The following is a 144,179-nucleotide window of genomic DNA, read 5'->3' on the forward strand; positions in this document are numbered from 1 at the left end:
GCTTTTTTTCAGTTGTTTTAAAATTGCTTTGGCTTGATATATATCATGTAGAGACAATGCCATTGGATAGGATCCCGGTGGATAAGTAGTTATTTTTTCTATGAGTGGCACATCCCCAGAGGTGTTCTAACTGTCATGGGATCCTCAAGTACCCATTTAATAACCTTTCACAAGTGGTCTCATGATCAAAAAGCCTTAGAACCCATAAGCAGAATTTATCTTGGACCGTGGCTATGCAGCTGGTTACACAGCTGGGAAAATGGATGAAACAACAGTCAATCAATTCATTTTGGCCATTTCCATGATTACCAGTAATTGTTCCAGCTGCACTGATGTGTGGTGATCAATATTCATTGTAATGAATGGCAAAAATGGACAGCATGCATGCCCCTTTGTCTTTCCATTTCACATATGTTGACCTGGCCATATTTGCACCGAATAATTCATTCAACCAGCAGCATCTAGCTTCTAACTTTCCCATTATAGAATGACACAGTAGCAAGTGAGCATTAAAAGCAAAGCAAAACAAGACCTTCTAGCAACTGGGTACCTTAATTAGTGCAAAGAATAGTTTGGGGGAGAGGAGTGGTTGGATAGATGGAGAGAATGGCAAAATGCCAATGTTCCAACATCTGCAACATTTAGACGCTTAAAGATGCATCCCAACAGGATCAGTCCAGTCCTTGAACCTACCCAAAAAGGGAAAGTGGGGACTTCTAAGAGGATGACTAAGAAAGTGAGTTCCAAGGGGGTGTCCAGGAATCCCAAACACCACAGGCAGTAAGTGATGCCAGTTTGCCCTTTGCTTCCATCAAGGTACACTTCATACATGACCACTGCCCTCTTTTAGGGGTCCCATTGTTTATACTGAAAAAATTTCTCAAGGTTGGCTCTCAAGAATCTATGTGAGATGCCAGCCTTTATATTTGGAAGCTAAGGGAAGCATTGCCAGAGCACTCAGAGATTTTAGATTTATCTATCCACCTATCATTTATTTACTTAACTAAAAAGGGAAGAACTCCTTGGCATCCTTAAAATCTGCCTTAAAACTAGAGCATATTTTATCCTCCCTTTGAGAAAACCAACAAGGTTCTTCAAACACAACACACTCACTGTTTCTTATTTAAGAACTCCAATGTGCTGAATGGAAGATTGCATTTCTCAGAGAAATTTTTAGAAGTTAGATGGAGGGTAGAAAGAATGAATGATAGATGTAAGTGAAACAAAGTGCGTGTCTTTCTATAGAAAGAAATATAACGAAAGACTTTTTTTAAAATCAGAGATGGATTTCAATTAAAGGTCATAATTGTATTCTAGAGAGCTAAAAAAAAAATGCATAACTGTGCCAAGCTAACTCCCCCCTTTTTTTTTAAAATTTCCTTCAGTTTCCAACATTCAGCTGGCAATATTTTCCCCCCAAATGTGCAGAATCCCTTATTAGCATTAAGTTTGAGTAACTTTTACCTGGAGCTAGTTTATGTCCTAAGATAATCACTTTGTCACCCTGGGTTTTACTTATTTCACTAATAACAAAGGTTAAGCCTGGTCTTCTTCATATGCTGGGAGACCTTACACCAAAAGTTGCTTAAGAGATGAAGGATAGTAATTCATTTTGTGTTACGAGCCCTTGAGACATGGCTCCTCTGAGCTCTCTCTCCTCGTCATAAAGGAATTTTCTCCTAGCATAGAATGGAGGCCTTAAAATACCAGGTATTCTCAGCAGAGTGAATTTAACAAGCATGCAATTGATAATTAGAAAAATGCATAATATTAATCCTCATTATTACATAATTTTTTTCTCTTAAGATTTGTTTTTACATATATTATCACATTTTTTATTTTCACAAAACCTTATAACCTTGCTTATTAGGTGATGATCTATGATTCAGGCTTTCAGTGACAAAAGCAGGCCCAGATTTTGCCTGTAACATTTACTTTAGTTTGGTGTTTTCAGAAACGTTGGTGTCTGGCCCCAGTCATAAACCCAAGAGGAGCAGCAGAGCCTAAACTAAGGGCAGAGGGCAGCAGGGGTCGGGCAGGGACTGGACAGATATCTGTTCCCAGCACCATCTCTAGAGAGGTGTAGGGAGGGGGTAGTATGTGGGGACTGAAATCTTCTCTGTGGGGTTGAGTTTTTTCAGCATTAAAATGAAGGTGTCTCCCCATAATCTAGGACTCTATTCCAGCTCTATGATTCTTTATAATTGACAGCAAAGCATCTTTTAAATTCTAGGTACTGGATTTTCAAAATTTTTCAAATGCTGATTCTATTTCATTTTAAAATTACTATTAATGCTTCCCAGTGTGTCTGGGTCCTTTGCTCTCTACACAATGCCAACTGGAGCAGGTGAGGGAAAAGCATGGAGTTTGAGCAGTGTGTGCTGGGACCTAGAAAGTTCTTTTGGTTAGTAAAATCTTATTGCTATTTTTTTAAAATATTTTATTTATTTATTTGACAGACAGAGATCACAAGTAGGCAGAGAGGCAAGCAAAGAGAGAGGAGGAAGCACGGTCCCTGCGGAGCAGAGAGCCCGATGTGGGGCTCGATCCCAGGACCCTGAGATCATGGCCTGAGCCAAAGGCAGAGGCTTTAACCCACTGAGCCACCCAGGTGCCCCAGGAAAATCTTATTGCTATTATTGATGACTGGAGGTGTGGCACTTACTCTGTGTGAAACACCAAGGTAAAGATTTCATTCAGTCTCTCTCATTTAATTCCTCACCTTACTTTCTGATGTGCTTATTAATATTCCCCTTTTATGTAAGAGGAAACTGAGGCTCCGAGAATTTAGGTCACTTGACCAAAGCCGCACTGCTGAGGAGCGATGGATCTAGGATTCAAACCTGTGTGTAGCTGATTCTAAAGCTGATGTTCTTGATGATTACCTAAGATTGCCTGCTAAGAAACTGAATGGCACAAATATGCACCGGCATGCACATGAACACACACATACACACAACTTGTCTCCATAAAAGCAAATAAATGCTTAACTGAGAAGTGGATTGCATAGATGCATGCAGTTGTCCGTGTTCTGATAGGTGATCACACCAACACTGTTTCCAAAGTATCTGAATCAAGATACTTGGTGTTTTGTTTTGTTTTGTTTTTGTCCATTTTATTATGGACAAAAGGCTGGCCTCCAGCTGCTTATAAGTCATTCCAGGTCAGCTCTGCTGACAAAAAAAAAAAACTTCTGATTAACTACCAGTGTCACATTTGTGTTATTTTCAACATACTTTGACTCCATGCAATAGAACACACATACATTGATGAGAATTATGTTCAGTAATAACATTTGAAGATGTCACGCATGAGAATCCACAGACTGGGGTGGAATGGTGGTCAGAATGTGTGTCACTTCGAGAGTGTTACATACAGTTTGGTAACCGATTTTATTTACAATCTGCTAACTTCACTAAAATAGATGCTCCTTTTTGAATAACCACCTATTCTATAGAAATGGGAATTTTCTTTTAAAATAGTACTTCTGCACAAAACTATTATCACAGAGTTATGAGCCTGCGATTTGATTATTCAGGTAACTGGACTAGAGCAATCAGACTGCCTTTAAAAGTTTATGCACAGCACTAAAAATCTCTTAGAATGTATTTCCTATAGTGAACAGTTAGAAGCCATAGATGGGCCAGAAACAGATCTATCTTTCTGTCTTGTGACACGGCTACCATTTCTTTTCTGTGAGAAGAAAGCCTCATTTCATTTGGAAGTTATTACCCTTGAGGGGACCAAACCCTGCCCCAAGATGCTTAATATTTACTTTGTCTTTGAAGCGTAATAGTCAAAGTTATTTCCCCATCTGCATGATTTAAAAAAAAAAAAAAAGACAACTTCTTAAACCCTGTCTAGTTGTGACAGAGACCAAGATTCCACAATGTAAATGTACCTCATTAATCAGCTCTATTATTTGGGGGAATAATGAACATTTTGCTATTTGACATCTGGTAGTGATTTACAGTAAAAGAAACAGGAATTTCTAGTTTACAAAAGTGCACGTGTATGATTTGATTTCTTTGGGTGTATATATATAAATCCCCTGATGCTTTTCTTAGCCAAAAAAGCCCCACCAAAAAAACCCTAAACAAAACAAAGCAAAACAAAACAAAAAACCGAAAACAACAAAAAGCCCAAAACGGTGGGAACAGGGGAGCTCTCCGGGTGGGATTAGTCTATCAACTGCATGTAGATTTACAACTAACCAACCAGCTTAGAGCGAAATGTTGTCTGAGCTCTGTAATGTGTAAAATCTGGTGTTTATGTAGCTCTCAGGCTGGCTCAATACCAGTTACTAGTGAGTGATATCTAAACATAAAATAATTTCTACATAAACTGTGGGTTTGTAAAAATGTAAGCACTATATTTTTGTGTAGTCTGAAAGAAGGTATTCTGTGAAATAGATTATTAGTGTAGGGCACAATTCCACCCACTGTATTTCTGCAAATTTTTCTTTTCTTTTCTTTCCTTTCCTTTCCTTTTTTTTTTTTCCCCCCTCGGAAAACTGATTGGGGACTTGGGCCTTTACCAAAAAGTCAACATGTACTTATAAAAATCTTGATATGTGATACACTGACTCAAGTGAAGTTTATGATTTACTTCAAGTCGACTTTGCTACTGTGCAAGGAAAGCTTGAAATGAATGCATAATCATTAGGAATGTGCAGCCTCCAACTAAGCTATTAGTGCATAGGCGGGTTTTTTGGTGGTATTACTTTACAAACAACACTGATGTTATGTTAATGATTAAATATATGGAAAAAAATCTCTCGGCTGGAGGCGGAAAGAAAAATGAGATTAGAAAAGATTTTCAAATCAAGGGAATTAAGCATTAATGGGTGGTTGTTTAGAATTAAGAAATGCAATACTCTCTTCTACAGTGGGCTATGAAATTAGGTATTTATCCATTTTAATAAGTTCCACATGTAATAAACAGACATGTCAACAGTGTAGTTATGATGCTCTTCAAGGTTTCTTTGCATAGTCAAACCTCTTCATGATCCTCTTATCTGACTTACTACTAACTGTTCAAAAAGGTCTTTGGCATCTAGAGAAAGTCCAATTGAAACTAGAAGGCAAAAAATAAGGATAGGTGTTTGGGTGGTCTTGGTGAAAAGACTGGCCACCCAGACATGATCCAGAATTTGAATCTAAAGGACACATCCAGTGGTTTCTCTCTAGTTCCTACCCACATTCTACTAAATGAAGTCAAAGCTGGCAAGACTCTGGGGATTAATGTACTGGAAAGAGAATGGTTTCCTGCTTTATCAGGTGTGAATTTCTATCACAAAGAACGGAATCCCACCTAAAAATGACTTAAGGAAAGAAAGACAATATATTGTCTCACCAGATGAAAACTCAGATGTATATGTGGCCTCAGGGGCAAGGGAATGCAGATTTCAGACATTTTCTCCATGAATCATCTTCTTGCCATCAACTCACTCTGCATTCCGCTGTGTTGGCTCTGTCTTCGAGCTTTATTATCAAGATTCTCAATAGCTCCAGTTCACATTCAATATATGCCTTAGTCCCAGCCAAGCCTGGGCTCCTTTCCTCCATGTGTGTTTTCCTGGGCCCAAGTATCACAAACATGAGGAATCTCACTTTACTAAAAACACAAGATGCTTCCATCACTTGCAGGTCTTGCCCAGCACAACCTATAAACTAAACATCTGTTCTTGTGACTAAAAGTTTCCTCAGGTCCCAGGGAAATGCTTTTCCCTATCACCTCAAAACAATTAGCAGTTGGTTCCAGAGGCTGTAAGGTATGTGGGTTGCCAGGTGGCTGCTGACACAGAAAGTGGGCACTGCTTTGGAGCACTGGGACCATCTGAACAGTGGATGTACTTAGGGAAGAGAAGAGAAAAGAAAAATTCATTAACTTGTCAAATCCTCTCAGAGAGCAGGAATGTAATAGCTTCTCCCATAATGAGGTGTCCTTTTGATGTGGTGCTGAGTGCCCATTTTCTCGCTTCTCTCTGTACTCGAATCCTTCGCTCTGGAAGAACACATGAATTAACACAGTATTTACAAGAGTGGAACATGGTGACTGAGAAATATTTTGCAATAATAAGTAATTCAATTATTTTTAAATTCGTCCATATTTAGGTTGAGACAAAACAGAAACAAAGCATGGCATAAATTCTTTACACAGACAGCTGGATGGACTTCGAATGCTAGAATAGTGAAAAGCTTTATATTTATGAAAGTACTTAACGAATGTTTTCAAAAATTAAAAGTTGCTTGCATTTAAATACACTCATTTAAAAATTGTGCCCAGGTGAATTACAACTCATTCATTATCCTTTAGTTTTGATAGATATTTTCAATATTTAGAAAAAAATTTGAAACGTGTAATAAAATTATTTACTTTTTAAATTTTAGACCTGGCCTTAACTTACTTTTTAATGTTAATTTATGTTTTTTGTGAAAATATAATCAATAAAATATAAGATATTCTTTAATATATTTTGATTAACATATACTTTGATTACAGTTACTGTGTATACTTAACCTTTTAAGTTATTGAGAATAAGTTGAAGTGATATTTTATGTTTTAGCTATGTAAAAACTACACAGATATATTCTTAAATTTGTCATTAGGAAAGGATATTGGTTAAGGTAGGTGGCTGGCACATATTTTATTTAATAGTTTATTACATTAAAGTATTACTTTGAAATGTGTCTAATGTGTGAGTCTTGATTTGTATTCCTCACCCAGGGTCTGCAGATGTTCAGAACAGAACAGATGTTCTGTTCACATAAGTTCAACCGCAAGTCCAGCAGAAGTGAGCCCAGGATGGAATGGAAGAAGTTTTGCTTACATGTAAAGTTCTGGAATTGAATTCTATTTGTACAAATTGGCCTATCTAGTCCAATCCCTGTTCATGTATATCTGCTGGAGACAAGATTAGAACCATTGTGAGAACGAGTTAACCAATAGTTTTAGAGATCTTTAAATTTTATACACTGAGGAAAATGTGAAAGTTTAGAGCATATGATCACAGAAAAAAATTAGAAATTAAATTTTGCTTCCACTGAGCCTGGTGGTGGGTATTAGGGAGGGTATGTATTGCATGGAGGTCTGAGTGTGGTACATGAAACAATGAATCTTGGAACATTGGAAAAATAAAATAAAATTTAAAAAAATTTGCTTCCAGGCACCACTTTCAGAGATTTATTTTCAGTTTAAGAAGTGTTTTTTGGCTTATGCAAAGGCAGAAATAAAGATGAAGAAACACAAGAACAACAAAGAAACTAGAAATATTTCTTACACCCCCAATGGTTTCACTCCATTGCATGCATAATCTGATTAACTCTGAGTATAAAAATGGATAATCACCATTTAGAAACACAATCCAGCAAGATATCTCATCTTAAATACTATACTAAACCAGTTTCAAAGGATGCGAAGTCAAGTAGAAATTTACTAATAATTGTAATACCAATACCATGTTACATTTTTTAAAAAGCTTTGTATATTTTCAAAATGCTCTGACACCCATCATCTTATTTGATGAGAAATTTGGACAATGTGATCAACCAAATTGACGTGTTTTCCTTTTCAATCAGAGGCTAATGTCCAAAATAGGATGTTGTGATGTTTCCTTAGCTTGTTCTATGGTTTGGTAGTTTTTACCTTTGTGAATGTTATTAACTTTTTGAACTACATGGTGTGATACACATGGACATATGGTAGGAGTCGAGATGGTTTTAACAACAATGCTGTGTTGTTTATCTCAATTATACAGTCAGCCATGCCCTTCTTCAGTGAAGAAAACAAATATCAGTAACTAAACCAACAGGCTTAGTCAGAAATAATAATCAGTTTCCCTACTAAACCAACATTTCATAATTTTATAATCGAATAAGTTATCATTTCCATTTCCATTACACAAAATGGACCAAAAATTTCCCTAAATTGAAACCAAATTGATCATTTTGATTTATGACATCAAAATGTTTGCTTGTTTCAGGTCTTCTTTGGTCATGCCTAGTGTCACTGAAGATTAACTAGATGGACGTTGCAAAGAGCTTTGCAACTTACTCGAGGTTGCCTGTTCTGATGGTCACAGGACTGTCATCACCATGACTAACATCAGTCTTCCAGAGTGATAGATAACCAGGTTGAGGTTATCTTTGGCTTCTAATTCTCCCAAGGGGTATACTTATCCCAATAACTGTAAGTAGGTACAACTCTTTAATGTAACTGGATTATATGGATATCTTCTCCTCCAGACTGAAAATGCCCTTGTTGTGATGATTTCTGGGCGATATATGTCAGTGTTGAATCACTAAATTGTACATCTGAAACTAATATTACTCTGTATGCTAGCTAACTGGAATTTAAATTTTAAAAAATCAGCTTCTACATTTATAAAAGATTGCTTCTTTGTGGCAAACAGTGTTGGATTTGTCCATTTCATTTAGTCATTCTCTCAAGAAATCTTGATGGAGCAGCATTCCCTTCAGCTAAAACTACTTTTCTTCAGGTAAGTTGTACAGGCTAAAGCTGGGTCAGTAGAGAGTCTCCCTGTTCTATAGTCATTTTATTTGCCTACGTACAAACCTACACCTTGAAAAGGAAGCAGACTAGGGCTGAAACCATTCACAGAATGTTCTGTTGAAGATGAAACTTAGCTGGTGGGTTTTGGTGCACACCACTGTCACAGAGGTTCTTTCCAACTCACCTTCCACCTCCTTTTGATCATTCCAAGAAAAGGATTCTGGGGATGCTTCCAATTCTCACACAGACAGTATACTGTCAACCGTTTTGTCCTACCAAACAGTTAGCCAATTATCAATATGATTTTCAGGTGAAAGGGGAAAAATGTAATTGGCCTGAGGCTTTAAATATATTTTACTATTTAAAAATAAAATATTATAGTCCGTCTATTCCAATGCTTTCCATTCTCTCTACTGGAGACCTAGTATGTGAAACTTTCGGGAAAAATCTCAGAGCCCGCGTAAGCAGCTCGACGAATGTATTAGCTACCCATTGCTGTGTAACAAATGACCCTAAAACTTAGCAGCTTCAAACAACAAACTCTTATTATGCCACAGTTTCTGTGGGTCAGGAATCTGGGCTCAGCTCAGCTGGGTTCCCAGACACCCACATAGTGGATTCATCTCCAGCCTCAACTTGGGGAGTCGGGGTTAGGAACTGCTTCTAACACCCTCTGCTAGGATCGCAAGGCTACTAGATGGAGAGGCTTGGGTCTACACCGGCTGTTAGCCTGAAGCCTCCTCTAGTTCCTTGTCCCGTGGTCCTCCCCAGAGCAAAGCTCCCCACTTAGCAATTGGCTTCCCTTATAGCAGGGGGACTGTGATGGCTAACTCGATGTGTCATGCTGGCCATACTGTGGCACCCAGACATTTGGTCGAACGCTCATCTGGATGTTTCTGGGAGGGTGCTTACTGGGTGAGATTAACATTTATATGGGTGGATTTTGAGTCAAGCAGATTACACTCTGTGGTGCAAGTGGGCCTCATCCCATTATGGGAAGGGCTTAACAGAGCAAAGACCAACCCACCCAGAGAAAGAAGAATTCTGAGAGCAGGTGGGATTTAGAACCGCAGCTCTTCCCGGAGGCTCTAGCCTGTGGGCCTCCTCCATCAGATTTTGCACTCATGGAGCCTCTGCAATTGCATGGGCTAATTCCCTAAATTCCTTAAAATCTATCCATCATCACTTGACCTATCATCAATCCACTCATCCTGTTGGCTGTTCCTCTAACAAACCCCGATTAATACGGAGAGCATGAGAGAGGAAGCAAGATGGAAATCCCAGTTTTTTGGTCACCTAATCTTGAAAGTGAAACCCCATCCCTTTCTTGCCTAATTTTTAAAAAAAGATTTATTTCTTTATCTGAGAGACAGAGAGCAAGCACGCGTGAACAGGGGTACAGGGAGAAGGAGAGAGAATCTCAGTCTCCCCACTAAGCACAGAGCTAGATGCGAGACTCAATCTCACAGCCTTGAGATCACGACCTGAGTTGAAACCAAAAGTCAGACACTCAAATGACTACATCACCCAGGGACCACTTCTCATTTTTTAAAATTGTGATAAAATACACATAAGGTAAGATTGACCACTTAAACCCTTTTTCAATCTCAGGAGTATTAAGTACATTTACAATGTTGTGTAACCATCCCCACCATCCACTTCCAGAACCTCTTAATCTTCCCCAACTGAAACTCCCAGTTCATTAAACCATAATCCCCATCTCCACACTCCCCCGACACACACCCACCCAACTCCTGGCAACAGCCTTTCTACTTTTAGTCTCTATGAATTTGACGACTTTAGCTAGCCTGTATGAGTGGAATACAGTACTTGTTCTTTTGTGATGGGCTGATCTCACTGAGCCTGATGTCCTCAAGGTTCATCCCTGTTGAAGCAGGTGTCCAAATTGCCTTCTTTTTAAAGGCTGGATAATATTCCATTGCATGGAGAGACCACATTATGCCAGGGGACAATTAACATTCTTGTGAAACTAGCCAGCTGCATGATTTGGGAGCAAGTGATTTAATCTCCTTAAGCCTCATTTTCTCATCTGTTAAAGAGAGGGAGGGAGGAAGAGAGGGGAAAGAAAAATAAAAAACCTCTTACTGTGATTCTATCATGCAGTCAAGGTCAAGATTTATCGCCTAGAGCAGGGGTTAGCAATACCACCCATGAGCCAAACGGCCCACTACATGATTTTATAAACAAAGTTTTATTGAAACATAGCTACCCTCAATCAGTTACATCCTGTCAATGGCAGTTTCCCTGTGACAGTGGCAGAGTTGAAGAGTTGCAACAGAGACCACATGGTCTGCAAAACCTAAAATGTTAACTATTTGGGTCTTTACCAGAAAAGTAGCCTCCAGCAGTGTTTCTTAAGTTTTGATGGGTATCAGAATCCCTGGGGAGCTTAATAATAATTCAAAGGCTCTGGTCATGATCACAGGGTCCTGGGATTGAGTCCTTAATCTGGCTCCTTGCTCAGCAGGGAACCTTTCTCCCTCTGCTGCCCCTCCCCCTGCATGTGTGCACTCTCTTTCTGATAAATAAAATCTTCAAAAAAAAAAAAAGAACTGATTGCTGCTGCTGTTAGGGGAGAAAACAGACTGTAGGAGGTGTTCACGAATTTTAGGGTGTTGGGTGGTACTGACTTACAAAAAGTGGATAAAATGAGGAAAAAGGGTAATCTATTTTGACTTCACTAATCACTAAATTCCTATTTATATGACAGATAAATGCTTACTTTTGAACTCCTAATCCTTCTTCAGACAGCCCTTTTACCCACTATCCCTACCTCCAGCACACACCCACTGACTCCCCCGTCACACATATATATACTTGCACACACACACACACACACACACATACCAGTAACACCACCACCACAAACACTTACCTGGCTAAACTCTATCACCTTAAGTCTCATTTATTCCACCTAATCTTCTTGGAACCAGAGCACATCCCCAGTTTTTCAGTCCTCTGGAAAAGTCCTAAGAGCATCTCATTTCCAAAGTCTTCCCAGGGTTGTACAATCCCACTGCATACTCTGTCGGGCAATTCCACTGTCCCCAAGCATGCTATAATTACACAGAACAAATTCAGAACAACACCCTAGATTTTCAACCGTATTTACACAATTGTGCAGAAGACAAAAGACCCTTTCTTTCATACCAGTAGACACATAACTAAAGAATTGTTTTTCAAGAATGTGAACCTCTGACCTATTAGGCAGGAGATAAGTAAACAGAGGATGAAAGAAAAGTAAACTCTACATGGCCTCTCCAGGCCAGGGGGATATTGCCAGAGTGAGAAGTTCTTTGGAGGGGTCTGAGATCTGTATGTACTGCCTATGGAAAAAAAGCACGGGAGGCGAGGAGGATGAAGTTGGGAGGGAGGTTGTTGCTTACCTTCTACTCAGTGCTGGAGTTTTGGCATTGGTTCTGACTTTACTCTAACATTTTGGGTTCACTTATGGGCCCAATTCATCCTAGCTTCCATCAGCTGCAGATCAATTTCTAAATTGTTCTGGGAAAGCCACATAATGAAAACTTGTCAGTGAAGAAAAATGAGTAGCGTCAGTTGTAGCCTGACTCGTGACCGTGACTGGTGGGGGCTTAATGTGCTTCGGGTCTCCCTTAGTGGAATATTATATACACCACCTTCCTAATGTGCACAGTGGTGTGAATTAGCTTTTTGAAACTTCAGGAGAGCCTATAATTTAGGGACTCAGGGCCATAACCACAGCAAAGAAAAGATTAGGGTCAAAAATAGAATAGTTCAAAAATAACATAAGAAGCATTTTTACCTAGTATGAAGCTTTTGCCAAAAGAAAGAGCAGCCAGTATGCTCTCAACACATCCTTTGAGAACGTTGAATTCAGAAGTAAGGTTTTGGATTTGTCAATATGATACATAAAACCCAACATTCTATGGCTATAATTAAATCACTTAAAAACCTCAGTCTAAAACACAATAATAATTTCATCATATAATTTTGTTCTGTGCATAGGATATGAATGCTTTCAGAGCAGATATTTGAAAATTCTTTGTTGGAGGTCATTGGTAAGTTCTGCTGGTAGATGGGTACATTTTTTTTAAAGATTTTATTTATTTATTTGACAGAGAGATCACAATTAGGCAGAGAAGCAAGCAGAGTGGGGTGGGAATCAAGCTCCCCAATGAGCAGAGAGCCCGATGCGGGGCTCTATCCCAGGACCCCATGATCACTACCCGAATTGAAGGCAGAGGCCCAACCCACTGAGCCACCCAGGCACCCCGGATACATTTTTGAAAGGCACCTTTCCATTGTATGGAAATGAAGTTATTTCCAACTCCACCTAAACAGGTGACTAGAAAATGTGGAAGGAGGTTACACGAATTGGGTGGGAATGTGTTTCATGCACCTCCTCTTATTATTAATAAAACATATTGTGAAAATAAAATTGGCTCTTTGTATGTTTCCTTGATGGCAGTCAGAAGGCAGGGTTGGATGACCAAATTACCTTCTTCTTTGAAAAAAAGACACAAAGTTATGGTCCTCTAATAAGAGAAGGGATGTTAAAAAGCTACACATTTGATTATAAGCTAACTGGAAAAAAAATACAAGAATCACTAAGTAAGGGATGCTTGAGCAGCTCAGTTAGTTAAACGTCTGACTCTGGCTCATGTCATAATCTCAGGGTCCTGGAAATGAGGCCCGCATCAGGCTTTCTGTTCAGTGGGGAGTCTGCTTGTCTTTCTCCCCTGTTTGTGTTCTCTCTGTCCCTCTCTCTAAAATAAGTAAGTAATCTTTTTTAAAAATTTTTATTTATTTTTTTATTTTTTAAAGATTTTATTTATTTATTTATTTGACAGAGAGAGAGAGAGAGATCACAAGTAGGCAGAGAGGCAGGCAGAGAGGGAGAGGGGAAGCAGGCTTCCCGCTGAGCAGAGAGCCTGATGCGGGGCTCGATCCCAGGACCCTGAGATCATGACCTGAGCTGAAGGCAGAGGCTTTAACCCACTGAGCCACCCAGGCGCCCCTAAAATAAATAAGTAATCTTAAAAAAAATAAATAAATAAGAACAAAGAAGAATCTCTAGGTAATGGTAGGCCTCTGGGTCCCTGATATTTTTGGACCTGGTTATACCCACTGGTTACCTCATACTAAAATTCACTGAAATGCCATGTTTAGGAGTTAACCCAGGTTATTAATATCAATAGCCTTTTAATTGGCTTTGCAATATCTCCTCTCACTCCTGTGGTCTTTCCACATAGAAATAAATCAGATCATAACTTTCTCCAGCTCAGCGCCCTCCAACCTCCTTATCTTGTCCTTGTACCATCTGATCTGGTCCCTTTCTCCCTTCTCTGACATTGTCTCCCATCCTCATTTTCCCTAATCTCTGGCTTTAGCCATCCTGGCCCTTGAGATGTCCCTCACAGATGTCACAATATTTTGCACTTGCTGTTCCCTTGTGCCTGAAATGCTCTTCCTCAAGCATAGCTTCCTTCATACCTAAGTCTTGGCCTGGTTGTCATTTTCTCAGATATGCTTTACTTGACCTTATGGAAAGACCCACCCTACCACCCCACCCACTCTCTAATACTTTACCTTCTTTTCTTTATAGTATTTATCATTACTGTATATTAAATAATGAATGTTAATGTCAATACTATCTTTATCCTCATTATAATGTCAAGTTCTGGAAAGGAGGCTTTCTCTCTCTCTCTCTCTCTTAATTCATTGCTATGTTCTCATCACCTAGAATGGTAATGGGTCAATAAATATTTGTTGAAATGGAGAAAGGTCTATAAAGAGTGGAGGAAGGAGAACTCTTGAAGAAATAGGTGTAAGCGCATCTTTGCTGAGGGTCATATTGATCTAGGAGCTGCTTTGGGGAGGGGGGGCGTGTCTTTAGGAGTCAGCCCTTGGGCAGAAGACATCAAGAACTACCTTATCCTCCTTTTGATAGCCTCTTCCCCAGCCAGAACCAGACCAGGAGCTGTTGGCAGAACTACCAGGGTGTCTACTGCTGTGGGAAAGCCGTGATTGCTAAAGGTGGGTCACATCTCCATGTGTGAGTGGTACCAGCATATGTACAGGTCTCTCTGCTCCACAACTGGGTGTCAGCCCAGGACAGCCTCCAGACACAAGGCACATTTCCTGGTAAGTTGTGAACTGGCTCCACCCACCTCTCCTCTGTCTTCCATCCCTCTCCCAGGGTGGTGAATCCTCCTTCACCTGGGTACATGGTCATCCCCACCCTGGGATCCTGAATCATGGCTTAACCAATAACAAACAGCCATTAGAAAAGCAGAGCATGAGACTGTGTATGTATAAAAGAGCCGGATGATCAGGCAAGACGCTGAGGTGGAATTAGTATCTTGACCAGTAATAGGGGCTCCAGGGTTATTGCTGTTTTCTCTTTTGTTTTGTTTTATGTTATTAAACTGACCACCTTCTCTATATCAGACAAGAGAGTGAGTGATTATACAAAATAGCCTCAAGCCCCTGTATGTGCTAAATTGTGTCTGTATATTCCCCTTTATTATCTGTACAATTTCAAAAAACTTGTTTTATGTAATTTCTGGAACCACATGAACATAGTGTACTATAACACTTGTGTACACTTTCCCAAAAGAAACAAGTGTAAGCAGAGATATTCATTAGTATAATACCTTCAATTTAGTGGCTCCCAAATTCACCAGATCATAAAAATCATTTCAGTTGTTTAAAACACACACACACACACACACACACACACACACACTCACATTCTCGACATCCATCTGAGATTTACTAACTTAGGAACTTCAGAGGAAGGACCCCTATCTCAGTCTGCTTAGGCTGCCGTAACAAAATGTGTGTCTTGAACAACAGAAACTAATTTTCTCACAGTTCTGGACACTGGAAGCCCCACATCAAGGTGCCTGAATATTTCATTTCTGTGAAGGCTTGTTTCCTGGCTTCTGGAAGACCACCCTCTTGCTGTGTCCTCACATGGCTTCTTTTCGGTACCTGTGTGGAAAGAGAGATCTCTGTTGTCTCTTCCTTTTCTGAAGAGGACACAAGTTCTATCAAATTAAGGCCTGCACTTAGTTCATTTAACCTTAATTTCCTCCCTACAGGCAATCCTCAAATACAATCACACTGTGGATTAGAGCTTCAGCAGATGAATTTTGAGGAGACACAATTCAGTTCACAACATCCCCAGACAGTATATTTATAACAACATCCAAATTTCCCAGGTAATTCTTATACCCAGAAAAGTCTAAGAAGCAGTACTTGAGAATGAAAATAACTCCTTCTGGCTCTATGGAGACAGGGACCCTGTGGTTCTTACTTAAATTGGGGGAGAAATTCGTTAGGAACATATTTTGATAATAAGCTAAGGTTTTGCATAGAATGAAAAAGGAACTACAAAGATATAGAGGAAAGTAATTAAATCCGAACCAAGTGTTTTGCTTTTTGTTTTCATTTTTTAAGTTCCTGTAGAAAGTCAAAATTGTTTTTCAATCTTACTGAGATTTTTCTGAATAGAAATAGTCTGTTAATTAAGCAATCTAAACCAGGGTGCCAGGGTAAAGAGTGGGTGAAAAGGAATGTACTAAGACTTCCATCTACTGGTGCCTTTAAATGTGTCCTGTCCAATCTCCCTTCACAAATCTCTGTGGCAGATTTCAGAACTTGCTAGTAAAGTCCAGGCACTAAGGAGGTTGGTCAAGATCTGGACAAACTAAAACTTCAACAGCAAGTTCAATTTGAAACATGCCTACTCTGAGCTTCTGTATTTGGAGAGGGAAGAAGTTGTGTTTGCCCTTTCCTTGTTTTTCTTTTATTGATTAATTGATTGATTGATTGATTGATTTTTAGCCCCTCAGGATTAGTAAAAGAGTGGAGAAGATTAAAAGGAACACAACTATTTTCATTAAGTGAATGTTGTGGTCTTTCATTGGTTGTGGCTATCAATGCCCTTGTATGTGGCCATAGCCTATGTTCCATCTGTCTTGGAGGAACATAAGTGAATTATGTCAGAGGCATCTTGGGCAAGATCTCTCTACTTCACTGGTATCTCTTGGAGAGATATTCTATTTTGATCTCCTCTAGAATTTCCTTAGCTTCCTCCCCACTGTGGAAACACTTAAGCCTCCTGTTCTTAGGGTCTCTTTGTCCATCTTTCACAGTATCTCAATGATTGATGAAAATGCAGGCAACACATAGGCTGGATGGTGGCAGTTCAGGATGTTGCTCTCTGGAATTTTCTGTCTGTCCCTTCTCTCTCTTTCTTTCATTTCCTTTCCCACCTGCTCAAATAGACAAAAGGTAAATCAGCAAGTGTACCAACCGAGCTGTGAAGTTCAACCAGGAAAGGAGATGCCAACCTCCCTCGATTGCATCTGCAATTCCTCCTCATCAGAAGTGGTCCTGCTGAGGGCTGCCCATCTTGTTTCAATTTGGTGAAAATTCTCTGAACTCCCCTTCAGGCCAGCCACACATAAAATAGACTCAGAATTCCCTCTCTACCCTCAGTCATTTAATTAGGTGGTGGTAGGAAGGGAAGGAGGACATAGTAGAGATGACAAGCCACACCATAGGTCCAGGATAGGCTTATGAAAATAGTAAGACTGTTATTTTACATTAAACCATTAGCTACAATTCTGAAACAATGGGAAAATTTTCTATTCATATCCACTTGCAAAAAAACATAATGAGATTTACATTTTTGATGCATAAATCTGCATGCATCAAAATGCTGTAAATCTGCCAAAGCAGACTGTACATCAATGATCTTGTGTGACTGAGGTACTTCAGGAAGTTTCTGATGGACCTTCTAATGATAGATTGCATTTTCTACTTTTTCTTTACAGAGTAAATAAATCTATTTTGTAGACTAAATGTTTTAAATTCATTACCTCCCTCCAGTGTTTTTAGATTATTTTTTCCTAATTATCCCCTTCCTTGTGAAATTTTAATATCACAGACATACTGTATAACTCTTCATGCAATATCTGAGATTTTTCCACTCCTCCCTCAAGAACCTATTTTCATCCCCTGGAGGGCAATATTGGACCCATTTGGATTGTATGGGTAGTAATTATGGGAAAAGCAGATTTCAGAGTATTCAAATACACAATTGCTTTGGAAAGCTCCATGATCATAAGTTTTATCCAATGTAGTTAAAATGATTGAAATAAACACTCCAGGTCCATTCTACAGCATCTTCCCAGATTGCACAGCAAGTTCTTAGGTTGGGGGAGAAAATCAATCAGCAAAGTAGATCCCTAGCATAGACATACTCTCCATCATCTGGGCAAGCTAATGGTGTTTCCCCCTCAACTTCCATTTTTAACACTTTTCAAACATCCCCAATAATCATAAGTCCTTACCTTCAGCAGATGGCTTCTTTACAGACATTGGACTTTATTCAAATTTCACCTTTGAGGACAATGCCAGCTCTCTGTTTCTTTTGATACGTAAGGGCTACCCTTTGTCCAAGACTGGTTCTCACTCCAGCCTGGAGTCTGTTATGTCAGAGAGAGGCCTAATGTGTGATTTTCTGCTTTCACCTTAACTGTAAAGGCGAACTTCAAATTTCAATTAGAAGTAATAGTCTATAAACCACCACATAAAATTGTACAATTTTCATTCCCAATACTTAGTCTTATTCTTTCTCATTAGAGAGCCATATTGAACAATGAGGCTTTGCTTGCACACGTTAATGAAAGTGCCATGCCTGAAAAGAGTCATAAAATGGGAACCCAAAACAAAAGGCTTGAGAAATTTATATAAAGATTTTGGTTTTTATTGTAATCCCCCTGAAATAATGCTATACACAGTTCCTTTTAAATCTGTGCCATAACTATGGAGAGGGAAATTGGGATATAATAGACTATTCTTTTATTCACACACTCTCCTTACTTTCCCTCACCACGACACCACCAAACCTAATCAGCTAAGAATTCAATTGTAACAATAATTACAGAATTAGAAATTAGAATTAAGACTTTTATAGAGTAGTTATATTTTCTATAAAAGAATTTCACTGGAAGAAAATACAAAAAGCTGAATATAAGGTAATAATAGAAAATTAAGAACAAGGGAGGGAAATGCCAGGAAGTAATCTTCACATTTTATTATAGATTGCATTCAGCTAAAAGTAACAGAAAATTCCAATAGTTTAAGTGAAGGAAAATCCTGGAGATGCAGCATGGTATGATGAATTCATCTCAATAAGGACCTTGAGGACTCAGTTTCCTTCCTCTCTCTGTACTATCACTTGTTCTCAGAAGTTACTTCCTAATTGGTTACAAGATGGCTAAAGCAGTTCCAGGCATCCCATCTGGATCTATGAAGGAAATGGTCAGCTCTATTTCCTCTGTGTTTGTGTATATATGTGTTTATCAGTCAGGAAAACTTTTCCTAGAGGGTCCCTACCCAACTTCTCTTTACTCTTTTCCTGGTGGCACATATATATGCCTGGAACAGTGACTAACCAAAGAAAATAACCAAAAGAAAATAGGATGACCATGAGTACGTTAGAAAAGTTCCCTTGGGGCTGCTGATGGAGCCAATGTCCTAATGAAACCAAAGTCTGAGCAGAGGAAAATTGAAGCCTGAATAATTTCAGGGCTCTGCCCAGGTGAATGAGGGGAGTGGGGTACAAGAATATCAGTTGGATTGGTAGTTACCAGAGTCTGTTACATATTTCTAATTATATTTAACAGAAATGGGTTTCATTTCTCCTTTGAAAGATTTTGAGCTACAAAAATGTCCAACTTCGGGGGCCTGGGTGGCTCAATGGGTTAAGCTGCTGCCTTCAGCTCAGGTCATGATCTCAGGGTCCTGGGATCGAGTCCCACATCGGGCTCTCTGCTCAGCAGGGAGCCTGCTTCCCTCTCTCTCTCTCTCTCTGGCTGCCTCTCCATCTACTTGTGATTTCTCTCTGTCAAATTAATAAATAAAATCTTTAAAAAAAATGTCCAACTTCTGGAGCTATTTTATCAGTGTTTTATTGAACTCTGTAAAGATATAACCCTAATTCACTTATTAATGATGGTCAGTGTCCACTGTCAGTTATCTTGGTGGATGTTGAAAGAGTTTCAGTTTCATTCTTCTAGCCAAATACACTTGTTTTGCTCCAGACCTGAAGAACACCTTGACCTATATAGTATTTTTCACTGCTGATCTCCCCTGCTGGGCCCATTTCCCTCAATCTTTTTGAAATTCTCCTTTCTTTTAGTATTTATGACCGTGCTCCTCCATCCTTTTTTTTTTTTTTTCCTTTTTTTGGTTCCACTTGACCAATCTGATTATCTTCTGAAATTGAAGCCCTTTGATAGTATTCTGCTATATATTTTTGTCATTTGGAAATATCATCTGCTTTTAAGAAATAAATGCCAGCTCTACATATCATAACTTGGAAATAAGTATTTTATATTTCCTTAGGGAAAATCTTTCAAATTCAACATGGCCAAAGGTTATGACCAAATCTTTCTCCAAAAACTGACTGGCTTTCTGGACTTAATGGGGCATCATCGTGTGACAGAACTCAAACTCAAAATTTTTATTATGATTGGCTAGTTTTTATGTTACATTTGTATTATCAAGCATGTCCTGCTATTTTTTTTCTATGGAAATGTCTCACCCTTTGGCTTCTTAAGATATGGAGCTTATAAAGTACTTAACAAAAGCGTTAGCCACAAAGTAAAAAATCAATACATGTTTGTTCCTTTTGTTGCTGTTACAGTAGTGCAGAATATCACCATTGGATTTACTGAAAAATCCTTCTAAATGTTCTTATTCTATCTAATTTCATGTTTCATATTTCCTTATACCAATACATGCACCATGTTTATTTATAAATAACCCAATAGGGTTATTTATATTACTTACTATATTTTATTCTTTAATACCTATCTGATTTAGCACTAACATCAACAAAGCTCTACATAATCTTATATTCCAAGGTTATCACATTGACTTCTCAGTACAAATCTCTCTTTCCATTAAATCAATCAACTTTTTATTTCTTCTTCTGACTCATCTTGCCTCTATAACCCTACATCAGGGTTTAGTATAAACTGAGGGTATTTAATTCAAATCCCTCAGTGTGTTGATATGAAAGCTAAGCACCACAAACTTGTCTGGGGTCAGGTGACCACTGAAGGAGAGCTTGGGTTCAAACTCAAATGCTCTGTCCCCCCTTTCAAAACTATTAATGCAGTGCAATATTGCTTCTGACTATATTGAACTCATGCTTAACTAACCTTTCTGTTCACTTTTTCCGTGTAAATGAATATAAATTCATTCTTAATGATGTCAAACTTTTAACCTAAAATAGGGAATATTAACTAAACCTCATTTTTTTTTTTTATTAAACTGTTGACATTTCAGCATTCTGGTCAACCAAGATCACATTTTTATTTCCATTCTTTCAATTTTTACAGCTCTTTGAACCAAAATACTATGGCAGACAACACATTTCTAGGTACTAAGTAGGAATCATTAACTACATGCCAAACTAACACTCCCCAGAGGACAGGTTGAGAGGTTCATATTAGTTGTCCACAGATGATTCAATTTTATCTCACTTACATTTAAACCAAACCAGTGAATCTGGTCTTAGACTGTGGGGTCAGAATTGTATTTAATGTGGCATATAGTCACAATTCCAAAAGCACTTTTACAATGACTATCCTGTAAACTGGTAGAGGGGAAAGGGAAGAGAAATGATAAACAACCAAAGACTTAATCTGAATGATAGAACATGCTAATCAATAGCTTCATGTTCAGAATGGACTCCTCTCTAACTTTGGCTTTTATTTTTCCTAAAATGTTGCAAAGACGCATAATTATGTCCCTATTATCTGAATCGGTATTTCTCAATCAACTTTCTCATTTACATCAAAGTCTTCCCATGTGGAATATAAAGAGGGGCATCAGTCTAATGCTCCGGTCCAGACAAAAAGTGAGATGGGAGAAAGAGGTAAGAGAACTGGCAGGAAGATCATGTATGATCTTTGTTTTAGAAGTTTTATATTATAGAACATCTGGATGAATGCAGAGCCTATATATGACCCCATATCAGATCATGATACCTCCAAACAAGAGACAGGAAATATAAGACTTCTAGAATGTAATCAACCTACAATACAGTATATGCAAGAGAGAATAAAAGTAGGGCAAAGAGCAGAAATGAAACAGCATCCTTATGTTTGACTCTCTTTGGCCATGTCTATACCACAGAGCTATTTCTCAGTAGTCTGCAACAGTTGTGCATAAATGTTTGGGAATAAAACTCAGACTGGCCTTGGTGGATCATTAAGGAACAAACAGGCATTATGTCAAAGCTGTGATTAGCAGTAGGAATATAGTTGCCCTAGAATAACTCCAAGTGCAAACTAGGTTTACAGAAGAAAAATTAGGTGTTCTTAAACCAAGAAGAGAATACAAATTAGCCATTAGCCCACATCTTCTGATTGCATTATACTGTTCTGCTGATGTACTTCGTAGCATGTAGACAAGATTCTGGTACTCTTATTTAAGTCTTCATACATTTATCTAGTTTCATTCTTTCTTCATTTGTTTAGGAATATTTGGCTATTAATGAAAACAAAACTGTCTCCTGAGACAAGAATTGTTTTCAAATAGTCTCTTAGCTGACTCTGAATTTTTGTAACTGCCTCTTCTGTTATTCATACCTCTGACCTATTTTGTTTAAGTGCATCATTACCTTGGGGGACTTACTCTCTCTTATTATGACATGTGACCCAGTTATCCAATGAGTCAGTATCACCTAGGAGATAACATATCTATTTGCCCCGTGAGTGCTACTTTAGGAAGAAAGAGTTAGTTTTCTCTATTAAAGAGTCCAATAGGGTTATTTAAAAAAAACTATCATTTAAAACATGATTAATTTCTCATTCAAATCTTACCCTTAGGTGTCCTGTGTTTACTTAGTATAAAAGAGTTATTGATCAATTATTGATATGATTAAAAACATTTCAGCTTCCCTAAATATAAGGATGACTTTTAGATGATAATGATGAACTATTAAAATCGGTTTGTGTTTTATCTTTTATAGTCCCTATATTCCCTAAATATAGAGAATCCATTAACTTCAGTTTAAGTTCAACAAAAAATTATCTGTTTTCATTATGCTAAGATTGCTGTATTTATTTTCCATCCCTAGGAAAATAGTATCATTCTGATCATTATATACAAATAAATATCTTAGTTCTCACCAGAGGAATTGGTCCCCACATCATCTGGTTCTAATAGGCAACAGGGCTTTCATTCATGAGTACCAGAGGACTTGTAGCAAACAAAGAAACTGTTCTTAACAACACAGAAGTACCCCTCACTGTGGTTATAAACCAGGACTCAACACAGAGAAAACAAGCAAAAATGCCCATTTTCCAGCTTGTTTCTGGAAGGGGATTAACTACATACTTTCCTAGCCACTGCCTGGAATTCCAGTTTCTGATGAGCCTGCATGTATTTACTGACTGTAATCCTCCTCTTTGGGACACTGATGGATCTTGGCATACTCCCAAATACTGGGAGTCACTGAGGACACAGAGGGAGATTTGGACTATATAATGGTCATAGAGATAATCACTTAAGTCAGAAGAGCAATGTACAAGCAAAGTGAGAATTTCAACAAATAGGAAATATTAAAAAGTACCAAACAGAAATACAGAGCTGAATACTACAATAATTGAACTGAAATTTCAGTTTTGAGCAGTATTGAACAGGGCTCAATAGCAGACTAGATCAAGCAGAAGTAAGGGTCAGTGAACTCAAAGATAGGGCAATGGAATTCATTCAGAGAAGTAAAAATTAAAAGCAAAACAAAACAAAAACATGTGATAGAGTGAAGATAGCATATAGAAATTAAGAGATACCAGTAAATGGACCCAATACATATGCATGATACAGGTCCCAGAAGGAGAAACGAGATATAAAAATACAAAGAAAACTTATTCAAAGAAATAATGACTGAAAACTTGTTTACCTTGGAGAAAGAGATATCCAGATCCAAGTAGCCCAGGAAGTTCTAAAAAGGACGAATCTAAAGAGATCCACACTGAGAAACATTACAATTAAACTACCAAAAATTAAAGACAAGAAGAGAATCTTAAAAACAGCAAGAGATAAATAATGTGTTATATGCAAGGGATATGCCCATAAGACCCATAAGACTATGAGCAGATCTCTCAGCAGAAACTTTGTAGGCCAGAATGTGATGACAAGATATATTCGAAGTATTGAAAACACAAAGGACTGCCAACCAAGAATACTCTATCTGGTAAAAGTGTCCTTAAGAATTGATGCATATAGCGTTTTCCAGACAAACAAAAGCTGAAGTTGAAGTTGTAAATCACCATTAGACTGGCCTTATTAAATGTTAAGGAAAGTTCTTCTAGCTGAAAGGAAAAGACACTAATTAGTAATATGAAAACACATTAAAGTATGAAAGTCACAGATAAAAGTAAATATATATTTAAATTCAGAATACTGCTCTAATGCTGGTGAGTAAATCACTTATACTCTAGTATGAAGGTTAAAAGACAAAAGATTAAAATAACTATAATGACAATAATTTGTTAGTAAATACACATGTAAAAGTTGCAAATTGTAACATCAAGAGCATAAAATGTGGGGTTGGTGGAGCTTTGCTAGGCATTTGAAGTTATTATTAGCTCACAAGAGACTCATAATTATTTTTTTAGAATGTTACCTTTTAAAAATATTTACTTATTTATGAGAGAGAGAGAGAGAGGCTGCATATGAATAGGGGGAGGGGCAAAAGGAGAGAATCTCAAGCAGATTGCCCACTGAAGCAGATTGACCAATGAGATCACATGAGATCACAATTTGAGCTGAAATCAAGAGACAGATCCCTAACCTACTGAGCCACCCAAGTGCCCCAGACTGTTATGAATATCGGATATAAATACTTTTTTTAAAATATTTTATTTATTTTTTTGACAGACAGAGATCACAAGTAGACAGAGAGGCAGGCAGAGAGAGAGGAAGAAGCAGGCTCTCTGCTGAGCAAAGAGCCCATTGCGGGGCTTGATCCCAGGACCCTGGGATCATGACCTGAGTGGAAGGCAGAGGCTTTAACCCACTGAGCCACCCAGGTGCCCCAGTTATAAATACTTTATGTAAGCCTGATTGTAACTATATGGTAAAAGCTTATAGTATAGACAAAAAAGATTAAAAAAATAAAATAGAAAAATGAAATCAAAGAATATAAGTACAGTAAATCATCATATTACAAAAGAAGAGAGGAAGACAATAATAAAATAACAAAAGAATTACAAAACAGCCAGAGAACAATGAACAAAAATGTCAACAGTAAGTCCATATCTATCAATAATGACCTTAAATGCAAATGGACCAATTTCTCCAGTCAGAATACATAGAGCAGCTGACTGGGTCAAAAACCAAGACCTAACTATATATTGCCTAAAAGAAACTCACCTCAGGACATAAAGAGGCTGAAATTTCAGGGATGGAAAAAGTTATTTATTCCATGAAAATGGGAGAACAAATAAAAGCAGAGATAGCTGTAGATATCAGGATAAAAATAGATTTTAAGCCAAAGACTGTAACAGGAGACAAATAAGGTCATTATATAATGACAGGGGGGTCAATCATCAACAGGATATAATAATTATAAATATTTGTGCACTCAACAAAGGAATATCTAAATACATAAAGTAAATATTAACAGACCCAAAGCAAGAAATAGACAGCAATACAATAATGGTAGGGGAGTTCAGTAACCCACTTTCAGCAATAGATAGATCATTAAGACAGGAAATCAATTGTGAAACATTGGACATAAACTACACATTACAGCAGATGGACTTAACAGACATACATAGAACATTCTGTCTAACAGCAGTGAAATATACACTCTTCTCAAGTGTACATGGAACATTCTTTAAAATAAACATACTTATGTTAGGCCAAAACACAAGTCTTAATAAATTAAGAAGATGGAAATTATATCAAGTTTCTTTTCCAACCACAATTGTATAAAACTAGAAATCAATTACAAGAAGAAAACTGGAAAACTCCTAGAAAAATACCTAGAATTTAAACAACATGCTCATGTGCAAACAGTAGGTCAAAGGAGTCAAAAGAGAAATAAAAAAATACCTTGAGAGAAATGAAAATGAAAACACAACATACTCTAATTTGTGGAATGCAGAAAAATAATTCTAAAAGGGAAGTTTATAGCAATAAAGTCTTACATTAAGAAAAAAAAAAAAAAGAAAAAACTTCAAATGAGAAACCTAACTTAACATCTCAAGGTACTAGAGAAAGAACAAACTAAGATCAAACTTAGCAGAAGGAAGGAAATAACAAAGGTCTGAATAGAAATAAAGAAATGAAGACCAAAAATTCAATAGATAAGATTTAAAAATTAAGACCTGTGTTTTTTTTAAAAGATACACAAATTGACAAACCTTTAGCTAGATTCCCAAGGAAAAAAAAGGACTCAAATAAAATTAGAAATGAAAGAGGGGACATTACAACTGATACCAAAGAAACACAAAAGATCATGGGAGACTAGTAACTATAAGCAATTTTTCACTAACAAATTTGATGACCTAGGAAGAGGTTTTTAGAAACATAAAACCTATCAAGTCTGAATCAAGAAGGAATAAAATATCCAAAGAGAAGGTTTGAGTTACTAGTAAGAGGATTGAATCATTAATCAGTCAAGAACCTCCCAACAAAGAAAAGTTTAGGACCAGGTGTTTTCACCAGTGAATTCTACCAGACATCTAAAGAAGACCTTTCCCAAAACCCTTCCCCAAAATAGAAGAGATGGTAACACTTCCAAATTCATCTAATTAACATAGATGCAAAAATCCTCAACAAACCACTAGTGAACCGAATTCAACAATACATTAAAAGGTTATACACCATAACGAAGTGGGACTTTTTCCAGGGATGTAAGTATAGTTCAACATGTGCAGATCAATGTGATACACCACATTAACAAAATTAAGGTTACAAATCATATGATTATTTCAATAAATGCAGATAAAACATTTGGCATAATTTATTATCCTTTCATAATAAAAACTCTCAACAAACTGGGTATAGAGGAAACATACCAAAACATAACAAAGGCTGTATGTGAAAAGCCCACAGCTAACATCATACTCAGTGTGCAATGTTGAAAGCTTGTCCTCTAAGTTCAGGAACAAGATAAAGGTGCTCACTCACTACTTTTATTCAGCATAGTACTGGAAGTACTAGCCAGAACAAGAAAAAATACATAAAAGTCATCCACTTTCAAAAAGAAGTAACATTGTCTCTATTTTTAAATTACATGATATAGATAGAAAACCTTATAGGCACCACCGAAAAAGCTACTAGAACTAATGAACAATTTCAGTAAAGTTGCAGGACAGACTGTACTAAAGTCAGTTGTGCTTCTCTACACCAACAATGAATATCAGCAAGAGATATTAAGAAAACATTCCCATTTATTATAGCACCAAAAAGAATAAATTACTTATTATTACCAAGAATAAATTACTTATTATTACCAAAAAGAATAAATTACTTATTATTTACCAAGGAGGTAAAAGATCTCTATACTAAAAGCTGTAATGCACTGATGAAAGAAACTGGAGAGCAGAAAAATAAATAGAAAGATATTCTGTGCTCAGGGATTGGAAGAATTAATCTTATTAATTTTAATTTTAATGTTGATACTACTCAATGCAATCTACAAACTCAATGCAATTTTTATCAAAATTCCAGTGGCCGTTTTAATCTAAATGAAAAATAATCCTAAAATTTGTATGGAACCACAAAAGATCCCAAATACTCAAAGCAATTCTGAGAAAGAATGAAATTGGAAGCATCACATTTCTGATTTCAAGTCATATTAGCAAGCTATAATAACCAAAACCACAATCAAAAAATCAAAACAGGTATTGCCATAGAACCAGACATACATGAAGAGTGGAATAGAATAGAGAGCCCAGGAATAAATTCACACGTACATCATCAATTCATTTTTGACAACAGAATCAAGAATTTACAATGAGGAGCATTAAGATCAGTCAGTTAAGTATCTGACTCTTGATTATAGATCAGGTAGTGATCTCAGGCTCCTGGGATTGAGCCCTGCACCAGGCTCCACAATCATCAGGGTATTTGCTTGAGGATTCTTTCTCTTTCTCTCTCTCTCTCTCTCTGTCCCTCTGTCTCTCCCCCGACTCATGCACACACACATGCTATCTAAAATAAAATTTTTAAAAAGAGTGTACAATGGGGTAAGGGCAGTCTTTTCAATAGATTATGCTGAGAAAACTGGACAACACATGCAAAAGAATGAAAGGACACCTACCTTACTCCATACACAAAAGTAAACTCAAAGTGGATTAAAGATTTGAGCCTAAGACTGGAAATCATAAAACTCCTAGAAAAAAAAAATAAGAAAAAAGTCTTGACATTGGTTCTGGCAATGAGTTTTTGGATATGACATCAAAAGCAAAGGTAACAAAAGCAAAAATAAACAATTAGGGTTATGTCAAGCTAAAGAGCTCCTGCACAGCAAAGGAGATAATCAACAAAGAGAAAAGGCAATCCAATGAATGGGAGAAAATATTTGCAAATCATATATTTGATAAGAGGTTAATATCTGAAATATATTTTAAAAAAACTTATATAACTCAACAGTAAAAACAAACCAACCAAAAAACCCAACCAATTCAATTTAAAAATGGACAGAGGAGATGAATAGACATTTTTCCAAAGAAGATACACAAATGGTCAATAGGTATGTAAAAATTGTGCTCAACATCACCAATTATCAGGGAAATGCAAATGAAAACCACAATGCCATACCACCTTACACCTGTTAGGATTGTTAATATCAAGAAGACAAAAGAGGATGTAGAGAAATGGAAAACTTGTTCACTATTTATGGGAAGCTAAACTCAAACAGCAATTATGGAAAATGGTATAGATGTTTCTCAAAAATTTAAAAGTAGGTCTACAATATGACCCAGAAATACCATTTTGGGTGTACTTGCAAAGGAAATAATATTACCTCAAAGAGATAACTGTACTTCCACGGTAGTAACAGCATTATTTACAATAACCAAGAAATGGAAACAATCTAGCTGTCTGTTGATGGATGAATGGATAGGAAAGATGTGATACATACATATACAGACACCATATACATATACAGATATATACATACATATACAGACACCATCAACATATATATACATATATATATAACATATATATAATGATTCTATGCTTCATTTATTGGTGATGTGCCTGCTCTGTTTTTGTAGATTACCACATTATCTTTATAATAACTCTAAGTATCTATATTCTCACACAACAAATGAGAAAACTATTTATTTTGTCCCCTTATATGCTGTAGAACATAATGTCATATTCATGCTTCCAGTGGGCATGAGTTTCCAACAGCTTGTTGAATCTATATTTCTCCAGAATGTTTCTTCGGATTTTACCACACTGGTCAGTAATACAGTTATTACTCCCCATTAGCACTGGCATCCTCTGGGACAAGAACTCAATGATTGTATATTGCATGAATTAATGGATGATTATGTTTCCTTAAATAGAAGCACATTTAAAAAAAAACACAAACAAAACAGCAAAATTGATATCCCTTTAAATCCCTACAATTAGAACCAATAAAACAAGCTAGGAAATCTATACCAGGTTGAAGTTTCTTTTGATTCCCCAGATGTAACCCCCTGGTAACAAAATTCTTCACCATGGAGCCAATGAGCTAGAAATCTCTAGCTAAAACTACTTCACCCTCCACAGAAACCATCTTTTCCTGTGGACACCCCAAAATAGACAGGCATCTTACAACATAAATTTTCCTTTCAGATGCAAGTAAGAACACAAGCAAACAATTACACTTGAAGCATCAGTGTATCTTCTTACAGAAACACGCATTTCCAGAGCTCTGTGAAACACATTGATACCTCCTTTTAATGCTTTCAGAGGAAATGAATTTTCCTCAATAATTTAGACATTATAAGGTCAAATACATGGACTCTTGGAAGGTGAACTAAGGTAAATCTTGTGTTGCATATTTATTTTTACCTTATATTCTATTTTAAAAATCTCAAGGTAGGGGCACCTGGGTGGCTCAGAAATTGTGTCTGCCTTTGGCTCAGGTCATGATCCCAGGCTCCTGGGATCAACTCCATATCAGGCTCCCTGCTTTATGAGAAGCCTGGTTTCCCTCTCTCACTCCCCCTGCTTATGTTCCTATTTTTACTGTCTCTCTGTCAAATAAATAAAATCTTTAAAAAATTTTTTTTAAAAATTAATAAAAACCTTCCAAACTTTTTCTTGTGGCTGAGTTCCAGTTTCAAAGCATTGTGGTCTGAGAATATGCAGGAAATGATATCAGTCTTTTGGTATCAGTTGAGCCCTGATTTGTGACCCAGTATGTGATCTATTCTGGAGAAAGTTCCATGTGTGCCCGAGAAGAATGGGTATTCCCTTGTTTTAGGGTGGAATGTTCTGTGTATGTCTATGAGGTCCACCTGGTCCAATGTGCTGTTCAATGCTCTTGTTTCTTTATTGATTTTCTGCTTGGATGATCTATTACTGAGAGTGGTGTTTTAAGATCCCCTACTATTAATGTATTCATATCAATATGACTCTTTATCTTGATTAACAGTTGTATTATGTAGTTGACTGCTTATGTATTGGGGGCATAAATATCTACAATGTTAGATCTTCTTGGTGGATAGACCCTTTAAGAATGGCATAGTGTCCTTCTTTATCTCTGACTACAGTCTTAAGTTTAAAATCTAATTTATCTGATATGAGAATCTCTACCCCAGCTTTCTTTTGAGGCCCATTGGCATGAAAGATGCTTCTCTATCCCTTCACTTTCAGTCTGGATGTATCCTTAGGTTCCAAATGGGTCTCTTACAGACAACATATCAATGGGTCCTGTCATTTTATCTGATCTGCAACTCTGTGCTGTTTTATGGGTTCATTTAGACCATTCATGTTGAGAGTGATTATTGAGAGATAAGTTTTTATTGACATCATGTTGCCTGTGAAGTCCTTATTTCTATAGATTGTCTCTGTAAATTTCTGTTCTATGACACTCTTGGGTTCTTTCTTCTTTTATAGAACCCCTCTCCCCTTAATATTTTTTGTAGTGCCAGTTTGGTGGTCACACACTCTTTTAAACCTTGTCAGTCTTGAAGCTCTTTATTTCTCCATCCATTTTGAATGTCAGCCTTGTTGGATAAAGTATTCTTGGCTGCATATTCTTCTCATTTAGTGCCCCGAATATGTCTTGCCAGCTTTTTCTGGCTTGCCAGGTTTCTGTGGACAGGTCTGATGTTATTCTGATGGACCTTCCTCTGTATGTAAGGAATCTCTTCCCCCTAGCAGCTCTCAAAAGCTCTTGTCTAAAATTATGATACATCAGCCCTACAATCAAGTGTCTTGGGGTCTTTCTAGATTCGTTGATCTTGGGGGGCTATTCTTTCAACTTCTAGGACAGCAATGCTGGATCCATTGCCCAGATTAGGAAAATTTTCATGAAGAATTTGTTCAACTATATCTTCTAGTCTTCTTTCTTTCTCCTCCCTCTCAGGGATCCCAATAATTCTGACATTGGAATGTTTCATGGCATCATTTATTTCCCTAATTTTGTTTTTATGGCTTCTAAGCTTTTGTTCCAGGGCTTCTCCTGATTCTTTTTCTCTCAGTTTGTCCTCCAGATCACTAACTCTATCTTGTGCCTCTGTTACACTAGTTGTTAGAGTATTTAGATTAGAATGGGTCTTGTTGATAGTATTTTTAGCTTCTTCCTGGGTGACTTTTACTTAGAAGCTAAAGACCATCCTGCTTAAGAATGTTTGGATCAACAAGGAAACCAAAGAAGAACTTAAACAATGGAATCTCATGGAATCCAATGAGAATGAAGACACTTCAGTCCCAAACCTGTGGGATATGGCAAAGGAGGTTCTAAGGGGGAAATACATAGCCATGCAAATTTCCCTAAAAAAAAAGAAGAAAAATCCAGAATACACCAGCTTTCTTTACACCTTAAAGAACTGGAGAATCAACAACAAATGAAGCCAACCCCACACAAGAAGGGAAATAATCAAGATTATAGCAGAGACCAATGAGGTAGAAACTATAGATACAGTACAACTTATCAACAAAACTAGAAGCTGGTTTTTTGAAAGAATCAACAAGATCAATAAAATACTGGCCAAACTAATCCAAAAGAAAAGAGAGAGGATCCAAATTAATAAAATTATGAATGAAAAGATAGCTATCACAACTAACATCTAGAAAATAGAAATAATCATCAGAAATTATTATCAATAGTTATATGCCAGTAAGTTAAGCAACCTTGATGAAATGGATGCATTCCTGGAAACCTATAAACTTCAAAAACTGAATCAGGAAGAAATTGACAACCTAAATAGACCAATATCTAGTAACGAGATTGAAGCAGTGATCAAAAACCTCCCAAAAAACAAGAGCCCAGGACCTGATGGATTCCCTGGAGAATTCTACCAACCATTCAAAGAAGAAATGATACCTATTCTCCTAAGCTGTTTCAAAAGATAGAAACAGAATGAAAAGTTCCAGACTCTTTTTATGAAGCCAGCATTACCCTGATCCCCAAAACAGGCAAGACCCCACCAAAAAGGAGAATTTCAGTCCAATACCCCTGATGAATATGGATGCCAAGATTCTCAACAAGATCCTAGCTAATAGGATCCAACAGTACATTAAAAAGATTATCCACCATGACCAGGTGGGATTTACCCATGGGATGCAAGTATGGTTCAACATTTTCAAATCAATCAGTGTGATAGAACAAATCAATAAGGGAAGAGAGAAGAACCACATGATCCTCTCAACTGATGCAGAAAAAGCATTTGACAAGATAGAGCACCTGTTCCTGATTTAAACTATTCAAAGTATGGGGATAGAGGGAACAGTCCTCAACTTCATCTATGAAAAGCCCACAGTGAATATCATCCTCAATCAGGGAAAGTTGACAGCCTTCCCTTTGAGCTCAGGAACATGACAAGGATGTCCACTCTCACCAATGTTATTCAACATAGTACTAGAAGTCCTAGCAACAGTAATCAGACAACAAAAAGGAATAAAAAGTATTCAAGTTGGCAAAGAAGTCAAACTCTCTCTCTTCACAGATGACATGTTACTTTATATGGAAAACCCCAAAGACTCCACCCTCAAACTACTAGAACTCATTCAGCAATTCAGTAATGTGGCAGCATAAAAAAATCAATGTACAGAAATCAGTTGCTTTCTCGTACACTAACAATGAAAATATAGAAAGGGAAATTAGAGAATCAATTTCATTTATTATAGCACCAAGAACCATAAGATACCTGGGAATAAACCTAACCAAAGAGGTAAAGGATCTGTACTCAAGGAGCTACAGAACAATCATGAAAGAAACTGAAGAAGACATAAAAAGATGGAAGAGTATTTCATGTTCATGAATCAGAAGAATAAATAAGAGGGCACATATTGCATGGAGCACTGGGTATGGTGCATAAATAATGAATTATGGAACACTGAAAAGAAATAAAAAAATAAAAAGAATAAAAGATATGTAAAAGAAAAATGTCTACACTGCCTAGAACCATCTATACTTCCAATGCCATTCTGATCAAAATTCCACCAGCATTTTTCAAAAAGCTGGAACAAACAATCCTAAAATTTCTGTTGAACCAGAAGAGAAGAGACCCTGAATTGCTAAGGAAATGTAGAATAAGAAAAACAAAACTGGGGTCATCACATTGCCTGATTTCAAGTGTTAGTATGAAGCTGTGATCATCAAGACAGCATGGTACTGGCACAAAGACAGACGCATAGACCAGTGGAACTTAGTAGAGAGCCCAGATATGGACCCTCAACTCTATGATCAAATAATCTTCAACAAAGCAGGGAAAAAAAAAAAAAATATATATATATATACACACACATACATACATACAGTGGAAAAAAGTCTTTTCAATAACTAGTGCTAGGAAAATTCAACAGCTATGTGTAGAAGAATGAAACTTGACCATTCTCTTACACCATACACAAAGATAAACTCAAAATGGATAAAAGACCTCAATCTGAGGTAAGAATCTATCAAAATCCTAGAGGAGAACATAGGAGGTAACATCTTGGACATCGGCCACAGCAACTTCTTTCAAGACACGTCTCCAAAGGCAAAGGAAACAAAAGCAAAAATGAACTTTTGGGACCTCATCAAGATCAAAAACTTCTGCACAGCAAAGGAAACAGTCAACAAAACAAAGAGGCAACCCACAGAATGGAGAAGATATTTGCAAATGACACTACAGACAAAGGGCTTATATCCAAGATCTATAAAGAACTCCTTGAACTCAACACACCCCAAAACAGGTAATTACATAAAAAAATGGACAGAAGACATGAACAGACACTTCTTGAAAGAAGACAAACAAATGGCTAACAGACACATGAAAAAACGTTCATCATCATTAGCCCCAAGGGAGATTCAAATTAAAAACACATTGAGATTCCACCTTATACCAGTTAGAATGGCCAAAATTAACAAGACAGTAAGCAATGTAAGAACCCTCTTACACTGTTGGTGGGAATGCAAGTTGGTGCAGTCACTTTGGTGCAAGTTGGTGCAATCACGTTGGTGCAGATTCCTTAAGAAATTAAAAATAGAGCTACACTATGACCTTGCAATTGCACTACTGGATGTTTATCCCAAAGATACGGATGTAGTGAAAAGAAGGGCCACCTGTACCCCAGTGTTCATACAGCAATGGCCACAGCTACCAAACTGTGGAAAGAACAAAGATGCCCTTCAATGGACAAATGGGTAAAGACGATATGGTCCATATATACAATGGAGTATTATGCCCTGATCAGAAAGGATGAATACCCAACTTTTGTATCAGCATGGACGGGACTGGAAGTAATTATGCTGAGTGAAATCAGTCAAGCAGAGAGAGTCAATTAAAATATGGTTTCACCTACTTGTGGAGCATAAGAAATAACACGGAGGACATTGGGAGATGGAGAGGAGAAGTGAATTGGGGGAAATTGGAGGGGGAGACAAACCATGAGAGACTGTGCACTCTGAGAAACAAACAGGGTTTTGGAAAGGAGGGGAGTAGGGAGTTGGGTGAGCCTGGTGATGGGTATTATTGAGGGCACATATCACATGGAGCACTGGGTGTGGTGAGTAAACAATGAATTTTGGAACACTGAAAAAAATAAAAGAAAGAAAGAAAGAAAGAAATATCTATCGCAAGATAAAATATTTTCAAATGTGCACTCATTAATCCCTTCTAAAAAACAAACAGTAGAAATGATGACCAGCAAGCCACAAAAGGTAGGGATCTAGTTTTTACACAAATATATTGACCTTAAGAACTCTATTTTAGAAAAGATACAGAGTCGCTTCTCAGACTCCTTTGGCAATAATCTACTAACATTTTAGCTTTTTCCAATGAAAATAGATGGTACAGCAATATAAAAACAACAGTACCAGTAAAGTTAAATAGTTCTGAGCCTCACATTCCTACAATAATAATATTGGCCTTTTGCCTCTTTTATAGCAAATGTATTAAATATTCATGCTGATATTTATTTTCTAAATGTAAAATGGAATTAGGATAACAAATAAAGTCTACCATCTGGTGATAATATTGGTTATATATTATATATTTTTTGTTTCTTGGCATTTTACATGTTTGATTCAAGGTAGGTTACTGAATAATGCATAAACATCTTTAAAAATGCATTTCAATAGTTGAGATTATAGTTGGTTGTCAGTTTTCTCATCTTGAACTAATAACGTGGTGATTTTCTTTTTGTACAGAACAAAACTATGGAGAAGCTAACCATTAAAACCTAACTGGTGTTGAGTCAAAATATTTTTTCTGATACAGATTCTCTATCAGTGAGTTCATTTCATAGAAGAAAACCATGACAATATTCTGTATAAATGCTACATTTCCTGAAGCATCTCCTTATGAAAGTTTTTGTTTTGTTTTTTATTTTTTATAAACATATATTTTGGGTGCCTGGGTGGCTCAGTGGGTTAAGCCGCTGCCTTCGGCTCAGGTCATGATCCCAGTGTCCTGGGATCAAGTCCCGCATTGGGCTCTCTGCTCAGCAAGGAGCCTGCTTCCCTCTCTCTCTCTCTGCCTGCCTCTCTGTCTACTTGTAATCTCTGTCTGTCAAATAAACAAATAAAAAAAAATCTTTAAAAAAAAAAAACATATATTTTTATCCCCAGGGGTACAGGTCTGTGAATCGCCAGGTTTACACACTTCACAGCACTCACCAAAGCACATACCCTCCCCAATGTCCATAACCCCACCCCCCTTCTCCCCACCCCCCTCCCCACAGCAATCCTCAGTTTGTTTTGTGAGATTAAGAGTCACTTATGGTTTGTCTCCCTCCCTATCCCATCTTGTTTCATTTATTCTTCTCCTACCCCCTTAACCCCCCATGTGCATCTCCACTTCCTCATATCAGGGAGATCATATGATAGTTGTCTTTCTCCGCTTGACTTATTTCACTAAGCATGATACGCTCTAGTTCCATCCATGTTGTCACAAATGGCAAGATTTCATTTCTTTTGATGGCTGCATAGTATTCCATCGTGTATATATACTACATCTTCTTTATCCATTCATCTGTTGATGGACATCTAGGTTCTTTCCATAGTTTGGCTATTGTAGACATTGCTGCTATAAACATTCGGGTGCACGTGCCCGTTCGGATCACTATGTTTGTATCTTTAGGGTAAATACCCAGTAGTGCAATTGCTGGGTCATAGGGCAGTTCTATTTTCAACATTTGGAGGAACCTCCATGCTGTTTTCCAGAGTGGTTGCACCAGCTTGCATTCCCACCAACAGTGTAGGAGGGTTCCCTTTTCTCTGCATCCTCGCCAGCACCTGTCATTTCCTGACTTGTTGATTTTAGCCATTGTGACTGGTGGTGATATCACATTGTGGTTTTGATTTGTATTTCCCTGATGCCGAGTGATATGGAGCACTTTTTCATGTGTCTGTTGGCCATCTGGATGTCTTCTTTGCAGAAATGTCTGTTCACGTCCTCTGCCCATTTCTTGATTGGATTATTTGTTCTTTGGGTGTTGAGTTTGCTAAGTTCTTTATAGATTTTGGACACTAGCCCTTTATCTGATATGTCGTTTGCAAATATCTTCTCCCATTCTGTCAGTTGTCTTTTGATTTTGTTAACTGTTTTCTTTGCTGTGCAAAAGCTTTTGATCTTGATGAAATCCCAATAGTTCATTTTTGCCCTTGCTTCCCTTGCCTTTGGCGATGTTCCTAGGAAGATGTTGCTGCAGCTGAGGTCGAAGAGGTTGCTGCCTGTGTTCTCCTCAAGGATTTTGATGGATTCCTTTCTCACATTGAGGTCCTTCATCCATTTTGAGTCTATTTTCATTTGTGGTGTAAGGAAATGGTCCAATTTCATTTTTCTCCATGTGGCTGTCCGATTTTCCCAACACCGTTTATTGAAGAGGCTGTCTTTTTTCCATTGGACATTCTTTCCTGCTTTGTCGAAGATTAGTTGACCATAGAGTTGAGGGTCTATTTCTGGGCTCTCTATTCTGTTCCATTGATCTATGTGTCTGTTTTTGTGCCAGTACCATGTTGTCTTGATGATGACAGCTTTGTAATAGAGCTTGAAGTTCGGAATTGTGATGCCACCAACTTTGGCTTTCTTTTTCAATATCCCTTTGGCTATTCGAGGTCTTTTCTCGTTCCATATAAATTTTAGAATTATTTGTTCCATTTCTTTGAAAAAGATGGATGGTACTTTGATAGGAATTGCATTAAATGTGTAGATTGCTTTAGGTAGCATAGACATTTTCACAATATTTATTCTTCCAATCCAGGAGCATGGAACATTTTTCCATTTCTTTGTGTCTTCCTCAATTTCTTTCATGAGTACTTTATAGTTTTCTGAGTATAGATTCTTAGCCTCTTTGGTTAGGTTTATTCCTAGGTATCTTATGCTTTGGGGTGCAATTGTAAATGGGATTGACTCCTTAATTTCTCTTTCTTCCATCTTGTTGTTGGTGTAGAGAAATGCAACTTTTTTCTGTGCATTGATTTTATATCCTGACACTTTACTGAATTCCTGTACAAGTTCAAGCAGTTTTGGAGTGGAGTCTTTTGGGTTTTCCACATATAGTATCATATCATCTGCGAAGAGTGATAATTTGACTTCTTCTTTGCCAATTTGGATGCCTTTAATTTCCTTTTGTTGTCTGATTGCTGAGGCTAGGACTTCTAGTACTATGTTGAATAGCAGTGGTGATAATGGACATCCCTGCCGTGTTCCTGACCTTAGCGGAAAAGCTTTCAGTTTTTCTCCATTGAGAATGATATTTGTGGTGGGTTTTTCATAGATGGCTTTGATGGTATTGAGGTATGTGCCCTCTATCCCTACATTTTCAAGAGTTTTGACCAGGAAGGGATGTTGTACTTTGTCAAATGCTTTTTCAGCATCTATTGAGAGTATCATATGGTTCTTGTTCTTTCTTTTATTGATGTGTTGTATCACATTGACTGATTTGCAGATGTTGAACCAATCTTGCAGCCCTGGAATAAATCCCACTTGGTCGTGGTGAATAATCCTTTTAATGTACTGTTGAATCCTATTGGCTAGTATTTTGGTGAGAATTTTCGCATCTGTGTTCATCAAGGATATTGGTCTATAGCTCTCTTTTTTGATGGGATCCTTGTCTGGTTTTGGGATCAAGGTGATGCTGGCCTCATAAAATGAGTTTGGAAGTTTTCCTTCCATTTCTATTTTTTGGAACAGTTTCAGGAGAATAGGAATTAGTTCTTCTTTAAATGTTTGGTAGAATTTCCCCGGGAAGCCGTCTGGCCCTTGGCTTTTGTTTGTTTGGAGATTTTTAATAACTGTTTCAATCTCCTTACTGGTTATGGGTCTGTTCAGGCTTTCTATTTCTTCCTGGTTCAGTTGTGGTAGTTTATATGTTTCTAGAAATGCATCCATTTCTTCCAGATTGTCAAATTTGTTGGCGTAGAGTTGCTCATAGTATGTTCTTTTTTTTTTTTTCAAAGATTTTATTTATTTATTTGAGAGAGAGAGACAGTGAGAGAGAGCACGAGCGAGGAGAAGGTCAGAGAGCGAAGCAGACTCCCTATGGAGCTGGGAGCCTGATGCGGGACTCGATCCCGGGACTCCATGATCACGCCCTGAGCCGAAGGCAGTCGTCCAACCAACTGAGCCACCCAGGCGTCCCGCTCATAGTATGTTCTTATAATAGTTTGTATTTCTTTGGTGTTAGTTGTGATCTCTCCTCTTTCATTCATGATTTTATTTATTTGGGTCCTTTCTCTTTTCTTTTTGATAAGCCTGGCCAGGGGTTTATCAATTTTATTAATTCTTTCAAAGAACCAGCTCCTAGTTTCGTTGATTTGTTCTATTGTTTTTTTGGTTTCTATTTCATTGATTTCTGCTCTGATCTTTATGATTTCTCTTCTCTTGTTGGGCTTAGGGTTTCTTTCTTGTTCTTTCTCCAGCTCCTTCAGGTATAGGGTTAGGTTGTGTACCTGAGACCTTTCTTGTTTCTTGAGAAAGGCTTGTACCACTATATATTTTCCTCTCAGGACTGCCTTTGTTGTGTCCCACAGATTTTGAACCGTTGTATTTTCATTATCATTTGTTTCCATGATTTTTTTCAATTCTTCTTTAATTTCCCGGTTGACCCATTCATTCTTTAGAAGGATGCTCTTTAGTCTCCATGTATTTGGATTCTTTCCAAACTTCCTCTTGTGGTTGAGTTCTAGCTTCAGAGCATTGTGGTCTGAAAATATGCAGGGAATGATCCCAATCTTTTGATACCGGTTGAGTCCTGATTTATGACCAAGGATGTGATCTATTCTGGAGAATGTTCCATGTGCACTAGAGAAGAATGTGTATTCTGTTGCTTTGGGATGAAATGTTCTGAATATATCTGTGATGTCCATCTGGTCCAGTGTGTCGTTTAAGGCCTTTATTTCCTTGTTGATTTTTTGCTTGGATGATTTGTCCATTTCAGTGAGGGGAGTGTTAAAGTCCCCTACTATTATTGTATTATTGTTGATGTGTTTCTTTGATTTTGTTATTAATTGGTTTATATAGTTGGCGGCTCCCACATTGGGGGCATAGAGATTTAAAATTGTTAGATCTTCTTGTTGGACAGACCCTTTGAGTATGATATAGTGTCCTTCCTCATCTCTTATTATAGTCTTTGGCTTAAAATCATATGATCTGATATAAGGATTGCCACTCCTGCTTTTTTCTGATGTCCATTAGCATGGTAAATTCTTTTCCACCCCCTCACTTTAAATCTGGAGGGGTCTTCGGGCTTAAAATGAGTTTCTTAGAGGCAACATATAGATGGGTTTTGTTTTTTTATCCATTCTGATACCCTGTGTCTTTTGAGGGCATTTAGCCAATTAACATTCAGGGTAACTATTGAGAAATATGAATTTAGTGCCATTGTATTGCCTATAAGCTGACTGTTACTGTATATGGTCTCTGTTCCTTTCTGATCTACCACTTGTAGGCTCTTTCTTTGCTTAGAGGACCCCTTTCAATATTTCCTGTAGAGCTGGTTTGGTGTTTGCAAATTCTTTCAGTTTTTGTTTGTCCTGGAAGCTTTTAATCTCTCCTTCTATTTTCAATGATAGCCTAGCTGGATATAGTATTCTTGGCTGCATGTTTTTCTCATTTAGTGCTCTGAAAATATCATGCCAGCTCTTTTTGGCCTGCCAGGTCTCTGTGGATAAGTCAGCTGCCAATCTAATATTTTTACCATTGTATGTTACAGACTTCGTCTCCCGGGCTGCTTTCAGGATTTTCTCTTTGTCAATAAGACTTGTAAATTTTACTATTAGGTGACGGGGTGTGGGCCTATTCTTATTGATTTTGAGGGGCGTTCTCTGAACCTCCTGAATTTTGATGCTCGTTCCCTTTGCCATATTGGGGAAATTCTCCCCAATAATTCTCTCCACTATACTTTCTGCTCCCCTCTCTCTTTCTTCTTCTTCTGGAATCCCAATTATTCTAATATTGTTTCATCTTATAGTGTCACTTATCTCTCAAATTCTCCCCTCATGGTCCAGTAGCTGTTTGTTCATCTTTTGTTCAGATTCTTTATTCTCTGTCATTTGGTCTTCTATATTGCTAATTCTTTCTTCTGCCTCATTTATCCTACCAGTGAGAGCCTCCATTTTTTATTGTACCTCATTAATAGCTTTTTTGATTTCAACTTGGTTAGATTTTAGTTCTTTTATTTCTCCAGAAAGGGCTTTTATATCTCCCGAGAAGGTTTCTCTAATATCTTCCATGCCTTTTTCGAGCCCGGCTAGAACCTTGAGAATTGTCATTCTGAACTCTAGATCTGACATATTACCAATGTCTGTTTTGATTAGGTCCCTAGCCTTCAGTACTGCCTCTTGTTCTTTTTTTTTGTGGTGAATTTTTCCGCCTTGTCATTTTGTCCAGATAAGAGTATATGAAGGAGCAAGTAAAATACTAAAAGGGTGGCAACAAGTCCAGCTAAATATGCTTTAACCAAATCAGAAGACATCCCAAATCATGAGGGGGGAGAAAGGGGATAAAAAGAGGTTCAAAAAGAAAGAAAGAAAGGAAAAGAAAAAGAATTAAAAAAAAAAGAAAATGAATAAAGAAAAGTATAAAAAAGAAAAAATATATATATTAGATAAACTAGTTAAAAATCGTTAAAAAAGAAAAGGGTAAAAGTTAAAAAAAATTTAGCAGAAGAAGAGAAAAAAAATGAAAAAGAATAAAATTAAATTAACTGCAAGACTAAAAAAATCACAGGGAGAAAGCCATGAGTTCCGAGCTCTGCTTTCTCCTCCTCTGGAATTCTGCTGCTCTCCTTGGTATTGAAACTGCACTCCTTGGTGGGTGAACTTGGTCTTGGCTGGATTTCTTGTTGACCTTCTGGGGGAGGGTCCTGTTGTAGTAATTCTCAAGTGTCTTTGCCCCAGGCGGAATTGCACCGCTCTTACCAGGGGCCGGGCTGAGTAATGCGCTGGGGTTTGCTTTCAGGAGCTTTTGTTCCCTGAGTGCTTTCCGTAGAGTTCCAGAGGATGGGAATACAAATGGCAGCCTCCTGGTCTCCGGCCTGGAGGAGCCGAGAGCCCGGGGCCCCACTCCTCAGTGCGCCCTCAGAGAACAGTGCCCAGTAACTCCCGTCTGCCTGACCTCCGGCCACGCTCCAAGCTCACTGAGCCTGTGGCTGGTTCAAGGCAACACCGAGCTATGAGCTTACTGTCGGCTCTGTCTCTGTAGCTGGCTTTCCCTTTCCAATACCCGCAAGCTCTGCGACACTCAGACACCCCCGATGCTTCTGTGACCCTGTGGGACCTGAGGCCACGCTGACCCCGCATGCGCTTCGCCCCAGTTTAGCCTCTGGAGTGGAACAGACTTTTAAAAGTCCTGATTTTATGCTCCGTTGCTCCGCTGCTTGCCGGGAGCCGGCCCCTCCCCCCGGGGTCTATCTTCCCATCGCTTTGGATTCACTTCTCCTCCCGTCCTACCTTTCAGAAAGTGGTTGTTTTTCTGTTTCTAGAATTGCTGTTCTTCTCTTCGATCTGCCAATGGATTTGCAGGTGTTTGCAATCTTTAGATAAGCTATCTAGCAGATCTCCTGTTAGCTGAAGTAGTCTCAGCCTCTACTTCTCCGCCATCTTGACTCCTCCCCTGTTTTGTTTTTTTGAGTTGTTTTTGTCTTTGTTTTGTTTTGTTTTTTTAGTGATTAGAGATAATCTCAGTACAATCTAATGAAAAACACAAAATAACTAAATGATGTAAACCTATGGAAGACAACATATCTATTTGTTATGGTTCTGCCTTTTGGAGGGATTGCTTTTATTTATTCATCATAAAATTATGCCCCATCTATTTATACTTTGAGGCAAAATAGATACTAAAAATTTATTGTCTTTACTTAGGGTTTTTTAGGTAGTAGCTGTCCATAATATTGCCATGTTCTGGGTTCTGATTCTGAGTTTTGAAGATTCAGAAACTTGACTACATAAACCTACATCATGACTCTTCATGTTTGGTGGCAAACTGACTTTAATTAAGCAGATCTATCAAAGATTGGTTGATCATGTAAAATCCCATTTTATTAATTTTGAATGAGAAACACAACTACAAATTAGACTCAGGACTGGCTACATAATTGGTACAAAATTAAAATGCAGGACCCCTTGATCAAAATGACTAAAAATTTCAAAACAGCAATTGTGGGCATTAAACTGAGGACAGGATTTTTCTAAGAGCAGACACGTTTTATAACTGCATAGGTCACATGCTCATGAAGCTGGCCCTGATTAACTTCATATATCTGCCAAAGGTTTCTTGAAAGTGCAGAAGTGGAGTGAAAGGATTTGGACACACACCTGTATTCCCAAGAACAATGGTTGAATTGCTCATTCCAACCTTAGCCAAGGAGAATGGAAACACATTAGCAGTTCCTACTGCTGGCTCAACTTCATGTAGCTCATTGCTCTTCTCTAGTAATAAGGCATGAGCTTTCTTCATCATGTTACAATCCAATTCAGCTGCCAAGAGATTTTGCAAAATACTTTGTCTTCTTAGTCGGTTTTGGTAGATGACCTAGTCACATCAGCTACACATTCAAAACCTATCTTGGTGTGCACTCTTATTTTTTTAACTTCCTACCTATGTGGTTTATTTTTTTCTTAAGTTTTTATTCAAATTCCAGTTACATAACAAAGAGTGTAATATCAGTTTCAGTTATACAATGTAGTGATTCAACACTGTGTTGTATTTCATACATAATGGGTTGGTTTTGGTAGTTTCTATTCTAGAGGATGGATAGTCTTTCTCAGCTCATTCCTAGACTTTAGAGAAAAATAATCTGCATTTACTAGGCTTTATTCACTCATTCAGCACATCTTTATTAAGTGTCTACTATGTAAATGATAGGTGCCACACAGTGTTTAATATTATAGAACTTTTTTTCAATGTATATTGAATCATATATTCAATATATGTTGTTTAAGATATGATATTCTGATAATTGACATATATATTTGTCTGTTACATTAAACATAAATATAAGTCCAGCCATGTTTATTTACATTAACAAACCCAACTTGAATTATCCTAAACATGAAATAAATATATAATAGATACATAGATATATAAAGTGGTTTCAAGTAACTGGATTCTAAAATACAAAATATGTCATTAGGATATCTCTTTCTCCTCCTCATCATCATCATCCCTCTCTCCATACTCTCTGTCTTCCTCTCTATTATCCTATTTCCTATAAGTTGGTTTTATTGTCAAGCAGGATCATTCCACATGGTTAAAAAAATATACTCAAGTACCTCTAAGCTCACATGTCAGAGAAGAGAACATATTTCTTGTTTGAGCCTCCGAAAAGATAATGTCAAACGATTTTGATTAGAGGGTGTCTGGGTGGCACAGTTGGTTGAGCAACCAATTCTTAATTTTGTCTCAGGTTGTGATCTCTGGGTCTTGGGATTGACCCTCATGTTGGGCTCCATGCTCAATGCAGAGTCTGCTTGAGAGTCTCTCCCTCCCCCTCTGCCTCTCCAGCTTGGGCTCTCTCTCTCCAAAATAAATGCATACATATAAACAAACAAAAAAAGACTCTGATTGGCCTTATCTTGGTCATGTCACACACTCACCCACCTTGATCCAATGATTATGTCTTTGGGCCTGAGACACCGTTATTAGTCATTCACAAGAACGTAAATCCAACTGGAACGTTGAGAGAGAACTTGCAAAAGGAAAAGGGAGGGCTTTTGTTGCCAAAAAAAGAAGAGTTTCTCTGCAGTAAAATAGTTACCTTCTTCAACTTTACACAATAGGACTCTATGGTTAAATGTAAAGAAAGCTTAAAATTTGAAGTCTGGGGGTACCTGGGTGGCTTAGTGGGTTGAGCCTTTGCCTTCAGTTCAGGTCATGATCCCAGGGTCCTGGGATGGAGCCCCACATCAGGCTCTCTGCTCAGTGGGGAGCCTTGCTGCTCTGCCTACTTGTAATCTCTCTCTGTCAAGTAAATAAAATCTTAAAAAAAAAATCTGAAGTCTGGAGAAAAGGATGTACTACTAACTTGTTGCCTATGGAAATGTGGTCAAATCATGGTGGCATGAAGTGCTAGTGAGGGGCTAGTCATCTGATTTTTAAGGGAAAGTGTGAAGCAAACAGAACTATTTGTTCTACAGTTCCCAGGGGAAAAACTTTCAGGATAAATTTAAGGAAAATTCAGGATAATTAAACTATCAGTTTTGTCCAATTTTTTGTATCTATAGAAAGATGCCATTTTTTTATTATTATTATTTTTTAAAGATTTTATTTATTTATTTGACAGAGAGAGATCACAAGTAGATGGAGAGGCAGGCAGAGAGAGAGATAGAGGGAAGCAGGCTCCCTGCTGAGCAGAGAGCCCGATGCGGGACTCGATCCCAGGACCCTGGAACCTGGTCAAAACCCTTAGGAGTTAGAGTTCCCATTTTATAAAATGGGATAAATACTCCAATTATACAGGCTTTCACCAAAGACAAAGAAATTATGGGGGCCAGCAATTCCAGGTTTGAAGCTACGCCTTGGGTTTTGATACTCCCAAGGACTGAATTATTCCTTGTATACCTCTCTGATACTTTCTAAAATCTAAAGGGACCAAGCTCTTTCCATTTATTCTGGCTCCCTATGAGGAATGTCCAGAAGCATTTGCATTGCTCCATACACATCATAGCTAATGTTCTGCAGAGTTGATATTTCAAAGTACTTTTAAATTCTTTTCTTAAACTTCATCCCCTGGAGAAAGGCAATGGTATTATTACATAATGCAGTGTGACTTGGCTAGAGATGAACGACTCATAAATGGACTTGTGTGCAGGTAACACAATCATCAATCCTGCCATAATTCCACTCCTGCTTCCCTTCACATAACACAGGGTAGAACAAGCACATGAAAAGCTGTAGTATACCACCTCCCCACCCGCACCCACACTGCCAGATTTTGAAAGCATGCTCTGACCCATATGACAACACATTCGAGAAATGTTGCTCTTGTGTGTATTCTCTATCTGTGGCATGATCAGACCCTCAAACCTGTCTCCAAAACTCCTCAGTTGCATCAGGGGACACTTCTGGGAGCTGTGGTAACAGCGGATGCTTATTCTGTTCCCCCACAGGGAAAGAGGGCCACTTTTCCTCCTGACAACTTGTAGGGATGCTGAAACAGGTCTCTGGATGTATTTATAACTTGAAGGAGACATTCCAGTCACAAAAGCCCTGAGATCAGTGAATTACAGCAACACTAAGAAAGCCTAAAACAACAGCAACAGAACAACAAAATCAGCACCAGAAAATCCCGCCAAATAAAAGCAGTTTTTATCACTTCCGTGGTCACCTTCGGCATGGATTAATGTTATTATCTTAGTGTGGAATCTCAGCCAAGACGGTTTTAGAAATCTGGGCTTCTGAATCACAGGGACAGTGAAGGCGTTGGGCTGGTGATAAGGGCTGCTTGGGGAAGCAGTAGGCAGCAGCAGGTCCTTAATGGATAACAAAGCAATTCTCAGAGCATGGATTTGTCACAGACATGACACCAAGGTAAAGAGAGAGAGAGAGAGAGATTGTAGAGTGTGTCATTTTTTTCTTCTTTCTTTCTTTCTTTCTTTCTTTCTTTCTTTCTTTCTTTTTTTTTTAACTTTAGGTGGAGGAGAGGGAGAAAAGGAAAGTTAAGTAAATGATACGGACTCAAGTTTCAGAAACAAACTAAGGAAAACCAAAAATAGCCAGCTCCCTAATAGAGTGGAAGGGCTGTCTGCAATGGGGGACCCTGGAGGCTACCTCTTCCAGGGAACCTACCAACCCTGTAAGAAGTCTTTTGTTTGCTCCCTTAATGGATCCTGTAGCACTTTAATATCCTCAACTATCTCTAATGGTAGCAGTGTCCCCTAAAGACCAGTTGGCAGCTGTCTGTGGGACAATCCTGTTTTCAAAATGGTATAGTTCTTCTGACTGGCTCTTCACAGTCCCATGGAAACCAACAGGGATATCCCTTTGGGTCCAAAAAGAAGGGACAACTGCAATTCAATTTCAGTTTTTGTTTTTGTTTTTGTTTTTGTTTGTTTGTTTGTTTGTTTTGCCACAAGTTGCTGAAACTTAGTCAAAGCAATCAAAAATGAGTTTATGAAATTTCATTAAAATAGTCTTATTTGCATTAAATAATGACAAAAGAAATAGCATATCTAATATGGGCTTCAGATTTCACTCAATCCATTAAAAAAATCTTATATTTTTTCTCCACTCTCATAGCACCTTCTTAAAAAAAGTTTATCTTATTTTCAGACTTTCCAACTTAAAACCTTTCTACCCTGCAAGTTCAGACACTGACATCCATTTATACCTTTTTTTTCCTCTCCTTATTCATTCATTCAAAGCTGCCCTGAGGCAAAACCAAAATCAAGAAGTCTGTGGCATTTGCCTTTAGTGCCCCTTTATCCACCTTTTCTCACATTTCCTCAACTCTTTTAAGAGTCTTAGTCTTTCCTTCCCTTGGGTGTCCAGTGTTCTCGAACTTTCTGGCCATGCAGAAGCCTCTTCAGTGGTGAGAATACCGTTCATTAACCTGCACCCAGGCCAGCTGTTCCAGGAGTCCTAGAGGGCAGGGATGTTGAAAAAAACTAGAATGGAAATTCTCTCACTGCCAGTCACAGGATGTGAAGAGCTGGACAACTCTACCTCTCCTAAACTCACTTTTGCCATCTGTAAAATGGAATAATACTTAATTCACGATGCTCCCTCAGAGGGGAAGCCCTCCACAAACTCAGTCCTTCCCAGCGCCTCTGTACCTCTGCCTTGAAAATTCTAGTCTAGGTCACTCTCCCTCATACTATATCTTCAGGGACATCTGCCCAGACCTGCCTGAGAAGCTGCTCCCTGTACTATCAAAGCACCCTCTTTATTGAGTGGTCACAATTTGTGATTTTCTTATGTCATTTTATCATTTTATTTGTCGGTTTTATTTTACCTTTATGGGGGGAGGGTGGTATTTTGCCTCTCCTTCTAGACTGTAAGCTTGCTCTAGACCCTTATAGAGCACAGAGTACTTGGTACTTTAAAGTCTCGATAAACATTTTATTGATCCTCCACGTGCATGCGTGGAAATAAACTGAGATGCACCCTCCCCACATTAGAACAAACAAAGCTATTTATTCAGATAGTGCTACAACTGGGGAGTCAGCCATCATCACTTGTGCTTGGCAGAGAAAGACTCAATGGCTTTGGAGGATGGAAGAAAGTTTTAGGTCAAAAAAAAAAAAAAAAGGGAAGATTTTAGGATGCTCTCAAGAAGGCTGTAATGGGGAAGCTGGGCTTTTATTTATTTTGTTTATTTTTTTTAAGACTTTATTTACTTGATGGAAAGAGCACAAGCAGGGAGAGAAGCAGAGGGAGCGAGAGAAGCAGACTCTCCACTGAGCAGGGAGCCATATGCAGGGCTTGGTCCCAAGACTCCAGGATCATGACCTGAGTAAATGTCAGATGCTCAACCGATGGAGATACCCAGGTGCCCCAGAAGTAGGGCTTTCAATGAGTGGTTTAGGAAACATCTTTGGCTTTTTCTGGCTGACTCTGAGTTGGAAGTGGAAGTGGGAGCAAAATATACAGGAGTTGGGAGTCACTGACCAAGTCCCGTTGTTCAGAACTGATTACTGAAGAGGTCAGAGTTCAATTGTCATACATGGTCTGACCCTTTTCTCTCTGTACATTTCCTCTCTCCCATGATTACTTCCCTTTTCTTTCTATATCCAATACATACCCTACACTTCCAGACAAAGTATGGAGGGGATATATTAGTTAGCTTAAAAGAAATTGTTAATATATGACTATATTTTGAGGCATACCCAATTTTAAAGAAAAATGATATTTATTAGAGCTACTGAGAATTTGAACAAATGGATGGGTAAGAAACAATAAACAGGGGCCACATGGGTGCCTCAGTTGGTTAAATGTCTGCCTTTGGCTCAGGTCATGATCCCAGAGTCCTGGAATCAAATCCCACATAGGTCGGGCTTCCTGCTCAGTGGGGAGCCTGCTTCTCCCTCTTCTTCACCTACTACTTCCTCTGCTTGTGTTGTCCCTCTCTCTGTCAAATAAATAAATAAAATATTTTTTAAAAAAAGAAATAATAAACACCAGTGAGAGGAACAATGTTTGGGGGCAAAGTATTACATTGATAATCTTACAAATTACATTGCAGGAACAACTCTGCTTAATTTTTCTCTTTAAAATATACAAATAATTAAAGATTAAATTTTTCAAGATGCTAAGTTCATACGGGAGACCAATAAAAAGATTTTTGATGCCTCTGCATTGACACCTGGACATCAAAGAAATTTACCTCTCTCTAGCCCTGTGCCTGGAGTCCTTCGCCTTGTCTTCCATGCTCTAGACCCTGACCTTCAAGATGACTTCCAAGAGTCATCCTTCTCTGCAAGGCTGTTCTCAACAATAGGCACACAGCTCTTCCACTGTCCAGATTCGTAAATCTTTTATCACTCAACACTTAATGACATTTTGTGGTAAGTATTTATGTTTGTGTTCTCTCTTACCGACTAAATTGGAATTTTCTGTCACTTTTGTGCATCTACCGCAGCAACTATAGTATATATACACTCAACTCATTTGGCTTTATAAATACTTTCTTTCACCATTAATAAAAGCAGGAAATCAATAGACATTAAAATCTCCAAGACAAGAAGAATTAATTCCTATTCTCCTGAAACTGTTCCAAAAAATAGAAATGGAAGGAAAACTTCCAAACTCATTTTATGAGACCAGCATCACCTTGATCCCAAAACCAGACAAGGAACCCATCAAAAAAGAGAACTACAGACCAATATACTTGATGAACACAGATGCGAAATTTCTCACCAAAATACTAGCCAATAGGATTCAACAGTACATTAAAAGGATCATTTACCACGACCAAGTGGGATTTATTCCAGGGCTGCAAGGTTGGTTCAACATCCACAAATCAATCAATGTGATATAACACATTAATAAAAAAAAGAACAAGAACCATATGATACTCTCAGTAGATGCTGAAAAAGCATTTGACAAAGTACAACATCCCTTCCTGATCAAAGCTCTTCAAGGTGTAGGGATAGAGGGCACATACCTCAATATCATCAAAGCCATCTATGAAAAACCCACCGCAAATATCATTCTCAATGGAGAAAAACTGAAAGCTTTTCCGCTAAGGTCAGGAATACGGCAGGGATGTCCATTATCACCACTGCTATTCAACATAGTACAGAAGTCCTAGCCTCAGCAATCAGACAACAAAAGGAAATTAAAGGCATCCAAATCAGCAAAGAAGAAGTCAAACTATCACTCTTCGCAGTTGATATGATACTATATGTGGAAAACCCAAAAGACTCCACTCCAAAACTGCTAGAACTTGTACAGGAATTCAGTAAAGTGTCAGGATATAAAATCAATGCACAGAAATCAGTTGCATTTCTCTACACCAACAACAAGATGGAAGAAAGAGAAATTAAGGAGTCAATCCCATTTACAATTGCACCCCAAAGCATAAGATACCTATGAATAAACCTAACCAAAGAGGCTAAGAATCTATACTCAGAAAACTATAAAGTACTCGTGAAAGAAATTGAGGAAGACACAAAGAAATGGAAAAATGTTCCATGCTCCTGGATTGGAAGAATAAATATTGTGAAAATGTCTATGCTACCTAAAGCAATCTACACATTTAATGCAATTCCTATCAAAGTACCATCCATCTTTTTCAAAGAAATGGAACAAATAATCCTAAAATTTATATGGAATCAGAAAAGACCTCAAATAGCCAAAGGAATATTGGAAAAAGAAAGCCAAAGTTGGTGGCATCACAATTCCGGACTTCAAGCTCTGTTACAAAGCTGTCATCATCAAGACAACATGGTACTGGCACAAAAACAGACACATAGATCAATGGAACAGAATAGAGAGCCCAGAAATAGACCCTCAACTCTATGGTCAACTAATCTTCGACAAAGCAGGAAAGAATGTCCAAAGGAAAAAAGACAGCCTCTTCAATAAACGGTGTTGGGAAAATTGGACAGCCACATGGAGAAAAATGAAATTGGACCATTTCCTTACACCACAAATGAAAATAGACTCAAAATGGATGAAGGACCTCAATGTGAGAAAGGAATCCATCAAAATCCTTGAGGAGAACACAGGCAGCAACCTCTTCAACCTCAGCCGCAGCAACATCTTCCTAGGAAAATCGCCAAAGGCAAGGGAAGCAAGGGCAAAAATGAACTATTGGGATTTCATCAAGATCAAAAGCTTTTGCACAGCAAAGGAAACAGTTAACAAAACCAAAAGACAACAGACAGAATGGGAGAAGATATTTGCAAACGACATATCAGATAAAGGGCTAGTGTCCAAAATCTATAAAGAACTTAGCAAACTCAACACCCAAAGAACAAATAATCCAATCAAGAAATGGGCAGAGGACATGAACAGACATTTCTGCAAAGAAGACATCCAGATGGCCAACAGACACATGAAAAAGTGCTCCATATCACTCGGCATCAGGAAAATACAAATCAAAACCACAATGTGATATCACCTCACACCAGTCAGAATGGCTAAAATTAACAAGTCAGGAAATGACAGATGCTGGCAAGGATGCAGAGAAAGGGGACCCTCCTACACTGTTGGTGGGAATGTAAGCTGGTGCAACCACTCTGGAAAACAGCATGGAGGTTCCTCCAAATGTTGAAAATAGAACTACCCTATGACCCAGCAATAGCACTACTGGGTATTTACCCTAGATATACAAACGTAGTGATAAGGGGCACGCGCACCTGAATGTTTATAGCAGCAATGTCTACAATAGCCAAACTATGGAAAGAAACTAGATGTCTATCAACAGATGAATGGATAAAGAAGATGTGGTATATATATATATATATATATATATATAGGCATAGGCATATTGTTATATATATATATATATATATATATATATATATATAATGCATCCATCAAAATAAATGAAATCTTGCCATTTGCGACGACATGGATGGAACTAGAAGGCATCATGCTTAGCAAAATAAGTCAAGCAGAGAAAGACAACTATCATATGATCTCTCTGATATGAGGAAGTGGAGATGCACATGGGGGTTTAAGTGGGTAGGAGAAGAATAAATGAAACAAGATGGTATTGGGAGGGAGACAAACCATAAGTGACTCTTAATCTCACAAAACAAACTGAGGGTTGCTGGTGGGAAGGGGGTTAGGAGAAGGGTGGTGGGGTTATGGACATTGGGGAGGGCATGTGCTATGGTAAGTGCTGTGAAGTGTGTAAACCTGGCGATTCACAGACCTGTACCCCTGGGGATAAAAATATATTATATGTTTATAAAAAAAATTTTTCAATGGAAAAAAAAATCTCCAAGACAAAAATGAGAGTATTTTACCCTTTGTATGTGGGAATGAAGTTACCTGGTATTTAATGACATGATCTCTGTTAGACTGTGTGCTTCAGACCCAAGCTTGATTGCCAACACAAATACTTAGGGAAATTTTTAAAAGATCTCTAAGTTTTGGTTTTCTCCTATAAAATGAAAATAATGATGTATGTCCTATACAAAACATACTGTATTTTAGTATAGGGGAAACAGTGAGTGATCAGTAAACATTAGTTATTAATACAGTATTTAAACATTACTTGGGGAGCCTGAGTGGCTTAGTCAGTTAAATGTATGCCTTCAGCTCAGGTCATGATCTCAGGGTCCTGGGACAGAGCCCCTTGTCAGGCTCCCTGTTCATCAGGGAACAACTACTTCTCTCTCTCCCTCTGCTCCCCACTCAATCATGTTCTCTCTTGCTCTGATCTCTGTGTCTACTAAATAAATAAAATATTTTTAAAAATAAATAAAAATAACCTAAAATTATATGTTAAAATTTATGAGAAAACATCTATTTACAAAAAACACATATTTCTAAAATTTGAGTTGTTATGAATGTGTTTGGATTGTTTTTGAGAGAATTTTCATTGACACAAAAAATCAAATCTATTAAATATATGGAGAATATATTAGTAATATGATTACTTACTTCAGTTGAGTACCAAACCCAAATAGTCATGGTCCAGTTTAAAAAAATAAAAAATATATAAAGTAAAAAAAATAAAAAGCATACAACAAAAGTAGACATGCGACAGCAGAGAGGCTCCTTTATGGGCCTCTCGGGCAATATACCAACTGATCAGATGTTAGTTTAGTAAAAGAACAGTAGTCACTATAGGATACTATAGTTCTCTGAACTTGGAATCAAAGCTCAGGATTCAAGATCTACCATTTGCTAACCATGTAATTGAAGGTAAACCATATATAGTCACTAAAATTTTATCCCCTTTGTAAAATGAAGATAAGATACTTAACTCAGGATTAGTAAGACACAAATGTTAAGGGACTTCTGTTTCTGGCTATGATTGGCATGCTTGTAACAAATCAATTTAGCACCCAGAATAACTGGGAAAGTCAGAAAGGATATAAACATGGGGTCTCAGGAGACTCAGTCAGTTAAGTGTCTGCCTTTGGCTCAGGTCAGAATCTCAGGGTCCTGGGATAGAGTCCCATGTTGGGTTCCCGGCTCAGTGAGGAGTCTGAGTCAACTTCTACCCTTTCCCCCTGCTCTTAATCTCTCTTTCTCTCACTCTCTCTCGTATAAATAAATAAAATGTAAAAAAAAAAAAAAATAGGTTATATACATGAAATCTGTTTGAAGGCACTGGAAAATTTCTTAGGCAGCCAGGATCGGAGGACTAAGGTCCCAGGAAAAAAAATGATGATCGTTAAGATGAACTGAACTTATACATGCTTCTTTTCCTTTCAGGGCATTCGTTAATTTTTGATATGGGTAAGAGATTGTGAAGCCAGGCAGAAGATGATTCACCAAGAGACAGAGAGGGCAGCAGAGCTTTCGAAAATACCATAGGGCTGGGAGACAAAAACTGGAGCTCAGGCCAACAAGTTGTCAAGGGTTTGAGGGAACAAGATCATGGAAAATAAAGAGGCATAGAGAAGTAAGCCCAACATTCTCCGTACTCTCTATTCGGCATTTGCCAATTCCTTATTGAGCAGTGTCAGAGGTTAAGAAGCTAAGTAAAAAGCAGCTGAAAAGGAGAAGAGTGTTTTTGGCAATCTCACAGCACTGGGTAAACAAAAACTGGAATTCGGGACTGCCAAGGAAAAGAGGTTCTAGAAAGCACTCCAGTCTTTCATCTGGGACTCTTGGCAAGCCTCACTCCAGGAATTGAAGGTGAAAACTAGACCAAGACTTGAAGAGATTCCAAGCTAGGGTCCCATATTTTCTGATTGGATTGAGGGAAACTCCCCTACTCAGCTGCAGGGTGGGGTGATTCCTTACTGTAGTAAGAACATTGTCCCATATTTATCATGCTTGCTATAAACTATGCTCAGCATCCAATCAAAATCATAACAATATGCCTATGCCTAACAATAAACATCACCCCCAAATCAACAACAGAATCACAAATGAACTGGATATTAGGTGTTCAGACCTAGACCTGAAATTGATTTAAATTAACTATTTCAATAGAATAGATGGCAAAATGCAAAGTCCAAGAGATTAGAAATCTAAGTTTAATATTCAATAAAAAATGTCTGGGCCTATCAAGAGTTAGAATAATGTGACCAAAACTAAGGAGAAAAGGAACAATAGAAAAAGGCTTAGATGATGCAAATCTTAGAGTTAGCAGACAGGACATTAAATAACTATTAATATTTTCAAGGAAATTGCAAAAAGGATGGAAAATGGATAAAAATTTCAACAGAGCAATGGCATCTAAAAGTATTTGGTATTTCACATGAGATTACTCTTTTCCTAATTAGTCCATCTTTCCCCTCTACTGGTCAGAAAAAGTGAAAGCTTATTACCTTTCTTCAATCAAGAATCCGGTTAGGGCCATTTTTTTTTTTTTTTTTGCAAAGTCAAGGCTCAGTCTACTTCTGGTTCCCCCATGTACTTGGCACACAGCCCTCCAGATCAGGTGGCTAAGACCCAGTCCTTGCTCTCTGATCTCAGTATACACAACACTATGGGACTGAGGAACATTCTGCTTGACTTTTCAGATATTTCACATATGTCCCTTTAGCTTTTAATCTCCCATCTTACACAGCTTCATAATTTAGCAAATGTGTCGAGGGAAAAACTGACTATGTCCCCATTTTGTCTTTCCAGCTTTGTAGAACTACAATAAGTCCTACTTGTTTGTCATTTCCCAATTCTTTTCCCAGATCAGATCCTGGATCCTCAGCCCGTTGCCCACACAGAAAATCTTCAGCTCCTCTGGGAGCAAAAGCAGTTTCACATGATAAGCTCACATTTTCTGCCTTTTCCGCTCTCTGGAGTATTAGTTCTCTGGTTCCCATTGTTTCAGTGATTCTTTGATGCTTTTAAACAAATATATATATATTTTTAATTTATGTTAGTTTTGAGCTGATCTCAAAAAGAACAGCTACTCTAGCTACTCCTCTAGCTACTCCTTCCTGCTTGATAGGACTGGTAATGCCAAGTGTTGGCAAGAATGTCAAGCAACCTTGACTTCTGCGGACTGTGACCAGGTGTAAATTCGCACAACCATTTTGGGAGACAGGCATTAACATGTATATCTTATGGCACAAGAATTCTACTTCAAAGATTATACTAATGATAAAGAAAGTTCTCAAGTTTTAATATTTATGGGTCCTGTTCCTGGGCTCTCAGTGAAGTTCTACTTTAGCATTTACCAAGTTCAAAATTATTCAGCTGATCCTCAAAGCATAGGCTCTATTTCTGCCCCAAGTACACATTGTGTATCTGCTTCATTGAAGAAAATAACAACAAAAAAAAATATTCAGAACACACACACACACACACTCTCTCTCTCTCTCTCTCTCTCTCAAGAATAAAAGAAAAAGAAAGAAACTTCCCTGGCTCCCTTAAAACTAAGGTCATACAGCCCCACATACACTAGAAACTGAAGATAAAGTCTGCAACTTTCTGAAATGGTCTTTGTCCAGTAATTTGTAACTTTTTATGTAGAAAATGCATATAACCCTACAGCAAATGTTCCCTTACCCCAAAACTCTCTTTTTTTGTGTGAAAATTTTTTATTCAGAGCCACTGTCCTAACGAGCTGGAATAAAATTCTTTTCCTTTAAAAAAAAATGAAAGAAATTCTAAAAGAAACATTCATTTTTCATTGACACCAACTTAAGATATGCATTCATACGTTAACCAAAGCCCAGGCATAAGAGCCTGAAAATGGAATCATCCCAAATGCCCATCCACAGCAGAATGGGTATATAAATTGCATCACACTCATTCACAAGGAAAACAAACCACAACCGCATACAAGAGGATGAATCTCACAATGTTTAGCCAAAGAACTAAATACACAATAACACTTGAAATTTGAAAAAGCATTGCAAACAGCAAAGCCACACGCATAAAGAATTATCAGTTCCAATAATACCCTTAAGTTATGTACAGTATTACTGAACTTCAAAAATCTTATTTCATGTAAACTGGACTTCTAATATTTTATGTAGCCTCAGTGAAAATCCATGCACTGAAATAAAAAATGGTGAAAGATGAAAACAAAACTATCTCATTTTTGAGATAAACTTAGTAGTAAGTATCAAGGCACTCTTAACAGCACAAGCTGCTTTTTACTCCTCTACACTAGGCAAAGCTGCCAATGCGTTCCACATTCCACAGCTTTATCTCCACGGCTCAAACGCGAAGCTATGCATTTTTGCCTTGCTTTGTCCTGATATATGTCTCTCATTTTTGTCACTTATGTTTGAAAGTGTCAAATTCTAATTTGGACTGCTATATCTTAAATCTGATATTTGTGGAGCTCAAGGAATGTAGTGGGCACATCACATGACTTGTCCCAACACTGTAACAATGATGAGTGCCTTTTCCAACAACCAAATGCTCCTGATCTCCTTCTGTGTTAGGCATCAGAACATTGCTGTTTAACTTTGCACAATATTACTTTTCCAAAGGGAATAGTTTGTGAAAGATCTGAGACAGAAAGACCTTGATTAAATCTAAACGATGCCAGTATTTACCAGCAGAAAAGTCTTGATGTTAAGGACTACCAGGACTTGAACAAGTCTCATAAATAAAAGAAATTATATATGAGGCTGGTTTGTCTCAAATATACAAATTCTTGAGTTTAGAAATGTCAGCGTGCTTGGTAAAAGCAACTTGTCTGAACCTCAGTTGGGAGCTATTACACACTAGAAGTTAAACATTTTTGCAGCCAGACATTGAGCTTACTGCTTAACACATCTGGAATATCACTTCTTAGTCCAAAGCAGGCTGCTGATTTTTTCCAAGGAAGGAATGTCTTCATGTTGGGTGACTTTTTTCTTTTCATCTAGAACTTTTAAAAAATATCCCTTTATTTTGATATAATTTCAAACTCATAGATAAGTTGCATGGATAGAACCAGGAATTTCTATATACCCATATTTACTAATTATTTACAATAAATAAATTAACCCCCTTGCTTTACCATGTTCTCATTCACTTCATCTCCGCCCCCACCCAGGGTGTGTATGTGTATGTGTGTGTGTGTGTGTGTGTGTGTACGCGCGCGTGCGCACGCGCGCGCATTTTGTATGCGTGAACACTTCATTCTTGAATACTTCAGTGGATATTTCCGGAGAGCAAATAGTTCATCAGCCCTTTTTGTCCTTCTTGGCCTCGATATTTTTTTTTAAATTTTTTTCAATTTATTTATTTTCAGAAAAACAGTATTCATTATTTTTTCACCACACCCAGTGCTCCATGCAATCCGTGCCCTCTATAATACCCACCACCTGGCCTCGATATTTTTAACTAGTGAAAGCCATTTAACTTACAGATTATTCCTCAGTTTGGATTTGTCTGTTGATCTTCGTGGTTAGGTTCAAGTTATGGATCAGAAATGCAAGAACACAGGAGAAGTGATGTTGTGTCCTCAGTGCATCACATCAGGAGGAACACAATGTTGATTTATTGCTGGTTTTAACTTTGATCCTTTGGTTAAGGTACTCAGGTTTCTCCTTAAACTTTTAACCATTAGTTTTACCATTCTACTACCATTTACCACTCTACATTAGATTTTCTAATTTCATCAACCCTTCTCCATCGACTAATTGGCATTCTACATAAGGAAGGGCTTTCACCTCTTTTCCACTTATATGTTCATTTATTAATTTATTTAACTAATTATTTAATTAATTAATTTATGGACTCATAAAGACAATGGTTAGAATACACTTAGTATCATTATTTTTATTACCCCTTTATCCAAAATCTGCCTGTGTCTTCAAGCTGGTTCCTATGTGTGCATGTATGTGTGGATGTGTTTATTTATTTCCATCATTCTTTGAGGACTTCCTTATTCTGAGTCAAAATAAGTTTCAGGCTCATTTCCCCCAGTTTTTAAATGAGGCTTTTCTCAAAGGAGCCCTGTTTTTTTTTGTTTTTTTTTTTTTTTGGTGGATCATTTTCTGGTATGACATTTCTTCTAGACATCCTCAGCAGAGTTAGAAAGATGTACATATCTGCCTCTATATTTTTATGTATATCTATAACTATATCTATATAGCCACAGCAGGGGTCCAAACTGATACCTTCAATCTGAACCCAATATCACAGGGCATATTCTAGGTATCCTTCCGTATCTGTAATTCTCTGACTCCATTCTGGATGAATTTGCTTTTGCTTTTTTTTTTTTAATTTCTTTTCAGCTTAACAATATTCATTGTTTTTACACCACACCCAGTGGTCCATGCAATACGTGCCCTCCCCAATACCCACGACCTGGTACCCCCAACCTCCCACCCCCGCCCCTTCAATACCCTCAGGTTGTTTTTGCTTTTCCTTTTTTCTTTCTTGCTTGCTCCTCTCTTTTTTTCCTATCTTCCTTTCTTCCTTTTTTTCCCCAAATGTATTTTTACCTTTTTAAGATATATTAGTTACAACATTTCAAAAATCTGAAAACGTTAAATCAATGTTAAAAAGACAAAAAAGTTGATACTCTAAACACAGTGTATATTTCCATAAAATTAGTGGCTTCCATTTTAAATACTACATTTTGCCTATACAAATGTTTTCTTTGCCCATTGTGCTATAGGTTTACTTAACATTTGTGCAAAGGGAGCTCTTTTTGGAAAATCAGGGCTGTGTAGAGGCAAAAGAAGGCAATTTATTTGGAAAATATTTCCATGAAGTTGTAGGTGTCAGATAGATATCGCTCTGATTTTGTAAAGCTATGAAGGAAAGAACTCCTTTCACTGAAATTATCAAGCAGGATTTGTTGAATAACCATGGCTTGCAAGCTCCACCATTGTACTGTACTGAATGTACCCATCAGGGCTGGCAAGAATTACCTAGGTTATTTCTCAAGAGTACTACATTTCCATTGACTTTCTAGGAAAAAAACCCAAATATTACAGTATGAATATCTGTTCCCATCCCCCTTCTTGAAAGTATAATCCACAAATAATGGACTATGAAGATTCCAGAATATTTAAAGATATCAAATAAAAACTTCTGCTGTCAAGCTAATGTGAGCTGTATTTTTTTTGGTAGAAGAAAAATAAGTCTGATAGATGAGGCAGGAAACAGCTCAGTAAGCACCTAAATAAACAAACTTGTAAATAAGAAAAAATGCATAAAAAACATAAGGAAAATAAACTTTGGCTGTGTGTGTGTGTGTGTGTGTGTGTGTGTGTGTACCTGTCTTTCAAATAATACCTAACTTGGAAGTAATTCTTTCTTACCCACAGATCAGGCCAGGCGTAAAGAACAACTGTCCCTCTGAGCATGCAGGGATAAAAGGTAGCTCTTGACACTGAAGAGAAAGAAAAGAACGGAATGACTTTCTGGATCTGTTTTGGAACAGAATGGAGAAATGTAATGATGATTACTGAGTGTGAGGCCAGAATGTTATTGTAATAGTTGGTCAACAAGTCCAAAATGAGCATTTAAGACTCAAGTCACAGTTTCTGGTATCACTCAGACACAACCAAGGATGCTTACAAGCCTAGAAAGCCTGAGCTCAAAAGTTAGCATCACCAGGGAGAGAATCATTACCTCGACAGATAGATGAAAAAAATGATGCATGAGTTAATGCAGTACAGAGATCAGAAGCCTCTAAAAGCTTGACAGCCTGCCAGCCTAAAAGTGCCACATACTAAAATAAGGACCAAGTCTATTGTCATACCTGGATTTGTTTTGACTTTGTCTTTTTTTTTTTTCTTCTTAATTAGATGAAGAATATTACTCTATATTGTGTCTACTGCTATCTTGGAATGTACAAATGCCAATAGGTGAAGGAGAAAAATGGAGAGAGTAACATGGTAGAACAGCTGTGGTGAGAGAGGCAGGCAGCCTCAGGTGTTAGTGACCATGGCTATTCAAACCCCATTGGAGAGCTCTGGAGAACTGGGCACCAGGGCTCTGCAGCAGGAGGCTGTCCACCCAACAGATGGTGCAGATGAGGCAAAAGGGTGTCAGGGCCAGTGATCTAACCTTCAACCCCTCAATATCATTTCTGTAATTGAACACCTGTTATGTGCCAGGCTCTTCATTTTATCTTTACAACAAACCCATATGCTAGGGGAAATTAATTCCATTTTACAAATAAGAAAATTGAGGTTACCTTAGCCAGGTCTTGCCAATCCCAGGTCTCATGGTCTTTCCATTGAGCTATGTTGCTTTGTTTCAGATTGGAAATGTTTATAATTTCTCTGGGGATGGAAGGAATTAAATAAGACTATACACATTGAGTAGCATCTGGCAGAGACAGTTTCATGTAGCTCATTCTAAAACATAGAGGTCTTGGTTGCAAGGGTTTTACTTTTATTAATATATTTCATCATCACAACAGCCCTAACAGGCAAGTATTATTATTATCATCCCCATCCTGCAGGTGGGAAAATTGAGACCCAGAGGGAATTTCTTTAAGTTTACTATGTATTGGCTTGCTAGAGTTGGTGTAACAAAGTACTACAAGTTGAATGGCTTAGCCAGCAGAAACTTATTGTCTCACCATTCTGGCTGGAAGTCTGAAATAAAGAGGTCAGCAGGGTTGGTTCCTTCTGAAGACAAAGAGGGAAGGATCCAGTCCAGGTCACCTTTCTTGGTTTATAGATGGCCATCTTCTCCCTGTGTTTCTTCTCATTGTCTTCCTTCTATGTGTGTCTGTGTCTCAATTTCCTTTTATGAATACACCAGTAGTGATGGATTAGGGGAAGCAATGGATTGAACTGTGTGCCATCAAAATTTGTTTGTTGGAGTTCTAATCCCAGTGTCATGGTATTTGGAGGTATGGCCTTTAAGAGTACGTTTGGATGAGTTTATGAGAGTAGACCTCTCAGGATTGGTGCTCTCAGATGGGGAAGACAAGTCACTAAAGTGAAAACAAAGCAAGAAGATGGCTGTCTGTGAAACAGGAAACAGGCTTTCTAACCAGGACCAGAATCTGTCTGTCCCTTGATCATGAACTTCCACCTCCAGAACTATGAGAAATAAATTTCTGTTCTTTAAGCAACCTAGTCTTTGGTATTCTGTTATAGAAGCCTAGAAGTACTGTGACATCTGCTTTCCTACCACAGGGTCCTACATATGTTATTATTCCTCACCATCACATTCTTGGTGCCTGGCACATATTTGGAACTCAGTAAATATTTGCTGATTATTACTATTTAAAATGAATTAAAGGGGCACCTGGGTGTCTCAGTCAGTAAAAGCAACCAATTCTTGATTTTGGCTCAGCTCATGATCTCAGGTCAGAGTCATGAGATGGAGCCCCTCCTAGTGCTACATGCTAAGCATGGAGCCTGCTTAAGATTCTCTGTCTCCTTCTGCCCTTCCCCACCACACTCTCTTTCTCTCAATCTCTAAAAAAAAAAAAAAAAGAAAAAGAAACAAAGAAACAAAGAAAAGAAAAAGAAAAAAAAAGAAAAAGAAAAGAAAAAGAAGAATTTAAAATGCAGACTTGTCATTGCTTATGGTCGGAAGTCTATCTAATTTAAATAGACCTCACCAGGCAAACCTACAGATACTCTCCCATTAGAATTAGAATTAACAGACTCCTTTTTCTCTCTAATGAAACTGTCTAGGCACATTTAAATAGACTTTCTCTTTTCATAAGTGCATACATGTCTCGAAAAATAACGTGAGTTAAAATAACCCCATGGGAAAGGTCTGCCTTTAAAAGCTGCATCTCAAAGAATGGCAGGATGGTGCTTAACTGAAAAATGTATAAATTTCTGGGGCAAATTAAGTGTTCTGCTGTGAACTTATGGACATGCATTCAATATGGTTTATATAAATGAGGACAATGTGTAATGGACTTGAAATTAAATTAAAAGGCTACAACAGTCATGTTTTCTCACAAATCCTACCAAAACTGTGGTGCCCTTCTTCCTGCTTCTAATCTCTTTTCTTTTCCAGCCACCCTTTTACATTTCTCCCAAAGACAACTTCATAAAACACCAAGCTGACTTTGTCATTCTTCTACCTCACAAGATAGCACCAGTTGCTGACAGAGTCAAGCACAAAGTCTTTTTTCCAAATTATCTTTTTAGCCTTTATCTGACTCATCCCCAAAATCTGATACCCCCATCCCACTGTTCTGTAAAGCTGGTATGAGCCCTCCTTGCATCCTCCTGCTCCAAGCCTCTTTGTACATTGGGCCACTGCCCGTAATAAATGCCATCCACTCTCCTTTTTCCCCCGCTCCTCCCTATTAATCCCTTTGAGATCCATTTGAGACATCACTTTCTCTGCAAAGACTTCTTTGACCTTTGTCTCCTATTGTAAGGAAATCAACCACTCTCCTGTCTACAGTGCTCTGGAACACTGTCTCTCTCAATCTCCATTCCACAATTTCTCCACTATAATATGAACAACTTGAGGACAGGTGCCGTTTACAACATGCTATTTGGTGTGGATAAACAAACCTCTACATGGTAAGTGCTCAGTAACATATGCGGAGGGGAAGAAAGAAGGAAAGAAGTAAGGAAATCAAGAAGGAAGTTAGGAAGAATGGATATCTTAAGGTACTGTAAAGAAAAAGCAAGGCTGCCCAATGCAGTCCAATCTTCTATAGGATCGGGAGAAGAGCAGAGAGTCATTTTCTTTTTCCTTCACAGATGTAGAAGGAAATTAGAAGAGGACAAAACCTAATTTTGATGAATTACAAATGAATACCTACTGACTAAAAGTAATCAGGTAAAACAGGTTTAAGAATGAAAAGATGGATTTGCTGAGACCTGGAAATTATTCCAGTTCCATAATCCACTCAATAGCTGTGCATAACCAAGGTTAAACATCTTAGTGAAATAAAAATCTCTTTCCTCACCAAGTACGTCCCCAAATCCAGATGTCTGGCATGTTGATAGACATAATATCTAGATGACAGATTGAATTTTTTATTGGCCACTTACGTGTTTTGACACAACCAGTGATGTTATGAGTCTGGAGTTGCACATAAAAGCTTCTGCACTTATTTATCCTATAATTTATATAGTAAGACATTTACCAGGGAGAAAAGAATGCAATATAGTTAAACAGAAGGAAATATAAACACAATTTTCTTTGAGTAGAGGATATTTGATGTCAGTTCTGATTAACTGCATGAGAATTTGTTAAGTTTCCATTGGGCAATTTTATGACAAAAGAAACATTTTTGGATCCAAAGACACACCTAGTCCTCCAATATGCTGGCTCAAGAGTAGGTGAGGCAAACCTCTTTGAATTGCTAGTGGGTTTTATAGTTTCTGTTTATACGGCTATAAAAAAAAAAGTTTGAATTAAGATTCTAGGGTTCTCTCACAGCAAATTTTGTTTTCAAAAGATAGCTACAACATTATCCCCATCCCTCATGTTTTTCTCACACTGTACTCTATCACTCCTCTTAAAGAGATGTGGAATCCACATTCCCTTCCTTGCATAAGAGTGACCTTGTAATTATGGCAGAAATAGAATGTTATGACTCATGAGTTTAGATTACTTAAGACGGTAAAACCTCTGATTGGTTTTCTTACACCTTTGGCTCTTGAGACCCACCCACCATTGAATGAAGAAAGCCAAGCAGTCCATGGAAAGGCTCACATGAAGGGAAACTGAGGCCCCTGATCAGTTATAAAACAGTATAATTTACAGTATAATTTAGTTCTAGATTAGAAAGGGCTTTGGGAACTGTCAGACTAGTGGTAATAGAAAGGCCCAAAGAGGACTACTGGCTCTTTTACAGTCATGAGATGGTCAATGGCTAGGCAGAGAGTGGAACACAACTATATAGGCCATACTTTTCCTCATTGATGATTGTCCTCAATATTTTTATATTCGGGATTTCTGACATCTGAGAGTCTTTTTTTCTCAATGTGGTCATGTCCAACTATCTCAAGCTGAACAACACATGAGGTCTATTCTAGTTTTTGTTCCTCCAGGGCTGCCCTTTAGGACTATCAATGACCCGTTTCTCTTCAGTGAAATTTTAGATTTTTTAACTCATTTGTGTTTTCAAAAGACTCACAAATTGTCTTGGTGATTCTATAAGTAAGAATAATACACATTTCAACATAAAAGCATTAATTCTATGAAAAATAATAAATTTGGTAAAATAAATGATAAATGATGGTATTGTTCTGTATTTCTGAAAATCTCTTTAAATGTTTAGCTAATAGAAAATGGTTATATTTTTATTTGTTCCTTCATTCAAGTTGTTGAAATAGGTTTGTTTTGGTTAAAGTATGTGAAGAAAACCCAGCTTCAAACACATCTGCAGCTGGAAAATAAAGAACTATTGTAATAGATTTCCATTAAATCATGGAGAGTCTTCTTTGATACTAAACCAAAACTTGACAAGTGCTACTTTCTTAAGGGTTAGTTGCAAAGTGGAATAAGTGTTTTATCATATGAATGCAGTTTTCATACTCTTACATTAAACACATTGGTCTGCCTTGCACTTTATTTTTCTTTTTTGAAAGATTTTATTTATTTATTTGACAGAGAGAGAGAGAGTGAGAGAGAGATCACAAGTAGGCAGAGCGGCAGGCAGAGACCGTGGTGGGAAGCAGGCTCCTTGCTGAGCAGAGAGCCTGATGCGGGGCTTGATCCTAGGACCCTGAGATCATGACCTGAGCTGACGACAGAGACTTAACCCACTGAGCCACACAGGTACCCCTGCCTTACACTTTAAATAGATCTTTTACTCAGCATGATTTTTTTTTTAATGTCATGTGTTGGTCATTTGGAAAACACTGGTTCACCGAATTAATGCAGACTTCTCAAATGTTGACACATATCATTATATGTTATCATAGAAAACTACATTCATTAAAGCCATTTTAACATCACCAGAAGAGTTTTTAAGTATTGGAAAGCTGTCAAACTCACAGTATTGGAGAAGAATTTTCTAAAATTTTGCTGTTTGTTGGTAAGTTTGAGTTCAACATTGGCAACAACTATTATCAATTGTTTTCCTTGAAGTAACAAATTCCTATAAATCAGAATAAGCATAATCTATTTATTAGTGATTCTTTAAAATAAAAATCGTATTCCATGAAAAATGTGGCTAGTTCAGTTCACAACTCAATTGCACAAGTGTTTTATGTGTACCTCCCATCTCCTTAATAGATATTAAGAAAACATAGTCAATGAATGGGGAAAGGAGATGTGGTGTGTACACACACACACACACACACAGTGGAATATCACTCAGCCATAAAAAACAAAATCTTGACATTTGTAATGACATGGATGGAGCTAGAGAATATTACACTAAGTGAAATAAACCAATCAATGAAAGACAAAAATCATGTGATTTCACTCATATGTGGAATTTAAGAAACAAAACAAATGGGCAAAGGGAAAATAAGAGAGAGAAGCAAACCAAGAAACAGACTCTTAACTGTAGAGATCAAACTGATGGTTACCAGAAAGGAGGTGGGTGGGCAGATGGATTAAACAGATGATGGGGATGAAAGGGTGCGCTTGTGAAGAGCACCAGACATTATATGGAAGTGTTGGATCACTATATTGTATACCTGAAGCAATATTACGCTGTATATTAAAACCTAACTGGATTTAAATAAAAACTTAAAAAAATGAAGACATGGTCACAAGTTGTGATTTAACAAAATTAATAAGTGTCGGGAGCCACGCTGGCAGATTAAGAGCAAAATGGCGCATGCGCTTTTGAGGAACAAGATGTGATTGGCTGACAGCTTATGTAAGAGGTGAATGAACACTGCGGGACCCTTAGGTGGTGGAAGGGAATGATCATGCGCGCGCTGCATGATAGGGCTGCTCATTGGCTATTACAAACCGTATATATGTGCATGAACTTCCGTGTCGGGGAGGAGCTGCGGGGCCCCGGGAGCGGTGGACCAGCACGGGTTCCCGGCGCTGTGGCGTGGTGCGCCTGGCGGAGACCCCCGGGGCCCCGGATGGGGCTGCTTCCAGCGGGGCGTCCCAGGGACAGGGCTGCCCCCAGATCGCGGCACAGGAGAGCGCAATAAAGAAGCTTGCCACCCTGTGTGCCCCCGGGTCGTTCTTGATGGTGAGAGCGACACGTGGTGCCGAAACCCGGGAACGCTTACGTGGCGGGAGGACACACGGGAGCTAGGCAACGATAAGGTAAGAGTGCACCCATTTCTGTCTTGTGACAGGGAAGTTCCTTAGGGACGAGAAGAGTAAAGGTTTCCGGAATGGGAAACGAGATGGCTAGGTATAGAATGGAGGGGCCGTTAAGGGACCTTCTTAAGGCAAATGGCACACCCTTAAAAGCAAAAACGGCCCGCTCATTTTTAAGAGAGGTGGAGGAGGTCGCTCCCTGGTTCCTAGAGGAGGGGCTGCTGAATATTCCGCAATGGGAGCATTTAGGGGAAGATCTCAGGCGCAGTCCAAATATCGCACCTGGAATTCTTGCCATGTGGTCTTTGGTGAGGGTCTGCTTACAATCTACACGAGAGCCCTTAAGGCAAGCAGTGCAACAGGGAGAGGAAGTTTTTGAGCAGGTGAAGTCCCGTAAAGGGTCCTCACGAGACTCCGATTCCGAAAGTGAAAGCTCAGAAGGGCTCTCAGAGAGTGAGCTAAATGACATAGAAGAAAGGGAGGAAAATAGAAGGGAGGAATCACAAGGTCTACAGGCCTTAGAGGAGCTTAAAAAACAGCTTGAGAAAAAAGAGGAAGCACTAAGGAAGGCCATGGCGGAGTTAAAATTGCAAGAGAAAGCTGTGGCACAGTTAAAATTAAAAGTGGAAGCTACAGCGATGGTGGACCCTACTCTTCCGCATCCCGGCCCAACCGCTCCACCTTATGAGTGGCCTCCACCTTATAGATCTAGCTGTTCCAGAACTTGCCATTGTCCAACTTGCATTGCTCAAAACTGGAGGGAGGTTCTTGGTCCAGAAAGGGGGTTTTTCCCCGTTATGGAGGATCAGAATCAACAGAGATATCACCAACCTCTGGACTTTAAACTAGTAAAGCAATTAAAGGAGGCAGTCATGTCTTATGGGCCCCAGGCTGCCTTTACTGTGTCCCTGGTAGAAACTATAGGGAGCCTTTTCCTCACTCCTGAGGACTGGGGCAACCTAGCTAAAGCGGTTTTGACCGGAGGTCAATATTTGGAGTGGAAGATCCAAAATCAGGATAACTGTCAGGACACAGCGCGGAGAAATACAGCCGCAGGTAATCCTCAATGGAACATAGACATGTTAACAGGCACAGGACAATACCTCGGATCCCATGCACAGAGCAATTATCCACCTGGAGTGTATCAGCAGGTAGCAACTGCAGCTTTAAGGGCTTGGAAGACTCTGCGGGGGGCAGGAGACTTACAGGGGCAACTGTCCAAGGTGATACAAGGACCAAATGAACCTTATGCAGACTTTGTGGACAGATTAATGCAAACAGCAGGCAGAATGTTCGGGGACGCGGACGCAGCTATGCCATTGGTCAAGCAGCTAGCCTTTGAGAATGCTAATAAATGGTGCAGGGAAGCCATTAGGCCTTGGAGGGCGAAGGATTTGTCAGCGTATATTAAAGTCTGCAGAGACATCTCGGGACCAATGGTCCAAGGTCAAGTTATGGCCGCCGCCTTCGCACAGGCCTTACAAGGCGCTGGGGGGACTCGTCCCAAAGGGTGCTTCCTGTGTGGCCAGGAAGGCCATCTGAAAAGGGATTGCCCAAAACGAGGGACCCAAGCGGGGGGACAGAAACAGCCGCAGCCAGTTAAGTTTGTAAGGCCAGAAGGAGCACCCTTGGCTAAATTGCAGGGAGGCCCTAAACCGCAACTTTGCCCGAGGTGCAGAAAAGGAAATCACTGGGCTAGCGAATGTCGCTCTGTGGCTGATATTGAAGGAAACATCCTTCCCACAAATAATTGGGGAAATGCAAAAAACGGGAAGCAGGGCCCGTCCCCCCGGGGCCCGAATCAAATGTACGGGGCGGTTATGACGCTGCCACAAGTGCCGAGACAATTGTACCCACCGACAGGCCCAGAAGAGCCACCTCAGGCTCAGCAGGACTTGACATCTGTGCCGCCACCAGATTGGTCTTAACCCCAGAAATGGGAGTGCAGGCACTGCCCTCCGACTTTCACGGGGGCCCACCGGAGGGCACAGTAGGACTACTTCTAGGCAGAAGCTCTTCCACCCTGCGAGGCCTTATTGTCCACCCTGGGGTGATCGATCCAGATTTTACAGGGGAGGTAAAAATCCTAGTGTCATCCCCAAAGGGCATCTCAGTTATCAATCCAGGGGATAGAATTGCTCAACTTTTGATACTGCCTAGTAAACATGACAATTATGAATCTACAGGCAGGCAAAGGAGTGGAGGGTTCGGATCAACAGGGACTTCTCTAGCCTGTTTAACAATGGACATGAAAGATAGGCCTATGACATTTCTAAAAATAAGAGGAAAACAATTCTGGGGACTATTGGATACAGGAGCAGATAAGAGTATAATAAATCTAGCAGATTGGCCAAAACAATGGGCACTCGTTAAGGCCAACCAAACTCTGAGAGGGTTAGGAGTAGCTACCAGCCCAGATATCAGTGCCTCCTCACTAGATTGGGAGGATGAGGAAGGCCATAAGGGAGTTTTTCAGCCCTATGTATGTTCTCTCCCAATAACCCTCTGGGGACAAGATGTACTTGGACAAATGGATGTTGTATTAACCACAGAAAGAATTTATAGTGACAATGCTAGAAATATGATGAAAGCCATGGGCTATAAACCTGGTCACGGCCTGGGCCCAAAAGGGCAAGGGACTCCTGAACCAACACCCATGGGAGGCCAGGGTTTTTCCCAGTGGCCACTGAGGCAATAAAGATTGAATGGAAGGATGACACACCACGATGGGTGCCTCAGTGGCCATTGACAAGAGAAAAATTAACAGCTGCAGAACATTTGGTTGAGGAACAGCTTAAAGCTGGGCACTTACGTGAATCAATATCTCCCTGGAATACCCCCATATTTGTTATAAAGAAAAAATCAGGAAAATGGAGATTATTACATGATTTAAGACGAATAAATAGCCAGATGCAAATAATGGGACCCATCCAACTAGGTCTCCCAGTTGTCACTGCCTTGCCTAAAGATTGGCCTTCTATAGTAATTGATATTAAGGATTGTTTCTTTTCCATACCCCTACATCAAGATGACACAAAAAGATTTGCTTTTACCTTGCCGGCCATCAATCATACTGAGCCTGATCGCAGATATGAGTGGACAGTGCTCCCTCAAGGTATGGCCAATAGTCCGACCATGTGTCAGATATATGTCAGCAGGGCTCTAAAGCCATTCCGAAATGCGTTCCCAAATGTTTACTGTTATCACTATATGGATGATATTCTAATTTGTGGCAATGATGCGCAGACTCTCCCAGCTGCGCTGACCTATTTATAGCAACAATTGGCTATATGGGGGTTAACAATCTCCCCAGAAAAAATTCAAATGGGAAATTTAAAGGAATACCTAGGCTTACAAGTCTCCAATTCTATAGTAACACCACAGAGAATGCATATCCGTAAAGACCAGCTCAAAACATTAAATGATTTTCAAAAACTTCTAGGAGATATTAACTGGATACGACCATACTTAAAAATAACTACATCAGAATTGAAGCCATTATTTGAAATCCTGCCTGGGGACCCTAAATTGGATTCTCCAAGAGCACTCACCCCGAATGCCATCAAAGCTTTACAGTTAGTTGAAAATAGGTTAGCCCTAACGACAGCAGACAGATGTGATCTAGAAAAACCTGTATATGCCATAGTCATCCCATCCTTGGGATCGCCTACGGGAGTGCTATGGCAAGGAGGACCCCTACAGTGGATTTATTTACCACATAACCTTACCCGGGTCATTACCCCTTACACCACTGCGGTGGCTACTGTAGCTAACAAAGTCCTTAAGGCAAGCATACGAATTCTCGGAAGGCTGCCTGACATATGTGTAGTCCCTTATGACAAGAACCAGCTAGACATTCTTACAAACACTGTTGATGATTGGGCCATTGTAACAACCTCCTATCCTGTCATATTTGATAACCATTACCCATCACACCCATTAATTGATTTCTGTAAGGATACCCAACTCATTTGGCCAAAGACATGCAGGCTAGAACCCTTAGCTGGTGCCACCACAATATTCACTGACGGCAGTAAGCAAGGAACGGGTGCTTACGTCATTAATGGACAAGTTACATCTGTGGTGGTGCCTGCAAACTCAGCCCAACGAACTGAATTGCTAATGGTCATCATAGTCTTACAAAGATTTGGTGATCAACCCATCAATATAATCTCAGACAGTAAATATGCAGTTGCCGCCACTCGGCTGATAGAAACAGCCATTATCTCCACCAATCAATCACCTATCTCTTCTTTGCTGACAAGTTTACAGGAGGCAGTGTTGGCTAGGCACGCACCCTTCTACATTGGACATATTAGAGCTCATTCAGAAATGCCAGGGTCTATGGCAGAAGGAAATAAAATAGCCGATGCTAATGCAAAATTTGATTTCTGTGGGACAATAGAAGAGGCTAGAGAATATCATAAAAAATGGCATGTGAACTCCCTAACCCTAAAAACACGATTTAATATTTCAAGAGCAGATGCACGTGATATAGTGAAAGGATGTGGTAATTGCACTGTGCACCTTCCTACACCCTCCTTAGGAGTAAACCCAAAAGGCTTGTTGCCTAATCATCTTTGGCAGATGGATGTAACTCACATACCATCCTTTGGTCAGCAACAATATTTACACTTAAGTGTTGACACCTGCTCTGGAATAATCAGTGCAACCCCCCTAAGGGGTGAAAATGCAAAGAATGTGATGACCCATTGCTTGCGCAGTTTTGCATGCTGGGGAGTACCTAAAAACCTAAAAACAGATAACGCACCTGCTTACACCTCCAAAACTCTTAAGAGTTTTTTAGCATGCTACAATATTCAACATAGCACTGGAATACCATATAATCCACAAGGTCAAGGAGTGGTGGAGAGAGCCCACCTAACATTTAAAACAACCCTACATAAAATTAAAAAAGGGGGAATAGGGGAGGACTACAACACACCTAAGGATCTCACTAACCTAGTAACCTTCATTTTAAATTTTCTAACCCTGGACAAAGATGGCCTTTCCGCTGCAGAGCGACATTGGGGCCAGCAAAAAAAGATGCAAATGATGGTCAAATGGAAAGATATACTTACAGGCCTCTGGAGAGGCCCGGACCCGGTGCTCCGATGGCACCGAGGATCTCTCTGTGTTTTTCCTCAGGATGCACCAACTCCAATCTGGGTGCCAGAGAGGCTCACGAGGATGGTGGTCATGGAGCCTGTGGACCCTGTGGATGACGATGATGATAAATCTACATCCCAACACCAAGACAACGGCGGAGCCAGTTCAGCTGTGGGCTCTCGTGAAAGCGTGGCCGTTCCCACTGCCCCTGACAAATGAATCAGATATTCTACAAGTGGACTCGAACAATTTGCCGGTGTTGCTTCGCCACAAACGAGACTTTGGGATCACCGCAGCCGTAATTGCAGCCATTGCAGCGTCTACGGCCGCCGCAGCAATGGCGCTAACAACATCAGTACAAACTGCTGCAACTCTCAACAACGTCACAGGACTGGTGGCCGAGGCTCTCGCAACACAAGACCAAATCAATGGACATTTACATGCAGGGATTCTCATTGTAAATCAGAGAGTAGATCTAGTACAAGAACAGGTTGATATCCTGGGGTCATTATTGGCTATTGGATGCATAAGGAACATGCCAGGACTCTGTGTTACCCCAGTAACTTATGGTACCTGGAATCTCAAGTTCCAGAATTTAACCCGACAGTTGAGAGCCCAAATTGTCACCCTAAATGCCACTAAGGGGCCCATTGCCTCAGTCCAAGATTGGCTTAACATGCTGCAGCAATCAGTCTTGTTCCTCAAACAATGGGCCGGCCTGGGAGCCTTGGCCATCCTGCTAGTGATAGCCAATGTATTTATGATACGCTGGTTTTGTAGCCTCGGTCGTCGACAACGTCGACAGCAACAACTCATGGCCCAGGCCATGATGGCTCTCGAGGCTGGTACCTCCCCCCAAGTATGGCTAGGCATGCTAGACCGGTAGTCAAAGACGGGTAAGACTGATCCCACACCATAGCAACCTAAGACAGGGGCCCCTCGACCAGGAGGAGTACCCGATGACGGGTAAGCATGGGTAGTGAGGATCGGCAACCTAAGACAGGCACGGTCTCAGCCATCACATATAAATAAAATAAAAAAGGGGGAGCTGTCGGGAGCCACGCTGGCAGATTAAGAGCAAAATGGCGCATGCGCTTTTGAGGAACAAGATGTGATTGGCTGACAGCTTATGTAAGAGGTGAATGAACACTGCGGGACCCTTAGGTGGTGGAAGGGAATGATCATGCGCGCGCTGCATGATAGGGCTGCTCATTGGCTATTACAAACCGTATATATGTGCATGAACTTCCGTGTACGGGAGGAGCTGCGGGGCCCCGGGAGCGGTGGACCAGCACGGGTTCCCGGCGCTGTGGCGTGGTGCGCCTGGCGGAGACCCCCGGGGCCCCGGATGGGGCTGCTTCCAGCGGGGCGTCCCAGGGACAGGGCTGCCCCCAGATCGCGGCGCAGGAGAGCGCAATAAAGAAGCTTGCCACCCTGTGTGCCCCCGGGTCGTTCTTGATGGTTACCAGAAAGGAGGTGGGTGGGCAGATGGATTAAACAGATGATGGGGATGAAGGGGTGCGCTTGTGAAGAGCACCAGACATTATATGGAAGTGTTGGATCACTATATTGTATACCTGAAGCAATATTACGCTGTATATTAAAACCTAACTGGATTTAAATAAAAACTTAAAAAAATGAAGACATGGTCACAAGTTGTGATTTAACAAAATTAATAAGTATAATTTTAAGTGCTTCATCAACTATATTCTTATGTGAAATTGACTTTTTTTTCTTTAGCTGTTAATATATGGCAGGGAAAAACTAATGATATATCTTATGGTGACTAACATAGCACAGTAAAAAAAAATACAATAACTATCAGTATAGGTTGATGCCACAGTGCTGACACACATAGGTGCCAACAGTTTTACTCAGTATCAGTTCTGCACCATTCATTATAAGTGTTAAAGTTAAAAGGGCAAATGACATTTTAGTAGTATTATGAAAAGATTTTAGACCGAAGTGACCCCTATGGGGCAGGGGGATCCACAGATCATTATGTGAGATCATTACTTGAGAACTGCTGACATAGAGTCTCATAAACTATAAGAAGGAGTAAGGTTTTATTTCAGTTACAATGAGAAGCTCTTCATGGGATTTCAGCTGGGGAGAGATATGATTTGATTTGCATTTTTAAAAGATTATAGAGAAGTTTCTTCATTGAGAAAGTGTTTTGATGGTGCCATGTACAAAGAGGTGGAGAATACTGTAGGAGGATGTGAATAAAGAAATATTAAAAGTAGTTTGAGATATTACATATTTGCATTGTCTAGGAGACATCTAATGGAAGACCTTAGCAGGAAATTTTACTGTAGGTCTGGAGCTTAGAAGTTAGTTCTAGGGGCACCTGGGTGGCTCAGTGGGTTAAAGCCTCTGCCTTTGGCTCCGGTTATGATCCCTGGGTTGTGGGATTGAGCCCCACATTGGGCTCTCTGCCCGGCAGGGAGCCTGCTTCCTCCTCTCTCTCTGCCTGCCTCTCTGCCTACTTGTGATCTCTGTCTGTCAAATAAATAAATAAAAATCTTTAAAAAAGAAGGAGGAGGAGGAGGAGGAGGAGAAGGAGAAAAAGAAGCAGTAGTAGTAGTAGTAGTAGTAGTAGTTAGTTCTAGCCCAGGGTTTGTGTACTTGGGAGTCATTTGCCTATAGAGAACTCAAAATTGTGGTGAGAGGAAAGGGAAACCTGAACCCAACCTTGAACAACTCAAAATTTAAAAATATATAAAATTAGTAAATCTCTTGGAAGTGGATTTGGGGATAGTAGGATATGAAGACAAAGGGGATTTGTCCTTGAATAGTTGCTTGAACAATTTCAAGTGAGAATGTGCTTTTCTTTTTATAGCTTCATGTTACTTAAAATGCACAATTTGATAGTTTTTCACTATTACCACCGTTGAGATGACCAAATCAAGGAAATCCTTGTCATCCTTTAGAATTCAGGCCTTCCTTCCCACATTCCCCTGGCAACCACTAACTTGGTAAGGTACTACTCTGTTCAAAAACCAAAATAATTAAAAAAAAATAAGTCATCCTAATCAAACATCATTTTTCAGGAAAATAATGTCATAAGAAATTAATCGGCCTTCATAGAGTGATAAAACTTTTTTAAGGACAAAAGGATATTAGAATCCAGTTGTTTTGACTTGCATTTTGAGAACCTTTTCACTATACCAGGCTTTCTCTACTCTTTGACCTACTGTCCTGATCGTGTTTTTTTGTTGTTGTTGTTTTGTTTTGTTTTGTTAACAATTCCTTTTAAAAAGTATCGCTTTTAGAAGTATTTGAGGGTGAATTTCTTCTCTGTAGGTTGGAGTCACTACTTGATCTGTTAAGACACAGAGCCTTCAGTTCTGACAGCTACTGTAGGCTGCCTCAGAATAGGTTTATAAGGCTTGAGAAACACACCAAAGATATTTCAATCTTCTCTTCTATCAAGAATTCCCCATTGCATTTCACTTTCTTTGTCATAAAATAATTCAACAAACTTTATGTAAACCTGAAGTTTTTAAACCTGCCAGTCTTAAAGCAAAACACTGTTTTTCAACAGAGAGCACTAAGAAGTAGAATAAGATGCTGAATTTTCATACTATTGAAATTATATTACTTCACAAATTATCCTACGTTGGGTTCCTCCAGAAGCAGTCTGAATCAAAGATTTGAATAGAAGTAGTTTATTAGAGAGGTGATTCCAGGAAGTTGTGGGAGAGGATTGGAAGGGGCACAAGTCAATAAACTATATATTATCAAGGAGGTAATCAGTTTAGGAAATGAGATTCCATCTTCCTGGGGAACTCTAAAAAACACTGTGGATTACACTTCAGAGATAGTCTATCTGAAGAGTGAGGAAGCCACATACTCATTGGCTGAAGGCATCTCCAAGGAGCACAGACGCCCTTGTATTTCCTGCCTGTCTTCCACACATGTGTGGACCATGATAAAGACCTCAGGTGACAAATCACAGGCACTTGAAATAGGACAGTTTTGCCATGTGTTGGATTTTTTTGTAGCAAGGATATATGCGCAGGGTACTGAGTGTTTCCACTAAATGAACCATATGACAGTTAACTTCAAAAGGGAATCTCAACTCTTATAGAATCATGGAATTTTTGCACCTCCTCATAATTTCACTAATAAAACTGTAAGCAAGTTATAATGGTAGCAGTACACCTTCTGACAATACAATCCATATTTTATTTACTATTGTACCCTCCAAAGATCTCATTGTAAGTGCTCAACAAATATTTAACAGTGGTTTTATAATCAATGATCTGAAATACTTCACTTAAACTACCTTCAAATTAGCTATGCGATTGGATGTTGTAGTGTTGAGAAGTAAATAGTCTGGAATCAGACTGTTAAGATTGTAGCTTGGCTCTGTTCTTTATTAACTATGTAACTTTGGGCAAGTTTCTTAACCTTTCTGACTTTTGCGTATCTTAGCTGTTACATAGATGTAATTGTGTCTTAAGAATTAAATGAGCTACTTCATGGAAAACAATTACCATAATGCCTAACATTTATGAAATGCACAAAACCTAATAGCCATTAATATTCCTGGTCACTTGAGAAATGGCCATTAAGATTGTCCAACATCTAAAGTGACCATAGTATGGTTGACAAAATCAAACTTCACACATATGTGTGATTATTGTAAAATGTTTGTGATCTTGTCCAAGGCAGACTTGTCAAAACTAATCATTTTCCATTAAGAAATAGATGTAACTTTACCCTGATCTTTTCACTCTTTAACATTGTATTTTCACATGTTTAACTTATCTGGGGAAGTTGCCCTGTGGTTTGAGTTAAGCAGATACATCAACACAAACCATTAAGTAAGACATGTAAGGTAGGATTTCAAATATTATTTTCCAACTTCGGAGATAATAGATTTTATTATATACCTAAATACAATTGTTCTGTCTCTTGAATTTTATTTATGTAGTTTCCATTTCTGTTAATGGCTCATTTGTCTTAGAATGCAAGCTTAAATTTACTTTTTTGCTTTAAACTATTGTTAAATTCCTACTAAGTAAGAAGCATTGTGATGGATGCTTGAGTTCAATTGGGCCATTTCCTCCTTCACATACAATACCAAATATATTGTAGGTGAAGGGAATTTGCTCTAGAATGAATGTTCATAGCCATCTCAAGAATAGCCATAGCCATAGCCAAGAAGACACTGCCATAATAAATAATTTTCAGTATGTGGCATACAACTTAAGCACATTTCCTCTTCTTCCATCCGCAGTGGAAATAAAAATGCATCAACCTCTGTGAAAATACTTGAAAATTATCATTGATTATCTCTACATTGTCTGAGACTGATGGTCTGTGGTCTTTTTCCTTTTGAGGGAAGCAGCAAAAGATTGTTGAAAGATTACTTAACAGGGGGTAAGAAAATCTGAAGTCTGGTTTTAGCTTTGCCTCCAAGGCTTTGATTGAGTGATATCACAGGTACTGCTGATAACTCTTTCATTCAATGAAAAAACACTGTGGATCAGATCAGGAGTTTGGATGCACCTGAAAAATAAATGCAAGTGCAGTCTGGGTTTATAGGTTTAGAAACATACCCACAAATGGATCTCACCACAGACAGGGACCTGAAATAATAGAGCAAGCTAATGTGGGCAGGGAAGAATGTGGGCAGGGAAAATCTAAGTCACATTTGTCATATAGGGTCCAAGATCTGGGGTTTTTAGTCAAGCCAAGTTGGGCATATATTCTAGCAAATAAAGGCAGAGAAATTCAGTGAAAGTCCAATCTTCTTAAGGGTGGTCCAGGAGCAGGACAAAGAATTCCAGGACCCCAGCTTGGTGGGTAGAGTTCAAGGAAGAAGACACAAGCAAAACAACATGGAACCATGAAGTGTGGATAACAGAGAAGATGTCATCCAGAGACAGAATTGTGGCAATGGGTAAAGATTGAGGGGGGAAATCAAGAAACCTTCACAGAGGTCCAGAAGAAAAACTGGTCACATAGATTGAGGGAGAATGAAGTAACGGTGGTGTCTGTTAGTTATCCATTGCTGAGTAACAGATTATCACAAAATTTACCATCTTACAAGAATATGAATTTATTATTTCATAGTCTCAGTGGGTCAAGACTATAGGCAAAGGGATCCTCTGATTAATAGTCTCTCACAAGTCTGCAATCAGAGTGTTGTTCAGAGGTGGGATCTCATCTGAATTCTCAAATGATGAAAACCTGCTATTGAGCTCTGTGGTTGTCAGGTTTCAATTTCTAGAAAGCTGTTGGATTAAGGGTCTCTGCTCCTTGCTGACTATGCAAAGGGAGATTACCCTCAATTCCTTGAGTGCCTTTCCATATAGTTCAGAACATGGAGGCTTCCTTCCTCAAAACCAGAAGAGAAGAGTGTCTACTAGCAGGATACACATTAAATTTATATATAATTGACAAATGGGGAGAAAAATTGCATCACTTTTACAGAATTCTGTTTGTTAGAAGAAATCACAGGTCCAGTCTACACTGAAAGAGGTAGGGGATTGCATGAGTCATTAATACCAGAAAATGGGAATAATTGGGGATCATCTTAAAGTCTGTTCATTACAGATCACTAACATTTTATTGATTATCTACTATGACAAGGTACAGCACTAGCAGTTGTAATATATACTATTCATTTACTTAGAGGTTCAGCAATTAAACTGTGTGTACTTTAGAGGCATGGAATCAGAAAGGATAATGCTGTAGCTGGAGTAAAAATTGTTCCCTATCTTGACTTCAGTTCCAGTGAACCCAGGGGAAGACAGAGCCTTGGATTAATGGCCCATCTAGTTCTTTGGCTTCATCCCTTCAGGAGTTTCTATAAGTCTGTCACTGAAGCCTTTCTCATTTATCCAGATTCTTTTTTAACTGTAGAAACTGACATTGTATTCACTTTTCTATAAAAGGTCTGTTTGAGTATAATGGGGTCATAAAAGATTACTATGCTCTACAAAAATGTACCTCAGCACATACAGCCAAGGCATTTCTGAAAAGCAGAGTACAAGCCACGTGTTTGTAAACCAAATGATTCTTCCATAATTAAAATAAGCCTACCCCCACAAAAAAAGGCAAAAAAAAAAAGGGGGGGGGAGGGTATAAGAAAAAAAGAAGTGAGAGAGAAGAGGTAAGAGGTAGTGGGGGAAGCAACTGATATTTACTGAACAACACTGTGTATAAGCAGGATGCTAAGAGATATTTGACCCTATGATTTTATTTTGAAATGTGAGCAACTACTTTTTCAAAGGTTCTCATATATTCCATATGTATTTCTTGTCTTTTAAAAGCCCTGACCCTCTGTGTTTCTAGCATTTTCTCCACAATTTCAATTATCACGTCAAGTCATCCAACTCTTCTCAATCCTTTGAGATTGATTTTGTAGAAAACACATCATATATTCTTTTGACTGCGAACTCAACTTGTTCACATTTTTGTTTCCCTAAGTAGGAGGAAACATTCCCTCCCAGGATTCCCATGATGACTGGGATTCAAATATAATCATGAAAACCAACAAGGAATTTACTGGTTGCAGAATTACATGCTAACGCTGGTTGGAGCTAGAACTGAAATTCAGGCAATAGAGATTGTGGTTCTTATCTTTCATGAATTGGTGAAGGTTCCCATTTGTGTTGGAACAGGTCTTCTCTGCTGGGTCAGCAGCCTGGCTGGATTCAATCACAGTCGCTAGCTGTGTTTGATTCAGTAGCTCAGTATAGACAAGCTTCAGTACATGGTCTTTTACTGTGCTAAGACCAGTTTTCAAATAAATAACTGTCTAAATGGTTTCCAGATGCTAAAATAAAAACTATACCAATGCAAATATATTACATTTAATTTCAAGGCTGTTTAAGGTTTGTACTGTGCCTAGAGAAGACAGCTATAAAAATGCACATCACTTTAGCAGAGCATACTTCATCAATTACTCCATTAACAATAGCAATGTGGGAAATAAAGGGTGAAATTGAGTATAATATAGCAATGAAGAAAATGAACATAAACTAGAAATGGAAATCATCAACAATGAATTAATATTGAACCATAGCTATCCAGAGTACTGTTCAGGTCTTTCCTGAAAATATGATGGTCCTGGTCACCAATCAACAGGGTCTAAGAGGCTAAATCACTTTCCTCAAAATAATGAAGTTTTAGGATTTGTGTGACCATGCTTCTTATGACTCACAGTGCATGCTCCCAAGTTGGTTCTATAAGGGGAAATAGTCATGGAGTAAGGAGCCCTTCTGTCAATCAGACCTAAAATATTGGATTAATTAGCAACACTCGGGCTGTGTCTCAGCACTGATATAATGTAGGCTGAGATAGATTAGTCATCCCTAAGGTTACATAGATGAATATAGTGGCCACCAAGAGAAAAGAAGGACACAGAGCTGTCCTTATTATGCCTGGAATTGACATCTAATCAGAATTGCTCCCCCACTGTATTTGAAAATATATAAATCATCAATTAAATAAGTTAACAATGTAGGAAAGCTTTTAGAGATATGACATCCCAGGTAAGAAATTAAAGGATGAGTTTCACAAAAGATAGATTGGTATTTGTTTTATGGAAGCCATGACCTTAAAATGACATGATTTCAGTTATATGAAAGATTTTAAACCATCAATTCACCATGTTTCTTGGGAAGGTAGAGGGAAGAACTGTGACATTGAATGGGGCTATAAAAAATAAAAAAAAAAATAGGACATTTAAAACTACTTCAACTTACTTTTATAGGAGAACATCAGATCATAAAGAAGAGAAAAATAACCTGGCTTCATGTGAACTCACTTGATAAAGCTAAGAATGCTGAATCAACTGTCCTTTCACAGTGATCCTTGTAAAGTCATGGATAATGATGGAAATCCTTTCATTCCTACCATGGCATTTGGCCAACAGGCAAAAATAAACACGAAGAAAGAAGCCCATAACGTTTAGCATGGGGTGTAGGAGAGACTAAGAATTGTATCCCCTCTGAGCTGAAACAGAGAGAATCTCTGAATGGCTGTCTCAGTCTGACAGTGTGGAGGAGGTATCCCTGTGCCCTTGCCTAAGCCTGAAGGAGCTAGATTAAAAAGACGCAGTGGTGTCCTTTCATCTTTGTAGGTCTTTAACTCCATGAATAATTAACACTTAAACTTTCTCTGTCATTGCATTTCCATCTCATTGCTTCTGTAATCTGGATGCTCCTGCTGAGCCTGGCTTCAGATTGACAATTTATGGTCTTGCTTCTTTAATTCAATAAATTTCTTTTAGCCTCTAGATCTACTCACCTTCTTTAATTCTGGTCTTTAAATTCCAGATACCAGTGACCCCTGCCTCAGTGTTCGATATAGGCTCCTGATGCTTCTGGTCCTGACTTCAACACTGCAGCTCTCAATTTATCAGAAAAGAGGGAGTGTATATATTCCTGCAGATCCAATCTGCAAGACCAAATCGAGTTCTCCTGGAAACATTCTCTTTGAACTCATGATCCATTGGTACATGTCTTTTTGTGTTATGCATGCATACTTTCCAGCAAGCACATGCTTTCCAACATTGCTGTAAATCTTCCCAGACTCCAGGACAGAATTCAGCTATGGAGGTGGAGGGAAGGGCATGAGCATGATGTAAAAGTCATTTGGGCAAGGAGTTAGATCCACAGATGCCACCAACTAGCTTTGTGACCTTGAGAAAGATACTTACTCCTCTAGGTCAGGTGATTCACAAAATGAACAAATTAGATTCAGTCAGTAAGGCTCCTTCCAGCTCTAACTGCCAATGGATTTTATCCAGGAAGAGTTAGTCTTTTGCTGTGTTTAAGATTTTGTGTTTTCCAACTTCTAAAGAGATGAATGAATGTGATAGGAATTTAGCTAAAGTTCTAGTGAAAGAATCTTTGCATCTTTGGCTGTAGTTCTTTCCCTAGCTTTGCTCCCACCACAAAACTAAAATAAAATATCAATGATTTCTTTTCACATCCGTGAAAAAGAATCCTCCAAGAGACTTTTCATTCATGCGTTCAAATTTACTACACTGCAAACCAGTGGGATCCTCCTGCATTTATTTGAACTTCTGTCACCATCACTGTGAATACAGCCAGAGGTCCCCTGTGGGCTGCCAGATGAAATGCTGAATGGCACAAAAGTAAACAAAGCAGCATCTCACTTTCTATTCTCCTGGCTGCACCACTGGTATTTAATGACATAAGAAATACCCAGAAGCTTCAGTGGAGTTATGTATGAGCATAAATAAAGTGACATTCCAGTAAGCTAGAACGTTCATATCCTAAATTCTAAAATCAGATTCCTTTCTTTTCAGGCATTCTGCAAAACCAAAGTTCAATTTCTTTGGCCCTTACAAAATTTACTTTAAGAAAGGGCTTTTCTAAACTTGGAACTGTAATAAACAGTGTACTACTAAAGGTGAAGTTTGTCTTACCCCATTCGTGTCTGTGTCTTTTGGTCCTAAAATAGGTTCTTCCTTTTATTTCTCAGGAACAGAGCTTCTGTACAGTTTCTTAAGTCCAGGATAAAGGAAATTACTAAGTAATACAGCAATTCTAAATTTGGCATACTTTGAGTAGCCAGTCTCTTTTTGGTATATGTAGCTTGTTAGTAAGGTGAATGTGTGTGGGACCATCACCACTGGGAATCTCCCCACAAATTCCCTTGGCTACTTTGCTTGCTGATTGGGCTTATGATACCTGCATCCAATGGAGTCAGCACTTCTGTAGAATGGGGATGTGGAATCAGTTTGGTCACACGTTTGGTCATGCTTCTGTCACTTTATTGGACTGTCGTGTGCATGAACACAAGCAACTGGGATATGCAGAGAAGGCACTGAGGCAGCTGGATGGCAGAGAGACCCATAGATGGGATCGCCACCAGGAGCAAGCATGCTGCTGTCCACTTGACATCTGAGCAAACATTGTGAAATTCATTCCATCACTATATGGTCCTGTCAGTTTTTGACTGCAGCTTTCTGAATACTCAGAAACCCCAAGTGTGTCACCATGAAATTTCTCACAGTTTTCAATCCCATTTAAAACTACCGAAGTCCATACAAGGGATCACAGAGGATGAGGATATGAAAGAACAGAGAACCAAGTACCATGCATTAAGGAGAAATCTCCAAACTGTTTTAAGAAACATAACCATTCACGGGGTCAGTAAGTTAGTCTCAGTAGCAAATGCAATAAAATAAAGTGGTCAAAGATGTTTGGAAAATAGGAACTTGAACAGTGTTAACCAATTTTCTTTACTGCTTAACACCTTAGAGTCTCTCCTTGGATAATGTGTACAAAAGTCGTAGTTCAATGCTCAAGAACACAGAATGTGGAGGAGTGTAGAGGCTCAGATGCTAGTTGTGCTACTTATAAGGGTATTGATCCTCTTTGTTCTTCGGTTTCCTCGTATGTAGAAAGCAGGTAATAATCACTCCTGCCTCCTAGAGTTGTCTGGAGAATTAAATGAGATAGTGAATGAAAATGCTGAGGGCAATGCTTGGCACTGGGCAGGTGCTCAATAAAGGAAGCTTAAAAACAAACAAACAAGAAGGAAAATAGCATTTTGTGAACTGACTTGACCTAGAATGATTGGAGATGGGAAGTTAAGAAATATATATCCATGAAAGAGTATTCTTTAGGAAAAATTTAAGAAAGTCTGCACTAGACTGTATTAGTACTTTGGAGGTAGGCAGAGGGGGAATAAGTCAGAGACTGAGAAGTGATTGGAGAAATGGAAGAATTAGGGTTTGAACTGGTGAGCCTCTACTCCTTATCTGGTTCTGTTTCAAAACCCAGTGACCTTAGGCGACCAAGTTTCAAGTCCCAAGAGACAAATGGGGTTTGTCCAGAAATCCCGAAATGTGTCCAGAAATCAATAGTGCCATAGTCTATACCATTGACCATACATAACTCGACCCTGTTGGAGGAGTCCCTTGGTGGATAAAGGCAACTCATCCATCCATCAGGCTCGTTGGATAGCAATAATTATCACTGTCTGGGAGGTTTGAAATCTGTATCAGAATCAATGCTGTGTCTCCCCAGGTTTGCTTTTCGTCCAGCCCTCAGTTGTTTGCTCAAGGAAAGACTTGGCATCACCTTCACCATTTGGTCTGAGCCTCTTCAGTGAAGTACTACAGCACTGGCATGAGTTCCATCATGCTCAGTGAGGCAAAGTTTCAGTAGCTCCACCCTCTATTTTGGCCATTGAAAGCTCTGAATCTTTCCACTATTTCTAGACCTAGAGGAAGTACCACACTGCTGGACATGAGATCTGGCTTCCCTAGTGACTGTCAGAAAGATCCCCAAACCTGAAAATTGCAATTGAAAACAGTAAGGTGAATAATGACCAATGAGAGACAAGGCATGAGAAGATATCAGCTAAGTTCCTCAGTCTGCCTTCCACCATGAAGCACTATGAAGCCAAGGAACAGTGATTCCATATGGGCTCTTTAGAAACTGGCTTGTATACTCTTGAAGCTGTGGTCATCTCAAAAATACACCATCTTATATTTCCTTTCCACTGTTCCCCCACCTCACTCACCTTTTTCACTCACTCCTCCTGCATTAGGATGGCACAGAAGTTTTGCCTCAGGCTCTGTTTTTAGGGAATATAAGTTAACTTAGATTCCATATCAAAAAGGATGACTATACCTTCTGCTATAATTTGAACTCCATAGATATGACCATATTTTGGGGAGTCTGAGAAGTTAGTAAGAAAGAGAAAGCCTCATAATAATCTTCATTAATTATCTTATGATAATATTTATTAATATATATTTCTCTCCTAGAGAACTTATCTTTATGATTTCTAGCTTAGGGATTATAGTATGAGCAAGACTGAGATCCTACAAGTCTGAAGTTTTCCTCTCTACTGAGAACATAAGAAAAAGAATAATGTTTATTCCTCTCTGCATTTCTAGCACTGGACATAATGCCTTGACTATTGTAAACATTAAATAAATACTAACTGAACTATCTCTTTAAGCAATCTGGGTAATGGGAGACAAATTTCCTATTCAATTTACTTTTTAAAGTAATAAAACTAAAACTCCTAGGTCAATGACTCACAAATCATGATTTATGGACCACAAGCAATCCATGTTCAATTCATTGCTTGGTGAGGACTAGATAGGTCCTCTAGCAAACCAGATTATTAAATGATGCTGCCCACAGGAACTTGACATGAAAGTGGAAAGTCCACTCTAGGAAAATGTACTGTGACAAAACTATCTTTTAATAAATGTGTGTGTACTCAGTAATTAAGAATCTCTAGATGCCTGTAATGTAAGTTGAACCATGTTAATTTGTGTGAGGCAGTGATTTTTTAACCCTGTCTACATTTTAGGATTACAGGGACAAGAAGATGGGTGAAAGCTTTAAAAAGTAACCCCAGGGTCCCAACCCCAGATATTCTCATTCCATTTGTTATGAATATATAAAATAACTTTGCTTATGCCATGTTTCACAGAATATTTGAAGGCAAGCAGTCATTTTTTTTTTTAACAGAAAAGATTGACCATGTGTATTAGAGATTATCTGGAAGAATTTTAACAGACAGATTGGTAAAATGAGCATGAGAGTACCTACAGAAAGCTAGTGGGTAGATAGGGAATAGCACTTCTAGAAATGGGGCCAAGAATAGGAAATGGAAGGTAGCAGCATGGAAAACCTACTTTGCTTGTACCATTTTTTTTTTTTTTTTGTCAAGGGCAGTTGAGGGCATGAGGAGTCATGACAATGGTCCCTGATAAAAGAGAAAGGATGGCAATGATGGTGATGATGATGAATATAATGAGAATTAATTGTTAATCGAGCCCTCACTATATAGTAGGAACTGTTTTTTTCTCATTAAATTCTCACAAAAATTTTAGGAAATATGTATCAAGTAAGAGTAACCAGTTTCCAGTTCATTGGAACTCCTTTCCACTCACTCCTATAAATAATTTGGGATACTTTGATCTTTAATAATTTTTGAAACCTGGAGTCATCAAGATGAAAAATTAATGGACTTGGGAATTCAAAGTTGGTCCAATTATAAAAATTATTTTCTAGACTACAGTTTTTTGATGATCAGAAGACATGACTGAAAGACAGACAGACACACACACACACAAAGTCCTCTCTTGTAAACTGTTGACATTGTTATTGTCCTTAGGAAGAAGCTAAAAGCACCTTCCAGAAGTCAAAGAGCTCTTTTTCTGAGTTGCCTGGATTCCAGGTGTTCTCAGAATAAGAAGGATATTCAGCAATATCAAGCATGCAAGGCATTGACCAGTATCATGTGGAACTTGGTCAACCAGAACACTTGGAATGAGTTTGAATCAAGATGTTCAGACATTAGTAGCAAAATGATTCAGTGTTAATATTCTATTCCTGGGACAATGGCTTATGAACAACTACTACCTTCAAGTCCTGTAGCCCGATACCTGTGCTATTTTGAGTTTAGAAAGAGTCATGTTGGCCTACATCTGTTAATCTCTTTATATAGTTGTCCTAGTAGTTTAAAATTCTCAATGATTTTCTGAAAAAAAAAAAAAAAAGTGCTAAGGAAGGAATGCCTAAAATTTCCTTCATTTGGCTTCTGCATAATACAAACCTTCCACAGACTCCATCTAGGAAATCTTTTTAATTTTCTCACTTACCACTTTTGAATAATATAAAACAAATCTGTGCTCCCCTGTTGCCAAGACAATGCATGGAGGGCTTCCAGGGTTCCCTGGGAATCATTACTGTGTTTTGGTTTGCTTGGGTTCAGACCCCTTGAGATGGCCCTTGAGTTTCAGGTTCATTTAAACTGCTGAGTTGGGCCTGGTTTCCATCTGTGACCATAAAATTGCTTTGAATTTCTCCAAACTCAGCCCAGGTTTGCTAAAAACTCATCTAAGAGTTGGCTAGGGTTCACTGAGAGGTTGGCAGATCTATTTGATTATTTAGCTGTTTCAGAACTCCAATTTCCAAATTGCCAGGTGAGAATTTTACCTGTTTGGAAATTCTCTCATCTGGAGGCACTTGCTTGCTACTCAAGTTCAAGACTAAAGGTTGCTTTTTTTTTTTTTTTGAAGTGTTAAGATCTCTAAAAGGAGAGTACATGTCTCCAAATCTCAAAATGCTGCTTAAATTTTCCCCCCAATGAATAGGAAAAGCCTTCACTTATCAAACCCTTCCCATCTATAGCATGTGCCCCTGTTACTGTCTCCTTTTTCATTAGAAGTTACCAGTTTCATTGGTGATATGTTTTCCAATTGACTTATGTGAATTAAAATTTAGGCGATGTGAATGAACTTGAAAATTTCCTGATTTCAAAATCAATTAGAGACTATACCTTGTGTGGAGACAATAGTGTAGGCAGAAGCAGTTGTGTGGCAGCACGAGAGGATGAATACAGTTTTATGATTAAAAGAAGAATAGAGAATGGAATACATTTTTGAATTTTGGAGGAATATGCAGAGCACTTGCTAGTAAAGTGGTGTGTCATATGGAAAAAGTTGAATTCCAAAATTTCAGAAGATGTAATATGATTTTAAAAGAATTTGTCTTTTGAAATAAATTTTAGGAACAGTAGTTAATTTCATTTTTCCTTCCCCTCTATCCTCTGCCAAGCCTTGCTAAATCCAGCTTAAACTCGGATACCTCAGAATGATTTACATCCAATTTGGAGACATTGTCATCATTATTTTAAAACCTATTCTTCACTTGTAATAACTTTTGGAATACTACGGATCAGCTACTGCTTATCTATATCCAGAGTTATGCATACAGCTAAAATGAAAACTATAATTAGGATTTAAAATTAGTTTGAAATGATGATGGCTAACATTTTAAGAGATCGTGGGGCACCTGGGTGGCTCAGTCAGTTGAGCATCTGGCTCTTGGTTTTGGCTCAGGCCATGATCTCATAGATGGTGCGATCAAGCCCCACTTTGGGGTTCAGGCTCACTGGGGAGTCTGCTTGAATATTCTCTCCCTTATCTCCTCCCTACTCTCTCTCCCTCCCCCCTCAAATAAATAAGTAAATATTTTTAAAAATAGAAGATCGTATTGATGGATCTCTAGTAAAATTCAATTTTGATGGTGATAAAAGTCTAGTTTTATTGTCACTAAAAACTCCAATGTAGTTGTCATTGTTATAAATCCCACAGTCTAATAATAATTATATAAAGAAAATGAGGGAAAAAAAGAAAAATAAAAGAATGCAAGGTAACAATATATGGATAATATATTATTTTATTTTTCCTGGCACATAGCAACTATTTAGATTTTTCTAGATGTGCTTATGAAACAAAACTGCTACCCATATACATTTGAAAATTTTACACAATGCTGGTAAATAGTCCAAATTCAGGTACAGATGCTTTTTTAGAAATTTCATCATTTTGCTTATTTTTATCTTCTCCAGGAAACTGGAAAACATTTTCTTTTTTTTTTTTTTAAAGATTTTATTTATTTATTTGACAGACAGAAATCACAAGTAGGCAGAGAGAGAGGGGGAAGCAGGCTTCCCGCTGAGCAGAGAGCCCGATGTGAGGCTTGATCCCAGGACCCCGGGATCATGACCTAAGCGGAAGGCAGAGGCTCTGACCCACTGAACCACCCAGGCACCCCTTGAAAACATTTTCTACTTACAATATTAATCATAATGATTTAGATATAAAATTCTATTGGTTTCAAACCTGGGTACCCTGTTTGAAGCTACTGTCTTCATTAATAGTTCTGAGTCTAGAAAAAGTGTTTTTCATGATGTGATTATTTTGTATTTATCCTCACCATCCACTTCTGCAGAAAGCATCAGTGAGTAAACTCCCTGTCTCTGTCATACAATGGAAGGGTTTTCTCCTTTCCTTAGGCATTTTGGAAAAGAATAGGTGTGATCTAGTATGCTCATTTTGATCTGGCTCTTTGCATAATGCTTCCCTCAAATGAACATATATGTAAGGTCATTTTTGCCTTTTCCCACTTTAGCCACTTCTGGGTGTATGCTCCCTGCAAGACAGGGACCTATAGTGCTCACATTGAGACTCAAAATTTTAAAAATAATAATAATGTGAAGTCACTTGTAACAGAAGATTAAGAAGGAGATGTCTGAGATCAAAAAAATGGCAAAGAAACATTATCTTCTCTAGTTGGAAAATACTTAAGCAAAGAGGAAAGCAATCCACAATATTTATATTTGAGCCTTTAATCCTGTTTTTCTTATTCCAGGAAAAAAAAGAGAATTGTATTTTTTAAAAAAAATCTATGTATAAAATTCAGGGTTTCTCTATATCCTTGTCTCATAGAGATATTTCCAGAAGTTCTAAAAAAAAAAAAAAAGTGAACAAGTCTCCTCTGAAACCAAAGGTTAATTTAAGTTTTTTTGCTTATTTAGGAGAATTTATTTTTGCATATAAAATTTTAAAAAAGTCGGGGCACCTGGGTGGATCAGTGGGTTAAAGCCTCTGCCTTTGGCTCAGGTCATGATCTCAGGGTCCTGGGATTGAGCCCCACACTGGGCTCTCTGCAGACAGGGAGCCTGCCTCCCCTTCGCTCTCTGCCTGCCTCTCTGCTTACTTGTGATCTCTCTCTCTCTCTGTGTCAAATAAATAAATAAAATCTTTAAAAAAATTCCAAAAAAGTCTCTAGTTTGGCTGACCTTTTAAGTAGTTTTATATATTTATTTATTCTTTCTTTATCTATCTGTCAAACACTTATTCATTCATCTATGATACAGTTGATGTTATGGGCTGAACTGTGATCACCCCCCCCCTCCTAATGAAAAGTCTATTTCAAAATCCTTTCCTTCATTGCCTCAGAATGTGGCCATATTTGGAAACAGAGTCTTTACAGAGGTAATTAAGTTAAAATAAGGTCATCAGGGTGGGCCTTATTTCAATATGGCTGGTGTTCTAAGAGGAAATGTGGTCAGACATGTGCATAGAGGGAAGACAAACGTGGAGAGACACAGGGGGCAAGATGGCCATCTCCAACCCAAGCAGAGAGACCCAGACCAGATTCTGCCACTCAGCCCTCAGAAGGAACCAACCCTGCTCACACTCTGATCTCACACTTCTAACACCCAGAACTGGGAGAAAATAAATTTAATTCACTTAATGCAATCTGTGACATGCCCTGGGCAATCAGTTATGCACAAAGTATACTGTTCTCAGTTATAGAAGGAAAGCAAAGCATACTTCAAGAGATGGGGACACCTGACACCGATAAACAAAAATGAGGTAATGAAGGAGAAAATGGCGGTGCGGTGAGGGATGAAAGGGAAGGGGCATTTGTGGAATAGGTACAGAAGGCAAGTTTGACAAGAGTAACTTGGGGGTGGAGCACACCCGCCAGGGAATGTGAGAGCATCCTACAAATTGCTGTGAACAGGAATCCTTGTTCAAATCTGTTTCATTTCCTTGAGCAGGAGAGACGAGCTAGAGTGCAGAGTGAAGGACTGACCTGTATTTGGCCCCCAGGCCTCATGGTTTCTCTACAGAGGTGTATCCCAAGTGGCTGCCATGCCTAAAAGGCTCATTTGTCTCTTATGGTATATGGGGAGTATCTCAGAGGTGCTCTCCTTTTTCAGTAATTTAATGATAATGTGTTCCTTTGGCCACAGAGTGGCTGCTCCACCTACTGTTTTGTTTGTCCCAAAGTCCATTTCAACAAAGAAGGCAGGTAATGTCCTTCGTTGCCTGCATGAACCAGACGCCCTCCTGGCAAATCCATGTGTAGTAACAGTGCAGTCTCAGCCGTCTCTAGCATTCTTGGCAATCTTAAGTTGTCTTATTTAATCTTACCCACAGGCCTCAAAAACGTTAATATCTGGTCTCTTTTATAGGTAAGATTAAGAGCATATTTTAAGTAAACAGCTGAGCCTGGATTTGAAGTCAGAACTCTATGAATTCCCAACCCCTATACTGCCTCAACCCTCTAGAAGGCTGAAAAAGTGGGTCGAATTCTGGCCATTTGAATAAACATAGGTTTCTTGATTCTATGGTACTATTTTACTCTAACAAGATTCTAATGAAATCCTCGAGAGCAATGGGGCTTGGACTTACTGTGCAGTGGAATCACCTGAGGAACCTCTACAAACACAGATACCAAGGATCACACCCCTAGAGACTGGGTTTCAACTTACCTGAAGGGAGCAGGCATCAGCATGTTTAGAAGTTCCCTCAAATAGTCTAACAAACACCCAGTACTGAGCACTACTACCGGAAACAGAAGCTCTACACTAATTGGAGGGACAGAGGGGTAAGAATAGGAAATATATCCCATTAGTATTCAAAGCAAATGAAACCTATTAAACAGAATTTTTATAATTAGCTGAACAGAGTCTGCTGACTAAATAGAAATACACAAGGAAGTAAAAGAGATCAACTTACGTCTGGTCATTTTTTTTCTCAGAATATTCAATTTGTAAACAATACTGATTATTGTCACCAATTTTTGTCAAACATTGTTTATTGAGATACCACATGGTCTAACACTGGAAAAAAAATGCTTAGAAAATAAAAACCCAGATGTGTGTGTTCCAGGAATAGTTAACATATATGGCTGTGTTCATATAAATTTTACTTCTTCAGAAATAACCGAAAGCCTCTTATTGGGGATTTTTTATAGTCTGTTGAGCTATAGTCTATTCTCTTTCTCACTGCCTCTGATCCCGCCTATTAATATAATGCTTCACTGAGAATTAAATGTTTTCTTTCTTTTCTAGGCTTCAAAATTGAAGTCATGGTTTCACTATTTGAAAAATCCAAAATTCAAGCTGAACATGGATGTTAGTTACTCTGCCATGTTTAAACATCTTTTGATAGAAAATGCTTTATTGCCACTGATTCCAAGCCACAAACATGTTTTGAACCCAATTCAATATATTTCTTATTTGTTTCTGATTTTTCTCTTTTTTTCTTTTAATTATTATTAGAAGGTATAAATTTCCAGAAAAGCTTGGCCTTGACAAGGCTCCATTATTTGCACATGACAAGGTTTATCAAAAACAGTTGGATTTTTCTAAGAAGGCTTTTATGTTTCCTCCATAAAATATAAATAAATGAAAAGGATTAGGCTGAGGAAATGGAGTCTAATTCATCACCAATGTGAAACATAGTCAACCGGTTGCAGATGGAACAACGGGAGAATTTGGGATAGTGCTCCAGGCAAGAAAACACTCGTGCTTGTGCCAATAAGACATCTTTAACTTTAGTAAAAAAACAGGGTCCATTTTGTGGTTTGTGATGTCATCTTAACTTATTAGCATTCTTTTGTTTTTTAGTGTGGAATATATGTCTAAAGCTGGTTTCGACTCTTGAAAATGTCTAATACTCTAGCATGGACTCAAAACTTCAGTAAAGGCTCATTTCTCCTACCACTTTCCACTCTGTCTCCCTCCCCCTCCCCCACTCCCCTCCTATCCCCTCCCAAAGGAACAGAAAAATAAAAAAATACAGAAAATGTACAAAACATTAACCACTATAAAGACAGTGCCTCCTAGCAGCACAAACCCCTGTGTTTGGCAGATTTTACATTTCAAAACCAGTAATTAGTCATTTAAGCAAACATTCACTTCTTGTGTGTATAAATGCAATTTCTCTCCACCTAGACAAAATCAAATATTTTAGCTAGTTTAACCTAAAATGTAATAAAATTACTTGGGTTTATGTATCTGTCTCTAATTTTGTCCATACTGCTCACCATGAAGCCTCATTCTTGGTGAAATAGAAATTCATGGCACAATTTCCTTCTAAAATCTGTCTGAACTTTCAGAAATAAGAGACTTTTCAACTCCCATATTCTTTCCCTGAACTTTCATTCCTATCTAATAATAATAGAGTGCTTTATAGTATATAAATCACATTTCTGTTTAAAAGTGACCTTCTCCATGACCTTTTTGTCTCTGCCTGTCAGCACGTATTCTTCTAGTAATAATAAGCTCTAGCCAGGAACGAGCACTCAAAATTAGACTGATTCCAGGAACCGCCCTTATGAAGGCTGGGATACAGCTCATTTTGAAGTTAAATAACTTAACAGTTTTCTCCAAAACTAGGCATGAGCTAGATGTGTCATTTGAAAAAAAGAAAAAAGTTTACTGATGGTTTTGAAAAGGAGAAAAAATTATGCCAATAGGTTTGCAATTTGAAAGCCTGTGCAAATGACAATCGAAGTACATTTGCGTCATTTTCTGTTAAAACCAGAGTGGAATTTTATTATTTCTCTTTAATTCTACTCCAGTTCTTAGAAGCCATAAAAAATTAGAACTTAGTCTGCTGTCTTTTTTAAACTAGAATTCTTTTGATCCCAGAATTCTTTAAAATCTAAAAAACTATACCATAAAGATTCATCTAAGCAGAACACATTTTTTGTGCACTGGCGCATTTTTTCCTGTGTAACACTCAGTTACAAGATTTTAGTGCAAACACCACAGGCACACAATTCTCTGATTTTAATATTTTCCCAATAAAACCAACCTCCTTAATGGCTGTCACAACTCTATTATTTATTTAGAGAAAAGGGATACAAGACTGAGTTCTTAGAAGCTATGACTCAGAAACATTTGAAACTGTCTGATAATAGATGGAGAGGCAATTTTTTCCCTTTCAAGTAAATGATTTTTCTTTTAAACCATGGGCGTAAATTTTATACGAATTTTATTTAAAGTGAATCATAATAAAGAAGGAGCTTTCTTTCATTTGGTCAATTTATACTTCAACCTAGTCTATATTCAAGGTTGGCTTTTAACTAGAAGCTAATTGCTCTTCCCTAAATATACATTTAGAGAGGCATGGGAGACCCGCTGTGTGATGGTCCAAAATATAAATGACTTCCATACTATGGAAGGTCTTTCTGATAGCCCTACAAGGAAGAAATAAAGGGGCAACATGGAGCTGCCTCCAAGATCACAGAGCCACAAAATTCATCCCTCTCTCAAATCTTGGAGACAATCTGCAACAGCATTTTCCCAGAGTGCTCCAGGACATGTAGACAGATCCAGCACAGTGAGAGGAACCTGGGTCAAAGATCAGGGAAGATCTAACATGCCGGGTCTCCCCTTGGATGCTCACATTCCATAGCATGAACCCTTACACTTCACTGTATTAACACTTAGTTTCCTAGGAATAGTGTTCTGTGGGACACTAATTTGAAACTCATCACTTTAAGAATAACGGAACACAATTCAGAGAAATAAAACACCACTTTTCGAGATGTCATAGATAGAGAGCAGCCCTAGAAATCCAGCCTTTCAATTTGCATATGACTTTCATGGGTATACCACCTGTACACAGGTGACCTCATTGCTTGTGATCTGCTCATATCCTTGTTTGATGTACTGAGATTTCCTCATGAGAAGCAGTTTATCTGGGAACCTATGGGCCGCAGGCCACATGAATGATCATGGCAATTGTCAAAACACGAACCTTTCAGTAACATCCTATCCAGTCACACACAAAGACACATGGCTGTATTCACTGGTAAGATGAGTGCAATAGAAGATAAAAGACCGAAACTCATGTGCTTAGACCCTGCCTTTAATAAATATTATCCTAACATCTGGTTCATTGGCTGAGTTCCCCTGGGTATCTTCAAGTGGACCCGGCATCTCATTTTCTTTCCCTGGAGCTTATGACAGTTTGAGAAGCACAGACTGTGGGTAAGATTATTTCTTTTTCCCTAAATCACATCTGTGTAGAACATTGATCTCTCTCAAATAATAGCGAATGAGCGAACAAGCCAACCCCATTGCTCAAAGCATCGGAGACCACTGAGATCTAGAGACACTAACTACACTTGCATGGGATTCCTCTGTGAGCCAAAGTTCAAAAGACCACTGATGGATTAGAAGAGCCCTTAATAGTGAGCAGAGAGAAGCTGCCAGAAATTGCTGGCTTAAGATACTCACCACTGTCCTGGCCGCCCCTATCAGCAACTTTCATCTGAATTCTTCGAATATTCACAAGGGGCCAGGTGGGAGATAGCCAGGATATGTGAAATCTTGAAGGCCGAGTGTTCAGAGGATGAACTGGCAGGTGGCAGTTGAATTATTGAGCTGTCCTCTCTTGTTGGTGTCAGCAGCAAGCGATTCCTCTTTGTCTCTGTCTCAGAGACAAACTGCAGGTCCCAGGCTTATCAAAAACTGTGACGTGGATCCATGAAGAGCTCCGCAGAGGAAAGAAAAATGTTGCTTCTTTTCTTTATGGAAATGATTGTTGATCAAATCACCATGTTTAAATACCAAGGCAAAACAACGCAGACGGAGAAACTGCTATGGAACCTTAGTCGTGTGCGGTACTGTTTCTTTTCAATGTCAGCTCTAAACTTCTGCAGGAAGTAGTACTTTGCTTTATTTTTCCCTTTGGGTCCAAATTCTAGCACCGTGTTTCTCAAAGTTCATTGTGCATACTAACCACCTAGGGATTGTGGTGAAACTCAGATTTGGATTCAAGAGGCCAGGACTGGGGCCGGAGATCTGCATTACACACGAGCTCCCAGGTGGTCTGCTGCTGCTGACTACTGCATTGGAGCATCAAGCCCCCAGGATGTTATAACCACAACTGAGTTGGTACAGTTGTCAGGGCTACATATTTGTGAGCCAATCATGGAACAGTAGATTGAATTCCCAAATAGTTGTTTTGAGTTGGTACTAAAAGTAGCAAAGTTCACTCTTCTCAAGTAGAAAGAATCTTATTGAGGGTAATTGAATGAAATGAGGACCTTTGAATTCAATCCTTCCCTTTCATTTATCATCATAGCTCATGGCTTTAAAAGTTCTCAACTGAAAATAAATGATATAAAAAACACCATCTCCAGCAGGTTTCGAGTGCCACTTGCTTAAATTTTTACTCCCTTCTAAACACCAATACAGATATTATAACCTAAAGGCACCTCTAAACTCTTTTTTTTTGGTCAACTTCGCCTTTGCTAGATCAGACCAAATATCAGGAGGGGAATTAGGTCAACATTCCAATGATTTTTTTGTATATTTTGAAATTTGATCCATTTTTATTCACTTCAGGTAATATAAAGGTTAAACTCTACATTTGAAAAATTCAATTTAATCATGATTACTTATCCCAGTCACCCTCTAAATGTATTCTAATGTGTTCACTCAATCCCTTCATTTTGAACAACTAAACACAATTTTCAAAAACCAAATAGTTTCAAAAACTGATTAAGTTGCTGAATTAGCCAGATGTGTTTTAACTTTTGTAACAAAGAATAGGAAGGGTGCCAGACAGCCTCAGCACTTCTAAGGATTTAGTGATAAATATGGCCTTACTCATCAGCAAGAAGTGGCATAAGACCCAAGACTTTCTTCATATGTTCCATTGGCAACTTAGTGATCTAGACCCAAGATGACTTTTTTTTAAAGATTTTATTTATTTATTTGACAGACAGAGATCACAAGTAGGCAGAGAGGCAGGCAGAGAGAGAGGAGGAAGCAGGCTCCCTGCCAGGCAGAGAGCCTGATGTGGGGCTCGATCCCAGGACCCTGGGATCATGACCTGAGCCGAAGGCAGAGGCTTTAACTCACTGAGCCACCCAGGTGCCCCGACCCAAGATGACTTTAATGATCTTTTTCATAATGCTCCTGGTCATTTTAGATGGGGTCCATCTTTCCTTCCCACTGTTAGGGCATTTTTAAGTTGAGTTGTGTACACATTTCTACCTTTTTTCTAGACTGTACACTGCTTGAGGTTAGGAATCCATCCTCTTCCTCCAGGCATCTCTCAGAGAACCTAGCATGGAATCTGACATAAGGAAAAGATCCCACACACATGTTTATGGAACTGAAGCTCATCCCAAAGGCTATTTTAAAAGGAATGTAATACAAAGTGAGAAAAATCTAAAATGATATTCTTTATATAAAATGCTATTTCTTCTCTATTTTGTAAAAATCTTGTGAGAACTTTAAGTCAGGATAAAACAATGCCAAAGTTGACCCAAATCGATTAAGAAACTATTGGGGGGGGGGCAGTGGGCTTTCAGGGTGAGGCCAGAGGGACAGCAGAGATAAGATGTAAACAATTTGCTTTGGAACCCTGAGTACTTAACACTAAGCCAACAAAACTGAAGAAAACCGTACTGACAACAACTGCTATATATGTATATAATTAGAAGGTGTGGTGACTTTAGTTTTTAATTTCATTATCATCTTTATTAGAATGTTAGGTGTAGTTATATAGTAAGATAAGGTAAAAAACACCTATGAGTGTGTTTCCCTTGTTATCCTGCAATGGTCATTCAAGTATGGGATTCTTACTGTTATCCATGTGAGTTCTGTTTTAAAATAAAAACCTGCTCAAATGCTAAAGCTGCAGGATGACTACAGGTTTCAACAGAGAACGAAGAGTAAGGTTTGTTAGTTTCCTTCAATCCAAAAGTAATATTACTCACATGAGGGTATTTTAAACATAAATGTTGTGTGTCTTTAGCTGCTTTTCTCTCATTGACTCTGCTAACACAAACAGCCAATTCCCCCCTTAACTTTGACTATCCTCTGGAGTCCCTTCCCCCCTCACACTCCTTCCTTCTCTCTTGTTATCAAATAGAGATACTCTTCCGTCATCCCTTTCATGTCAGGAACAACTCTGCTATGGGACATGAAGTCAGCTTGGGATTACTTTACAATGGAACCTTCCCTGCAGTCCCACTGTAGAAAAATAAATTGTAATAGCATGTAAGAGACATTTACATAAAGGTGATAACTGATAGATGCATCAAATGCTATCAATTAACCTTATTATCTTGAGCATTAAAAATTCAGTGTGCTTTTCGTGTTTGTGTTTGTAGAACAGTTCTGGGAAATGGGGCCAATGATAGATATAGATATAGATAGATAGATATTGACAAAGATATAGATATAGATACAGATTTTTATTTTTTTATATTTTTTTGCTGGTAGATTCACTGTAGTTTATCAAAACACACACACAAAAACAGTATCCCACAGTACAAATAATGTGCTCCTGGCATATTTATGTTGGCTAAAAACTCTTTGCTGTTCATGTATCTGGGGACCAGAGTTTATATTTTCTTAATCTCAGGCTTTATTACTTCTCTCCTTAATTCTATCAATGGTTTAATGAAGGACTAATGTGTTATATGTATGTAATTTCTTTAGTTCACTACTAAAAGTGAGCATTGGCCTTAACAGAATTTTAAGTCTTTCTTTTGAATTTAGGACAAAACTCAGCTCTAAGTTTACTCAGACTTTTGACATCTCTGGGGTGTTTGACATAAATAGAGAAGCAGAGTGGCATGGGGATTTCAAATGTCCTAAAAAATTAAAACAAACAAACCTTTAAATAATTCACAAGTTAGATATCCGTAAGGAAACTTACTTCTTGGTAAAGGTATGACCTCAGAGCTATAAACCCTTACCTTCTAAGGGCGTAAAACAAATTATAAAAGGACTAGGTCTCCATTCTCAAGGTGTTAAAACAAGTTTATGTCCTAAGAATTGATTTTATTTCTGCACTGGGTCATTAATGTAGCCTCATTTTACCTACTGAGATAGTTCCTCAGTATGAACTGCTTAATGACATCATCATTAACTTGGTTTTCATTTAATCTTTTCAATATGTTTGTTTTTATAGTATAAAGGTTATATTTAGAAACTTATTAGTATCAGAAACCACTGATGTTCTTTCTCAAACAAATCTTGTGGCAATTTCTCTTTCTACTGGGAGAAACAAGTGCCTCTTTTTACTTTACCTTTTCCATCTCCATCTGAAGATAATCAACTGTCATTTATAGATATTTGTGACATTAGAGTTTATTAAATGTGTCTTACAAATAAACTAATTGAAAAGTCTTTGGAAAACAATAAAGCTTTGCCATGATTCTTGAGTCTAAACCAAGACAAGGATTATTTACAACTGACCTCAGTTGAGAGCTACTGTAGCTTTGTTGGTTCTGTCTCTCAATCATTTCATAAAGCTCATATTCATATTCAGACTTGAGTAACAAAGCTTGTTAAAATGCTTGCATGTATATTTTCCTAGAAGTTGTGCTGAATAACTTATTTAAGTCACTGCCATATTTATTGCACCACTGAAAACCTGGCATTTGTAAATATTTCTTATTTTTATAGGGTGATTATAGGGTGCTATGCCTTACACAAAATTCTCTTACAGGATTTCTCTATTCATTGGCCAATACGTAAAGTATTTGGCATCTTTATTTTTTTTTCAAAATTCAGAAGATCAAAATAAGAGAAAAGAAAAGAAACACAAGAACATTTCCAAGCTAATAATATACTTGAAATAAAAGTTGCTGTGTTTTCTTAATACCAAAGTCGACTAAATTCTCTTAAAACTGGCAGGATTCCTAGTCTGTCTCAACTGAAATACCAAATCCACCAAACAGTTTGAATTCACCCAAGTTAAAATTCAGTCAAAACATAAAGAATTATATACTATCTACTGTGAAATACTTTCTGGGATTTCAATAACTACAAAATCAAGACTTGGGCTCATCTCAAAGACCAAGTTTCTAAGAGCATAGTCTTCAAACTGGAGAAAGAGTTCTGAATAACCAGCATTAATAATTTCTCTAGCAATTTAAGATATTCTATGATATGGGCCAGGCACATAGCACAACAACATGTATATACAGCATGTTGCATTTACTTAAAAAAATATTTTTCTGGGTATGTCTTTTTTAAAACATCAATTTCCTTCTTAGATAATAGTCACAGAATATCCTTTTCTCATGATTTTTATATTTCACAATTAGGTGTTCATTTTTCTTTTGTTCAGTGCATATTTATTGTTTATGAGCTATATCCATCTATAGCCATATAAATGCATTTATTTATAATATCTGTACCACATTAATTTTATTTTTTTTAAAGATTTTATTTATTTATTTGACAGAGAGAAATCACAAGTAGATGGAGAGGCAGGCAGAGAGAGAGAGAGGGAAGCAGGCTCCCTGCCGAGCAGAGAGCCCGATGCGGGACTTGATCCCAGGACCCTGAGATCATGACCTGAGCCGAAGGCAGCGGCTTAACCCACTGAGCCACCCAGGCGCCCCATGTACCACATTAATTTTAAATGTGTGCATGCTGGACACTATTCAGGCTCAGTGTGAAGAGAAAGTGCCCAGTTAGGATTTGCTGTGAAATCAGAAAGGGTTAAATGAAAAATACAAATAGGAAGCAAACGACTTAACCTAAAAGCAACTGTATTCAGATTTAATTTTTGAATATATTTACACTAAAACTCTTCACATTTACTTTTCCTTCACCTTCAATTTTCTTCACTAGTTGCATTCCCTGAAGAAATGATAAGTTTCTCAAATCCTGGTATTTTTTTTAATAGATCTTATTTATATTTACATGAGAGAGAGACAAAGGGCACAAGCAGGGGGAGAGGCAGGCAGAAGGAGAGGGAGAAACAGATACCACACTGAGCAGGGAGCTTGATGTGGGACTTGATACCAGGACCCTGGGATCATGACCTGAACGAAAGGCAAATGCTGACAGAGCCACCCAGGCACCCCATTGAATCCTTGTATTTTTTTTTTTTTTAAGATTTCATTTTTGGGGACGCCTGGGTGGCTCAGTTGGTTAAGCAGCTGCCTTCGGCTCAGGTCATGATCCCAGCATCCTGGGATCGGGTCCCACGTCGGGCTCCTTGCTTGGCAGGGAACCTGCTTCTCCCTCTGCCTTTGCCTGCCATTCTGTCTGCCTATGCTTGCTCTCTCTCCCCCTCTCTCTAATAAATAAATAAAATCTTTTAAAAAAAAAAAGATTTCATTTTTGAGTCCTTGTATTTTAATAGGACTTCTCAATGGTAAACAAAAACAATTAAGAAAATTCTTTGATGAACTGAGTCAATGTATCAGTCAATTCAGTAGATCAGCCAGTACTCCACAGGGAAATGGCCTACTCTAGTAGACCAACTGAAGAGAGCTTAAAGTAGGAACTACTGATATAAGTGTGGGCTGGGTCCAAAGACACTGAAAGGAAGATGAAACCAACAGCCAGATGCCACCAACACCTGGTGGGAACCTACAGAAGAAAGTGAGAGACAGAACAGGGTATGGTCAGGGCTTCCATGTCCTGGAGGAGGGACTCCTGATAGAAGCCTTGGCCTTAGACAGAGGAACACAGCCATCACCAGCTGACCCATGCCAGGAAGGGAAGAAACTGAGAAGGTAAATGCCTCCTCCACTCTCTGATGTGCCTGCAGTGTTTTCTGAGCGCCAAAGTCAACCAGCAGTCAGAGGGCAGGGGTGCCCTATTAATGCAGTTCATGGACATTAGTTTTCTGAGGTCCAGAGCCTACTGAAAAGAGTAAAGAATGGAACTGGAGGGCAACGACTATGCAGCACAGTTAGATTACAAATAATAATACCAAATAAATAAGTCCTAGGGATGTAATAGACAGTATGGGGACTTAGAGTTAATAACACTGGATTGTACATTTGAAAGTTGCTAAGCAAGTAGTTTTTTTGTTATTTTGTTTTTTGTTTGTTTGTTTGTTTTCTTTTTTTGAGGGGAGGCAGTTGAGGGGCAGACGGAAAGGGAGAGAGAGAATCTTAAGCAGGTTGCATGCCCAGCGAAGAGCTCATGGCGCCCATCGCTGGATCTTACAACTCTGAGGTTGTGACTGAGCCAAAATCAAGAGTCGGATGCTTAACCGACTGAGTCACCCAGGTACCCCCTAAGCAAGTAGTTCTTAAACGTTCTCATCACAAGGAAAAAAAAAATGTAATGTTGTGTGGTGATGGATGTTACTTAGACTTTTTAAGGTGGTCATTTTATAATATTTACAAATGTAAAATCATTATGTCGAAGGCTTGAAACTAATGAAGATTATATGTCAAATATATTTATTTCAACTTGAAAAAACTAGGAGTTCCTATTCACAATAGACAAATCCATAGAGATTCTGAAAGCAGACTAGTAATTGTCGGAGGCTGTGGGAGGGGGCGATGGGTAGAGAATTTAATGAAATTTCCTTTCAGGATAATACAAGAGTTATGGAACTAGGTAGTAGTTCTAGGGATGTTTGTACAACTTTTGGTACATGTTGAAATCATTAAAATGGTAATTTTTTGTTATGCGTCTTTTATCACAACTTGGAAAAAAAAAGAGTCCCTTCATCTCAGATGTAAGACACAATTATATCTAGTATTTGTCTTAAAAATTGAAAATTGGGATCATTTGTTTTTTTGTTTTTTTTTTCCCAATTTATTTATTTTCAGAAAAACAGTATTCATTATTTTTTCACCACACCCAGTGCTCCATGCAAGCTGTGCCCTCTATAATACCCACCACCTGGTACCCCAACCTCCCACCCCCCCGCCACTTCAAATCCCTCAGACTGTTTTTCAGAGTCCATAGTCTCTCATGGTTCACCTCCCCTTCCAATTTACCCAAATTCCCTACTCCTCTCTAACACCCCTTGTCCTCCATGTTATTGGTTATGCTCCACAAATGAGTGAAACCATATGATAATTGACTCTCTCTGCTTGACTGATTTCACTCAGCATAATCTCTTCCAGTCCCGTCCATGTTGCTACAAAAGTTGGATATTCGTCCTTTCTGATGGAGGCATAATACTCCATAGTGTATATGGACCACATCTTCCTTATCCATTCATCCGTTGAAGGGCATCTTGGTTCTTTCCATAGTTTGGCGACTGTGGCCATTGCTGCTATAAACATTGGGGTACAGATGGCCCTTCTTTTCACGACATCTGTATCTTTGGGGTAAATGCCCAGGAGTGCAATTGCAGGGTCGTAGGGAAGCTCTATTTTTAATTTCTTGAGGAATCTCCACACTGTTCTCCAAAGAGGCTGCACCAACTTGCATTCCCACCAACAGTGTAAGAGGGTTCCCCTTTCTCCACATCCTCTCCAACACATGTTGTTTCCTGTTTTGTTAATTTTGGCCATTCTAACTGGTGTAAGGTGATATCTCAATGTGGTTTTAATTTGAATCTCCCTGAGGGCTAATGATGATGAGCATTTTTTCATGTGTCTGATAGCCATTTGTATTTCTTGATTGGAGAAGTGTCTGTTCATATCTTCTGCCCATTTTTTGATGTGTTTGTCTGTTTCGTGTGGGTTGAGTTTGAGGAGTTCATTATAGATCCTGGATATCAACCTTTTGTCTGTACTGTCATTTGCAAATATCTTCTCCCATTCCATGGGTTGCCTCTTTGTTTTTTTGACTGTTTCCTTTGCTGTGCAGAAGCTTTTGATTTTGATGAAGTCCCAGAAGTTTATTTTTGCTTTTGTTTCCTTTGCCTTTGGAGACGTATCTTGAAAGAAGTTGCTGTGGCTGATATCAAAGAGATTACTGCCTATGTTCTCCTCTAAGATTCTGATAGATTCCTGTCTCACGTTGAGGTCTTTTATCCATTTTGAGTTGATCTTTGTGTACGGTGTAAGAGAATGGTCGAGTTTCATTCTTCTACATATAGCTGTCCAGTTTTCCCAGCACCATTTATTGAAGAGACTGTCTTTTTTCCACTGTATATTTTTTTCCTGGATCATTTGTTTTAAGTGGAATAGGCAGGTCTGCTGAACAAAGTGCCAATTAAACTGACATAAACTCAAGAACAGTCCTGTTGACCTAGTTTAAAATATTTGCAAATTTGTGCAACCTCTAAAAAAGTTCACATGCACATTTTCCACTTAGAGATTTAGTTTTAAAAGATAGCTAGTCTTCATAATCTGTACCTTCTCTATCAGTTTTCATTGTTAGCAAAATCAGTCATATCACTGACATGTCCTTTTCCAAGGGTTAAAATTCAGTAGCTGGTTCCATTGTGGGAATGGAGAGATTAAAAATATTAGAGAGCTAAGCTCCAATTTACATGAACTCAATTGTGGTTTAAAGCAACTAAATAAAAGTACTGAAGTATAAGACATTTTATGGCTCACATGAGGAAACAATTCCAAACCACTGTTTTCTCTAACAAGGAATTCCTTCAATGTGTTTTGGAAAGAATTCCATAAATGTCAGTGTGTTTTATGCTAATTCTTCATATACAATGCATTAATTTTATAGGGATTTAAATCACTAGGTTTTATTATTTCTTTTACATTGTGTGCTTCTTAGAGAAGAAACATGACTCCTTGATTTATCTTCATACAATGCTTTAATTGTTGAGTGATACAGGTTTTTTAGTAACAGGTCAAGTTCCTTTGGAATTGAGTTTGCTGATAACTTTTGTATAGGTGCCAAAACTCAGACCCACATCAGGGTATATGTATGCCTTCATTAGACTAATAGTGTCTTCTTGATTGCGGGTGGTTTAAAGTAATTTTGAGATTCCTTTCGGGCTAACATTTTATTTTTGACTTAAAAATATGCATTTTAAATGCTTAACCCCCCCACACACACACATGATCTAATTGAATATTGAATCCTTACAACATTCCTAGAGACAAGACAAGGCTTTTTCCCCTATTTTGTAGATGAGGAAACTAAAGCTTCATGGGATTATGTGATTTGTTCAAGACCAAACCAGGATTTAAGGCTAGTTATTTTGATTCTAAGACACCACACTATCAAATCTGAAATTGTATCCTGTAGAGATGGACAAATCTTCTCTATCTGTATTCCAGGGAAGATATTACTTATCATATCTAAAATTTCCTTTTAAGCTTTAGACTCGATCAAAAGATTAGTATCCTTTCATTTATTGAACTAAATTAAAGGAGACCAGTAGTGTCAGTTTAGTTTTCTCAGCCTATATCTCTTACGGATGAATGAAGATTGTCATCAATGAATATAAAAGCTACTATCTTTTAACAATATTTATATAACAATGATGTAGTATTTGTTAATAATTATAAAAATAAAAATCTACCACTGCTTAGGCTTTAGTGCATGTCCTTTGAATATTGTATCATTTTCCTTTTTATAAAATGTACAATATGTTTTCACTGACATAGATTATAAAATATAAATTGTGAATGCTTTCTTTGACAAAACATATTCTCCTGGCATAATTTATGATCATATATATTTTATAGTGTTTCATCTCAAAAATGTGCTCTAATTTCCTTAGCCAATTTCCTTTTGTTGGTTATTTCAGTTGTTTATTATTTCTTTCAAATATGTTATCAAAATCTTGATATAGTTAAGATAACTTCCTTAAGCTACTGTCCTACAAAGGAAGTTACTGATGAAAGAGTTTGTGCATTTTTAAGACTTTGGGAAAAATTTGCCCACTTTTTCCCCATAAGTAATATGAAAATTTACACTCTGAGAAACAGTGCCTGACACTTCCTAATTCCTGATCTCACTGATAATATTTTCAAAATTTCAATATTTGCTTATTTGGTAGTTGAAATGGTTTCTTTTTATTGGCATGATCTTCAGTGAAGGGGATAAGGAATTTTTTTCCATCTCTATCATTTTCCTCCTTCTGTACATGTTTATTTGTTGTGTTTGTCTTTGGGGCATACATTCTTTTCATTCTTTTATCTGAATGTGTTTGTTTTTATATTTAGAAAGGTCTTACCTATTCTGATATTATTAAATATTTATCTCCATTTTCTTTTATCATATGATTTCATTTTGATGTACATATAATGTCTAGACTGTATCTTGGTATACAAGTACAATTTTTCTCTCTTTTTAAATATTTTTATGGATTGTGATGCCAGCATCATTCACTTAAAAATTATTTCTCCATATTTTCCCCAAATATGCCATATTTTTTCATGTATGCAATACTTCTTTCTATACAAATGAATTTATTTTTGTGGGCATCTATTCTTTCCCATTAATCACAATGATAATTCTGGATCTAGCTTTTCCCTGCTCATAGTTGTCTTATAATATTTTTTACTACCTAATGGTAAGAGACTTCTCACATTATTTTGCTTTTTAAATTATTCTCTTGGTTATTTTGGCTAATTATTCTTTCAAATGAAATCCAAAATCACTCTGTGAAGTTTTAAAGGCCCTCTTTTTGGATACTAGTTGAAATGATCTCAAGGTTAAAAACTCATTAGAGGATAAAAATAGTTAATCTTCTCATTTAGTTATGAGAAGTTAGTTAACTCATTTAGTTATGTACTTGTTCATTTATTCATTTATTCACTTAACAAATATGTGCTGATTTATTTTTATTTCCCCAGGACTATATCTGACAAAAAAGGGCAGGAGCCGGGAACATGGGCTAATTTGCCAAGAATTTGCAGAGTGTCTGACATCCGTCAGTACTTTCCTAGGGAGCCCCAGGAGTTTTTTGGGGTTTTGTCTTTTTATTTTTTATTAGTTTCAGAGGTAGAATTTAGTGATTCATCAGTTGCATACAATACCCAGTGCCCATTCCATCAGGTGCTTTCCTTAATGCCCATCACCCAATTACCCCATTGTCTCCCATCCACCTCCCCTCCAACAAATCAGTTTGTTTCCTAGAGTTCAGCATCTCTTAAAGAGTTTGCCTCCTTCTCTATTCTCACCTTATTTTATTTTTCCTTCCCTTCCCCTATGTTCATCTGTTTTGTTTCTTAAATTCCACATATGAGTGAAATGCTATGGTATCTGTGTTTCTCTGACTGACTCATTTCACTTGGCATAATACCCTCTAGTTATATATATGTTGTTACAAATGTCAAGATTTCATTCTTTTTGGTGGCTGAGTAATATTTCATTGCATGAATATACCACATCCTATCCATCCATTTGTCAATGGATATCTGTACTCTTTCCATAGCTTAGCTATTGTGGACATTGCTGCTATAAACACTGGGGGGCAGGTGCCCCTTTGAATCACTATGTTTGTATTTGGGTAAATACCTAGTAGTGCAATTACTGGGTCATAGGGTAGTTCTATTTTTAACTTTTTAAGGAACCTCCACACTATTTTCCAGAGTGGCTGCACCAGTTTGCATTTTCATTGACAGTGTAAGAGGATTCCCCTTCCTCTGGATCTCACCAACATCAAACTCATCGAAAGGAACCAGGCCCTGGAATGAAAGTTCCCTAAAGGATTCCCATGCCCCAGTAGGTTCAAGAACTCCTAGGGCTTTTGTCTATAAAGGCAAAAGAAACAAAAGTCCCAGGAGTTCTTAAACCCTCTGGGGTACACATTTATACATACATATATGCGTACACAACTATGTGTGCATATATACATATATGTGTGTGTATATATGTGTATATGTATATATATACTCCCAATATATAACACACAAAATGTATCTTCTAATAGAATAAACTCATAAATACCATACATACAATTTTAGAAGTACTAAATAAATGGAGAAATGAGCAAATCAATATGTTGACAATGCTTTTCCTCTGGATCATAGCTGCTTTATTTTTCCATTGCTGCATTTCCATATTTTCCAGTTTAGTATCTATTAGCATGTATTATTTCTAAATTCTGAAAAAAGTACTCTCCAATATATTCTATTTTTAAAAACTTCAATAAACATTATTTTTAAAAGAGAGTAGAAATATAAATTAGCTTGTAAATAGAGACTCACAGCAACAAGATTTATAAGATAAGGTGCTCATACAGAGATAAAATTAGTTCACCTGTAGTAACTGCAGAAGCATGAATCATATATTAAATTTATCAAGTATGGTTTTTAAAATATCCATTAATGATTTTTTTTCTATTTGAAAAATAAGGCGAATCTACAGAAAAGAAATGACATCCAAATTGATAAATCACTGTGTTTCTCTTTGTCTCTTTGTGTCTGCCTGGTTTTTGTTTTGTTTTGTTTTGTTTTGTTTTTTAATTTTTTTAATTTTTTTTTTTAAAGATTTTATTTATTTTTTGACAGAGTGAGATCACAAGCAGGCAAAGAGGCAGGCAGAGAGAGAGGAGGAAGCAGGCTCCCCGCTGAGCAGAGAGCCCGATGCGGGCCTCGATCCCAGGACCCTGAGATCATGACCTGAGCCGAAGGCAGCGGCCTAACCCACTGAGCCACCCAGGCGCCCAAAGAACGTCATTAATTTTTTTAATTTTTTTTTCAGCATAACAGTATTCATTATTTTTGCACCACACCCAGTGCTCCATGCAATCCGTGCCCTCTATAATACCCACCACCTGGCACCCCAACCTCTCACCCCCCGCTCCTTCAAAACCCTCAGATTGTGTCTGCCTGTTTTTCCTGTTTCTGTCTCTGCCTCTCTCTCATAAACACACACACACACACACACACACACTTGCCACAATACCATTATAGAATACAACTTGGTCCACTAAAACAATTTAACAGAGTTCAGGCCTAGTATCCAAAGCTGACAAAACAAATGTATACATCCCCCTTTTAGTCTCCTAAAAGCCCTGAGAAACTGACTAGGTCAAAATCAATATCTTCCCATTTTACAGATGAGGGTTCAGACTCCTCAACTTGACCTAGGGTTATGTTTCCCAACCTAAGTGTACACCCAGAAGTAACCTTCTAAGGGTTCATTGGCAAGGCAGTAGGCCTTACCAATTAATTTAGCATCTTGGGAGGGGAACAAAATAATTGATAAACCTTAAAAGTGTCTCAGAAGTTTTGAATGTGCAGCCAGGATCAGAAGTAAAGGAGCATACTGTTTTCCTGAAAATAAATAAATTGGGAAAAAAAAAAAAAAAAAGAAGTAAAGGAGCAAAATTTTGATTTTCTGACTTAAATTCCTATGTTAATTTTATTGCACCTCCCACAAGGGATATATTATGTAAACACACAAGTCTTAAAATGTAAAGTTTCTTATATTTGCCTGAGATTTTGCATTTTAAGATATTTTCCCCTGTCTGTAGTAGTGCAGACTTAAAAGTTTCTTGTTATTACAAATCTCTCAAGAAAGTATCAATTTATCTCTAAGCTTGATGAAAAGATAAATCTAGTATCCAAACTTTAGTTATGCATAATAACTAAATATTATTAGTTATAATATATATAAAAGTGATTAAGAATTTTCATTGTACTTTTCTCTCTAGAATTAAGAAATCAAAATTTTGACAAATTTAGGAACTAAAAGAAATAAAATTATTTATTTATTTATTTAATATTTATTTAATTTTTATTTAAATATGTCATTTTAATATACTTTATGTACTCCACACTCAATTTGAAGACAGTTATTTATTATTTTAAGGCAAAAATATTTTATATGATTGTTTATGATCCTGCCTTGAGGTTAAAGTTCAAAAATTGTAATAGCTATCAGATATTAATTTTTAATAACTATGTTAACAATGAGTTAATGACCATGATTAATAATTAATATACTAAATTATACATCCAAGCAAGTTTCTTCTTTGTAAATTCATTGAACAAGTAATAGTGAAATTCACATTATTTTAATATATGTCTTGTCTGGCTAAATTACTGAAGTCTGTTTCTAAGGCATTTGGAAGCTTTTTGTGGAAGAGTTGATGCTGGGCAATGGTGCTTCATTTCCTTAAATGCTCCATAGTATCAATTAATTAGTCTCACAGGGTAGAGACCATAGAATTTATTATAGCTGCTTGGAAGACTTTCATTTCATCAGCAAAATATTAAAGATATAACCAACATCTTGTTTATGTTGCTAAAAATGTTTAATATAGACCGGCACTTGAAACAGAATTTTCTATAACACAATAAAATGATGAGTCAAAAATATTTTCCATAACAAATAGTGAGTGAAAATGTAATATCAGTTCAAAAGTTGAATGACACTAAATTGATACAATACCAAATAGCTTTCTTCCTTTTTTTCTCTTAAAAAGATAATCTTAGATTCAGATTTCAAGATGCATCATTATCATATTAACATGGAGAAAGGATTCATTCAGAAGTAGGTAATTTTATTTAATGGAAGAAGTACCTCAGTTGTGAGGTTAGCAAGAGCTAGGTTCAAATCTAGATCAGATGTCTGGTAGGTGAGTGAACTTTAAACAAGTTTCTTCAAGGCTCTAAACTTCAGATCCTTCCTTCCCAAATGGAGATAAAAGTATCTACTTTATATATTTGTTCAGGATTCCAAGAGATGGAAAACACAGAGCAAGGGAAACAGGTTGAAAATGTGTATTTACTTTTTTTTTTCATTGATGTCAGGAAATCTTGGAGAAATTGGATTGAATTTGATTATAGTCAGATTCAATCTTGCAATATATGTAACTTATTTCCCATTTCTTTTTGAACATGTTGAGAACAGAAGGCATAGGTCATGTTCCAATGTATCTTTTCTTATATAACATAATAAAGATAATAAACCCTATTGGCAAATAAAGTTATGAAGGTATTTAGTTTTATATTTCTTAGAAGATTTATCTTTGTAACATTTTATTAAGAACAATATGGTAGAAATAATTCTTAAATTATGGTAAAACCTTGAGCTTATAAGGGAACTATAGTATGAATGTTGACTTCAGATGAAGAAACTTTGTTGTATCTCTGCAGTCTTAGATTCTTAGCTTTCGGCAGTGACCACCTCTAATACCAGTGCTAACCATGAGTAAACTGTAGAAGAGACATAGTTTAATTTAGTGCTTCCAGGAACCCATTCTCATGGCAGGGAAGTACGCTGTTGTGATAGTCTACAATGGTACTTCACTTTCCCTCCCTTCCCTCCAACCCTGCACCACATGCCAGGGAAATTTGCAGTATTTTCTCCCTGTGGGGGAGATCCTCTGCCACCCTTTGTCGCCAAAGTCAGCCACATGAGTTGCTTTGGTCAAAGGGACTTAACAGACAGAATAAAGCAGAGGCTTGAAATAAGATTGCCTTCAGGCTTGCTCTTTCATGCTTCGGACATGGTCATGAAAACATGTTAGGGCTAGCTTGCCTAATCCTAGGAGACAGACACTTTGGGCAGAGTTACCCCACTTCCCCAGCTAACAGCCACCTGACACCCAGACATCTGAGAAAGCCCAGCCAGATCAGTGCAGTGCTCTATCCAACCTTCAGCTTTCCCAGACATCTGAACACAAATTAATTGTTGTATAACACTCGTGTTTTGTGGTTGTTTTATGCATATACATAAAACCTGGTTATGGCAGTAGCTAACTATAACAGCTGTCCTTAAAAAATACTTAAAAAAGAATTAAAGGGGGGGTGCCAGTGTGATGCAGTTCGTTAAGCTTCCAACTCTTGCTTTCACAGGGTTGGTGATCTGAGGGTCATGGGATCAAGGCTCACCTCCAGTTCTGAGTTCAATGCGGAGTCTGCTTAAGACTCTCTTTTGCTCTCCTTCTGCCCCTCCCCCAGCTCTAAAATAAATAAAAAAATCTTAGGAAGAAGGAGGAGGAAGAGGAGGAGAAGGAGAAGAAAAAGAAGGAGAAGGAGAAAGAGAGGAGAAGGGGGGAAGGAGAAGGAGGAAGGGAGGGGAAGGGGAAGGAGAAGAAGAAAAGGCAGTGTGGTAACCTCAGCAAATATTCCAAAGTAATCTATTATATGTCTGCTGTGGTTTTATTTTACTTTTACAAAAGCTTATAAAATAAGTATAATACCAGATTTTAATATATCATTGCTTCAATAGGAGTATGAAAGGGTGACTCCTGAGGTGACCATCCATTGGATGTGCAAGTTTAATTATCTACAGCTGGAACCTGAGCAAGACGCTCCCCAGTGCCCAGATAATCTCAAGGTAGTAAGACGAGCCTTTGTGTAAAAGCTAAATAAATATTTTCAAAGGATTAAGTCACATATAGTTAAGCTTATGGACATGGAACTCTTGAACAGACACTGATGCCAGAGGCATTTTTCTTTCACACGGCTTTTGTAGCTATAAGTCTTTTTTTTTCTAAAAATAGCAGCAGATCGATCCATAAATGTTCACATTCTCTCATTACTTTAAATCCCTCCCTTCCCCACAAGCTCCAAATCCTGATGGCTTGCCCCAACTCCAGACAAATATATCCAACTGCCTGCTAGACATTTCCAACTGGAGGTCTGTTAGGCACCTCTTACTCGACATATGCATTGAGAAAGCCACTATTTTTCACAGAAAACTGACAGTTGGATTTCCTGTCTCTCTGACCAGCTTCACCCATCACCAAGCCAAAACTTGAGAGTCATTCTTCATGCTTCCTTTTCCCTCAGCTCCCCTCCCCCAAACCTTATCAGGACTAAGGTCTACACACTCCCCAAACCTATTCTTCACAATTTGCTTGGCTTGCAGGAGCCTAGCTATTTGTATTTCGGTAATCCATATTGATCACAAAAATATCAAAGCCATTAATTTTTCACAGTAATTTGGTGGAGATTACAACACAGCTCCAGAGCAGAAAAACAGAGGCCTTATATTTGAACAATAATGCCAAAACTGTTTTTTTTTTCTACATTAGAATTCACATTTATTGGAGACAAATTCAAGTGTACAACATACAGCCTCAATACGTCAAACTTGCTTTATACTTAAAAGAATTCAGCATAGTACTCTTTGATAATTTTTTTTTTAAATTTCAAATTTTCTCCTCCATTTATTAGTTGGCTTTCTGCTGTGAGGAAGATCTTTTTCTTTCTTTTTTTTTTTTTTTGACTTCTAATCTTCCTTAAGTATATTTTTTTCCAATTTATTTATTTTCAGAAAAACAGTATTCATTATTTTTTCACCACACCCAGTGCTCCATGCAAGCCGTGCCCTCTATAATACCCACCACCTGGTACCCCAACCTCCCACCACCCCCCGCCACTTCAAACCCCTCAGATTGTTTTTCAGCGTCCATAGTCTCTCATGGTTCACCTCCCCTTCCAATTTACCCAAAAGCACATACCCTCCCCAATGTCCATAACCCTACCCCCCTTCTCCCAACCCCCCTCCCCCCAGCAACCCACAGTTTGTTTCGTGAGATTAAGAGTCACTTATGGTTTGTCTCCCTCCCTATCCCATCTTGTTTCATGGATTCTTTTTTTTTAAATACTTACATTAAGACAGTTTACCCACTTCTCCCATGAACTACTCTCCACTTCTGGCAACATGAAATCTGTTCTCTGTATGTGTAAGCTAGGTTTTATTGCCTAATTGATTTATTGATTGATTCCACATATAAAAGAGATCATATGGAATTTGTCTTTGTGTGACTTATTTCACTTAGCATAAGGCCATATTGTTACAAATGGCAAGATTACATTTTACATTATTTTTATAGCTAAATAATATTCCACTGTGTGTGTACATATATATATATATATATATATACACATACATATATACTTATTTACAAGTATTTCTTTATCTATCACCCATTGATGGATACTTAGATTGTTTTCATATCTCAGTCATTGTATATAATGCTACAACAAATACGGGATTGCAGGTATCTTTTTGGGTAAGTTTTTTGTTGTTGTTGTTGTTTTAGTTTTTGTTTTTTATAAATATCCAGAAGTGGGGTTGCTGGATCATGAGGTACTTCTATTTTTAATATTTCAAAAAATAGCCATACTATTTTCCATAATGGCTGCACCAATTTACATTTCTACCCACAGTCCACAAGGGTTCCCTTTTCTCCATAACTTTGCCAACACTTGTTACTTCCAGTCTCTTTGATCATAGCCATTCTAATAGGTATGAGATATCTCACTGTGGTTATCCCACCATGGTTTTGGTTTGTATTTCCCTGATGATTAGTTATATAGGGTCTCTTTTTATGTACCTGTTGACTATCTCTTCTTCAGAAGTGTCTATTCAGATCTTCTGTCATTTTTTAAAAAATCAGACTGGTTCTTCTTCTTCTTTTATTTTTTTTCTTTTGCTGTTGAGGTGAAAGTTTCCTTTATATATTTTGAATATTAACCCCTTATCATATATGTGATTGCAAATATTTTCACCCAATGAATTGCTTTTTCATTTTGTTGGTGGTTTCCTTTGCCTTGCAGAGGCTTTTTTAGTATGATACCATCCCACAAGTTTGCTTTTGCTATTCTTGCTCTTGCTTTCAGTGTCAGACATAAAAAGTTATTGACAAAACTTAGGTCAAGGAACTTACCACCTATGTTTTCTTTTAAAAGTTTTATGGTTTCAGGTCTTACATGCCTATTTTCAATCAATTTTTTTTCCCAATTTATTTATTTTCAGAAAAACAGTATTCATTATTTTTTCACCACACCCAGTGCTCCATGCAAGCTGTGCCCTCTATAATACCCATCACCTGGTACCCCCAACCTCCCACCCCCCCCCCGCCACTTAAAACCCCTCAGATTGTTTTTCAGAGTCCATAGTCTCTCACGGTTCATCTCCCCTTCCAATTTACCCAAAAGCACATACCCTCCCCAATGTCCATAACCCTACCCCCCTTCTTCCAACCCCCCTCCCCCCAGCAACCCACAGCCATTTGCGACAACATGGATGGAACTAGAGCGTATCATGCTTAGTGAAATAAGTCAAGCGGAGAAAGACAACTATTTTCAATCCATTTTGAGTCAAATTTTGGGTATGGTGGAAGGCAGTGGTCAAGTGTTTTTGTTTTGTTTTGTTTTGTTTTTTGTCTTTTATAGGTTACTGTTTACTTTTTCTAACATCATTTATTAAAGAGACTGTCCTTTCCTTATTGTATATTCTTAGCTCCTTTGTTATGAATTAATTGACCACATATGTGTGGGATTCTTTCTGTTTCTACTCTGCTCCATGATATGCGAGTTGTTTGGTTTAGCATTTCTATGTCCATGGAGCATTTTGAAAAGCGATTTCCAGAGAATCCCAAGAAAGAATGATTTTCCATCTTCTGTGTCCAACAACTAACTGATTCTTTCAAAAATCAAGTTTTTCAATGCAAGGGTTAAGGGGAAGAAAGGGGATTTAAAAGGTAAAACACACAAACAGTTATCTGGCATTGAACTCTTGAAGAAACTGTTAATGCCTAAATGTTCCACACGTTTCAGTGGCCTGGTGCCTGAACTTAAACAGAACTTCAATAAAAGTCATACAGAAAAAATAAATGGAATGGAATCTAAGGAGCTCAGCAATTATGTTAGAAATGTTTATCTAAGGAGAAAAAAACTAAACATCAATTTTTAAGTCCTTTTTTATTATAAAATATAAAGGGACTGAAAGTTTATCTCTGGATTGCACTAGGCAAATGAAATGCATATGTGTTGAATATACATTGATTTTCCCCAAATAGTGAAACTGCCATGTGGTTTACTCAACTCTACTCTTGGTACAGTGTGTATAGCCTTGAAGAATTCATGAAGCTGAACGTATGCGGGTCTTGACATTGATACACCTTCTTCAAAACAGGTGCCTCTCTTTACATATGAAAAACTTGAGGAAGTACCTATTGGAACTAACATGCTCAGTTTAACTAGTTCACCTTGAGTTTAGAGTGAGCCTCAAGCATTCAAACAGGAACACCCCAATCTATTGTAATTGGAGTATGTGTTTGTATGTGCATGTGTGTGTTAGGAGTTTATATAATGAATGAGGACATGTCCATTATTGGGATGTGATTTTAATCTGCTGACTAATCAAAAAGATGAAGTATACACCCAACCCTGTTGTGTCATCATAGACAAAGCACAGAAGATTCAGAACAGGAGTAGTCGAGACCTTGCAGCGTCATAAAAACAATAAGAAGAACTTGGCCTCCCAAAATTAGTGATCTGAAGCAACAGGTATTTGTACAGCAGATACTACAAAAGTCACCTATAGATGCTCTATCGAAGGCACAGTGTACATTCAGAAAAGTAAAGACTTATCGTGTGCTTGATGTGATATTTATTGGTCCAGGTCAAAATAACAGAAATCTCAAATCATAAGAACAGTTGTGGGAGCACCCAGGAGCCCTTCATAAGCTTGAGTAATACAGGGAGATTGAGAACCCAGTCAAGATCTGAGTAAAGAGATCTCTAGGAAAAGCTTCAACAAATGATTGGTGAGACAAGTGAAAATTAACATATGAACACCACTGTTAAATATAATTTGATGAATTGTGACTAAAAGTGGCATCACAAAGTTGTGAGGATTAAACATTAGTATTTACTACTGACTAAGGGAAGGAGTACGCATAGTGCTTGGCACTTGGGAACTACCCAGTTAATGATAAATATTATCTTTTTCAGTGTAGAAATTCAATGATTCTTGACAGACACTTTGGCTGCTTAATAAAATCTGGATTTAATAGGAGTTATTTTATTTGGGTAAACCAAGATGCTGTGTATTAGTTATCTTTTGCAAAATAACAAATTACCCCAGAACAGTGGCTTAGAACAATGATGTCTATTATCTCATAGTTTTTGTAAATCAGGAATCCAAACTCATCTCAACTGGGCTTTCTGGCTCAGGTTTCTCACACAAGACTAGAATCACCAAGTTGGTGTGGGCTGCAGTCATCTTGTCTTAGTTTGGGCTGTTCTGACAAAGTGTTACAGACTAGAGGTTTACAAGCAACACAGATTTATTCCTCACAGTTCTGGAGACTGGAAGTTCAAGCTCATGGGCCAGTATGGTCAAGTTCTGGCGTGAAGTCCTCTTCTGGGCTATAGATGACTGATTTCTCATTGTAGTCTCATATGACAGGAAAAGCAAGGGAGCTTTCTGTGGTCTCTACTTGTAAGGCACTAATCCTATTCATGATAGAATCAGCTCAAAACTTAATTACCCCCAAACTACCTCCTTTTTAATACCATCATTAGGGATTAGGATTTTAATCTATAAATTCTGAGAAGACACATATATTCTGTCCATAACACGTCTCAAGGCCCAAATGGGGAAAAATCTACATCTAGGCTCACTCATGTAGTTGTCGGCAGGATTCAATTCCTTTCTGGGTGGTTCCATGAGGCCTAAGTCCCTCACTGACTATTGACTGGAGGCTGCCTTCTCTTCCTCACCGTGTGGACCTCTCCTTAGGGCGTTCACAGTATGACAGCTTCCTTCATTGAAGCAAGCAAGCAAGACGGCCAGTCAGAAAGGGTGCAAGCAAGACAGGACTCACAGTTTTCTCTCCCCTAATCTCAGGAGTGACATTTCATCACTGTTAAAATTTTATTCAGTAAAAGAAAAGCTCCATGTCCAGCCAACACTGGACAAGGATGAGCACACCAGGAGTTGGGTATTACTGGGAACCATCTTACAAAATGTCAACCACAGGGCAAATTCAGAAAACACAGCACTGACAGATTGAAGATTTTGACCTACCCCTACCAAGCTGTTCAATTTAAACAAGCCCCTTTATGGAGCTATACTGTTGTAGTCCAGAGTGTGGGCTCTGGAGCAGACCAGTTCAATTTAAAAAAAAAAAAATGCTTTATTTATTTATTTGACAGAGACATAGCGAAAAAGGAAACACAAGCAGGGGGAGTGGGAGAGCGAAAGCGGGCTTCCTGCCAAGCAAGGAGCCCGATGCGGGGCTCAATCCCAGGACCCTGAGATCATGACTGGACCCAGAGGCAGATGCTTAATGACTGAGCCACCCAGGCACCCCAACCAGTTGGATCTGAATCAGACTTCACACACCATGTGACCTCAGAAATGTACTAAGTTTCCCTGATGGTCAAATTCCCCATATGTAAAAATGTGAATAATTATGATACACACTTCACATTGCTTTGTGAGAACCAGGGGAGTTTATATATATAATCACTAAGAAGACTTTAGCAGAAGGATAATAGTAATAATAGTACCTAGCTATCATGGTTGTTGAGAGGATTAAATGTGGTGGTAGGTGGACGTTCTTAGCACAAGGACTGGCTAGTCAGAGAATCAACTCATGTTGTCTGTTGGTATTACTGTCTATATTCCCATCCCTAGAGAGAGGAGCCTGCTGTGGGTATGGTTACCCCCAGCTGCTCTTCCCTGAGGTTTCTATAAAAAGGGTTAACTGATCTTCAGGGGCAGAGGGTAGCCAGAAAACCTAAGGGATTCTCAGTGTTGATGGCAGTCAACCTACCTCAGTTATGGTAGAGAAAAGGAGTCCATAATCTCTCAGGAAGATGCACGGGGACTGGGGTATCAGACCCGGACAAGACACCAGACAGGGAGCTATAATACACTTGGATTTCTATAAGGCAGTCTTTAGAGCACAGGGAGGTGAGACCTGTCTTCAAAGTCCTAGGATGAATGGGAACATTTTGCAAAATTTTCCTTAGGAACATAGATATCAGTCAACTCCTTTTGAGGTCCCACTGGGAAATATGGTTTCTGAACAGTCTGGATAGAAATGAAACAGGGGCATTTTTAGAGAGGGGAAAATAAACTCTCTGTTACTTAAACCAAAATACTGGAATAAATACTAGAATAAATACTAGAATCTAGGGTCCTTTTAAAGTCAGTTCAAAGCTGCAGAAAGAAACACAATAAAAGTTGAAAGAGGATTTATGTTATATAGTCATCCACACAAGCAAGCTGAGTGGTAAATAAAGTATAGTGTGATTATTATAATGTGGGTCACAGACAGTGGAAATGTCGGGAAATTTCTGCATTAGGGAATGAAGCCTCTTATATTAAGTGAGGCATACTGGACATTTCATATGGTTTTTACAGCCAAACCAGAGGTCTGTCACTGGAAGGTCCTGAAATGACAGGGTTGGGAAGTTGGAGGAGTTCCACCTTGCATTGATTTCCAAAGGGAGCAGATAGATTATGGCTTCTTTTAAGTAACAATAATGCCTTTTCTCTCATCTCCCTCAACTCAAACCACCTATATGAACTCACTAGCTACCTTTGGTTTTAGTGACCTGGCATCATACATAACAGAGACAAATGAGAACTGAGTGATAGACAGCAGTAAAGAAAAATTTTAAACATGAACCGCTAAACAAATTTTGATAAAACATAATAGCTCATAAAGGGAATCTCTTTGGGAATAAAATACATACACACTCATACACACATATACCACGTGTAGATATATGATAATGCCTCTGAAAGAATAGTATATCTGTATCTCTATCCATATATTTTTTATCTTAAGATGAAAAGAAGTATGTATTATTAAAAAATTGTAGGTCTACAATTACATTCTAGAATCATAACATACAGTGATATCCTTTGACTACTTGAGCATCAAAACTTTAGAAATTTGGGTTTTTCCCACACTTCAGTGGAAAATGTTACCAAGTAAGGAGAATAGCAGTTTTTAAACAAGAATCACTTTTCCGGAGGAATAACCAAAACCTCAGGCATGTTTGAATAATTTAGTTTGTTGCTATACATTGGGCAGATGTGTAGCTTAAAGAAATCTGTGAAGGGAATCTTGTGAGGTGTTTCACTGGTGTGGAATATCTGGCCCCCGTATGTCTATAGGAAGAGAATTTACTTAGCAGTGCTCCTGAGATTACCAATGGGACCTTGAGCTCGACTTGAGGTCTTAGAAGAAGTCAGGACAGGCCAGGACCAGCAGGGTGCCATGCAGGGTTGGCATCCAGATGGGGAAGAAGGAGGAGGGATGTTCCAGGCCAGTTAGGAGTTTGACCTTCAGGCTGGAAGTCAGGGACATGGATCCTAATTTCAGTTTATGCCTTTAAATAGAGTAGGACTTCTAAAAATTAAGTTGACCTTGACAAACTTTCTCTCTCTCATCCTTAAAATGGGATAATGAGATAAAGATTTATTTTATGAGGATTAAATAAAATAAATATGTGAAATATTCAAGACAGTACACAGGTCACATAAAGACTTCCATAAAAAGTCACCACAATTAATACTAATTATCCTTGCCTTTTAGGGCTGGATCTACCCTGTACGATCGCCCCTATTTATAGGCTCTAATGATGCCCAGAACTATCTTAGAAGGAAGGTACTGAAGAGAACAAGTTCATAATGAGCTGAATATATTCAGTTCATTTTAAGCTTAGCAGAGTGATTAGAGCTTAGGCTAAATTTGAAAAGGGCTGAGTTCAAGGGCCAGTTCTGAAAAGTAGCCATGTTATCTTTAACAACTTCGGAAATTCCTTACATCTCTTTTCTGTAAAATGGGGGTGATGATTATAGTTCCTCACTTGTGGGATGGGGGCTGGGTGGAATAAATGCCTGCAAAGTGTTTGACATGCTGATTGGTATAGAGTAAGTTCTCAATAAATAATAGCTGTTCATAAAATTAATAAAAACAATTATATGCATTGAAGAGCTTCAGAAGTGTTTACTTGTTTTATAAATAAAGCCATTTTATATTTTTGATGGTAGTCCCATACCAAATCTTAAAGCAAAAAAGAAAAGAGAAAAGTGAAGCAATCCTATAGTATTATTTGAGGTCAACAGAAAATAAAGTGCAACGGAAAAGTGACACAGTTTTATATAAGCCTCTGATGAATACAAAGAACATTTATATTTACATTATTCACACATGCTCACAAGTGTATTGCCATGTATGTGCCTCATTGAAATCATTCATTCATACAGTCAGTCATTAATTTGTTAAATATTTTTTTTTCATTTTTTTCCAATTTATTTATTTTCAGAAAAACAGTATTCATTATTTTTTCACCACACCCAGTGCTCCATGCAAGCTGTGCCCTCTATAATACCCACCACCTGGTACCCCAACCTCCCACCCCCCCGCCACTTCAAACCCCTCAGATTGTTTTTCAGCGTCCATAGTCTCTCATGGTTCACCTCCCCTTCCAATTTACCCAAAAGCACATACCCTCCCCAATGTCCATAACCCTACTCCCCTTCTCCCAACCCCCCTCCCCCCAATTTGTTAAATATTTTTGAGCACCAACTTGTGACAGAGCTAGCTCCTGCTATATAAAATCTGTTGCCTAGGAGATGTGAAAAACAATAGGCAAGACAAAAAAATACATAAATTATATTGAGAATCAAAATGAGAGCAAAGGTGAAGTACAGAGTTCCATGAATGCATTTCACAGTAAAACCTAATTTGGACAGAAGGATGAGGAAGGGCTTTCTTGAGAAACACACATCTAAGCTGGAAGCTGAAGGATAAGCCAAAGTTAGCTGGAGAATGAACAGTCAAGCAGAAACAATGGTAAGCATAAATTCTCTGATTTGGGAAGGGTGGGTAACCCCTCAAAAGGGGCACTTTTGAGGGAATAAGAGAAGCAGCCTGGCTGCAACTTTGTGATTTTCAGGAAAAGATAATAGGTGAAGCCACCAAAGTACAGAGAGGATCCAGAACATGTAGAGCCTGGTTGCCCATGTTAAGGACATTGGTTTTGATCCTTAGTGTACAGGAAAGCCATTGGATGGTGTGAAATAATAAGAAATATATGTCTGTCTCATTTCCTACACAGACAGTGCTGCTAAAACTCTTGTAAACAGGGGTGCTGGGACAATCTTTTGTTCTAACATTTGGTCTTTGATCCTGGTTTCCAACACAAAGTTCCTGAGGCCTTTGTAGTTTTTTGAATGAAAGACACATCTGACCCTGAGCTCCTAAATCCCTCAGAGTTTTCTAGGGGATAGAGTGTATTTTGTTCTAATGAAGTGACTCCTGGTAGGCTATGGTTTGGGGGCTAGTCATCAGAAAGACAAAGGCATGATTAGTAGCTTGGAACTTTCAGCCTCATTCCCTCCCTTCAGGGAGGGTAGAAGAGCTGATGATTGAATTAATAATGGATCATGCCTATATGATGACACCTTCATAAAAATCATCAAAGTACACGGTTTGGTAAATACATCCCTTACCAACTCCATGGGGATGAGTCTCCTGATGATGGGGAGCCTTCCAGACCTCATTCAATGAATTTCTTCATCTGATTGTTTATCTGTATACATTATCATGTACTTTATTAGATAACAAACTGGTAAATATAAGTTAATGTTTCCCTGAGTTCTGTGAACTATTTTAGTAAATAATCTAATCCAAGAAGTGGTTGTGGGAACCTTCAATTTGTAGCCAAGTTAGACAAAAGTTATGGTTAACCAGGGACCTGTTACTTGTGATTGGGGTCCAAAGTGGGAGATAATCTTGTGTGAGAGAGTCCTTAACCTGTGGAGTCTGTGCCAACCATGATTAACATTGGGATGGAATTGAATTGTAGAACGCTCAGCTAGTGTCACATAGATTTGCTTGATGTGGGAAAAATCCCCACACGTCTGGTATCAGAACTATTATGAGTGAGTAAAGGAAAAATGCAGGAGAGGGTTTTGTGGTTGTTTTGTTTTGTTTTCAACTCAGGAGAATCCCAAGCAGGGGGAAAACATGGACAGTTTGCTGTTTAGAAGAGTAAGTCTGGCTGTCATGTAAAGAAAAGATGGAAGGCTAATTGGGGTAGACATAAGGAGATTAATTCAAAAGCTTCTACAGAAGGGCAGCAAAGAAGTGGCTACTGGTTGGGTGGATTGGGTGCTGGTTGTAGATGTGAAAGGAAATGGTCAATCCAGAAATGTTGGGGAAGCAGAATCCATGGACTTGGTGACTGATAGACTCTGGGACAAGATGGCAAGAGAAAAAAGTCAAGGATAATTAAGAAAACAATCAAGTTCTGGTGGGCAACTGAAGAGACAATGATGCTCATTGCTGACTTGGGGTGCACTGAAGAGCAGGAGCAGGGTTGGGAAGGTGAGACATGTGACAGTGGTGATAGTGGAATTGGGCTAAAGAGCATACATGACCAATGTGAACACAACGACAACAAAATGTAAGACACCGTACGTACATGGAAGAGCCAGGAAAAGAGCAGGATAAACATTACTTCCTGAAAAATGGGAGCAGGGTCTGTTAACATCATCATGTGGATGGAGTTTTCTAGAAAGAGAATACTTGCCTGAGAACTAGCAAAAAGCTCCAAAGCTATTCATAGAATTGCTGGGGGACAATGCTGGCCATAGACCAAAGAAAGTAAAACTAGTTCTATTTAGAATTGTCTGTTGGATGTTAGATAGTGAGCAAGGTTCTTTTCACGTTATTATCTATTGCAATTCCCACAATAACCTCTGGAGGTGAAGCTCTTTAGCTGACGTAGAAATGGAGGCTCAGAGAGGACTGGCCATCTAGTTATTGCATGGCAAGACAGGTGCTTCTGGATCAAATGCCCACACTCCTTTCCTTTGTTGTGTTACTTCTTACTGCAACAGGGGTGTTAAGTGATTTCCAGATGTTTCTATGCCACTAACTCTAGTAAAGGTATTGTGATTACTGGCTGATTTTTTACTTGCCTAGGAAACAATTCCTTGTCCTTTGTGGATAGCATCCTTGTTCCTATTTGGGTGAAATCCCTGTCTGGTGTGTGGGTACTGCCTGACAAAACTGTTCAAGTTCCCCTGTGCTGCCTATGACAAGCAGGGAGGAAGGCTGGTGGCCCAAGAGAGACCAATATAAAGTTTTCTTCCTGAAATCAGAATTGGGAGCAACATTATGCAAAGTCTGAAAACAGTGGGAGCCCAACCAGGCTGCTAAACAGTCCCTGCCGCTCTCATCCCTAGGCTTCCAGGCATGTTCTTCGAGCTGCCCTATGATCCCATTAGGCAGCCCGTTTTCTTCCAATGATTTCCCTTTTGGTGTATGATAAGAAGATTCACTTTCTGCTATTCTCCACCAAAAACTGCCTACTGCAACAGTAAATTCATTCCATGTAGGAGATCAAAGAGCCTCACAGAGGGAGCCATGCCGCCCGGCAGCTCTGGCTGCGGCATGCTCCATTCCAAAGTGCTGAGGGAAAAAGGAAGAGAGGGCACCTTCATTAACTCCCACGGAGTGCATAAAAAAGAGTGTTTAATAAAGTTTCTCAGGAGTAGTTATGGGCAGCCTCTCTGCAACTTGCTTACTACAGAGAAGGTTTCATAGAGAAAGTTGGATTTGAACGAAGTTCAGAATGGAGTAGTGAAGGAGAAATGATGGTGGTACATAGGGCATTGCTTTTTAAGTACAGAGTTGTCTGAAATTTCTGTGATAGAGATATACATTGGCTAGGAACAGACAAAGGAAAATGGTCATTTAAATGCACCCATGTCTAATGATTACTAACCTGGACCATGTTCAGACCAAATCCTTTGTAATAAAACATTTTATAAGTTTGCACTTATCATAATCTATTGGCTTTTTGAGAAATATTTTTGCCTTCAAAAAAGTTTTGGTTTGGAATGCCTGGGTGTCCAAGTCAGTTAAGTGTCTGCCTTCTGCTCAGGTCATGATCCCAGGGTCCTGGGATGGAGTCCTTAGAACTTCTTGCTCAGCAAGAAGACTGCTTCTCCTTTTGCCTGTCACTCACTCTGCTTGTCTTCTCTCTCTCTCTCTGACAAATAAATAAATAAAATCTTACAGAAAAAAAAAAAAAAAAGATTTGCTTCTCCAAAGAAGTTCAGCTCTTCAATAATGGAGTAGATCAATCTCAATCTGCGAAACAATGTATTCCAAGGTAATTCCCAGTTTTATTGGGAATACCACCCCTACAACACCCAGTTTTCAAGGCAGGGGACCTCTGCAAATTCTGTTAAACAAAGAAATGCAAAACTTCTAACGGTATTCCATTTATCTACACTTACAGGCAGGAAAAATCCTTCTGCAGCTGCTGGCAGTTTGATACTGGTGGGTCATTTGGGGACCTAGAACAAAAAAGTAGTAATCTCTGTAATAAGGATAATTTAGAGTGAAAAGAGAGGGGGCAATTAATGGAATAATTAATTATGCATTATTAATCACTATTAATAATAAATCATAAATAACATGTGTATTATGACTACATAATTGCATATATTTTTATGGTGTATGTATATTACTATACTGTAAGATTATGGTGTATTTTAAATCTGATATGCATAATAAATGGACCATTTATTTCTTCCAAAACTAGAAGCTTATTTTTGATAAATACATGTTTTGGATAACATATTTAAGACACTCTATTAGTCCATTTTGAGGGGACACTAAGGTCCCAGGTTAATATGAAATAAATCTTTCCCTCCAGAATGTCATAGTCCATTTTATACCTAACTGGGGGTGGGGAGGAATAGAATCTAGAAATGGCTGAAAGTGTTAAATAAGGGAGAAGGTAGCTACCTCTAGAGTTAGAGACCAAAAAAAAAAAAAAAAAAAAAACCTCCTGGGGGAATTTGGCTGTACGTCATCATAACCAGTTGTATTCTATGAAGCCAGATCTTCTCATGGACCTGATATATGAGGAACTGGTCTTCTCTTTAACCTTGGAAATTCTACAACCAGCAGGTCTCAGAAAGGCATAGAATGATCTACTGACCTAAGATTCATGCTTGTGGAATTTTCTTTTTCTTTTGTTTTAAACTACCATATTGGCACATGGGATTTGCTCACCGATAACAAATACATGGATCGGGAGACAGAGATGGAGTTAACAGTGAGAGCACCAGAAAATCCTTCAGGAGAATGAACACAAAATGGGACCATAGGTCAGACTATGCTGATGGATCTGTGAGTCATGATGTCAGATTTAACAAATCAAAATAGAAGATGTGGAAATACCTGTGGAAACTTAGGTCATATTTACACTACATTTTTTTTTCACTGTGTATCTGAAATTCAGAGTTGGTTGGGCATCCTGCACTTTATCTGGCAACCAACCCTATCCATGAGGCAAGGGTTATAACAGAGGGTAAGACTGAATCTGTAGAAGCCAGACTGAGTCTAAACAACTCAGATAGAAGCAAGGCCCATGGGGCAGAACGCTCCCTTCATCAAATATGGTGAGTCGCTGAGGCAGAACAGACTATAAGAAATTGGTCCCATCAAGTCTATATTCAGTAATCCCACCCTATTCTCTTCTGTTGGTCAGTAATTTTGGCCTGTTTTTCCACTTTTTTCCCCCATCCTGATGCTTCACATTGCTCGGGGTCCTCATTACTGATGGAATCTGCTAGGTGTTCGTGGAGGGACACTGTTGGATGGGAGGGGCCTTTGGGGAATTCCCCCTTTCTCTTTCCAGCACAGATATTACTACTATTCCATGATTTCCTAAATTGACCATTAGTGGAATAATGCCCTCCAGGGACAGGATCAAAGAGAAAGACATAGTCAAAGCACTCCTGGGAGGGGAGAAAGGGAAATCTGAATGGTTGCAATCATGTCATCCAAACTCAACCCTGGGATGCAAGGCGGGAGGTTGTGAGAGAGAGCCCCACATCCGGCCTGGGGCTGGTCCAGCCACCCATTGGCTGTGCCAGGCAAAATTGGTGAGCATTGACTCTGCAGCAGGAAAGGTGTACAGAGGAGGTTTGTCAAGACAACAAGGTTTCTGTGTTACCCAAGAGGAGTAACGATGAAGTTTATAGTTAGTCTGTCCTATGAAACTCTACCCTCATCTCCAAAAGGAAAGAGATAGAGAGGACCGATGGCCATAGTGTTACTACATGTTGATGGATACACAGGCTAGAATTTATTCCTTCAAGAAATATTAGTTGAGGAAACCCTGCAGGGCTCCTTTGTTCTTTAGGCTGTAGAAACCCACTGCCTAGGACCTAGAAGACATTCAAGAGCTACGACAAGGTTTGAGACAAGGAAAGTGTACTTCTTGTTTCCCAGATAATAGAGGAAAACTATGAACATTCATATTCAGCGTTTTAACAAATATCTAAAAATGTAACATGACGTCAGTTAAGCACCTCAACTCACATAATTACATGAAATGTTTAAACCAAAAGAGCGAACAGCAATTTCTCCTCTAAAATCCCCAAATGATAAAAGTTAAAATCCTTTCGTTTTTTTCTAACAAAAATTATATCTAACACAGAATGCAATTATATTAAGACAAAAGGTGTGGGTTTTTAAAATTTATTTTATTTTTATTTTATTTTTAAAGACAGACTCCAGGAGCATGGAGGTGGGGGCCCAGAGGGAGAAGGAGAGAGAGAGAGAGAACGCTTAAACAGCCTCCAAGCTCAGAGCCCAAAAGGGGCTTAACCTCACAACCCTGAGATCATGACCTGAGTTGAAATCAAGAGCCAGCTGCTTAACTGACTAACCATCCAGGCACCCCAGGTGTGTGTGAGTTTAATTACAGTTTTTCTATATTTCGTATCAATATCAAAGCCCCAGGTCTTCAGTTATGCTCCCCCCTTAAATTTCTCAAATGTGGGAATGAAGTCATATTTTCTTCTTTATTTATTCATTATGTATGAAGTCCATGCCACCTGTAGTCTTTTGCTGTTAAGTTATTCACTGAGAGATAATTTCCATTTTATGTTCTTGATTTTAAAATATGTTTTATGAGCATTTGCAGTTGTCCTCATAAATACATTAGCTCTGGTGGGTGTTTGAGAAATTCTCTGGTACAATCTCCTCATTTTACAGATGAGAAAATTGAGCCCCAAATGATTGAGTTGCCCTGGGTCACACGCTTAATAAATGATAGATATGAGACTTCAAATTGGTTTTTATCTCCACTTCCAGAGCTCATTGCCCCACAGCACACTAACTTTGAAACATTTCCCAAACACTTTCCTTTCCTTTGCAAAATAAAAATACTGATGGTACATGTAAACTGTTGCCGGCTTATCCTATTAAGACATAATAGCAATATTATTCTTATCCTTAATTCTCCTGCCCAAGCACACAATTAGCTGTTGTAACCAACCTGAATGAAAATCACCCATGATAGAGTGAAGATAATCACACTGTTTATTTGCAAACCTCCCCATGTTCAATCTAAGTTAAGAGTCATGCCAAATGAATTTGGATATGAATACATTCATTACTTCAGTTTGCAATTATTTGAAATTATAAAAGCAGATATTGAAATAAAAGTTCTTCGGGGGGTGACTTCGATACAGTGTATTAATTTTAATTATACCATTCATGATCATAATACGGATTTATGCTTTACTTCTGAATTTTCTTACACAGAAATCTATTTGTTCAAGAATTTCTATAGAGTCTATAACCAGAGTACTTTGGAGCTCTAAAAGGAGGGCAAGAGTAGCACAATGATAGCTTTCATTTCTTCAGAAGAACATTTTAATATAGTTAAAATGAGAGCCTATTAGAACCAGAGTTATGGAAGAGGATTTTTTTTTTTTTTTCTTTTTGGTCTGAACTTCAGATAAGCCAGTTTCTACCTAGGGTCCTTAAAATTCTAAGTATGAATGTCTTATGAAAATATGTTCTACAACTTTTTTAGTCTGTCCCTGAGGTCATTTCCTTTCAGGTTTAAATGTAATTTATTTTTTTAAATTTGTGCTTCTTTAACCTTTTTAGTTACTTTAAAAAATATTTGTGTTTGTGTCCTTTTATATTTATTTAATCAAAAAGATCACATTCTTATTCACAGAGAATATATATTTTAAGACATTTGGTTTTTTTTTATTTTTAAAAAGTCATTTAGGCTCTTGGTTGTTTTCTGTAGATGAGAACAAATATGAAAACTTAATTTTAGAAAAATCTCTATTTCCTATACTAGTGACATTTCAAATTCAAAGTAGTTGAAGAACATTATTAGAATAGGCCTTTAGTAGGGTATTTGACAGATGGAGATGAATAAAGGGAAGCCAGCTTTGGAGCTCTTCCACTAACTGATCATAAAAGAAATGCCATCCTCTTATTCCTCATTTTCACTCCATTCCTTAAAATTTGCCTTTCATTGTTACTAGATTGTAAAATTCCCTCTGTTCATCCTAATCCTTGTCCTCAATACCCCCAGCCTGTGCTCTTTCATTATTTAGAATGTCCAGGGAATTCCTTTTCAGGGTTGCTGGTGTACCTTTCCAAGAGTAAACATGTGCACGCAAGGGCGATATTTTCATTTCTTAATGAAGTCAGCAGATCCCCTACAAAGCGAAGATGTTTGGAAGATTAGCAGGCAGCTTGGGAATTGGTAAAATGATTTGTGTCTGACTCTACTATGTTGGGGAGTAATGACAACCAGTTTTCTTGTCCAAACATCTATCAATTAGTGATGGATCCTCAGTCTAACAGACAGAACAAGCCCATACATTTGGACCTCTTCAAAAGATAAATAATGATTTTTAATAAGTCACCTAGGCCAGATCTCAAATTTGTTTTTAATCTCCTCTCCCTTCTCATTTATTCCATTCCCCTTGTTCTATGTTGTTTTGCAGAAATATGTACATTACAATATAATCTTCTGGGGCTAATGCATTTTCTCTTAGACACTTTCTCCTTCTAAAGCCTGAGGGCTCCCCAGCCATACAGTGCAGAAATGAGGACTGCCCTGGTACATTATAAGGACTTCCAAACTCTGCTTTGTAGAGCCCTCAAGGTTTCTCAGTGACCTTCCAAGGCTGCAAGGTGTAGAATGGGGATAAACAGATATGACTCTGTGTGTGTGTGTGTGTGTGTGTGTGTGTTGGGGAAAGGAGTGTCAAACACTGCTTCATTGAAAGGATTATTGGTATTACCAATTAGAATTGATTATACCAATTTATCTAAATTACAATCCTATTTCTTAAATTAAAATAATAGAATGTTTAAAAGCCAATGGTATAAGGGGATAAAGAAAGCACTCTGAGAACCAGGTTAAACCATCGGATTCTCTTAAACTTCTCTCAAGTTTAAGAGAATTGGGTTGGCTACAACAGCTGGTGTGCACTCACCCACAATGCAAGGAGTCTAAAGAAATGATTTCAAAGTTTCTTCTGGTTCTTGCACTGGACAATTATATGAGAAGTTCAGTAATTTTCCCTTTTAATATATTTGTTTTATGAGGTTGCTGTCCCTTAAAGGTAAAATCTTTATGAAAGTACTTCTCCAATCTGGGACCAAGCATCCTCATTGGTAGAACTGTCTAGATTTCATAATTCCAAAAGTCCTCCTTGGATCCCAGATTCTGGGATTTTATGGTCTTTTTATATTGCATGATAAGTGTACAGGGATACGAATGTTAAGAGTGGAGTTTCTGCAGCCTTTGCTTTCCCTCGGCATGATAATAAGAGATAATAAGTAGATACGGTGAAAGGAATCTCGGAAGGCTGTTAGGTGAAGGCAGAAGGTGTTTTACTAGAAGCAGGTCACTACAGCAAGATGCAAGGAAATATCTGTGGTGTGTGTGAAGAGTCAGCGAGGAGCAATAAAGACACTTAAAAAATATTTCTGGGATCTATATATAAACCTCTTGAGCTATTTTAAAAGGATTTCGTTGCACGGATTAATGTTCTTTGTGCTGAGCTATACCTTCAGGATTACACTACAAGGTTCATAGCTTTGTGAGCGTTCCAGAAGGCAGCATTGTTTAGTTATGTTAAGTATTAGACCAGAGTCTGAACTGCAGAACTAGCCAAACCATGGGGACGTTTCCGAAGCTCGCCGGAGTCTCCCTTCTTCTACTCAATGAACTGCTCCCACCCACCTACCCACGGAGCTGGCTCTGCCAATCAAAACTAGCCTCTGTCTGCGAGGAACCAAGTCACCACTCTCTCGTTCTCTGCCGCCCTATCTGCCGCCTCTCGCGCTCTTGAACATGCTCACTCTCTTCCTCTACCTCGCCACTAGCCGTGTCTGTCACTCTCTGCATATCTAATTCCCTCTTCTATCTCTGCCAAACAGCTTTCCCTGGGTCCATTTGGATACAAATTTCTCATAGCTTCTGGGTTTTATATGCTCTTCATTCCAGACACCAGCAAAAATTAACTGTTACTTTTCAGTTGCCATTCCAAACCCGTATCAGAGAGAAGTTGGCTAGCCCAGCTCTGTCCAGGTGTCCACACCTGGTGTCAGCCTCGGCCAGGCAGAAGGTATACAGAAATGTTTCCTGAAGCATGAAGCCCCAAACAGACATAGGGGACTCTAAGGAATCCTCAACTTTGTAAGGCTACCATTTCTAAAATTCAAGGATCCCATGATCTTTCCACACAGGTTGAACATGTCCTGTGCTTCCACAATTCTCCAATTTGCCACATCATTAAGAATTACATATAGATGGGGCGCCTGGGTGGCGCGGCGGGTTAAAGCCTCTGCCTTCAGCCCAGGTCACGATCCCAGGGTCCTGGGATCGAGCCCCACATCGGGCTCTCTGCTCAGTGCAGAGCCTGCTTCTCTCTCTCTCTCTCTCTCTCTCTCTCTCTGCCTGCCTCTCTGCCTACTTGTGTTCTCTGTCAAATAAATAAATAAAATCTTAAAAAAAAAAAAAGAATTACATATAGCCCATTACCCCAGGAACAAACCACTGCACACACTAGAATGGGAAGACCTGGGCCCTGAACCATATAGTCTCACTGTTTCCACCCTACTCCACTGACACAGATTATAAGACATTATTTACCCAAGGCTTCTGTTTCTGGAAGTAAAGAATCTCTAATGACTGTGAGACCTCATTGCCCAGTCTTTCCCTTTGGGTATCCTGAATGTTTTCTGCCTGTCTCCGGGTGTGTGTGTGTGTTTTAAAGATTGTATTTATTTATTTGAGACAGAAAGTGAGAAGGAGAGCGACCAGGGGGTATGGGGAGACGAAGCAGGCTCCCCAGTGATCAGGGAGCCGGTTGCAGGACTCAATCCCAGAACCCAGGGATCGTGACCTGAACTGGAGGCAGGCACTTTAACAGACTGAGCCACTCAGTCTGTGTGTTTCGTTGGTAACAATGCTGATAAAGCTTAGATGGCTTCTGGACAACCTATGTGTGTTAACAGTCTCTCTCAAAGACAGCTGACAGGTCTCACTGCCACAGTGATAATTAAGGCAGATTGTCTAAAAACAAGGGGATGTCACCTGACTTGCACAAGAAACTTCAGCAGCTCTTGTCTTAGTTAATTGTGTCCTAACCCCCAGACTCATATGTTGAAGCCCTAACGTCCAGTGTGACTATAATTGCTGATGGGCCCTTTAGGGGAGTAATTAAGGTAAATGAGATCATAAGAGTGGGACCCTTATCCAATAGGACCAGTGTCATTATAAGAAGAGGACGTGACCCCAGAGAACTTCACCTGTGCATGGAGGAAAGATGATCTGAAGATCTAGGGAGAACAGTGCTGTCTGAAACCCCAGAACACTGGAAACTAACCCTGATAGCATCTGGATCTTGGACTTCCAGCTTTCAGAACTGTGAGAAAATACATCTTTGTTTTTAATCCAACCAATCCGTGGTATCCTGTTATGGCAGACTCATGCAGTGATGCTGTAGACACATGCTTGTAAACAAAAGAATGGATGTTGATCTGTGGCCTCAGCCACCCCCCCAGAGGGGATGATTAGTTTCTCTCTCTGGGTCAATAACTCCAGGGGTATTAACATTTGATTTTCACTTAATTGATCTGATCAACTCTGCCCTGATCTGAACTGGTCACCAAGACAAACGGAAACCCCAAATCGACCCTGCCACTGTCTGGTGTTTTTCAGTTGTCTAGACATAGTCATAAATCGCTGGATGACTGCCCACTGTAAATTTTTAATGAGAGATTTTGAAATTAGAAAAGGAGGGAAGCAATCGCAATTTATGGCCTGGAGTTATTCAATAAGCAGGGACCCACCTGAGCAGCCGGAGCTGGCCATCCATCAGCTCCCGCATGGCACCAGCCCTCTTGGCTATGAAGGCCCAGAGCACAAATCCTATTTCACTCCCTCCCCTGATCTCCCCAGAAAAACCCCATGATACTTCCTCCTGATTCTCAGATTATGGAATGAGGATTTAAAAATTATCCAGAAAGCATAACATTCAAGGAGAAATGGCTTAGGGAATATCTGTTACTCTGATTAAGCAGTTCTTAAGCAGGTTAGATCGATGACCCCTTTGAAAATATGAAGCAGATATGGGTCTTCTCCCTTGAGAATATCTGTGCATTGCAAAGAATTTTAGAAATGTAAAGATATTTTGAAGCCTATCCATGTACCTGTAGACTTTTAGGTTAATACCCCTATAAGATCACCTGTGCACTAGCTCCCTTCTCTGCCATGATTCTGTATTCTGAGCTCTGTTTTTATACAAATACGATATCCACAGAGCAGTATACTTAGATATAAAATGTGCTTATTGAATTTAGCTATACTACTGCATCCTCAAAAAATGTTTGTATCTATATGCAGAATATAGATATTCTGTGTGTGTGTGTGTGTGTGTGTGAGATTTTTTTCTTTCTTCCAAAAGTTTAGTAGGACACATTGTCCTTGATGATGATGATAGGTTTTCTACATAAAGATTTTGGTGAAGTCTTGGTGAAGAAATGATTTTTTTCTCCTAGTTTCTCCCCATTAAGCTTCCATATAGAGACAATAAAAATTATACAACTTGACATGTTCACCTTTTTTTCTTGGGTCCCAGAAATCTTCTAATTAAATTTTATTATCCATAGCAATAACTGATTTACTTTGAGCTTTTAGAAATTTTCCTTTAGTTTTAAAAATTTATTTATATTCTGGATGCCTGGGTGGCTCAGATGGTTAAGTGTCTGCCTTCATTCAGCTCAGGTCCTGGGATCAAGCCCTGCATCGGGCTCTCAGCTCAGCAGGAAGCCTGCTTCTCCCTCTCCTCCTGCTTGTATTCCCTCTCTCACTGTGTCTCTATCAAATAAATAAAATCTTTTTTAAAAAGTTTATTTATATTTTACTAATTTAGCCCACAGACTATCTTTTTTGGAATAGCAGGGCATTCGTGATAAAAGAGAAAAAAATTAGTAAGCCAGCAGACAACAATTACTCTCGGCAGCAAAATACATGACTGTTTTAAGTGGAAATCAAGATACTACTACTTCCAATATTCAGTTAAGAAAGTGAATGATACTCTCCTTTCAGTGCAAGGATGATACTAGATTTGTTTAACTATAAATGGGATTGTTTAACTATAAATGGGATTTTCTTGTACTCTTCCAGCTAACATGTACCAAGAATGCAACTAGATGCCAAAGATTCTGGTAGATATACACAGAGGGGTGGGGTACAAATCAAGCAAGATAAAGTTCTCCCCTTAAGGGAGAGACAATTCATAATTTGGGAGACAGACAAATTGACAAAGCAGTGTGGGAAATGCTATGTTGGGAGTACACACAGGATGCAGATTTTGTATTTTTATTTATTTATTTATTTATTTGGTAGCTAAGTAGATAAACAACATCCCTTCCAGCTCTCAAAGGCATGATCAGTCCTTCATTTTGTCAAAAACTCATTCTTCCTGAAACCTTTGCTTTCCCATTTGGTTTCTTTGATCAAGAAACATAGTTTCTTTCAACTTCGCACTCCATGAGAAGAAATATAAATGCCCAAAAAAACTATTGCAAAGGTTAACTTCCTAAAAATGAAGAATCTTTAAATAATAATTAAGTACATTTTTTACTACCAATTTTACAAGAAGAATGTGATTAAATTTTGGTTGAAGTGTGTGTGTGTCTGAAAGTGGGAAACACCATTATATACTGCCAATAGGGGCAAAATGGTCCATATATTTCCAAAGACCTAACTTGTTGAATAACTTCAGAGTCAACATTTTTCTATAAATGTACTCTTAAGAAATAATCCATTATATTTGAGATCTATATGCATAATGTTATAATAATAAATGAATCTAACAAGCTCTGATGCCCGAAATATAATAGCCATTGAAAATGGGACTGCAAAAGCATGTTCGTTAACATGCAAAGAGTTTCATGGAATTAATGATGAAAACAAAGCAATTTATAAAACAAAATATCTAGTAACAAACGTGTGTGTGTGTGTGTGTGTGTGTGTGTGTAAGGTAAGTAGCTAGATTGATAAAAATATAGATGGAAATACATAAAGATACATGGATACAAAATCTGGAGAATATACAATGAAACATTGTCTCTAAGTCAGCCAGCCTTCTTCACATATGTTCTGAGGCCCAATAGTTTTAACAATCTGTCAGGAATTTTGTTAAAATGAAGATTACAGGGCCCGAACCCTATCTCTTGAATCAGAACATGGAGACTGGAGATAAGGATTATATTTTAACAAGGTCCACACATGATTATAATGCTATGGAGATGCGCAATCTACAATTAAAAAGGAATGATATTAATCCAAGTTTCCAGTAAAAATTTATTCTGCTGCAGGAGCCAACCCACTGCAGCTCCTAATGGCCAAAGTGGAATAATTAGAGCAATAATACAAATAATGATAGCATTGGATTTTAACCCACAGACTAAAACATGGATACCCATAAGTCCATACTGATACAGCTAGAGGACTGAATGAATTCTTCCTTATAAAAGAATTCTATCTCTAACTAAGAAATGGAGAGAGAAAGAAATAGGAAATTGCTATTAGGCAAATACCACAGTAATTATTGCAGATAAGATAAGTATAAGCTAAAATGGATGGATGGCAGTTTGAGGGAAAGGAAAGGATCTTTGGATCATCTTAGAGTATCTCTCCTAAGGCATTTATTAATTACAAAGGGAAAAATTATAACTTTGTGGAGAAACCAGCAGATATCACCTTAACCAAGTAATTAAGGTTAACATCAGAATAAGAAAATTTGACATCACGAATGTGCAATGGTTATATACAAGATGTTAGCTTCAGTGGAAGCTGGGTGAAGGATAAAAAGGAACTTCAGACTATTCTCAGCTTTTCTGTAATTCTAAAATTCATTCAAATAAAAAAAACCTAAAAATTGCTAAGCAGTCCTTTGATTCAGCATCTGTCAATTCTCACTTACATATTCATAAATCGCAGACAAAAGCAATCATGAAAACACCAAAAACTGACTCTCTGGCTCTAGGAACATCAAATTCTTAAAGGAATTCCCTTTAAATCACGTTATTGATACTAAATTGAGAAACCCAATTGGGAACGGACAAACGCTTAACCGATAAAAAGGAGAGTGAGCAAACCGATCATCCTGAAAGGGGATGAAAGCGGGAAGACCCTGTATCACTTTTCCCATCACCTGCACCTGGCTCAGAAACTCAAGGTCTGTTTGAGTCAGAAATCTAGACAGTGCTATCTCTGTGACGCTATCTCCCTGAGGGAGCAGGAGCTTTTTATTTTGGGCAGGTGTTTCCGAGGTCCTCCACTATCTGCCTGAAACACAGAGAGGCTTTGGCACACTGAAGGCTCCAGAGGGCTGTACCTGTGATTGGAGGCGGGGAGGTGCGTGTCCAGCTCATCATATTCTCAAGGGAAAGCCCTCAAGGTGGTGGTGAACAGCCATCCTAAATGTAAACAGCCAATCCTCCATGGACAACTTCAGCATCCAATATCACGGAAGGGACATAAACTGGAGGGGAAAAAAAAAAAACACTTGGCAGAGATACCAACTCATCTGTGAGCGCACATGAGACATCTCTGGGGATTTTCAGAAGTTATTGGAAAGTGTTAATAATGATAACGAATGACAAACACTGGCGACAGCCAGTGGCCTATAGTTTATTTCTGTACACTTGGCGTTTGGTAAAGACTCAATAAATGTTAATTATTATTTTTATTGTTATCCCATTTACACCCTCCGGTTGGGGATCTGGCTGATCAAACACTGCTACAATTAGGTCTAAGTTATTAAACCTGTTTTCCAGGTGCTGCATGAGCTGAAGGAAACAAGGGGGCAATCCCGTACAGGGTGTCCAAATTAGGGTGTTTTTCTAGATTTGCATTAACTTGGACCTGCAGGGGCTCCTCTCTAAGCTTCTTTTCTGTATACATGGGGGGAGTATGCAAACACCAATACTCCTTTCAGCCTTTGCATTCTTGGTCTTTCACTCCAGATTCTTTAAATTCTTTCATTTCACTAATTTTTGGACATGGCTACACAAGTTCTTGACCCTCTGCTAAATATCAATAGATGGTAGAATGAACTCATTAGAAATGCAAATTCTCAAACCTGACAGCAGAGCTGCTGAATCGGAAACTCCCGATGATTCTCATGATTCTGATGTTGGATAAAGCTTGAGAACTGCAATTCTTCAACATCCTCTCATTTTTCAAAGAAGAAAACTGATGTCCTAAAACAAGTTATGAATTGCCTAAAAGTCTCGAAAACATGTTACTGTTGGAACAAGACCTGAACCCAGATCTACATCTTACCCCAAAGAGGGACAATGATACAACAGTTAACATTGAAGAAGCCCTTCTGATACATCAGGCTGCTGAACGGAACAGACATCACATCGATCCTTGCACAAACCTCATTAGGCAAACTTTAATTTTTGGATTCAGATCATAACCTGAGGTTTACAGAGATGAAGCAACTCCCCAGAAGTGAGCTAGAGAGTGGACAGTGGAGAAGTCCACATTGGAGCTCAGTTAGGAAGAGTCTGCAGCCCTCATGCTGAACCTTTTCATAACCGTGCCTATAAACTGTGGTTTTTTGTTTGTTTGTTTGTTTGTTTGTTTAAACTACAGCCATGATTCTTATGCTGGCTACACATACTCCCAGAGAAAAACAAAACCAGAAAACAAAACAATTACTAGTCTGAAAGATAGTATTGTTGTAGCTTTGGTTTGTAACTCCAAATCTTGTTTTCTACATAATTTAAGAAGCTAGTGCATTTAAAGGAACGAGCTTGTGTTTCGGGGGCCCATAATGTATGAAGATACAATTCTGTGGCCTCAACAAATGAAAAGGGGTAGGGGCGGGGCTATAAAGAAGCAGAGTTTTCGAATATTACTGAAGTTAAGCTGGTATAAATTCAAATTAGAGTGTTCAAATTTTAGGATATTAAATGTAATCCCCATAGTAACCAAAAGAAATGGCTCTAGAATATACACAAAAAGGAATGAGAGAAGAATTTAAATATTTCACTACTAAATAAATAAATACATTCATACATATATGAAAACAAACAAAAAAACCCCGCTAAACCCAAAAGGAGATATTAATGCAAGAAACAAGGGACAAGATAGCTATAAGGCATATAGAAAACAAATAGCAAAATGACAAAAGTCCTTCCTTATCAATAATTACTTTAAATGTAAATGAATTAAACTTTCCAATCAAAAGATAGCTATTGGCAGAACAGATAAAACACACGCTTCAACTGCATGCAGTCTACAAGTGGTTCCTTTTAGATTCAAAGACACAAAAAGATTGAAAGCAAAAGAAACAGAAAGATATTCCATGCAGATAATAACTTTATGTTATGTATATTTTGCTACAATAGAAGTTTTGGAAAAAAAGTAAAAAAACTAAAAGAGATTTCTAAAATCTTGATGCCCAGGCTTTGTGCCATACCTATTAAAATACAATTCCAAAAGCCAGTGGCTCCTAGCTCTGGATACAGAGTTATCACCTGGTAAACTTTTAAAATATACCAGTGCTTGAGCCCTACCTGTCCAAGATTACCGCTCAGTTATTAGGGGCAATGCCTACATTTGGTAATTACAAAAACAAACTCCTCAGTCTACTTTGTTATGATTTGTAAGGGCACCACTTCCAAGATCTCAATGAATTATTCTACTTTCTGGTCATTTCCTTCTATATTTTCAACCTACTGCCTTTCATGCCCCTCACCCCCGACCCACGAGGGTTCTCACATCCATTGGTACCTACAATCACAAGGGTACCTCCGCCCCCCACCACCATACATCTACACCCCTCTTCACTTTCCTCACTGCGAAGCTTAGAGTCCGTAGACCATTACAGGCATACCTTGGAAGTATAGTGGGTTCAGTTCCCAGGCCACTCCAATAAAATGAATGTCACAATAAACTGAATCAAATAAACTTTTTAGTTTCTCGGTGCAGTATAAAAGTAATATTTATACGTCTATTAAGTGTGCAATAGCATTATGTTTAAAAAGATATATACTTACCTTAATTTAAAAAATACTTTATTGCTAAAAAAAGAAAAGCTAACTGAGCCTTCAGTGAGTCATCATCATTGATCACAGAATACTATTAACAAATATAATAATGAAAAAATGTCTGAAATGTTGTGAGAACTATCAAAATGTGACACCAGGACATAAAATGAGCAAATTCTGTTGGAAAAAACACACCTGAGTAGCAGCAAATGCTGCTGGAAGACTGGCTTGAGGTAGGGTTGCCACAACCCTTAGTTTGTTTTAAAAAAAAAAAAAAAATGGCAAGCAATATCTGCGAAGCCCAATAAATTGAAAATGCAATAAAACGAGGTATGTCTATATTATACATGCTCCCATGCATTATGATCTATTTCCTTGCCCCTCTTTTCCTCCTTCTGTGCCTCAGAAAACTCCAAACCTGATGAAATCAAACGACGTTCAGATTCAACTACCCTCCAACAGCTGGATTTCACTGGAGGACACTGGCAGCCATGTTAACTGGCGACTGGCCTCACTTTGTATTTATGATAGCAAATCTGAAGTGAACGTTCCACACTGGCAGGCAGCCCTACAGCTGATTCACTCCCCAGTCCTCCACAGGGCGGCTATCCCTTTTTCCTCGCCCTTCAAACCTCTAATATACCTTGGTCTCCACCATGTGCGGTTCGTTGATCCCTTGGCTTTTCATTTCACTAAGAAAATAGAAGCGATCCTAGGACCCTGTCCTTCCCTGCTCACCACCAGCCTTCCACGGGGCTGCCTCTGTAGCCTTATACTCTTTCTTCCTGTTCTGGTGGATGAATGGTCTGCGCTCCAGCGTAAGAAAAGTATTCCCTTCCACTTGTCTGGATTTCTTCCTAAGCTGCCACTCAAGGACTTTGTTCTTATGATTTCCTCCTTTCTCTAGAGTATCACTGGTTTCCCTTCCCCGTGGTTCACTGCAATTGGCACACAAATATGCTGTAATATTTTTATTAAAAAATCACTCTTTTGATTCCACATGCTTTTATAGCTACTAAGTCATTTCTTGGCTCTGCTATAAAACAAAAGTTGAAAGTGTTTTCTATATTGACTTTCTCCATTGCCCTATCTCCAATTTTCTCTCAAATGACTTAGATGAAGTTTCACCCCAGCACCCTCCCCAATCTCCTTTCCACTGAAACTCTGTCAAGGTCAGCAGTGACCCTTATATGTGGGTGAATCTGATTGTCAGTTTTCAGGTATAGCTTTCTTGATTTCTGAAGAGCATTTGGCAAAGCTGGCTATTCTCCTCTTGAAACATATTTTTCTCTTGGCTTCTGGGAGACTGGAATTCTCTTGTTTTATTTTTACTTCACTGTCCTTTATTTCTCAATCACTTTTGCTGGATTCTCCTGTCATCTAACACGTAAATTTTGTAGGCATTGGGTCTCTTCACATATCTTCTCTGGCTACACTTATTAGGTTTTTTCATCTAATGCAATGGAGTGAAGTACCATTTACAAGCTTGATGACTCCCACGTTGATTTCTATAGGCCCAGCCTCTTTCCCGAACTCAACTCCATCTCTAACCACCTCCCGTGGTGCCTCCTGGCTATCAAAGAGGGATTTCAAACAGCATATCCAAAGCTAAATGCTCTGCTTTTCCCCATAAATATGTTCTTCTCTAATACTTTCCAACATACTTTATGACCAGACTATTAGTCCAGATGCCCAAATAAAATCTATGGAGACATCACTGACCTTTCCCTTTATCCAGCTCTTCAGATCTAATTCACAAGAAAATGCTGCCTATTTCAGTTTCAAAATATATCCCAAATTAGTCAGGCTCATCTTCAAACACTGTGGTTCAAAAGAGTCTTATTCCCCCATTAGCGTCTCATCCCTAGCCGTACTGATGTGGCTTTTGCATCATTCTGGCTTTGCCATTTCCTCTGTGTTTAACATCAGGCGAATCATATCGCCTCTGGAGTAAAATTTCCAGAATTCAAATATGTATATGTATACATGTATGTATATGTATATGCATGTATAAATGTGTGTATATGTATATGCATGCATGCATATGTGAATGCATGTGCATATGAAAGAGAGATGATATCTAAATATGGATAAATCCCAAATATGACTTCTCACCACTTTTGCCACCATCCCTCATATTCAATCTAATACCATTTTTTACCTAAATAAGTGACAAATGCTCTAAATTTGTCTTTCTGCTTCCCCTCCTATCTGCCCCTGCCCGCTCCCAATCTGAGCAGCCTGAGGAAGCCTTCTGAGATAAGTCACATCACACATCTTGTCCTGCTCATATCCCTCCAGCTACTTCCCATCACACCTGAGTAGCATCTGAAGACCCCACGGGGATCTACAAAGCACTCCATGACCTTGGCTCTGCCTCTCCTTCCTGCTCCTTCTTCCCCAGCTACATCAGCCTCTTTTTTGTTCCACTAACTTATCAGGCAAGACCCTGCCTCAGTGCTTTGCAATGGTTGCTCCCTTTGTCTGGAACACCCTGTTCTCATCAGTCTGCATTACTGAGTATCTCTCTATTTACACGTCTCCTCTCGAATGTTGCCTTTTCATGGAAGTCTCCTCCGTTCACTTGGGATATGTTGGAACAGGCTTGTGCCAGACTTCAAGAAGCAACTGTGAGCCAGTACATCTCATCCCATCTCTGTGTTCAGTGACGTCATGTTTGTAGCCAAAATTATCCACAGTGGGAGAATTTACACTGCAAACTCACCAAAGGCTACAAATCAGGCCCCCTCCTCTTTTTCTTCCCTCAGGGCACACAATGTTATCTCAAGTAACATATCTTTTAGCTCATTACATGGTTTCATATTTCTTCATTACATCTGTCTCTAGCATTAAAATGGATGTAAATGTTTATTGTTTATTTCTCCCACTAGACTGTAAGTTCTATGAGGGCAGAAACTTTGCCAATTTTGTTCACCATTATATGTGCAGTGCTTGGAACAACACATGGCAGAGTCAATGCTCAATTAGTATTTGTTGATTGAACAAATTGTGAACATAATACCTGTACTTGAAAGGTTGATATCTGCAAATTGCTTTCAGTTATATTGTCAAACCTTTTTACTCATTTATTTCCTTTCGCTCAGTTTCTATACTCCCAGGATGGAGTTAATTGACTTCTCTTACCAAATTTCAAGTATCCTTGCAAGCCAATGACTGATGAGGAGTCTCAAAGCCAGCCTCCTCTCTCCAACCCAAAGCTCGTGATCTTTGCAACCTCTGACAAGACCACATCAATTAATTTCCTGACCTACCTCTCTGCCAACTGAGTTCAACCCGTGGAGCCCAGTTAGAACCCTTTGTGACATAATTCTTTCAGTTGTGTTCTGATATAATTCATGTCTCATAAGACAAATGAAAGGGAGCCATAAAAAGAAAGATGCAAGGAAGGATGGAAAAGATAGAAATTATGTTATGCAATTAAAAAGATTAGCCTGCTTGATTTTTTTTGGATTGAATTTTATAAGTAAGCCAGTTGTGTTCCTCTTATTTTCCAACATATGCTTCCCTGTATCAATTTTCTGTATCATCTCTCTGCCTTTCTGGGAAAAGTTCTTCTGTGGTAGAGAATCTTTGCTTTAAAAGCCGTTGACCTAAAACTGATGCTGTTGAGCTGTTTCTCTTAATGGACTTGATGGGCATGAGGAAGAACAGCAAAGACACTCACACTACCGAGCTTAAGTCCTCTGTTTCATTACAGGGGCTTACAGATGATCAATACAGAGTAGGGCTAAGATGTATTAAGGTAAATAACAAAGCATGTTTGGATTCCCTTGTATCATGTCAGTAGAGCCGGTAATTGCTGAGCTTTTCGGAAATGGACATGTATCCACGAATGACCATGCAGTAGTAGAAATTTGATTATCAGAGGCTAAAATGCAGAGAATGGCATTGAAATAAGTCATGTTATCTTGTCTTCTTGCTTTGTGCCCCAAAAGGTGACATATAAGAAATTAATCTATTGCATTTAGTGTAATTTTATAAATATAAAGGGAAAGAATTTTATTAATTATCATAATTATTTGACAGGAAATGCAGGGGATTAGACTCCTCAAAACTGAATTGTGAGACAACGAATAAATTGTACTGCCATTTCTTTCTCTCTCCTGGTGATTCCTCCTATGTCACAAATGGTCTCAAGATTGAACAGGTGTTTTAATAATAGACTGGAATCTGCTTTAAAATATATTCCTGATATGTCTTTTTCAGAGACTGAAAGCTAAGACCCACACCGTAAGGACATCAAACTGAGAAGCTGCTGATGGACAGGACTGCTTTTGGGCACAGGTGGGGCAGATGATGGCCTGGAGGGCCTCATCACTAGAATACTGAGAAAGCTCCCCCATCTCTGACCCCTCCCTGACTTGGGTTGGTAAAGACTCAACTGCCTCAAATTTAATAATAGGAGATGTCCCTTTGACTTAAGACTCCCAAAATATCCCTCACAAGATAGTTAATGTTCCTTGCTTATGTGTATTTGTGTGTCTATATGTCTGTCTGTCTCTGCAACTATCGATGTGCCTGTGTGTGTGTGTTTGTGTGTGTGTATGTGTGTGTGTGTGTCCCTTTTCAGAAGGGTGTCTTGGTGGGCCTTTTCCTGACCCTTTTCTTTTAGGAAACCAGATGAGGAGAACTTGAAGACTCTAAAGTGTGTTTCTGTCTGTGTGTATCTGTGTGTGTGTGTGTGTGTGTGTGTGTGCGCACACATGTATGTATCTGTGGGTATATGTATGTGCCTGTGTGTGTGTGCCCGCTGATGTGTATGCGATTTATCAGTGCATCTGTAAATATGTGTATATGTGTATATATGTGTGTATGCGTGCTGATGTGTGTGTGCCCACACACACATGCTGGCTTTTCTGCGAGTGCCTGGGTCAGTCCCTTTGCTAGGGGTAGTTTTTGGACTCCAGCAGAGGGGAGCTTGGGTTCCCCAGCACTAGGATGTGGGTGAGGAACAAAGAGAGCCTCTAGGTGGAAAGGTTGGAAAGGTTTTCAGAATGTGGGCTTCAGGAGGCTGGGAAGGGGTGTGCCCCAAACAGATTCTCCATTTCCTGCCTTTGCCCATATTAGCCCCAACAGGGCCTTTCAGACTCCTTATATTCTTTAGTTGTTATTTATTTATTTGAGTGAGAACACAAGAGCATGTGCGCTCAAGCAGGAGTAGGGGTGAGGGAGAGGGAAAAGCAGCTTCCCCAATGAGCAGGGATCCCAATGTGGGACTTGATCCCAGGATCCTGGGATCGTGACCTGAGCCTGAGCTGAAGGCAGACAATTAACTGAGCCCACCAAGACACCCTTCTTTCAGACTCTTTATTTTTTTTTAAGATTTTATTTATTCACTTGACAGACAGAGATCACAAGTAGGCATAGAGGCAGGCAGGGGAAGGGGGGGGCAGGTTCTCTGCTGAACAGAGAGCCTGATACAGGACTTAATCCCAGGACCCTGAGATCATGACCTAAACTGAAGGCAGAGGCTTAACCCACTGAGTCACCCGGGTGCCCAAATTAGTTATTTTCTAAGCTTCTATTTTTAGTATGATTGACTCTTCCTCCTAAGACAGCAAAGACCAAATGAATTAAGAATGTTCTAATTAGAGGCAGTGCCTGAATTCAGGATGTTTCCCTAAATATGCTTACCTTTATTAATTGTCTCTTTAGGGAGAGTTGTTTTCTGACCACCTGAACTGGAACAGCCCCTCACCCCCTTCCAACATCCTGCTACAGCTTTCATTCTTCATCATCACTCTCTTTATACTTGGTTTGTATTTTGATTGTGTATAGAGAGTCTCTGCCCACCAGTTTGTGAGTTCCATGGGGAAGCCTGGAGCCAGAAGGAGCCCTGGTGCACCTCCTGGGGACAAACTTATCCCAAATTTCCTGCCCCATTCCAAGGAGCTGGCAAAATGCCAGATGGCCAAAGCTGGGCATCTGACTCACAGAGCTGGGGGCGGGGGGGACACTTATGGTAGCTCCACAGTAGTTACTTGAAGAGGTTTTGCAGGAGTAGGAGGAAGACAGAGCATGAGGACACCCCAAGACATGTTTTCTCTCTATGATCTGGAGGGGACAGTTAGAGAGATTGAAGCACACAATAGCCTGCTTTATGGTGGGCTCTGCAGTCAGGCACTGGAATTTAATTGTGATGCTTACGGGCTATATGAATGACTTTGGAGAGGGTTTTTAACTTCTCTGCTTCTCAATTTTTTAATCTGTAAAATGATGTAAATATCTGTAAAAAACAAGGACAAATAACACTCCAACTTGTTTTTTCTTAGAAGAAAATGATTTTTATATGCATA

The sequence above is a fragment of the Neovison vison genome, chromosome 3 (genome assembly GCF_020171115.1).
Source record: "Neovison vison isolate M4711 chromosome 3, ASM_NN_V1, whole genome shotgun sequence".
NCBI classification, from domain to species: Eukaryota; Metazoa; Chordata; class Mammalia; order Carnivora; family Mustelidae; genus Neogale; species Neogale vison.